The 144,179-nt window shown below is 40.6% G+C and overlaps 6 protein-coding genes across 10 annotated transcripts in view; 4 read left to right on the forward strand and 2 right to left on the reverse strand.

Annotated features, from left to right (window-relative positions):
* Positions 1-18,678: 18,678 nt before the first annotated feature.
* sema4bb (sema domain, immunoglobulin domain (Ig), transmembrane domain (TM) and short cytoplasmic domain, (semaphorin) 4Bb) lies at positions 18,679-70,574 on the forward strand. Of its 3 annotated transcripts, none has more exons than XM_068599167.1 (15): positions 18,679-18,910; positions 41,094-41,536; positions 53,189-53,349; positions 53,633-53,695; positions 54,339-54,437; positions 56,650-56,761; positions 57,223-57,339; positions 57,698-57,855; positions 61,920-62,101; positions 62,570-62,720; positions 63,322-63,532; positions 63,754-63,869; positions 64,730-64,887; positions 65,352-65,443; positions 65,975-70,574. In XM_068599167.1, the coding sequence occupies exons 2-15, from the start codon at positions 41,416-41,418 to the stop codon at positions 66,745-66,747; spliced, it is 2,514 nt and encodes an 837-aa protein (XP_068455268.1). In that variant the 5' UTR covers positions 18,679-18,910; positions 41,094-41,415; the 3' UTR covers positions 66,748-70,574. The 3 variants fall into 3 exon arrangements, with proteins under 3 accessions (XP_068455268.1, XP_068455109.1, XP_068455187.1); XM_068599008.1 differs by lacking the exon at positions 18,679-18,910 and adding an exon at positions 27,983-28,270; XM_068599086.1 differs by lacking the exon at positions 18,679-18,910 and adding an exon at positions 27,983-28,103.
* Positions 70,575-77,890: 7,316 nt separating this feature from the next.
* serf2b (small EDRK-rich factor 2b) lies at positions 77,891-79,593 on the reverse strand. Its single transcript, XM_068573384.1, has 3 exons — positions 79,438-79,593; positions 78,508-78,610; positions 77,891-78,298 (listed from the first exon to the last, which is right to left on the reverse strand). The coding sequence occupies exons 1-3, from the start codon at positions 79,442-79,444 to the stop codon at positions 78,223-78,225; spliced, it is 186 nt and encodes a 61-aa protein (XP_068429485.1). The 5' UTR covers positions 79,445-79,593; the 3' UTR covers positions 77,891-78,222.
* A 17,693-nt stretch (positions 79,594-97,286) lies between these two features.
* On the forward strand, positions 97,287-118,109 carry LOC137783917 (RNA polymerase II elongation factor ELL2-like). Its single transcript, XM_068574272.1, has 12 exons — positions 97,287-97,480; positions 98,063-98,110; positions 109,799-109,926; positions 111,059-111,222; positions 112,843-113,087; positions 114,311-114,435; positions 114,811-114,925; positions 115,458-115,941; positions 116,704-116,755; positions 117,120-117,291; positions 117,419-117,463; positions 117,941-118,109. The coding sequence occupies exons 1-12, from the start codon at positions 97,343-97,345 to the stop codon at positions 118,049-118,051; spliced, it is 1,827 nt and encodes a 608-aa protein (XP_068430373.1). The 5' UTR covers positions 97,287-97,342; the 3' UTR covers positions 118,052-118,109.
* Positions 118,110-121,121: 3,012 nt separating this feature from the next.
* Positions 121,122-126,962, forward strand: wdr93 (WD repeat domain 93). The gene is made up of 16 exons (XM_068574758.1): positions 121,122-121,256; positions 122,088-122,198; positions 122,474-122,675; positions 122,863-122,927; positions 123,129-123,207; positions 123,313-123,398; positions 123,680-123,764; positions 123,966-124,119; positions 124,406-124,476; positions 124,608-124,694; positions 124,818-124,949; positions 125,288-125,495; positions 125,619-125,679; positions 125,797-125,953; positions 126,127-126,313; positions 126,508-126,962. The coding sequence occupies exons 2-16, from the start codon at positions 122,091-122,093 to the stop codon at positions 126,614-126,616; spliced, it is 1,791 nt and encodes a 596-aa protein (XP_068430859.1). The 5' UTR covers positions 121,122-121,256; positions 122,088-122,090; the 3' UTR covers positions 126,617-126,962.
* Positions 126,963-129,364: 2,402 nt separating this feature from the next.
* On the reverse strand, positions 129,365-132,391 carry LOC137783118 (putative gonadotropin-releasing hormone II receptor). Its single transcript, XM_068572909.1, has 3 exons — positions 131,846-132,391; positions 131,344-131,548; positions 129,365-130,225 (listed from the first exon to the last, which is right to left on the reverse strand). The coding sequence occupies exons 1-3, from the start codon at positions 132,389-132,391 to the stop codon at positions 129,699-129,701; spliced, it is 1,278 nt and encodes a 425-aa protein (XP_068429010.1). The 3' UTR covers positions 129,365-129,698.
* Positions 132,392-138,781: 6,390 nt separating this feature from the next.
* Positions 138,782-144,179, forward strand: part of zgc:123258 (uncharacterized protein LOC641502 homolog) — an 11,444-nt gene continuing 6,046 nt past the window's right edge. For all 3 annotated transcript variants that reach the window (XM_068599262.1, XM_068599339.1, XM_068599419.1), the window contains exons 1-8: positions 138,782-138,973; positions 139,626-139,742; positions 140,206-140,388; positions 140,749-140,838; positions 140,939-141,072; positions 142,027-142,199; positions 143,265-143,361; positions 143,463-143,564. In XM_068599262.1, the coding sequence (XP_068455363.1) occupies positions 138,920-138,973; positions 139,626-139,742; positions 140,206-140,388; positions 140,749-140,838; positions 140,939-141,072; positions 142,027-142,199; positions 143,265-143,361; positions 143,463-143,564 (950 nt within the window). In that variant the 5' untranslated portion in view covers positions 138,782-138,919. The remainder of the gene's footprint in view (positions 138,974-139,625; positions 139,743-140,205; positions 140,389-140,748; positions 140,839-140,938; positions 141,073-142,026; positions 142,200-143,264; positions 143,362-143,462; positions 143,565-144,179) is intronic.

Consider the following 144,179-nt stretch of genomic DNA (forward strand, 5'->3'; position numbering starts at 1 on the left):
GTGTTATTGACAGAATGTGCTCCATTACATTAAGATGCTGCTGTGGCGGCTTTTGGTATTCAAAGGCCCATCGATACAAATGCGCTGTGAATTTAAATGTTTGCGGGTTGTTGGTCTCAAACTTGGGTTAAAACTGTGTCAGCGAAGTGAGATGAGTTGTTATTGATTGTTTTGTTCGAAGATTCAGGGGTAAAAACACCGCAGGCATTGTTAGAGGGAAAATCTGCTTGTTTTCCCAAAGGTATAGAAAACAGCAAGCAGACAATGTGTGGGTGTTTGGGAAGCTCACTGGGTTATAAGTCACAATTCTGTCCATTTGAGTCTTTCTCATATCTTTTTTCATAACATATTCCTCAGTCTTTCTTTCATCTATGGGCAGAAAAAGTGCTGTTCACATAACACCCTGAATATGTGAGTTAATATGCAGCAAACGCTTCGACTTACAGTAGCACACGCTTCTTTTTCTCCTGCCAACGTATTAATATTCTAGTCTTGTACTGTTGGTTCATCATGATGCGCTACCGTGATAATTTGACTGCCTGCTTTTTCGCATTGCAGAAATCTGTGCAGTGGAGTCTTTGAAAACAGCTTAAAAATGTTGTTCCTGTGGGTGGTTGATTTAACAGCAAGACCCATCTCCTTGCTCGCCTTCCTCCTCTCTGGCCTGCCTGTCTAGACTGTGATAACCATCTGCTTCATCGCTTTGGACAGTGCACTGTTTGCTGTGCTCTCGCTCCCTCTCTATCTTACACACACACACACACAAACAGCCACAAACACAATGAAGTAGGAGGCTAAAGCAGATTATTGTCAGACCTACATGCCAATAAATCTAGTCTCCTTTTGTTCAAAGTCCATTAGAGGCTGGTGTCCATCCTGTAAGTACAGTATTATCAGAATGATGCACTGATGAGTATATGGCTGCATTTGTTTCTCAAGAACAGGAACATGTTGCCCAATGTTTGGTTAATATAAAACAGATTTTCTCTTAAAGGCAAAATACATCTGAGAGAGAAGTTGCCATGTGCTGCCTGTTAGGGCCTCAGCGAGCTGAGACCTGTTTTGTGATCGAGTATAATTTTCTTCTAAAGCTACACATAATGGAGCCAGTGATGACGTCACCTAAGAGACAATTATGTAAGTTATCGATGATGAATGAGAGAGTTTGAGCAACAGGAATTCAAGCAGGTATGCGCAGCATATCTTAAATATAATAAAAGGAGGTTTATTTTCATGTCACTAGACTTTTTAGCCCACAAACTCCTTAAAGTCATTGATAATAGTGCACTCGCTTTCTTACTAATCGCATTAGAGATTATAGCCTTGATTCACATCAAGCCTTGGGAGAAGGCTGACGTGTGTTTATCAGACTTTCTGTTTTTGTTTTTTCGAGCCATTATAAGTCAAGAAATCGGTTTGTCACTTTGGTCCAGGCAGAAATGTCTCAACATCTACTGGATGGAAAGGCGTTATATTTTGTACAATCAATCATTTTCTCTAGAGAATGGATCCACTGACATTTTGAGCATGTTAGCATGCCCATGTTAGCATTTAGCTCACAGCACCGCAGTATCAATCAGCCGCGAGCATGGCTGTCGACCTGGAGTCTTATTCTATAACTACAATAAGGGAAATAATCTTACAACTACAATATAAATGCATATATTCTTATCCATTAATTATGCCTCATTGACACTGGATATCAAGTCATATTTAATAAAACAATTTGAAGGGCCATAAAAATGAGAGAGTCCAACGTGTTCAAGTTGTAACTTTGGGCTGACATGTGTTTACTATTCATTCAAGTCAGTGTAGAACTCTGTTTCCCTCCTGCTCTTGACGGCGTGTTTTTATTGGGGTGTAACAGCATTACCTCATTCGTCCTCTGACAGTTCACTCCAAGCTTTCAGTGCTTTCCAGAGATGTACAGGCAGGGCGTGTTGGGGCAACTGGAGTTCACGTGTTCAAATTCAAACTAAATCCCTGGAGAATGTACGGGCTGTTGCATAAGACCCTCTTTCAAAGAAATATCCTGTGTCGTTCTGACGCATTTGAAACAGAGACCGTGAACTGATATCCTGTCTCTACGTTTGCTTCTTTCCAAAAAGCTAAGATGCTGTGCAGCGTTGAATTGAAGGTGTTGCACACACATGCCACAGAATTGTAGGAAACGCATGTGAACTATGATATCAGTGTGAAGCCACAGTGGGGTCAGAGTGTCTCGAGAATCCCTCTCAAACGGGGGGGGGTTTAATATAGCTGAGGTCGCTCTCGCCCCTCATGAGGGACCAGTGAAAACCACAGGGGCTTCCTCTTCTATGACACACTGCCCCACAGCCCACTGGACCAAGTACTTGTGCCTATTTCAGGATTTACAGCTCCAGATAGGTTTGTTCAGAAGTGTCCAGTGTCAAATGTGTGAGAGTTGGCGGGCCGACTGTCCACAGACAGACTAGAAAAGGGAAGAGATGTCTTTGTTGACAACTTGTTCATAAGCTCAACACATGCAGGCCGTCATGGAGGGCTGGTATCATGCCGTTCGCTCATGGCTGTTACATTTGTACAATTTGAAGAAAGAAAAAGAGAATAAAACACTTGAAAAAAGAGTCCGAGAAGACCGTCTTCGCAGTTAGAAGTGAGACCTGTGTGGTGGCTGAAGTACACTCCCACTCCATCTCAAGATGAATAACACTTGAGGAAAAATATATTCGAACAGTCTTTTGAATTCTACAGCTGATTTGATTACTTGAGTGCATGGCGTATATCTTACTTGACTTATTTTCAGTCAACCTTAAACTGTGGTTACATCATCCACTGGGTAAGATAAATCCAATGATTCTTGAATATTAACAAATACAATATATACTGTATACACATTTGTGTGAGATTTGGAGTCCACTGAAAAGGGGAGACACTTAATACCGACTCCTTACATTGTTTTTTTCAACAAGCAATAATCAATATGGCCTGCACATTCGCTCGTATTTTAACATTTCTTGATTTAGAAAAATTATCCACCAGTTTGGTGTTTAAAAGTGTGCTGCTAACAATACAAACATGCATGAAAGATATGATGCTGGGACCTATTATGACTAACTGGACGACTGCTTTACCACGGACTTGTGTAATTATTATGACTTTTAACATCCATTTGTTTGAAAGCTGACTTCTCGTGGACACTTGGCTTCCAGGTTTATTTGCACCAACACAGCCTGAGTCTCCCCCCATGCATCCACCTTTGAGAGTTTATTGGTAAAAAAAACAACTAAAAAAAACACTGATGAAGTAACACCACCTACCTTCTAATTACTTGATCACTGAATACAGACACTGAACAAATTGAACAAACAGCAATCCTGTCACTCCATTACTACACAATAGATCCCTCAGAGACTATTGATCTTGAGTGTGATTGTGATAAGTACTTTACGACAGAAGCACATAGTATTTTTATTTTCACTTCTTACTTCTTCTAAATATAAAATATGTATTTTTGAATTTTGGGTAAATTGTTTATTTGGTGCCACGGGTGGCTACTGTTGCAACAACAAAGGCAGTTTAATACTTTGATGAAAGATACTATTTTCCGCCAGTACCGTTTAATGATAACCTTTTTTCTTCGAAGGGCTCTGGTTGCCGCTCAGTGTCAATTACATAACGTTTCCTGTTGCTTTTCAGAATAAAAATGACCCCTATTTCACCAGTTGAACGCTTTTAACACCAAGCAGCAGCCGTACCTTAACACAGTCCTGACACAATGCAGAGAGAAAACAGTGCTGTCGTGCTGGATGACATGCTGCATTGTTTCCTGTGAATCCATGTTGCATTTGAAATCCAGTGTGGGAACAACAAACTACGAGGGTCAAGATGAATACGTAAAAAAGCATCAAACTTAAGCACGATGAAAATCTTAAGAATGGTTCCTTAATAGGAAACCATTGTTATTGCACTTTAATTGTGTTGCACTCTGCTTCTTGGCAGACTAACAAGGTTTTATTAATGTTGATGTTTGTTTTTTACATGTTGGAAATGTGTTCACGTCTGAGAAGGATATCCGCATTACGTGGAGTTGGAAATGGCAAGTTCCCTTGAAAGCTGCACTTATAATCAGCATGGAAACCAGAGCACCAAACATGTCATTGTTCTCGTCCCACTTTTTCCCTGGCAGAGCCTGCTGGTCATTTTCCATTGTTTCGAAACAAGGACAACCCCATAAAGAACCACGGCATTACTGCTTAGTTCAATATAGATACATCTGTTATAGCGTTGGGCATTATGCTCAACAAAATGAAGATGTTTTCAAAGGCTATCGATTTTTTCTGAATGCAGCAAAGAACAAAATATCTCACATGCTTGTTGCTCCTTGTCTAGTTAAAAACACTTGCAGGATGCATTCACCTCCCTCGAAGCAGAGAGCAGCTTTAATGTGAGCCAGCAATCTTGTTCATCTGGCAGAGAAGACATTTCAGTCAGGTTGGTTTCTATCCGGCTGCAGTGCAAAGCTTTGATTTGGTGGACTGGACGATGTAAGCCGTGCACCTGTAAGGGGTTTTTCCCTCGCTCCTTGAAAAGGAGAGTGTTATAGCCTGAGGTGAGCGGCTAGCACAGGTGCTGCCTCTGTTTGATGTAGACACTCAGACTGGGGGAAATCCACCCACCTGTATCCATCGGAGTTATTGAAAACTTTCTCTCTTCTGAATCCACATGGGCTTTAAAGTACCTTTTGACATCAAGGGTGAGTCTTTGGCGCTTAACAAGAGAGACAGAGATTGTTCAGGGACATTTTTGCCCTTGAAACTGGAATAAGATGTTGAACCACGGGTTTATTTACTACAGGTGGCCTAAACTAAGTGTTAGCGAAAGTTCATAGACTTTCTACTTTGTATCACAAAGGGTATTGGATTTTATTTTTAATAAACAGCTTGACTCTGGCAAAACTACTTCTACATTGAGTTGATCGATCAATGAACTATTGACCGTTTCTCTTTTTCAGGGGTTCTGTACTGCTGGGGAAAGCACCCACATACTGAGAGAGTAACTTCTGTATTTTTCAACCTGAATACTATTTTCCCTTTTTTTGTGTCCAACTGACTAATAGGGACAAGAATTTCAAAACTTGGTTTAGTATTGAGAGTGAGCATGCTGGCATCGTTTGTTTGTTTGGGGCATAAAAAGCATATCTTTTTGATGCCGAAGAGATTTTCAATGTACATTTAATACATATTATATATATTTGATTGAACCAATTGCATGATCAAAAAGATTACCTTCTTTGACAGATTATCCCCATAATAACAGATTCATTGAGGCATAAAGAAATACATAACAAATAATTGTGTTCATGGTATAGAAAAAACAAACTTTTTGGAAAGCTTATGATCACTCCTCCTTTTGCCGTCCTTTTTATTTCTCCAATATTTTCGATTTTTAGCTCCTTAGCTCAAAAGAAAGGTTTCAAAGAGATAACTTGAGTTTAAAACCGGACAGAAAAGGAAAGACTTCAACCTTACCAGTTCACATCAGTAAAAAGCACATCCATTATAAATCATTAAAGCATGACACATGGCCACTGACTCATACATCACTCAGTCACAGTCCTGTGTGATAGTTTCACACATACTTTCTTGCATCAATTAACACCTGTAAGTTAAAGGTTGTCTAATACTGAGCGGGTCAAACGATGAGCCTATGATGAACCTGAAGCACATCTTGTTGGCAGTGACTCACTTTAACACTCAAAGATCAATTGTATTCATAAAGAGAAGCGATGGTCACTTCTCCCTAACGGTACTGTGGGCAGTGATGGGTTCTTCTTCTTCTACTCTTTTCAAGGAGCCTTAATAGAGGCGTTCTCAATCTTACGTTATTCAAAGCCCACGTTGTTAAAAATGAAGAGAAACATTCCAAATAAATGAGAAAAAAATATTACACAACAGCAAAAGGGGAAAAGATAAACTGGGTTGTCAGAATCTGGAAAGTTAAAGATGCTTTATGTCACTTTAGAAGAAATGGGATTCAAATTGTGTAACAAAAGAACTATTTCTGTGATTAACATTTTTTCAGTGGCTTTCAGTAACACATGTTTGAACGTTCTTTCTGTTTGGCACTCTTTTTTTTTAGAAAAGCAGTTATCTACAAATACTAATGATTCCATTTTTTCCGATGTGAAGCGCCAAGTGGACAGATTTTGATTCATTGATTCATTCTGTTTCTTACCTTGAGGCCTTTTGGAGAACTCATACCATCTGCAAACAGCATTATATGTTTAGCCATAAATGAGGTCCAGTTAAATGTTTTGTTCCATGGAAGGATAAAAACCATCCAACCAAGACAAACGTTTTTATTACATCTATCCTATTAGTGCAAATCTAAAAGTGAGATTAGAATAAAGACATCCATTAAAATGTAGGCATCCTATGTGTAGTAAGAAAAGACACTCAGTTTCAAATCAAAGGACGAATATCACATCAATCTGGAGGGCTGTTTTTTTGTCTCTAATATCTCCTCTTTTAGAAAAATTACATGGTAGAGATTAGTAGCTATTATTTAAGAGCTAAAAGGAGAGGAAACATTGGATTAACATCCATCAAAAACACAACTCCAAATGAATGTTCTTTCAAATGAGTTTTAACCTTAAAGCTCTAACCAACATGAAATAGTTTGCATTTCTTGTTCCATTGTATACTTCAGTATTATTATCATAGACCAACAAATGTGCAAACCATGAACAATTTTCATAGTACCATATAATGTATAATCCTACGCTAAATTGGAAGTGTAAATTGAAAGCACAATAAGGCACCCAGGGATCTGCAAAAATCTAAGTTTTGTCATTAATCAGACATCGATTAGCCGAATGGTGCTTAAATACAATATATGACGCATGTTCCTGGAAAACGACGGTTCATTGTCAGAGCCCTGTCATATGTTGCATCACATCCTTTCTTCCCCCTCTGGGCTGACTGGATTCATACGCGCTGGGATGGGCTTGGCCGGACAGTGTTGACTCTCCTACTTCTCAACAAGGTCAGAACTCAACAGTGTAAGAGTGTGTTTGTTGTCTGTCTCTCCTGGCTCTCCTGTCTCCCTCGGTCTCTCTTTTTTCTCAGATGTGTCAGTCCATCAATGATTGATGCCTCCCCCTAGGACTTGACTCATCTTTCACCTGCAGCCTGCCTCACAGCTGTTCAGTGAGCTCAGCACAGGCCCACATGCATGAACACACAGCTCTGCACACCATACGCTCCTCTGAGGCTGTGTGGTTTTTGGATGAGAGGCTGATGTATCACATGGCTCGGCCTCTCCATGAATCATCTCACATCCAGTATTTCCTCCGCATTGTTTGTTTTTTTTCTTTATAGATTGGGAGGAGATTTGGGAGTGACAGATCAGTGCAGATGCTAGCTTTGCCTCCTTTTTTTGCCACTTGGCTCTTTGTTTGAGAATCAATGCTATCATTCAATATGTGTTCCACCCTTAATGCCATTCCCAGGAGCACAGAAATAAAAAGCCACTTTTCAGCAGCAGAGGCTGTAATTCCATGTTGTCAAAGCCCATTGTGTTGCAGAAGCTGCATCTGCTCTTGTCTTGTATTGTCTATTGATGGTATGGGAGCGGCAGGCGCCTCGAAGGGCACAATTATGCTGCCTTACAAACCAGGGAAACTGCCTTCCCCTACACATGGATCAGCATTTTCTTGAAGCCAAAGGTGAGGAAAGGCTGAATAAATATGTTTATCCTCCTCGGCAATGGACCTCAAAGCTTTATGCTATTGCTCAGCTCCGCAGCGCCTACAGTCTCATATTCAAATTTATATTCACAAATATGATGAGCAGGTCATATATTCAGCACTGGCTCTGCCACGGTATCGTTTTTGTTTGTTTGGCCTTGGTTTTTGGTTTAGGGCAGAGATTATGCTTGCAGAAAGTTTGAAACCAAAATCCTTGCTTCACACAGACAAACATGTGTTTGGAAAGAAGTCTGCAGAGCTTTTGGAGGTCTTTCAAAGATGGCCATGCTATTGACAGATAGTTTTGATCTCTTCATACAATGCGCATCACTCAATGTTTTGGTTGGTGTTGTATTCAGTAAAGTCCATCAACTTAAAGTCGGTTTATAGGTCTAGGGAAGGAATACTGCATTATGTAAATGAAAGTTTTCTAAAGACTTTTGTGGCTGCAGAGGGAGCTCTTCGTTGATAAATTGTGATTTGGTCACTTGGCTTAATATCAGTTGGGGATGAAGACTGCAAATTTGAAATAAAAAAGTTGGGGGCTGTTGAGTTAAAAAGAAGTGATCATACTAGACTTCCACATTTCACATTCTGACAACATGTTCTCATAGAAACACATGCAATGACCAACAAGCATTAAGAATACATGCAAATTGAATCACGGTTCTACATGTACACTGGTACTGAATCAATCGCTTCCTAGAAAACCGACACAGTCCTTTAGTCCAGCTGGGAAGAAATGTGCTCTGACTGCAGGGCCGAGTCCTTGCAGCCAAATAGAAAATACAACACTGCTTCACATTCCCACGACATATGTCATGTTAGTGTTTGTCCAAATTCTTGTTCCTCCTTTTATCCCCATAGTCTGTTGTATGCACAAGGAGAAGTTTCTGACTAATGAACATGTTCAAGTGTTTGACATTGATAAATTATGTTGTGGAGGAATAGGAAAAAGTCATCTATAACAAACTACTTATTTCTAGACTATTAACAGTGCATTTGCTTAAAAATGTTTCTTCTTCAGTCACTTTTTATTGAACTAAATGCTGTGTAATGATGATGTCAGGGTGAAGTAAACAGAGCAACTGGAGAAAATGAGAGAAAGGCTCTGGAGGCTATTGACAGAGTAGCGTTAGCTTGGCAGTATAGCTGTTTGCCGACTAGCTCTGCAGTCGATTTAGCGTGGACGATGACTTCTGTAGTTTTGTCTGCAGGTGTTTTAGCATTCTCACCATTATAAAAAAGACGTGTTTTTTTGTGTGACATGCATGTTTTCTGATCTGCTGCCTGAGGCATACAATTCTGACACAATTGAAGCTTTGCAGTGAAGTTTGCTTTTTACTTGAAGTCAAATTGTATGTCAACTTGCCAAATGCAGCATTGCTTGCATACTTTACCCCAAACTTTAGAGCCAAACCAAATAAATTTGCGAGATGTTGACAGAGATTTAGATTTACTGCATATACCACAGTTCTATTGGAAATAAAAACGTTTTTGCTGGTAATGAACTGAAGAGATAATCATTTCAGTTGGAAAATGTCTTTTGATGACTTTAATGCAGTATTAAATAATAAACAGACTTTATGTTATTGACATTATATGAAGCATTAGAAACGAAAACTTTCCACCATATGTCAACACATTTAATTGATGAAAGTGAACTCACAATACCAGTGAAAGAATACTCTCCACCCTTGGTATGAAGTCCAAAGATTGTTTGAAAAGTCATACGCAGCCAAGAGCAGCACAAATCTGTTCCCATTTACCAGGAGGAAGTTGACCTCATCAACATGAGAATTGTCAGATGGCTGACATCACCGCCGCACAAACAGTCGCCCTGTCACAACTCAAAGACTTTCCCTCTCCCCCTTGTTGGTGTGTTTAGTGCAGAATATACTTGTGTATTCATTCCCGGACTGGCCCTTGCACAAAACCCTGTTGAGACGCATCCAGGGTGTCCACCTCAGGCTTCCCTTGACGTCGCATTAGTTACAATAAGGCAATCAATTGAACAGCCTTCCCCCTGCAGTGCTGTGAATGGACGTCTGCCGCTGCTTGACAGTCTTCTTGGTTCTTGGGAGTTTAATGCCTTTAACATTTAAGCAGGCCCAATGTGGCCGAGCTGACATTTGCACATGACGCTGACAGATTATATACAGCCAATCACAGAGGGGGAACAATGAGGTTTTCATGGTGCCTTTCCAATTGACTGGAAGATTTATTGTATATGATCTCTCTTGTTACTGGTGGTGAGTGGGGGAGTTGATTAAAACATGTACCAATAGAGGACGACTTCAGCTCGTTACACAATTAACACACAACCTAGAGGAACAGAGTGTAGGATTCAGGGGGATTTATTGGCAGAAATGGAATAAAATGCTAAAAACTTTGTTTTCATTGGTTTATAAATGACCTGAAACTACACAGTAAATTTGTCGGAGTAAATGTTACTCAAATGGAAAAAATATTTACTCTAAAAAGGGTAAAGAGAGTAAAATCTACTCTTGCTTCAGAATGAATAATGCTGAGTATTTTTTTTTCTCTATTTAAGTATTTACTAGAAATGGAGGTAACTCTATTTAGGATCAGATTCAACTCCCTTCAGCTCTCTTCCGTCCCATATACCGTCAGCTTGTTCCAGCATAGCGGAAGGAACCGTGGTGGCTGTGATTACGCTGTTTTACTCTACTAGATTTTATTCTGAATATTTCCTCCTACTCTACTGGCTACGGCTAGTAATTACGCTCCAAAAAGGTAAATAATAGTAACTCCGGAAAAAATTACTCCCTTGTTTTTTCTCTGTACGAATTGTGCTAGCGAGAGCCTTTTGCATTTTTTTGTTACTCAAAGGTCAGCTTGGTTTTTCAGCACCCTTGCAGAGGGAGGGGTGAGCGTCGGAGTATTCAGTTGGATGTAATCTTCAACCACGAGATGCCACTAAATCCTGCACACACTGCTCCTTGAACTACAGAAACACATTTTTACATTAATTAATTCACTAATTCAGTCATTTCTTCTTCTCTGCAATCCCAACGAAGTGTGCAAAGTGCTTCAGATTTATGACGGTAGTTATCCTCGTCGAAGGAAAACCTTTCGTCAGCTTTTCCCCCCATTTCGCTTATGTTCCTACGATGTCATCAGTCTTGTGGATGACTGGCTGGCCAGCTGATTAATTGGCTGGCTGGCTGCTTTGCAGTCTGCTTGTGACCGTGTGACTGACTGACTGTCAGACGCACAGAATGAATGATTGACTAACTGTACAATCAGAAAGCTCTTTTGCCTGACTGGCTGGTTTGCTGGCCGACTCTCATCAGTTGCCTTCACTCATGACTTATACATCGCCAACTGAGTTAAAGGAAAAGGATGGAGTCATTCTAAGATTTTGTTATTGTCAGAATGAAATAAAAACGACAACAGTGTGTTAGTCTGTCCCCTCAATATTATCCAACTTCCCCAGTTGCCTGTGTCTCTCAGCACTGAACCAACTGATCCCAACTGAACACATAATAGTGTAAAAAAAAAGGGTCATGAATGTCTCTTCATGTTTTGAAAATTCCTAAAACAGCTCGGCACTGCAGTTTTTATAAGATGTTGCTATAACAGGAGTAAATAGTGTATTTTGTAGGTACATGTTTTTAGTAGTGGATTAATATGGATGTCATGCTATAGTGAGTATTTCCAGCAGTAGAACTGTGTGTGTGTGGGATTGACTCAAAATAAACTACTCTGTGTGTGTTCATGGAGGAGTATGTAACCATGCAAAGCTGCGTCTCACTGATGTGTTAAAATAGTTTGTGGACAACATTGAAGCGAATGAGGCTTAATAAGCTTTGGATTGCAGACAGTATTAGTCGGATCAACTCATTTCAGTTTTTTAAATCTTTTTAGGACATTGTGGAAAATAGGAATACGTAGATACAGTCAAACCCTTTCTTTGACTGTTCTGAAAACACATATTCCCAAAAGGCATATTGTTAAAGATGTCACACATAAGATATTTCAGATATTGAAATGCAAGAATAATAATGATTTTGGGGTTATTTGTGGCTATTTGTTTGGGTTACACTGAAAAAACCACACCCACACAATTCTGATAAAGTTAGATGATATTTGTTAACATTAACAATTTATTATACTTATTTAGTCATAGATAATTAATGTTGTGGAGGAAATGAGTTTTCAGGAGCTTTAAAACAAGACAAACAAAAAGTGATTTAACCTGTGCCATTTACTACAGACGATCAACTAGATAATATCATGCAGGGATCAGATCTAAGGAGCCCATATAAGGTTTGGGAGATAAACTTGGGAGTTCTCAGTTGTTGTGAAAGATCTGTCAAGATGATGGAAGCAAAAGAAAGAGGTCAGGAGGTGACAGATTATTTCGCTCTCATAAAGCTTTTACTTCAGTAGTTGTTTGCATTTATGATTAAGTAATCATCTCATTAGGTTAATCGAGCGATGTGTGTCTCTTATTGCCAGTGTCAACAAAACAAGCTGTTCCAGAGGATCTATCTGCCTTTCACCCGGGGCGGTCACACTCAGGGATCTCTCTGAGAAAACTCCATATTAGTCCCTTTTCTTGTCCTCCTCAGCTGCCTCGTGAAACAGGGTTAAGTGATGCTTTCAGGCTCAGGGACATCATGTTTCTGTCCGCCTCCCAATCTCCTTCACTCACTCAATCATTAAAACAAGTTCATGTTTCTGCATCTGTTTCGACTCCCGCTGTATCTGGAAGCGGATTTCTGCAAAGTATTTGCACGCTGCGACTTAAGAACAGGTTTAATATGCCAGTACCATGGCAGGGTAAACTCTTCAGTATGGTTTCTGAGATACAAGATGTACTTCAGGCTGCACCTGACTCTCACTCTTTGTCCCCCTAAGCTCTCAAAGGCCTTTGACCAGAAAATCCATGACACTGGAAGATCTTGTTAAGAATAGAACAATTTGTTCTGCCAAATTGGACAGACACACACACACACACACACACACACACAACACACAGACACACAGACACACACACACACACACAACCACACACACTAAACAAGTATAAGTTCCTTCAAGACAAAACCAGGCAATTAAAGCTGATGAGTTGCAGCTGGGGGGACAAAGTGATAACCATTCTCTTGACACTTCATTAAGTCATTTGAATCAGAGCATGGGAAAAGACCCCTCGGCCTGTACCTATTGTATTGTGTGGTGTTGATGTTGTGGTGCGAAGAGACGGCAACAACTGCCCTCCACTTGTCAGCTTCAGATCTCTTTCGCTCGAGATTACAGGTTTTGCTATCATAGTGCTTAAAAATCTGTGTTGTTTTTATTTGAACACAGTGGCAGCCTAGGCTATTTGTGCTGTTTTCTTCACTATTGAAGGAAGACAACGTTCTGCCAGCTGGACAGTCTTCGTATTTCACGTTTGGTTCTGTTAGAAGATGTACTTGATGGCTTCACAGAGCAGAGCAGTTGAAATCTGACGGCTGTTTCCAAATGTATTGTGTCTGTTATTGACAGAGCAGCAAGTCATAGGACGCAGGTTTAAACAATTAAAAAATATATTATTATTTACTTAATTTCTCCTAAAAGAAGCCACTGGAACATAGCTGAATTTAGAATACAACAAACTGAACGGCAGCAGGACGAAGTGAGTTTGAAATACAAACTATATTATATCTCAGGGATCAGGGGTGGGCATTTAACACCGTAGTTGCATCCGTCAATATCTCATGGCGGAGGCCAGAGGTCTGTTAGACCAGCAGCATGCAACTCAAAGGAAAGACAAATCAAATCAATGCAATTTCAAGAGAACATAAGTCATATTTATCTATTTTTGAATTATAAGTGCCAAGAAACACATGCTAATAAACCTAAAGGTACTTTATGCATTTTCTTTCTTCTCATCTAACTCTGAAAGAAAACACATGTGCTTATTTCAGATGATGTTGAACTATTTAAAACTGAACCTTTTTCTCCTGCCAGTTCTGTATATGAATGGACGAGACAGTGAATGAAATCAAGAGCGACACAATGTCTTCGTATTGGACACAATCTGACACAACGCACCGTTGTATTCCTGTGTGCCAGTGCCACTCCTGTTGGGTTGGAGCAGACCGCACCTCTTTGACCTCTTCAAAGCATTTGACCTCTACGTTCTAGTGTTCAAGATGTATCTGCAGTGCAGTTTTCGGCACCACATTTATTTGCTCCGGCTTTATTCGGTGGAGCCATTTTCCTGCTTCTGGTCATGCAAGTGTCTCAATGGGAGGGGAGAGGGGAGAGGGGGGGGGGAGGACACCTTTTCCTCTGCGCAACATTAGCGAGTCCGTCTTCAGCTGCTCGGGGGCAAGAACAGAAGTCCCTGTGTATCCAGCGAGCGTGAGGCCTGGCCGTAGGGTTGCCAAGGCAACAGGGAACAGTGCAGGCATGGTCGTGAAAGAAGAGAGGGTCTGCGCTGATAACTGGAGACACCAGGGGACACCTTTGTGCATTAAGATACTCCACGCTCCCTTTTGAGGGAGAAAAAGAGAAGTTCCTTTCAAAGAAATGAAAATAAAACCATAAATAGTGCTGCTTTGGTGACAGTGTGGAAAATTGAGGAGCCCAATATCAGGGACTGTGCCTCACGGCGGACACAGAGCATTTTCCAGGTATCCAGACAACGGCGAATGGACACTTTGATCTATTCTCATGTCTGCTTTATTAGATACATGGTCTCCAAAAATGAACACGCTTGAAATTATGCAGTCATTGGTGTAACAGAGTAAAATACATCCTGTAAGAAGGTATACTGATCATTTTATTCATCTATAACCCACCCAGAGATGATATCTGCTTCTAGATTGTTGGGTCTGTATGCAGACGTGTCATGGATGAAGTCTAAGTCAAGTGTCTTTTACAAGGATACAAATACAGACACAATTATAAACGATGAACAAATGAGAACGTATTGGAAATATGTGGTTATTAATAAGCGCTATCTAATCTCATCGACTAGATCTGCCACCATCTGGTGAACACGATCTTTTACAAACAATATTGTGATATTTGCCATTAACATAAGGAATAAAACATGTATTTGTTATTCTATCTATCTATCTAACCTGGAAAAGTGGCTTAGTGATTTAAGATATATATATATATATCATGTATTTGCAACATCTCTGGTCCAATTTCAGCTGGATACCTGTCCATTGGACTAAAGTCCGGGTTTATGTATCAAAAACATCTGAGGTCTTGCTCATGCCAAACATCTTCACAAAGTGTGTGCAAGATGGTGCCCAACAGTTCTTATGGGTCTAGCTTTGCATTGACAGCGAGACAAACCCTCAGCTCGATCAACTGTAGAACCACTGGACGCCCGGCACAGCGGACGATCTTTCATTGGACTCAAAATGTCCATGAGCCGATTGTAAAAGGAGGACTGTTTGCAGGTATGACATATTATCGGACAAATGTTATGGTGTTTTTCGAGTAGCCTTTGTATGCAGTGTAAAAACTGGTTTGGCGTTTCTAACAGAAGACATTTGGACCTGTCACTGTAGAAAAAGCACAGGTGTGTCAATGAAATGAATGATGGTTGAATGTGATATAGTTGATTACACTTTGAGGTTCCTGGTGCCTGCTGGGTTACTGGAACACTTGAATAAAACACAGCTATTCACCTGTGCTATATCTATTTTGAAATAGACAGTATGCTGTGAGAAAGCCCATCAACTTAGTCATTACCTGCACATAATGTAATTGCACGACTGCAGGATAACTCCTCTTACATTAACTGTTTTATTGATTAACTGCACAGCAAAACATTTTTCCATAAGTGCTAATTTAATCACAACTTAAGCAAATGGGCAACACATCTCTACTATATGATGCAGCCAGTGGAGCATTATATATGCACTTGCCATACTGATGTCAGCAGTCTTAATAGTGCTTAGTTTCCAGAGCCTGGGAACCCTGCCACAATGTTGACTTTAGATGTGGCCCCTTCCCAACCGGGCATGATTTTTGTTTTTGTAAGACCAAGAAGATACAGCTTCACTAGAACTTACAAAATACAAGCTGGCCCCAATAACTTCTCACCATAACTTTAAAGTTATTGAAACAGCTTTAGGATGCTGTTTTATCTTTCAATTAAAGTGGAAAAAAGGTACATACTTTTGCAGACAATACCAATTATTAAATAGCCAGGAATCCTGCATCCAATACTTTCTCACCATAATCTTCACACTCTGACAAATACAGATTTCTCACTGCATTTATCTTGAATGGATGTGTTAAATGTATAGTATATTAATGTCACTTTCAGTCTGGCACAGTGGTTTCTATAATAAGCAAGCACTAGTCTAGAAAGCATATAGGCAAACATTTTGCCTGAATGAGTCACATCCACGTTGTCACATTTCAGTAGTGAGTCAACAGGATATCTAATGGCTGGTGACAAATAAAAGGTCAAACCTATTTAGAGCATCCTCACATGTTGACAATTAAAAAAAGACGTTGCTGAGATTAAACATCTGCAGCATCACCTCCGAATAGACACATCGAGGTTAACTATGATAATGACCAACACTGTGAATTTCCTTTTCATTCCTCATTGTCTAACAAACGCCTTGAAATTAGTTCAAATGGGGCACTTTTCTGATCTTTTCGGCCAATCTCACAGAAGATGGATGGAGCATTCAAAGTCAGCAATTTCAAAGTGGGAGATGAGAGGACAAAGAAAATGAGGACAATCTTTAGCCAGTTACTAATTATGGACGAAGGTTTGTGTGTGTAAAAACATTTAATATCGCATAAAATTATACTTGCAGGAGAAGCGTGAGTGACAGCAGTGCTAAAAGCTCAAACAATAAATGTCGAAGAAATATGTTAAATAGAGAAGAATCATCAATCATTCAGACTTAGTGGAGCCTTTTATTGTTTATTTCCCCATTAAAATGTTCTGCTGTACTTTAAAAGTCTGATTATAGCGATGGCGTCGCATTAACCTGTGTCACGGCTGAGTGCTGAGTCATTGTGCTTGTTATCTGTCAAAGAAAGCGTGGCTGCCACTCCTGCAGGATCACACATAATGGACTTGTCTTTGGTCAGTGATATCTAAAGGCCTGTACACACCATGAAACTGTGAAATGTCGTGGAGAGATTTGCACCGTTCACCAACAACGAGCCGCCTTGACAATGATGACCTTCGAAAGGACGGAGCGCCAGAGTGTTCAAAATAGAGAAAGCCATATTGTTCGCAGTGATGCACTATTTATTTAATCTAGTCTGTTGGAGTAGAAACTGTCCCACAAAAGAGTCTGGTTACAGACAGTGTTGAGATGAGATGCGATGGTACGAAGACACGTTTTTATTGAAATCATTGTGCCATTATCAACCAACCACTAACACACCGTGCTCTATAACCTACAAATAGTCACATTAAGGACATCTTTCAAAGGTCTTATGTTCTCTGCAATATTTTTTTGCAGAGGTCAAATGTTGCATGTATGTTTCCTCGGGTCAATATGTTGAAATCACCCACCTATAGATGGCTTGTTACCGGCTGATGTTATACTCTTTGAATCCTACGGCGTTGAGATTTTTTTACAGTTCCAACTGCATTTGAAACCTGCATCTCCCTTCTTCAGCAGTTTGAAGTGCAAAGATAGTCCTTACCAATCACTGATAATGCAGATCTTGGGAACATCTCTGACAATTCGGTGACAGCTACAGCAGTTCACCAACGAGTGGTCACTCCGTCAGCAAGCTTTCGGCCCCACCCGCTTCGTGTGGCCCCTTTACAGTGTGACCACCTCTTACAAGAAAAGACATGTCGTGAATATAGCTGCATCCTGACTGAGTGTCCACTATAAAGATGTGCTCCAAGTCACTTCAAGCAGATACCAACACAGACCTTTATGGAAATGAATGACGACAGCTTGGAGGAAGGACTTCCTTATCGACATGTTTCTGCCACCTGCATCCCTCCTATCTTGTTTTCTGCCTGTCTGGTGCAGACAGAGCAGAGGTGCAAGGATGACCCTGAGCTGTCTTTGTTTTCCTACTAACGCCCTTTCCTCCCTCTCTTTCTCGCCTTCCTTCTCCCTCTCTGTTCCTTTTTAGGGATGACTGCACAAAGACAGGTGATTGCTGCTGCTATAAGGTGGAAGAAGGAGTGTGTGTATACGTGTTTTTTCTCTTCCATTTAGAGACGTGCTATGTCACAGCCAGCAGAAAGTGTTTGGAATCACTCACCTGAAATGTCAGTGACTTCCTAACAGGGTGTCCGTCAATGCTTTTTCAAACTGACAAGGGAGCCATTAGCTTGTGGCTGTGTGGTGGAAAGGGGCGGGTTTGAGATTTTTTTTTTCATGTTTATCTGCAGCCAACTGTTAGCCTCTGTGACATCAAAGTAATAGAAAAAAGAAAGGAAAATCAGCATCTGGAACGTATTTGTTCATGAAAGCTGTGAGAATGCTTATTTATAGATTTATTTACATGATCTATGAAATGTGATGTGATAAATATGCCTTCTTGATGATTGCTGTTGTTTTTCCCATATATGTACGCAACCACAAACACACAGACAGACGGGCACACACACACACACACACACACACACACACACACACACACACACACACACACGCACAGGTGCAGCCACCATGACGACACTGCACTGTATGCAGCATGGACACAATCTTTAATCATCCTGTGGTCCGCTGCAGAGGTAGAATATACAGTGGTGGTGATGCAGACACAAACACACACACACACACACACACACACACACACACACACACACCTTCCCCCGCCCATAGCTCACCCCCCCTCGTGCAAACCTACCATTCCCTGGTCCATGATGTAATGCTATCAGACCCCTCCTCTGCTGCCTCTCCCTCCCTCAATCTCTCACACACTCCTCTCTCTCTCTCGTTCTCCTCATTCTATTGGTGGCTCCCGTCTGCATCTGCTGGATCAGCTCTGACTCCCTGCACACACGCACACACACATACACACACACACACTCACACATACACACAGACATACACACACTTACACACACACATGCACACTCCCATGCTCCCTCTCACACACACTTTTTACACATACACTACCGGGGGATTCCTCCGCCACTGCAGCCTCTGCTCGCTCCACCTGCCTCCTGTCTTCCGCCGTGGGGGGGGGGGAAGCATGGTGAGTACCTCCTTTCTCTCATGACAGCAGGCGATAGTGGGTCACAATAAGACAATAGGATGAGAGGAAGCTGGAGGGTGTGGGGGTGTTCTGCAGAGAGTGGCGGACCAAACACCGGTAGGCATCGCTGCCACTGCAGCCTGGGAGGAGAGGCTCGCAGCGCTGAGTTTGTGCCTGGAGTGATTAAGTGGTGTGGGGTTGCTCAGTTACTCCAGATACCGGCCATCGAGGCACTGGGTGCCATGGCAATAGATTGCATTCAGTCAGGGTCTTGGCTGATTGTGCGTCTGTCTCCTAGTAAGGTGCTGGAAGCTGTGGTGAGGTGCACGTGTTTGTGTGTGTCTGTTTGAGTATGAATTATGAAGACTAGACATGCTCCAGTGCGTTGTGAGTTATCTGGATTTCTCTTTGAATAATGTCAGTCACCTTGCTTTGAGATAACACAGGGAAGGAATCGCACAAATGTAAAGCAATGCCGCACCTGCATTTAAGTTCCTGTGATGGTTTAGTTTATTCTGACTATTGCCCACTGCACAGGGAGGATGTATTGGCTACGATAAAGCCCTGACAGTCTCATTATGTGCATATAGATTGCAACTTTTTGTGTCACTAAAAAAAACAGGGTGTGTGCGTGTGGTGTGAACTCGTGCACCTGTGACATTTGGACACTTGCAGTGCTCTCTCTGTCTTCTCCTTCCACATCATGAGGTCTGCAGCTGTCACTGTAAGGCTGAATGACATTGAGTCTCATAGGGAAAGTAATGATATTATTGCCACGGCTTTTGATTGCTTCATGGCACATTGATGATAATGGAACTGAGACGCGAAGTCATTTCTGCATTTTTCTTTCTGGAAGGTTGACCAAATTGCTTTTTGTGTATTCACTGTACTGCAACCTAGCCTCTTACATCCAGTGTGTTGAAATGTTAATATTTTATAATGGTTGGTCTACTCCACATGTGGACACTCTCATAACTAATTCATCCAGATGCTTTTCCATTTTTATTTCACATGGAGCTGGGGAGAAGCCAGATATGATTCACTGCTTTTCAATTTCAATATAAATGCCCTATTTTGGTTCATTTTGAGGTATTGTTTGGTTTGGTTGATTAGTGCATCACAGGGATGCATAATTCAATCGAGTACATTTGGAAGGAATAATCCATCAAAATCATTGGCAGCAAACCAAAGAATACGTTTTCTCTGCCAGATAATCTGCATGCCATTCATCAATTAACCAACAAACAAATTAGCTTTGCAATGCTTTTCATTATTATCAATGATTGCATCTGGATGAAACCCGGAAAGATATTTTGGAAGTCAGCTGGCCTTCATGGAACAGTGTTGGTGGATTTCTTTTAAATCAATGATTAGCACATGAAACAACTCTTCCCCAAGGCTGTTTAACTGTGACATACTCTATGTCGGCATGAATGGAAAGTAATTAGGATGGGGGTCCAACAACAAACTAATAAACTAACAGGGCTTGAGAAAGCACAACATAGCCAGTTCTCATTGACAGTTAAAGCATTATTTGGGTGCTTAAAAGGTTAGTGCATGGTCATACTGAGACAGTTTATTGATTTCTTACTGTTTGAATGCCGTTACAGCCGACAACCGACATTGTGCTTTCACACTGCCCCGAAGACCTTTAGAAGTAAAACTGGGAGCTAATAATGCACTGAAATGTTACACTTTGTGACCTGGAAGAAAATCTAAATGTTAATATTCTCTCTGAGTAGTTCATCTGTTCCTAGATCATCCTCTGATGGAGCGGAGCCTCTTCTCTCATCTGTTTTGTCACACAGGGACTTGTGAAGTTGAGGTGGCAGAACTTGTACTGTCGGTATGATTATGATTCAGAGGTGCGACAGATGACTGAACCTGTTCATTTTGGGAATTTTGCTGACGTCACACCAATCAACTGACATGAATATGAATATGTGAACTCAGTCAAGGTAGAATTGTGAAAGACTAGGAAAGTAAAAAGGTCAATTCAATCAATATTTTGTTGACTCTGTCAGCTGTGTGACCAATTTGGATCCTGAATGCAGCACAGGAAAAGATTCACATACCTTTTATTGCACACACATGTTATACAGACTTCTACATGAACAATGTCAGCTGTAATTTTAGAGTTTAGAGGTTGTTTTTTTTTCTTTTCCAAGTTGCTGTGAACCGAAACACCACAAGTATTCCCAAGAATGAATCATGTGAGGATGTGGTGCTTTCTTGTGGGAAGCACTGACCAATAGCTGCTCTGGTTCGACTGAAAGCAATTCAAATACTGAAGAACTATTTCATCTGAACTGTCCACCAAATGTCAGGAACAGATTTTTAACATAAAATCTTTTAACTTCCAAAATCAAATTCAGTCCATTGTGTAATTGCATTGGAGAAAAAAAAACAATGAATACTTCAAAACCAAAGGCTGTGAGTCTGCAAATGGACTACAGCAGTTTAATAAAGACTAAACACAGAACACAAGCTTCATAGCAAAGAAAAATATGGATGATCCTTGTTCAACAAATATCTAGTTTGTTCGTTCCTGCTATTTGTGCTATTCTCACTACTAAAGTAATTATGTCTGCCAACTTTTTTTGTAACACAAACCACGACAGAGTGAAAATGACACATGACCACATTTTAAATTTTTCGGGGGGCTTTTAATTTTAAACACTTAATGGATAAACTTACCATTAGACCTAAGAAACACCAAAGCAATTTGTTACATTTAATGACATCCCCCTTTCACGCTATACTGTACTATTTTAATGTCAAGATGAATAAAGTTCTTTGTGCTGATAAATTCATAAAAAATCTGAAACTCATTAATTCACTCCCAGTGCCTGGAGGCTTTCTTCCAACCGCCTTCCCCCTTCCGCTGTGCAGCTGTGCAGGACCTTCACCTATGCCCTCCTACTGCGGCATCCACAGCCTCCCTGCTTCAAAACCACGAAGAAAGAGCCAGACAAAGAAAATCCATGTATTGAGCAAACACACATACCGACTTCTTCATTTTAACTGCGCTTGCCGTGACTGACGTCACTTCCTCCGAGCTCCCAGGAGACAACCGGACCACATGTATCTGCAATAATCTCATAACATCTTCCCCCAGTGGGTACACAGAAGCTGTCAGACAGCAGATATCAGTTATCATTCATTATGGAAGATAAAGATGCATCCAAACAGTTCACCTCGCTCCAGTATCTCCTCATGGCGTCAGGGGTTCGAGTCAATCTTCTCCTCTTTGCCACATGTCAGGCGCTCTCTCTTTATCTATTGTTCTCGGTGTCTATCTTTGTTTGTGCGTAGTCCTTTCTGTCATTTTACCGCTACTGGTCTGTGCAGCAGCAATGCAGCTAATTCTAAAATATTTACATCCTTCTTTCCTGACGAATCTTCAACTTCTGTCTAGTTTTTTTAATTTATTTTTTAATGTTTTACCAAGCAGGCAACCTTAAAGAACAATCAAAGAAATTCAAAATGTGGTCACAATATAAAAAGTACATTACATTGCCAGTCCAATCAAGGCTTTTCATTAGTTGTTTTAATCCTTCAGTCTCAAACTCTTCCTATGATGAGCTGTGTTGACAGGTAAGCTGCTAAACCTCTAATCTTTAATTATGTGGGGGAACCAAAAAACATTAAAAACTCACGCTGAGATGATTAAACATGAACAAGCAAGCAGATGACATGATTTGCATCATGGCACTATCAACACAGGCCTTCCTCTGACACGTACCAGATGAAAAGAGAGAGACAGAATATGTGGCTACTATGAAACTTTAGAGATGGATGGAAAGGCTGTCTTTAATATGGACATGAGGTGCCACCTGCGCCAACAGATGTACTCTTTTTTTCTTATTAATGTCATACTGGCTGTTACCAACAACCCTACCACGACATGAGTGCATTCTCTTGTTTTTAAAGGGTCATTTCATCACAAATTACAAAAAAATGAAACATATTCTCTCACAGACCTCCAATGGTGTCCAGCCATGCATTAAGTTTTGTGTGCTTAGGTCTCATGGTATTTGGCTCTGAGATTTCTGCCTTAACCCAAATACAAAAAAGGTGAAAGGAATTGTATTCATGGTGCTCACAGCATTGAGAAAGATAATTAGACAAACTTACAAACATTACTCATACTTTACATAACACATTTAATACTTATTGTCCTATTTTTCAGAATGTTTTGGAGCTGATTCACCTCCACCCACAATGTATTTAATCTTTTTCAGCTGTGGGCTGCTCCTCTGATTCCTTTGTGAGTTGTATTTTGGAAAAATAGTCCTAAGATTTAGGTAACAAACTTACTCAGTTAAGTTCAGGAACTCATCTTTGTTTCAGTTCAAATAAATGCTTTGTGGCAGATGGCCCAAGGGCACATTTCTCCCATGTGCAAAATGAGCTCAACAGTTAAGGTCTAACAACCAATCCTAGCACAGTAGGGCGGGACTAGTTGAAAAGTTGTTGGGCGGGGAAAAATTAAGTGGATCAACCTTCCTATAGGAGAGAATTGAGAGAGAATTGGGAGGAAAGCACTTCTGCTTTGACTCTGAAAGCTGTCGATACATTTTGAATGAGATATATACGGTCTACGGCTTCAACGATTCACTCAAAACAATTGAAGTTATTTAGTCTGCATGCTGCACGGTGGTGTCGTGGCTAGCACTGACACCTCACAGCGAGAGGGTCTGTGGTTCGAATCCCGGGCGGGGCGGGGTTTGGATACTGGTCTGGCAGGTCTGCCACACTTCTGTGTGGAGTTTGCATGTTGTCAGCGTGGGTTCTCCAGCTTCCTCCCACAGTCCAAAGACATGCTGCATAGGTTAATTGGACTCTAAATTGCCCGTAAGTGTGAATGTGAGCGTGAATGGTTGTCTGTCTATATGTCTGCCCTGTGATGGACTGGCGACTTGTCCAGGGTGTACCCTGCCTTCGCCCCTTGAGCGCCCCGCGACCCTAATGAGGATAAGCGGTTCAGATAATGGATGGATGGATGGATAGTCTGCATGCTTCACGTGTGTGTTGTCACATTTCCAGTGTGGACATACATCGCTACTAAAAACCTGCTTAGAATCAGTATGTTGCCTAGTATGGATATGAGAGACAGTTTGTTTTTGTGCTAATTAACGCGTGTTAAACTGAAATGATGGTAACACCTGCTAAACATTTACACGTTAGCATTGGGTCGAGCACGATGGAGCGAGAAAACAGGATTATTTGCTATTTTCATTTAAGCTGCATAAGGGTGTAAAGTAGTTCATTGGCTGGGATACATGAGTCGCTTTTAGACAAAAATCTAAATGTATGATGATGGTTTCACATGTACACACATGCATTTATTGTGATTGTTTTCTTGTCCAAGAAACATTAGTTTCCATCGGTTTCCCAAATGTGCAAACAACATATGGTCACAGCCAAAAGCATTTCAGTTTGATTTAAAGATATCGAAATAGCAAGTCATTTATATCCATGATTTATGGCCAACCTGTCAAAGTACTTGACTCAGGATCATTTACAGGGGAAACAAATGGGGCACTTTCAGACTGGTGTGCTTGCATCAGTTGAATAGTCATGCAACATCAGTGTGAGGAGCGAAAGCCTTGTGCATAGAGAGAGAGAGAGACAGAGAGGGGGGTATGTAAGATTTGGGGACATTTCTGGGACTGTCAGAAAGGGACAAGGTGTGGACACAGGATGAGTCATAGTGCTGTTGGCTCTGTGGGAGGCCTACACAAAGCTGCTCTGGCTTCAACACAGTCTGCAGGGGTGGAGCTTACTGGTCAGGGGAGTACACCTTGTGCTCATGGGATCATGAGTTCAACCTTGTTGCATGTCAACATTTCTTGTTTTCATCCCCTCTACATTACATGTTTGTACAATAACCTGCTTTTCATTGTCGGTATGAAGGCATAAAATATGTCTGTGAATATTCACTTCACCACCAAGTTAGCACAATGAAGACTAAGTCAGTTAACAGCTATGCTTTCACAAGGTGAGGCTGTACTGTGGTAGTCTAATGCTAACATAGACATGCTAACATGTTGATGTTTAGCATTATGTTTACCAAGTTCACCATCTTAGTTGAGCATGTTAGCGCGCTGACACATGCTTATTATCACTCAACACAAAGTAGGCCTACAGATAGTGCTCTAAGAAAATCCAGTAGATCTTTAAAGTTATTCAGTTTTACCTCTTAGGACCATGAATATTTGTACCAAATTTCATATCCATCCAATAGTTGTTGGGATATTTCAGACTTGACTAAAGTGCAAGTTTCATCCCTAAAGCCACGTCGCAAGCGTGGCTAAAAATTATACCTCATAATTAACTAATAAAGTAATTTTTAAAGCCTCTCAATTTTTCTTTTTTTACTTTTGCAAGTTCTAATTTGTGTTGCCCATGCGTGACATTAATCAATACATACAATCAAGGTCATCTAAACTTCAAGTGCATTTGAGCCTGTTGATCAAAGAGGAAACAATGACTTTATCTACTTGATGAAAGCTTTTTGGTGGATACATTTACAAAACACTCTCCAAATCTGGTGTTGTGTATTACTGAAAGAGTTACACTTAACCCCAGTAAAACCTCAGAGGGTGGCCGTGACCTTAATATGCTCCCCGGTGCGTTTGCGTGCCAATACAAGAGGATATTATTTGAGTGCACCGGCAGATTGAGGGTGATGTGATCAACAACCGCGGCGTGTTTGTGAAATTCAACCTTCAGGACTCCTAAGTCATAGAATTTGTATTTTTTTAAGTGTAAAATGCAACATATAAACCCTGGCATACCCATTACGAGGAGGCCACTTAATTTGTATCAAAGTGCTTCACCTAGCGCTGCAGAGCTACTTAGCATCTTGTTTTTGCATCTTCAGTTTGAAAGAGCCACCGTCCAGCTGCGTGCCTCATATTTCTTCTCCTTTTTTTGTGAGATAGAGGCTAATTTGCACTTATAATTTCTATCCATTTGTTTTTGAATAACTTAATCACATTGCCGGCGACTGGGTAGCTGAATGCATTTGTATGCCAATAGACCACATATGACTGCACAATAAATTTCACCCATTTCAGGGGAATTCATACTGCTGAGTGGTACAGCCGCCTCCCTGTTGTTGCAAGCCTGACTTTTGAACAAGTTGGATTTTAATCTTCTCAGAAGTAATCCTTTATTGAATTTAAGGGATTACTGAGGGCCTGGCAGATAAAGGGGAGCAACCTTGATTTGGCGTCTGTCTATCAGAGAACATATAATAACGAGAGAGAGAGAGAGAGAGAGAGAGAGAGAGAGAGAGAGAGAGAGAGAGAGAGAGAGAGAGAGAGAGAGAGAGAGAGAGAGAGAGTCAAAGAAAAAGAAAGACATGGGACAGAGAGATGATTAAATGCCATTGATTTAACCCCTACCTGTCACATATATTTATATATTTCCAGTTGGGAGTGGTTGCCATTTGCTTCATTTGAGGTACAGTCATGCAAAACTAGTCAGAGAGTGACAATATTTCCAGAATAAAGTGTCAGATTTCTGTCAGACCGGGCCATCAGGATGCAGCCTCCAGCACTCAGCGGCTGGCTGGGTTACTGTCATCACATTTCTTGGTGTTAACAGTCAAAATATCTGACAAATTCTCACAATGTCACATGTCACTGAAAGCAAGGAGCAGGAGACTAATTATTAATGTCATCTTCTCCCCTGTGGGTGGGACAAGTGGCTGTGTGTTATGCATGAGAATTTGTTTTGTGTCACGATTATTTTAAATTCGACGTCCAGAGCAGAAGTTGAGGTCAGGCTGTCTGTCGTTTTGAGCTTTTGATGACTATGTGTCCACAGCTTTTATTATTCTTTTGGGGGCAAAACAAAAAAGAGAGATTACGTGAATGGTTGAGTCTAGTTGTGTTCAAGTATTTGCCTTCTCACGTAATCCCTTGTAATTCTCTTTGTGGTTGACGCTCTCAGTTGTCACTGTTTAGCGGCTGCAAGGCCTTAAAGAGAGAGAGAAGAGGAACAACCCTGACATACCAGAGACAAGAAAGCAGGAAAGGTTTTTCTCAGAAAATAAACATCACTATCAGAATCTGACAGAAGTGGCTGTGAGATGTGAGTCTCTTCCTTCTCTAAGGCCATATCATTCAAAACACATTTGATAAATACTGTTTCAAAAACAAAAATGCACAGCTTGATCCACTACTCTTAAACAATGTTGACAACGTACCGCAGGCTATGTCTTTTTTCTGCTGCATTTTTGACCCAACTTGTTTTAAATTTCTTTTTGACAATCCTTTTTAATAGTGTGTGTATGTATATATTATGTTGTGTGATGTCTTGAGCTATTTGGACCCTAAATTTCTCTTCGGGGATCAATAAAGTAATTATCTATCTATCTATCTATCTATCTATCTATCTATCTATCTATCTATCTATCTATCTATCTATCTATCTATCTATCTATCTATCTATCTATCTATCATTCATGAAACAGAAACTTTGGGCATTCCGGGCATTTTTACCCATTTGTTAAATGTAAAATAATTATAGTGCTATAAATCGATTTTTTTTAAAGAAAGAAGAAAAAAACTGTTATTTTAAGTTTTTTAATGGCTTTCACAATTTTTGCATAAATACTTGCAGCTCTTGGCAGCAAACCATTTCAATAAGAAAGTGTTACATTACACTGCATTTATACTCATATGCGTATTGTTTCAAATATGTGTGTGTGTGTGTGTGTGTGTGTGTGTGTGTGTGTGTGTGTGTGTGTGTGTGTGTGTGTGTGTGTGTGTGCTTGTACTGCTTTTGTACAGCTCATGCACACTTCCAGGCTACTTTCGACCGTTTCCCTCCGACATTGAGAGGGAAACTGGGCACATATTGTGGGATTGAGGCGATATGATCTTGCTTCGGTTTACCAGACGCGACGTGTGGCGGAAACGAGTGACCATGTGGGCTTCATGCTCCTCATGTACAGTCCGCTGCTGCTGCTGCAGGCAGCGTGTGCTGTGGGAGGAGCTAAAGTTTAGCAGCTAGAAAGCCACCAGCCTCTTGTCCGTAGTAAAGGAGGCTCGTCTTCAACCGCTCGGATGATGGACTTCACCTCGCGGACACTGTGACGGACTCAACCTTAAACGCACTTCGTTTACGTTCCTGTTTTATCGACATTTCCCCCTCAGCCATCGTGAAGACTTGAACGGTGACCGAGTTTCTTTTCTTTCTTTTTCTTTCTTTTTTTTTTTTCCTTTATTGCGCCGCAGCTCGTGGATGGTCTTTTCGCCTGCTCGGTGCTCTTCGGTTTGCTGGTTTTAACACCTTTACATCGGCGAGATAGGAAACGGAGCCATTTAAACACATCTAAATCAAGTACGTCCGTGGTTGTTTTTTGTGTGTGTGTGGAAATATTGCTTTGTGGACGTCTTTAAGCAGGCATATATATGTAAATTGCGGAGACAATTTATTCTATTATAGGAGCTTTTACGCGTAAAATGTAGGTTTCCTAAGAAACTGCAAGAGTTTTGCTTCATGATATTCGATTTGAACCCAGACTGTGAATGTTTCCTGAAAAAGCTCCACAGTTTGTGCTCTTCACCTCGGAGCTGCTTTCATGTCGTTTCCATCCTCACATTAAGGATGTGCTGAACGAGGGTCTCACGTGCACATTGCCGGCTTGCAACTGAGCAAACCCCTCTAAAAAAAATATGGTTTATAAATCGTCGTTAAATAATTAAATCGCAGCAACTGTCGTTAAATTGAAGCACTGTTGGGAAATCTGCGTGTAAACTGTCTGAAATACATATGTGTGGGTAAACTGCTGCTATTCAGCCCGGAGAGCTAAACACAAGAAACATTTCTGTTGCATCGCCTCTGCTTCATTTTCACCAGACTTAAAGTAACATTGCTGCTGTTTGATCACACAGGTCTGTGAGCACCATGTGGAGCCTTTTGGAATTGACTCTGTCCAACTTTGCACTTGTTAATGACACTCATGCTTGTTTCCTGTAATTCTCCTCCAAATATCCGCTTCCTCTTATCTCTGCTGGCATCTGTTATGCCTCCCATATCACTCCGCATTGCCATGAAACAAACACAGATCCTCTCTGGATAAAGCTTCTTTTTTCCCTCTTTCTCCGCGGCTCAAACCATGAGGGCTTGTAAAATTTGGACGTTATCCTAACTGATGGACCAAATCTGGAGGTTATGACGTGCGTGTGAGCCGAAGCCTGGTTCGGTGTTTAGATGATGCTCTTATGCTTTGTGGGAATCTGACTGCAAATGACCCGTGAAACAGTCTTTCCCCTTTGGGCCTCTGCTGTTCCTCTGCTCCCCTCACCAGAGTGTGATACGGTATCAGTAACACTGATAGACTCTGCCTCTCTTACTGTAAACTAACCATCTCCCTGGAAGTATTTGAAAAAACATCTATATGCTCCATCCCATCCTCCCTCTCTTTCTCTGAAAAACACTGGCATATGCACACACCGAGCCCCCAGCCCACGCAATCACGCACACATTCAAACACTCAAAACAAACACACAGACTCTACCCAGCACTCCACCCACTGTAACAACTTCAGAGGAATGGTCAGCATGTGGAGAGGTTGTGGTAAAAGAGTCGGAAGGGGAGGGGAGGGGAGTACACTCTGGTTGTGTTTAACCCCCAAAAGGTTAGTGATATCCCATGTAGTGTCCAGAGGGGCTGGATGTGCTCAGAACAATCTGATGGGAACGTCCTGGGTCCCTGTGCTGCCTCCTGTTCAGTGCCGAGATGTGGGAAAACCGCCATTTCTATGGGCGTGAAGCCAGCCAAGCTGCCTTTCCATCAGATGAGTTGGGTTAGTGCAGATGGGTCTCAAAGGGTTTGTTGGCCGTCCTAAATGAAATGAGCGAAGTGTAAAACGATTAAAGGGCGTGTGGTTTTTGTTTTCGTGCAGCTACAACATTTTGCAGGCAAAGGCACGTCAGTTTTAGGAATCTGCGAGAATTGTTGTTGCAACCTAAACTGTGAAAAGTCACACCTTGCTTTTACACATGGGCGACGAAGTTTAATGGTTCACATTTGCATTCACTAAAACCTGGCTGTAGCCAGTTTGCGGATTGTCTGCTGTGTCTATGCATAGCTTTGTCTGCCAGTTGCAAGGCCATTCACATTCAGTAGAACCTGTGGGACCTGTAGAAAGGCCGGCCAGGCCCAGAGGGGGTTCGGTGTTGAGCCAAAGGAGAGCAGGTGATGCCCCTCGGGGGCCATACAGATGAGCCTGAAATGAATTTCCCTAATTTGCTTTTTCTACCTCCCTCTCTTGCTTTCTTTGAGCCAACTCTGGCATTACTTCACAAACAAATCTGTTTTTGATGCCCACAACATGTGTTCCGCTTGCGTTTGACTCATCCGTACGAGACTGCTGTCATGCCTGGTCATCACAGAGCCGTAGCTGCAAGTCCACACACGCTCAACCGCAGGGTTACTCAAGTCCTGAAAGACACACTGTATATTTGCTTAACGCTGTTTTTGCAAATTTATCTAGCGTGTGCTTATGTAGAGAGTACACCGCCAGTCACTGAATGTGGTTTATGCTTTGTTTACAATGGAGACTCAATATGGCTTGTAACTTAATAATTTTTGTATTCTTTATTTGGGCACCTTTTTTGTTTTGAAAGGTTATTGCAATAATTAGTCTCATAATGCTCAAGTACATCTGAGATTGTGAAAAGAGAGGACCAGAATACCAACTTTAAACTGAAATTAGTGCTACGACATTTCTAGTATTTCTTTTGGTATTGTTGTTTATGGAGATGCATGTTCACACTTGTGTAACACAATTGAGACGTGACAGACCTGTGTTTAACTGTAGGTGGGCGCAGCCTGCAAGGCAGGTTTGTATCTCTTCACTGTGTCGGTCTGACAAGTGTTTGAGTTAGTCAGAAGTGCCCTCTGACTCAACTCGGATGAGGCCTTAAATGAGGTGGCTGTCTTTGGCCTGAAATATATTATGTAACATGTTTCTCTTCGGAGAGAAATGAACGTCTTACCCGTTTTCCTTTTCTTGTTTTGACAGAAATGTAGACAAGAAGAAACTTTTGTAATGAAAACCAGGCTTTCTGCGTGCCTGGAATGTTTTTTTCTTGTGACTTTGCCGATAACTTTATCTTCTGTTTAAATTGCAGTGATATGGATAGAGTTGTTGTGTTTTTATTTTGCCCCCAAGATAGTCTTTTAGATTCAGTATTTACACAATAAATTACAGCATAAAACCATACTTCCTTCTCTACAAAGAACTTGTTATACACTCTCATTTATAGAAGTGTCCTTTATTGCTTGGAAGAGATAAGCAAGCAATTCACTGAGCAGTTTATAACCAGTTTTATTTATTTTATCAACATCCTTCTTGAAGGGACAGTTCAGTCAAACATCAACATACTTATTTTTCTTACCCATCGTGCTGTTAATCAGTCTTTTTGTTGTTAGTTGCTTAGTTTTGGAGCGATATCTGCCATCTCTTGAACATAATGAAACTCTATGGCTCTCTGCTTGACCTCGTTGAGTTCCTGCATGAAGCTGCTCACAACAAGGTCAATGGATTATCTTGAGAAAGTAGGTCATGATATCTGATGGAGACAGCAACAAATGTTTGGGTGCTTTCCTCACCACAAGCTGAGTGCCATTTTTATAGTCTCATAATATCCACAAGAAGGCATCTCTATAGCAGATATTTACAAAACTATGCAACTTGTATCAAAACAATCTAGATGGCACAAAAGGTGAGAGGAAAATGTGTATTTCCTATTTTTGGGGTGAACTTTTGATTCAATTTAGATAAGGGACTGTATAAAAATGTTTAGGGGAGGAAAGGGGGTCAGAAAAAGAGGAAGCGTTTTGTTATGTTTTCAGTGCACATGCAGAATTAATGCAGGTTGTGACAGGCAGGTGACCCGGCCAATTATTACAATCTGGCCCAAATGATCACAGTCTTGCAACACCTGCAGATTCCAAATGTTTGTCTTTTTTTTCTTCTTCTTTTCCACAGCATTTGATTTATTGATCCCTTTTTTAGGGTGACTGTTTCAGCGAAAAAGATTAGCAACCGTACATTTTTAATGTTTGAATTAGGGTGCAGGATCAAATGAGTTGAACCGATTTTTAAAGTGTATCTAGCGAGGGGAAGTGTTGCAGAAAATCTTGATGGTGGAAAGGGAAACTCAACTTAATGAAAACTTTCATTTTCATTGGGAAATCCTAATGAAACCCCCATTTCTAATGAATGAATAAATGATGATACCATTCCTTATCTGTCATTATCAGTGGGATTGTTGCCAGGAGGGACCTCACTATGGACTTATTACTTCCTTTATTGGCGGAGACTGCTCACAGAGACAAAGACGGAGCCCCCGACAGTAAACAAAGCAGGAGTGCTTCAGCTGTTCCTTTTGATGTTGACATATTTGCAGAGTGTAAACCGCCAACAGCCATGAGGTGGCAAACCAGACAAACGGCTCAGACAAACTGTGTCATGTTTCCACTTAGGATGATAAGGAGGACAGCTTTGGTCAAGGCTTGTCATTCAGATCATCTGCGTTCATACCTGAACACGCTGATGTGGTTACACTGTATGGGTCTGACAAGGTGAACCAAGGGCCAGAAACTAAATATTGTCATCTGATACACTTTGAAATCCTATTGCCCGGCCTGTCAAACCGAGTTAAGAAATGAGCCCTCACATCGGTTTAACTGCAGGGATTATTCCTGCCCCCCCCCAACTCGATGTTTAAGTCATGAGATGAATTGCCCACTATGGATCGCCAAGCCTTTGGATTTGATGGCGTAATTAGCAGATGAACTGTGATGCTAACGCAGCGTGGTCCAGACCTCACAAAGGCCACTATTCTGTGATTAAATGACTGTAAATCTTCCGCTCTCCTTCGTCACGCCACAGAGTTTGTCAACAGACGTGACATGGGCAAATGAATGAGATGTTGTTTTCTGTTGCCACCAAAGCTGCAAATGGCCACAGCAGTGTTCCCTCTACCTATCTGCTACAATGTCACCAGGAGACAAGAGTGGTCGGGAAATAAATGTTTCTTTCTCCTCTCTGCTGACGCCTTTAGACGGTCATTAAGTTGCAGTCTGTTGCGCTGAAGGGCTTTAAGCAAGTGGAAATCTAAAATCCTCTGTCTCTATTTTGTTATGTTCCCCCCACGAGCAGAAATGTTCAGCTCTAATCAGGATAATTTCCTGATCGCTCATAGCACTTCATTAGTCTAAATGGATCATCAGGTTAAACGTGTGAGGAGCTTTTCAACCCAGATGCACATAATAAACAATAGAAGATTAGTGAAATCCGTTTTCCAGTGAGTTTGTAGTTTAATAGCAATCATTTTTAGACGAGTGATTTTCCTTACAAGTGACTGCATATCCCCAGAGATTCACAAATGTTTTTGCAACCGGGTTGTGATCAAGTGTGACTCTGGAAAATGCTGCCTCCTATCCCACTGTACTCTCACTGACGGGCACAGCTCATTATTGATGCTTTACGAATTTTTCAAGAACCAATCTCCCACTGTTCCACTGTCGGGCTTGAATAATTTGAGGCAAAGGCAACTCTGTATCATAGGGAATAAGGTGACCCCAACTCCCCGTTAAGCACTTATCTCCTCTGCCAGTTCTACTTCACTCGCTCGTTTGAAATGATAATTGCTCCTGCCAGCGTGGCCACGCTGAGCAGTATGTGCACAAATGTAAAAGGGAGTTTGACTATTCCTCAAAGCCTATTCGAGCTTTGGATCACTGTTAGGGCCTGTGTGTGTGTGTGGGGGGGGGGGGGGGGGTTGGGGAGGGGGGCGGCGGCATGTGCAGCAGATGTTGCAGTAAGTCATTCCCTGTTGTCAACCTGAAGGTAACGCAGAGGGATTTAGAATCTAAGTTCATCACTGCACTTTAATGAAGGCCTTTGACTTGGAGGCACGGCCATGATGGGAGCGGTGCAAAGTTAAACAATTAGCACAGAGACCTGTCTGGTGGCTCAGGGTCATGCAAAGCCAATTGGTGCATATGCAATATCTAACGTGTACCTGATTATCAAGTAGCTTGAGCAAAGAGGTGGAACATAGTCAGTGTGGTAATCTGTATTCCTTTAACTTGATCACGAGCAGATTAATGCCTACACTAAGTTTTCTTATTTACATTAAGATGGACATTTAAACATTGTTTAACTCCAGTAATCAAAACCGTTGTTTTAATGCAAAATGGCTTTCTGTTTTTATTTTTGTGTTTCCTGTTGGCATAGCGACCGCACTGCTTTCTGCACAGAGATGCAGATCATCCAGAGGCAGATCAAGCAATTCTACACATTGTGTGTTCCTAAAATAGCAAATTAAACAATCAATCAATCACCGAGTTATGTCTAGTTTAGCAAGTACTTTTTGTGTCTATTATTCTAAACGGGAACTTTTACCAGGCAGCAGTTTGAACTGTGAGTCATTTTGAGGTCGTGGGAAGTGACTGGCAGCGGAATAGCCTTCAGCTTCGTAGGAAGTTTGATGCCTCTTGAGGAAAATCCTAATTTGTCATCTTGTTTTTTACTTATAATTTTGTTATTTTGAAAGTCGTAATCATTGGAATGCACCAGGGGTCTAGGACAGCAAGATGCATTACAGTCTATCATCAATAGAAAGATGAAACCATGAATAATTGATGTTACATGCAGGAAACGCCAGTATCCTGATATTATCACACTGGGATCACACACAATCAATAATTCAGTAAATCCTGTTGGTTTCAATTCTCAGACACAGGATGGCAGATAATATGTCCAGGGAATAAAGCCCACTATCTTCAGATGTCTGCCTTTTCTCAGCATTTAAATGTGCATTCAGGAGTTAGTCATTTTGGCTGAATAAAAGGTGAAAACGTGTCATTTTCATCGAAATATACAGTGAGTCCCAAATCTGTGAAGTAGTTTTTTGAGATATTTCTTTTCTTTCTTTATCTTTTTTGTAACACCCTTCTAGTGAAGAACTGGAGAAGTGTGTTGGAACAAACATTGTCAGCTGCTTGCTATCGTTAACAGAAAATCATTTGCATAAAGGAAATGGGGAGGGGATATGTTAAATCAGTGGCTCTTGATTAGGTGTCAGATCAGTTTTTTTGTGCCATTTGTCTCTTTTTACAGGAAGTTTGCCTTCAGGCTCCAGGATAATGAATCTGTGCAGCTGTCCGATATTATAGATGTAAAAGTTGGAGCGTGCATAGAGGTTTTTCTTTATTAATTTTTTATCCTGGGTGAAAGTCTCATCTGTTGACTACTGATGCACAGAAGCCTCAGCTGATTTGTACCTGCAGGGTAGAAATGATATTGAAGGGACAATAAAAGAACAATTTTCTCTCTGTGGTTGATGCGTGTGCATTCGTGTGTTCACACGCACAGACACAGACAGAGACACAGACATAGACACAGACACAGACAGAGAGAGAATCATAGTTCTGTAGAGAAAAAGCAGAAAACAAGCTGCTTTTGCTAAATTTTCAATAATAGTTAATTGATCTATTGATTCATTCACTTCTGTTGACATTAAAAGTAAAAAAAAACCTCTATAAAATGTTTACCTTTTAGAATTTGATTTCCCGCTCTATATGCATTTGCTATAAGAAGCAAAACTGGCTGGGAAGATATTTTCACAAGGGCTGTATGGTGTTCCGCTTGTTATGACGAAGTTGGTCATATTAAAAACTACTCCAAGGCCTCTGAGAGGATATCCTGGAGATGTGTCTCTGATAGGCGTATTACCTGTAAGCTGCTGTACATTTCTCTGAATGAAATGAGCCATTTTGGCACCAGTGTAGATGAACTCAGAGTTATACAGTTCCAGTTTATTTTTAACTCAGTTGTGATTTATTTAGGAGTCTGCTTTCGTGGTGCAGTCTCTTAGCTTAAACCTTCCTCTTTACTCCCCCTGTACCATTCCCCGGTGGGCCGGATGAGAGGAAATGTGGAACCCTGTGTTCACACAAAGTACATGGCGCTTTTATTTCATTTCATTTTTGAAAACTACGCATAACTACTTTACCTTACAGCCCTGACTGAGGAATCCATTGAAGAGGTTGAGTATTCAAACAGTTAGTTTACAAAGTAAGACTATCTGTTTTTGTTGAAAATGATCTCTATATTTCATATTTATCAGATGAACTCAAGTCTCTGCCAGTTCAGTCGTGCAAAAAAAAGTACATTTTGGAATTTAAGATGCTGCACAAGTGGAATTTAGTCCAGAAAACGTAGAGCCAGCCAGAGAAGTGAAGGATTGTGTCAGCAGATGGCTTCGTCTTTAGCGGTCAGTGCTTTTCAACCCTTTGCAGAAAGCTGTTCCAAGTGAGGCTTTCACGGAGATTCATGAAAGTAAAATTGATTTCATGGAGCGTGAGGCTCATTGCTTTTACTTTTTCCAATATTAAAATGGCCTGTTGAGATCAGTTATCTGTGTTCAGTGCAGAGACTGGGCCAGGGCATGCTAGCTTGCTGGGCTTTAGGCGTACAAATGCTGTTGGCATCTACCAGAAAAGGAGGAAAAGCGTTTATACATTGTGTTGTGTAACATTACATTTTCCAACACTTTACAGATGGAAAATGGACTTGTATAGCACTTTTCTACTCTTCCTCCCACTCAAAGCGCTTTGACACATGCATGTCAACGTTCACCCATTCATACACCGAGGACAGGACTAACTAATATTCATGCACTGTAGGCACAGCTACGGGAGCAATGTTGGAGTTAAGTGTCTTGCCCAAGGACATATCGACATAGGCTAATGGAGTCGGGGATCAAACCACCGATCATCTGATTGTAGGATGACTCCGCTCTGTCACTGAGCCACGGTCGCGCCTATCCTATGTACCATGAAGCCACACACTTGGAGCAAGACATTCAGCACAGGAGCTGAACTTTGGAACAAGTCAACAAACAGGGCATCAACAAGCTAATTAAAATGTTAGTTTAGATAAATGGTTTTGCAGCTTGTGCTTGGTAATAAATGAACAAATAACTCAAAGTGTATGAAAAGCCAATCATTGATTCTTTGGGGGAAGTGGTTTACCCCCCCCCCCCCCCCTCTCTGCCATCCCCTCGGTCGAATTCAAACCAATCATGCACTGCTCACTCAGCTAAGCAGACGCTATAAGTGAGAGTTATAATGGCAGGCACAGCAGGCAGCCTCTGCCTTGTCAGTCACCTATTGAGGTCTTTTCTACTCAACATAATGGCTCCATAAATCTCTGAATGGTGACCGGCACCCATGTTGTTTTTAGGGTCAGACTTAGTGGGGGAGGGGAAGGGGGGCTATCTAACATTATTACAAGGCTAGGACAAGTGTTTGACTTTCCAATTAATTAATTTTCCCCTTTTTTTAATATTGTTTTGGAGCGTCTTTCAAAGTCACCCTTAAACCTGGAAAAAAAATAGCTGCCTAATAAAATGCAAATGCTTTTATAGTTCTCTTTCTCTTTGGACTTTAGACATACTCATGATACTGTTAATGGATTGGACGTCGGCCTAATCTAGCCTCATGTCGAGCTCTGCGATAGCGCTCTCATCACAGGTTGCTGCCCAGCCGCTGGTTATCTCCAGAAGTGCCTCAGTCTGTGCCAAAGACTAAATGAGAGACAAGTCCCTTTGCAGGGATGAGTTATTGGGAGCTGGTTACAGAGCACAAAGCCCAGTTGTTTACACATCGCCATCCAAATGGTTAACATTCACGGCGCTCCTTATCCGGTGAACTTACCACGACCTGGCCGAGTGTATCGTCCAATGTGTCTGTCACATCCTGTCTCTCTCTCAACAGATGCAGGTATTAATACGGAGCCCCCAGGGAGGTTGGGAAGGTTAATGAATCTGTGGCCTTAAGCAATATGGCACCAGATTCACCCTTCATAGATACACGGGGCAGCAGACCTTCTCCTAGATGAGCAGATGGGTCCTGTGGCACTGAGCATAGCGGGTCGCCTGTACTGTAACGGCTCCAGTTGAATAGAGCTCTAATCCTATAAGTCCTATAATTGTTGCTTCTAATAAGATCACTTTCTTTGGTTGAGTATTTGCTGTCAAATATAATGTAATGCTTATTCAAATTCAATGTTTTCTACAGATCTATGGATTGTTCTTTTTCACGATGGATTAGGACACTACATGATTAATTTGGCTGGAATGCATGTACTTGACATGATGTTCAAGGTAAAATAATGTAAAAGAAAACAGGATAAGTGTGACATTACATCCGTTAACCTGCCCTTCGTGCCCTCACTAATCCCCCATAGATCTTTCTTGGATGTCGACCATCAATCTCGTCTTCCTTAGCTTATGGCTTGAGTTACATGAACATTGGATGATTTACACCTGTGAGTCATCCTGTATTTTGGATTCCCCAGATACTTTAAGTTTCCCAGTGTGCTGCAGAGGCCTCTTCATGTTGACATAACTCAGTAACACTGAGCACTCCAACATTTTTTGTTCTTGTTTCAAAGTACTATTTATTTTTTTCTGTGATGATGTACCCAAGAGAAATGTTCAAATATAAGATAAGATATAAAACTACAGGAATGAAGATCTAATGATTTTTTTTTTTCTGTTTTAGAAACTGCTTAGTAGTTTTTCACAAAGCAGCTTTGATTTGGTTTATACCTAAGAAAGTCCCTCCCATTTTCAATAATCCTCTGAGGTATTTTGATCAAATACATTTGGAGAAATACTAAGAATAGTTTGGACCAAACAAGCCCTCAATATTTTTTGCCATGTTATGTTTTGAACTCTCTGTGAAGTTACCCACAACATATTACCTTTTTATCTAATGCCAAGTGATCATTTATAACCACCTACCACCGTTTTTGGGCACTGTAAGGTCAATATAAGTGTGTTGCAATAATTATTTATGCATAACTGCACCCCGGAATTACGCAAAAAGCGTCCTAATTTAGTGGCAGGAAACCCTCAGAACAGCAGCCCTCTCTGTTCATTAACATTTAAAAGAGCTGTGGAGTTGCACGAGGATAAGCCCTGGGAACATGAAGACCTGGGGTGTGACACACTGGGCTGCCATGCTCGTTGTTGCCGTCTCAGCAGGCATGAGAGGCACCAGCCGAGGAGGAGGGAGTTGTTACCGGATCACAGACTGGCGTGTTGGCCTCCCACTCGGCTTGCTTCAGTGTAGCAGCAGGATCCCAAGCAGGCTGGTGGCGAATTGCAGAGCGACCCAGACATATTGCTCCACTGGTTGAGACCCCGGGGTTGACGGCGAGGCCCAGATAAGTGAGGGAGGCTTTATTCAGGAAAAATTAGAGGAATCTGTCTTGTCATAGCAAATGTGACACAGATGAGCCGTAACCTACGTACCAAAAGGGTGGATACATAGGTGTTATTCAGGACAGACCGCTTGCCAGTGAGCTACAGTACAAGCCATAAACTCAACAAGCCGTTGAGTCAGCAAGCTGCTAAAGGTGCCGGTCTGGAGGTGTGTTAGACAACTGCTCTCTCTAGTCTTGGCTCTGGCAGGTGGAGATGAGGAGACAGGGTTGTAAATCTGTTTGTCTGGCTTTCTGTTGTTGTATGACCAGTTAGATCAGAAGTTTTTAAAAGGGCCCTTTTTTCTGGAGACAACCTGGGGCTATTACCAGAGACGCCCGGTCGTATGGATTTATTAGCCACTATAAATATTTGAATGAGGTCCTGTGGGAGTTACAGCAGTGACGTAAGCTCCCAACCAGAGACGCCATGTGCTCTCCAGTGTTTACTTTTTAAACGTCACCACCTACGTGAGAGCTCGGGGGCGAGACCTCCAGCGCTATCGTGCAGTAAGTAGTAGTGAGTTGTGTTCACATATTTCAGGAACAGGCGGTGCGTTGTTTACTGACTGAGGTACTTTTTTATATATTGGTAAACTCGTGCGAATCCAGTAACAATTTGATCCACCCCCATTCCCAGGATGCATCTTTTAGCCCTTTTTTACTTGCTGGCCCAACTTTACTATTTCAGTTCACTACTTTTCAGAGGGAAAAAAGTTTGGCACTAGACAGCAGATATAGTTAGCAACTAGCTGGTGAATGTAAAATGATTAGCAGTGCATTAAGAGGACAGATTTTTCCCTTAAGTGTTGGTGGAGACCAAAAAAAAGTGAATATTGGGGTTTCCCTTGGTATAAATGTGGCTTTCAATGAATGCTAATGTAGCTTGGTATTAGCTGGATGTTTAAATAAGTGACCGTTCACCATGCCAACCTAAAAGGTCTGTTGGTGTTGTCTTCAGCTTAATCCTGCTGCTAACAAATCTGTCATTGCTGTTCTACGAAATTGTAGTTTATTTGAATCATAGCTATGATTTATTTTGTATAATTATTTTAAGTAAATGTCCTGTGTTAATTCACAAAGAGGGACTACATAACCGGGACCTTATCTTCACACTCATGCTGAGGCCAATAGCAGTCAGAGAGCGTGTTCATTGGTCCTCTTTGAGACAAATTACAGACTTTTCTTGAGAGTTACTGTTCTTTCATTTATTTCCCAACTTAGCCACAAAATTAGAGCCAAGCTGCCATGTTATCTTCTCGGGGATCTCTCACTGATTGTTGATGACAGCATAATTAAATACGGGGATTAAAAAAATAGTCCAACATGCGTTTTATCTCTGAGAGAAGCGCTGCGGGCTTCAGTGCAAATTGGACATTCACTGAGACTTTTAAGTGTGTAAAACCTTTAAGCTACCACATGATGTGTGTGCTCATGTTGGCTGGCTGGTGGTCTGAACGGTCTGTTTAGTTGTGCTTTTCTTTGGCAGTGTGGTGAAATGGTACACAGTCGGAGCATAAATATTTGTTTTTTGTCATCAAGGCTTGAGTCGAAGCCATCAGCGTGCTACATTCAACTTATATATTAAAGTCTCAGGACGGATAGAGGCGGGTGATTTCTGGGTAATAAAACACCACAACTCTTGAATTCCCAATGTGTTGTTTGCATTAAAATCCGTACCATTTGCCAGAATGAACCGCATCCAAATGTATCAGTTCTTTTGCTTTTGTAGTTGTGCTTTTTGTAGTTGTGGGTTATATCGTCAGACATTGAATCTATTATTCTAGCTTGTGTTTCATCTTTTTCTAATTATTTTTTTATACGTTTTTGGATCAAACATAAAGAAACAACTTCTTTCTCTTCTTTCCACAGAATGAAAATGACTTTTACTGAATGGCCACTGGTTGGATCTTAGTGCTGATCTATCGAAGAGCACTATGAGTAGATGACAACAAGCAGTCTTTAATCCAGAAAGGATCCCTCTTCTCTGAGTAAAGAGCCTGCTTACTGTGTGTGAGGACCACTGGGAGTACAAGAATCAAGTCAAGGACACGTTCACTCCCCTTCAGCCTGCAGGAAGATGGGAGTGAGAAAATAAAGACCTGCACAGTCAAGGGAGGCTTCATGAATTCCAAGGAATTTTAAAACAAACTGTGTGCATTTGTGTACGTCTGTGTGAGAGGATCAGGCAACCATGTGGACATTAGCTGCGACTTTCCACTGTCTTCTGGCTGCTGCGCTGCTATTGGCTATCTGCCTCCAATCCCTGACGGCGACTGAGGAGGATGTCACACCACGCATCAGTTTCTCTTACAGTAAGTCAAAATACTTCCAATAGTCATCACTTACAAACGCGTCCGCGAATCACTGGGAAAGACATGAGAGTCAAATTTGTAGTTAGAGACAAATGTATCTTGCAGTTTCCCCTGTTTAATTCATAACAGGATCTAGAACTAACTAGTTCCACGCTGCAATAAAACAGGGATTGACCATTTGATGTGAAGATCTTAACTTTTTGCCTCTGTCGTGCAGCTTTAGCTTTAGTCTTTTAGCACAATATCATGTATGTAGCCATCAAGTGCATACGTGTGCCCTTTTTACAGAGTTGGCTTATTTAGCTTGCTAGAGAATTTGTAATTTCAGCTGACAAAATTGACTTTCACTAGCTAGAAACGAGTAGCCTGGGTTTGTCGACCTGTCGGCATCGGTAACTTAAGGCGGTGGTCTTTAGCAATCGGTCAATTCCACACACAAATACTGTAATTTTAGGTCAAAGGTGAACAAATCCAACGAAAGGTTACACTCGCAGTCGTATGTCAGAGACCATGAGTGCTTGCAGGCTCAAATGTGCATGTGCCAACTTGAAGAGGCCTGAACTACAAGCACTGCTTCTCATAAATGCATGCAATTATATGTTCGTTCCCAGCAGGTCTTTTTTTTCATATTAGCTATCACTTGTGTGGCTCCTCAAAGTGTTACTCTGGTGAAGAAAAAATAAACAGTGCAACAACTTTGGACCTGTGTTCAGCTGTACTCTACCTTCGTAGTGTGTACCCCTTTTTTTTTCTTTCTTTTTTTTAAGCACCTGGCTTTTTCTCAATTTCTTGTTGCTAATTGGCCTGCTGGTGTTGTACAGCTGAATGCAACAATTTATCTCACAAATATAACCTTAATGTCTCTCCTGGCAAATCCACTGATTGAATGGAAGACCTTTTTTGCACCTGACTTCATCATTGCATGTAATTAATCCACACAAACTGCAGCACTCCTCTTATTATAATGACTGTGGCTTAAGCTTTTATAATACAAAAACACACTGCTTTTTTAGAGTATTTGCTCAGCTAACAGCTTTTTTGTAATTTATTGATGCATTCTGGGAGCGTATGACAAATGAGGGCAGAGAAATATGGATGCTGTTTAGAAAATTGACTAGGAAGTGTTGCTAAACAGCTTTTTTTTTTAACACCCGGTGTTGTAGCTGTTGGGAAAAGAACAGTTTACAGTTTACAAAGAACAGTGGTTTCTAAAAAAATAGCTCTCTGGCTCCGACAATGTGTTTTTAATCCTCATCTTTGTTTTGCTACATTGCTCACACAGGCAAATATGCCGATTCAGCAGCAACCAAAGACCAGGCCTGTGTGGATGGCTCCTGTAAACACTACCTGTGTGAAATTGAAGTTCCTTCTTCTGAAAACAACAATCTAATGCTTGTTTTCTTCCCTCCTCAGCCAACTCAGCGAGGCGTCATGCAATAATTCACATGCACCATCTCAAAATTGGCATCGCTCATACCCAAGAACAACTTGAGCCATTTAACTTTTTCTCAAAGAACTAAATGGATTAAATTAGCTGAAGGCTGGTTCCCAGCAAAGTGTTTTGCAAATCACTGATGTTCTTTTTTTCCATTTGCTCCATTCAGCGTTCATAATCTAAATTTCATGTTTTTTGACGGCAGCAGTTGGTTATTGAGATTTTCTCAACTGAAGAGTGTAAGTAGTAGTGTGAGACAACATGCTTTTTAGCTGATAATGGGGAGTGGAAAATCGTATTTAAACGCCACCAACACTGATCGTGTCCTATTCATTAAGAGTACAGCTTTGCATAAACAGGGTCTGCAGCATCACTGACATGGTAAACGTTTCGTATATAAACTAGCCTCAATTCAATCCCCGCCATTGACGCAAAACATGTAGAGCAGGTCACCCTTGTAAACCTCCGTTCTGGTTTGTATAGTCTGGAGGAAAGGGGGGACCGAGACTGTTTTCTCTCGAGAGGACCCTTGCCTCAACATGGCTTTTTTTCTTGGAAAGGCGGCCCTGTTTCTTTTTGTCTTCCAACCTTCCCTCTCCTCTCGCTTCTTCCTTCTTTCCTAATGAGCAGGCTAATCTCTCATGTGTAGTGAGTGGAGGTTTTTGTGGTCGCTGCAGTGGGAGAGCCTTGTCTGTTTTTCATTACGGCTCTTGTGCAGAGAGACGAGCACAAAGGATCATGGGACTTGAAGCAGCAAGCATCGGTTAGTTATGCGGCATGTATCACTGTTGGTTATCAGAAACATCTCAGGCAGGATGTTGCTGTCTTTCTCCTGATATGCGCTGCGGAGAGGATTTGTTTTTCCTCATTTCTATTTCTTTCACTTGGAACATGACGGAGAAATTCAAGTCCTCCTTACTAAGAACAGTTTACATTAATGAGCTGTTTTTAAAAGGTGTGGTTCGAGTGCATGAACTGGATTGTATGTCACTCTTCTGCTGTGTTTCAGCAGTGTACCTTTTTATATTTTGTGTTCTGAATGACTTTGTCCACCAACCTGGTGTTTATGTGAAAGTATATTTTTTTTCAAGATTGGGTATCGATGCAGCCACACTTTAAAAATTTTTTTTTTTAAATATCCTGTACATGGTGCATGTCCCCTTTCTCCCCCCCATGAAAGGGACATTTCGAACAATATGTGTCGCTAGTCAGAAATAATCTTTGTCAAATCTGTCTTTCATCAGGTCATTTGCAAGAGAAAATACATTTTATACAACAAAGCTTACATCAACCAGATTTTAAACCCACAGCTTCACAAGTGCATACGGAGACGATGTCAGGTACTATTGTATTTACAAGGTTTGTAGGAAATTAACTGAATGATTAACAAAGGAAATATTCAGATCAGAAGGGAAGATTTTCAGCTGTAATACTTTATCGTCGACTGCTCGTGAAGAAGCAAATCCAAATGTCCCTTTTTTAAGCGGCGCTTGGGAGCATGCTGTGCATGCTCTGTGTACTCGGTGTCCGTTCCTGTTTACGTTTGGTTCATGCTCGGCGAATATTGTGCGCTTTCTCTCATGCATGCTAATCCAGTGACCTTGGCAGTGTGTGTGGATTGCAGTGTAGGAACGGAGGAGGGGCGGGCGAGAGGGGCGGTCAAGCCAAATGCCCGTGACATGCTCCGATGCCCACCTAAAACCCGGCAAGAACACACCCCCCCCCAATCCTGAAAGAAGCGGTCTGAGGCTTCCAACAGAGGTGGCACTCACAAGTGCCACCACATAATGCCATAACAGCCGCAACAATGCAGCATAATTACAGCACATCAACTCGGTCTGTTTCAGACGCTTTAATGGCTTCATCACTTGCACGCTCCAGGGAATGTACAGAAAAGTTCCGTCTTTGCAGATTTCAATCGGGAACATTTGATTTGAAGACAATGGCGAGCAGCGAGGGATAACGGCGCAGCGGTTAATTAAGATGGACAGAAAGGAATGCGAGGTTCAGAGAGTCATTAGGTCTTTTTTGGGAAATTGCTGCGATGCAGTGCAGATTCGTCCAAAACTAAAATGTTGTTTGCGTCATCGCTATTAACGTCTTGCAGCAGATATTTGCTGTTTTACAGTAACTGACACAAAGAACCTCACTTTTTTTCTCTTCGACTGAATTTAACTTTTCACAGTATGATGAAGCATGAATGATGTATATAGTTTGTTCTAGCTGTAAATCAAATAAGTAAACCAGGTCTCACAACATCTCATTGTTTTGTGATACACAAATGTTTTTTGTCACACTTCAATGTCCACGTTGCTGTAAAAAAAAAAATCTTTACTATAAAATACAGCATATAGGAGCTTTGATGCGATTTATTCTTTGTCACATGATGTGTCTTCAGAGAGCCATTTGATCATTCAAAACAGATTAAAAGTGATTTTTGAAAACTCTTCAAGAGGTCGAAAAGGTGTAAATGCGTCCCTCTGTCCAAGGTGTTAACTTTATTAGTAGTACTGCTGGAGTAAGTCATGTTTTAATCAACTTATTTGTGTAATTCTGATGATAAGTGACTACAATGTGTTGGTAATTTCTAAAACTCAACATACTAAGTTGATACACATAATGAAAAATGAAATATATATATATTTTTTATGTACTTAAAAAGGTATCAATATTACTCACCATTATTCTAAAACCAACAACCCCATATTTGAGTTGAGGCAGAACTTAAGTGTGTGTGTGTGTGTGTGTGTGTGTGTGTGTGTGTGTGTGCGCACTATTAGGAAGGTGCATAAAACCTATGTGCTTGACCGCTTCTCGTTCTTACTACTTTACATTGTGGTGGATGAGTACAGAGCAGCAGACTGTGTGCGCCTGCTCCTCTCATCAAGGGCCTCTCAAGAGAGACACACACACACACACACACACACACACACACACACACACACACACACACACACACACACACACACACACGGTAGAGGTTTGTGTCTGCATGCTGTGGTCGCACTTAAAGGCCTTCAACACATGCCAGTCCAAAGTGAATGCACTTAGTAAACTCCACAGAGCTCCACTGGTGCCCTAAAAATCGACAAGTGTGCAAGCTAGCAAATGGCAGAAGAGATTATCGAAGTGTACTTTGATGGGATTCGAGCTGTAGCAGAAGCATGTGCAAGCCAGCTGGATTTGGCCTTTTTTTTCTCTTCAAGTCCACTTGGCTGAGCCATAGCCCTTATGTCATTCATCAAGGCAATCTTTCCTGGTGTGCCTGTGTGTAAGGCCATAAGTACCAAAATTGAAGGAGAAGAAGGTGGTTTAGGATGTGGAAAGTCAGATATCGCGCTAAAGTAAAACATTTTTAAAAGGTTTTCATCAAGCGCAAACACTTCTTGAGCAGCTATAGCAATATATGCTCCACAATAAAAGTTGATTCATGTAGAAATGTTGAGTTAGCATTAGCGGTAACGTAATCCAGATGTGATTGAGCAGTGCTGCCAGCAGGAATACTGGATTACACTCGTGCATCATTTCCTGTGGATCTCTCGTTCGTGTGAATGCAATTTGAATTCCTCCTATGCGAGAATACCGGGCCCCGCCCCTAAAAATGAAAACTAAATCAATTTCTACTGCTTTCGTCCACAAGGGACTGTCAAAATGGACACGGATGGAAGTTCCTTGTAACTTTAAACAGTTGAAATATTTTTTTTTGTAAGCTGAAAGAAGAATATCTGACGGCCAACCATAAGTGCGCCTGAGCCCGAGTTTCTAACTTAAGGTCTAACCCGAAACACTTTAATCAGCTGGTTGCAAGTGGCTGACTGACAAGGCGTGGGAAGGCTCGGATCACGAGTTATAGCATTCACTCATCGACAAAAAAGCTGTACATGCGTTGCACCGCTCCTTAAAATTAGACATGAATGTCCCTGCAACTATTTTAGTAAATTACCGAATGAAAATACATTGAATCGCTCATGCTTTGAGAAATGCTGACCATAAATTAAATAAATAGATTCTACCTTAAACCCCATTAACACACTCGGAAGTCTCAACGACAGTTGGCAGATTCATTTTCCATTTTTAAAGGCCCCAAAAATATGCATATCTTCAAAATCTGACTGTGTGTGCACCGGATTCCTGTGACATCTACTGTCTTTAGAGAGACAGGGTAGAAGGAGGGGAGAGAGAGAGAGAGACATCCCACACATGACGAGCACAGGCACGTCTATTTTGAATTGTATGTGTTAGAAAATTATACCAACTATCCGTCTCCCTCTCACTGTTTCAGTCTGTGTTTGAATAACCCACTCAGATACCACATAGAGTGTCTCGCCTCGCTAATATCCAGGATTTTGTAAGCTTTCAGCCGTGATAGACCACTGCGCTCCATCGCTCCACTGCTTTGAGTGTTGGGTGGGTGCGTGCCAAATCTAGAGTGCATCAGGATGACACCTAAGAGCCAATAATTACAGAGCAGTGCATCACGGCTGTCAGACCCTTGTTTTTTGCTTTTAGAGGTATGCAGCGTTTAATGCACTCATGCTGTTTTTTCGAAAGGGCTAAAGGGGACATTTTCCCGTATTTCATGGAATTCTACAGTACACCCAAGTGTTCGACATTGCTAACAAATATTCAGCCATTTCATGTCGTTTTTTTTTTGTGTTGTCGCACTGATTCCGAGCTTGCGCATTTAACCATGTGGAACCTTTTTGCTACATAATCCTCACACACAGCAAACACTGCACTTACACACTGTCAGACTCTGGTTATTATCTGCAAGGTGCAGCTGTCTCTCAGTATGATGTACACTCTTACACACACATACACAGCGCGCACAGTGCACACAACATTGCAGCGAAGCCACGCCACCATTCCCAGTGACTACCAACGACCCAACACATCTGTGAGCCGTATTGCACGGCCTTCCAGATACTGTGGGTGTCGCGCTCCAACTGAGTCCGTGCTGTCAGCTTTTATTTACAGCCTAGTGAGGTGAGATTTTTCTCTGTCTTTGTATGTATCAGCTTTTGTAGAGTTTTTGCTTACTGTACCTTCATTTGGGAGTTTTTAAATACAACAGAATCAACTCGTGTAACCCCAGTGATTTATTTGATTCTTCTATAAAAACTGGGTAAAATATTCATGTTCAGATGGAAAGGAAATACGTAAAGTTGGCTCCAAGCCAGTCAGCCTCTTCGTCAAAGGGTGTTCTCGCTGTGCAGACAGACAGTGGCTGGCATGCTGCGGCAGCTCGTGGTCGCCAGTAGTCGCAGACAATGAAATAACCATCACTTTTCCCAAATATCACGTGGTTCAGAGCCGCGATGACCTTGAAGCGACTGCTGTCGGCTTCTGTCAGGAGCTCCTGCGCCAGCCTTCAAGTCCATTGTCAAATCCTGTCAAATGGAGAGCCGCGAAGCGGTGCACTCTTGTGTAGCATCTGCTTGCAAAGGGCAGAGATGGATACTGTATTTTTGGGGATAAATGTGTGTTGTGCATGTAAGCTAAGCAGAGCTCGGTGTGAGATTAATATCAACTGTGCTACTCTCTTTTTTTTTTCCGTCTGGCTGCAGGCAAACCCCTCTGTCCCCGTTGCCCCCTTGTCTTGTGACTGGGCTCACACTGCTTTTAGCAAATCTGGGGCATGTTTACAGTCGCGGCTTTAAGCAGTGTCTTGGCAAGCGTTAAAGCACAATCAATCGCCCCACCCTTGGAGTACTATTAAACCTTCAAAAAATAGTTTGATCTTTCTCTGAAATATGATGCCTGCCAAGGTGCTGGCGTGTATTTTATTTCTCTGTGACACTGTGTCTGCAAGCTGACACCCTCTGATGATATCTTAGTTACCTCAATGAGGAGTAAGCGCACACTGAAAACTCTCCGCTCTGATGTGAATGAAGGGATTCAGAGGAAGTCTTAATTGATGTCGCTGAGCCATTTTGTAGGTCTCAGCACTGACGGAGTTATCCAAAATTCTAAAAAAAGATTTTGTTCACGTGTCTGGAACATTCATTATTTTTGATGATTCATAAGCATTTTATGTCTCAAGAGCACTCACTTTTATGTCGACATGCATACAGCCACTTATGTGTCTCAACGTATGCAAAAATAAATAGTATTTACAGTAAATGTGGAGCCAGCGGCCGTATGGAGCGTGCTGTGTATATAAATAAAGACTGAAAAATGGTAAGCCTTCTATCCGAATGTAACACAATTGTGGTACCAATACCTGAAAAGCGCCCAAATTAATGTTACATCTGGTTTAAATGTTTTTAAAAAAAGATAACAAATAGAAAAGCACATAGGCACAAATGGTTGTTTTCTATCTTGTGTGTCTGCCAGCAGACAAGCACCTATTTGAGTCATTGCATGTTGCATTATCAGTAAGGCAGCTCAGATTAACACTAGCATCTGTATGCCGGGAAAATAACATACTGTACTTCCGGAAGATGATGTCCAAATTTCCCCTCACACGTTTGTTTTAATTCAAGACGTTTGGAGCTGCTCATCGTGTGTGCACAGATTTAGTCTGATTCTCTTACAAACATTTCTGTGATCAGAGCAGTTGCTCTCTGAAATCCTCAGTGCTATGATTTGTTCCTGCCATCTTTACCTCCACTGAAAAAAACAACACAATGAATGAATACCCTGCCAACATTAAATTTCAACCAATTAATTTCTGAGGAGTCATTACGTGCCAGAGGAGCAAAGACATTCACTTTCTAAATGTCAGTATGTCATGCAGACTCTGATCTGCTCTCAAACACTACATCTTTTGAATTGTGCGGCTGCGCTCTGGTTTAGACCATTGGCCAATTTATTTTGCAGCTTGCAGGCTTTCATAACCACAGAGAAATGAGGCAAATATACACAATTTGACTTCAAAGGACCTGTGCTACTAACTAATTCAGCATGTTGGAACCGGCAATAAAGCAGCCATGTTGATGGAAGGTGTGATGTGATGAGCATTAGCAGAGGTTTAGGGCCTCGGTTTTGGTGACAGCCGACTGATTAAACAGGCGGTTGATGAATGCGCCCGGTGCCTGGCTTGTGAACCGGCCTGCAGATGCTGGGCATTCGGCTGCAGGCGTGTCAAAACACACAACTGATCTGCTGCATCGGGAAGTGTAAAAAAAAATCTCCCAGAGAACCAACTGCTGTAGATGGGGGAAAAAAAAGAGAAAGCCGAGAGTTTCTGCTGGAATTTGCCACATCTTGACACAACTGACGTTTGTTACTGGCTTGACCTTCTGCTCTTATCAGAAATCCATCTCGGAGTGCTTTGAAAATAACATTTTCTTCCCTTGTCTGGATTGAGATGTTGACCTATAAAGAAACATCCAATCTTCCTGGTTACCACTACTACCACTCAGTACTCCGACCTCAAACATACACACACACACACACACACACCCTGCCACTAAGTAGCCTCAGACCGCTCTCTGAGTAAAAGTTCCATGAGTTTGCTCGCCTTCGCTCGTTATTCTATTGTCTGTCTAAAAGGATGTCACTGTGATTTATGTCGGGGAGTTTTAATATGCTGAGGGAAGGCTGTTTGTGGTTCCAGTGAATGGCCAAAACTCAGGGGAGCCGTGGCAGTCAAGCTATGATATGTTCCCCTGTTGAGAGGAGAGATGGCACTCCTTTGTCTGCCATCGGCAGGGTCCACTGGGACCGAGCATAGCTTTCCTTATGAGCATTTAGGACAACTTTTTTTTTAACAGATTTAATTTGCATCGAATCCAAAACTAGCCTCTGCTTCTTCACATCAGAAATTACATTTTCCCGTCCTGAATGACAAAAGGAAGTTTTTTGATTATTTTGTATACCCTTGGTGAAGTTGAAAGCCAGGCTCTTCATTAACTCCAGATGTCACAACGTTTTAAACAGAAAGAGGGCTGTTGATCTGGAAAGAGCCTACGATTTGATTTTGGACAAGATTAGGCCTGTGCAGCTGCTTTTCACTCCCATAAGGGGAAAAAGATCATCTGCCAAAAGTGCTTTGAGTGTTGGAGGAACCATTTGTTTGTGAGCATATTGGAAAGTTTAGGTCGTGGGTTGTAAACATTTATTGCTGTTTACTGGCTCCATTTGCATTATGCACCACCTGGAGTGTTGGAGATAAACTTACCGCTGGTGTCTTTTTTGTTTTTTTTTTCTTATCAGAAGTCTGATTTGAAAGCAGCTTGCAGGCTATACACAAGAGAAATGCTGTTAACGGTTTTAACTGCAGCAAATAGTGGTGATGACAACTCCAGATACGATGCAGTAATCTTATTTGGAGAAGCAAATGGAGTCCGTGACCCCCAGTGTTTTGGCTTGGGGAGCACATCAAGTGTGTTTAATATGTTTGGAATGGGAGGCAATAGATAAACAAAATGGTAAAAAAAAAATAAAAAAAAACTGCAAAGGGGTATGTAAGCAATAGACACACAAATATGTGATTGCACATATCCCATGTCTTTGGTGACCTCAAAAGATTGTTAGTCGTGTTGATATATATCGAGTGATAACATCCACATGAACTCAAACTCAACGATTGTTTCTCTAAGGATCAGAATACTTACATATAGTCTTGAATAAACCATCATCACAACTTCCTGAGCTCTTTGCTGGCCTTTTTATATTGGGTTGTTTGAGCAAGTTACCACAGAGTAGGTCAAACTGGAAATTGACCAATTGTCAACTCGCGTGGTTATTGACCAATTGCCATTGCCCGTTTCCCAAATTTTTTTCCAAACCTCTTGAAACTGCACTTTCACCGTGGCATGCAGTAAAAACAAAATCTGATGCCTCTGTAGTAGAAGATCCTGGCTTGCGTTGATGCCAAGAGAATTACCTAAAATGGTGCAACGTGTACCTTGAATCACTACTTAATCATTATTCCAATTCGAGGCTTCAGGGAAGGGAGTGACGTGGGAAAGAGTAACTAATTTGACTTGTGGTCCACCGCTCCAGGCATCCATTTGAAGAGGGTTGGTGAGCAGCAGAATAAAGGACTTTTAGATTGGCGTTGAGTGGAAGAAGCTTTTCTTTTTCTTTTTCTTTTTCTTACACTGCTGCCAGTGCAGTGCAGAGAGAGAGCCGGCCAGCACAGGAAAGTGTGGACGTGGCTCACAGGCGTCCTCGTGGAGCTCCAGTAGCTGCTGGCTGCGCGAGAGGGATAACCCGAGAGCACGGGACTGAGGCGTACAGAGATGACAACCGGCTCAGTGAGAGCTTCCCCTTTTTGTGTCATACATTGATTTGACTGAGGCTCACCACGATGTGTTGTGCTGCGTGTCGGATGTAATGTGATGTCTGTCCCCTTGTTCCTGTTTCCTGTAAGATGTGAGGCTTTCTGTGAGGCCTTGACAGAGATTCACATATTTCCTTGGAGTACTGGAAGTGTTCAGATGTTGTTACCTTTCCGATCGTATATTTGTGTTTGGCCAACACATTGGAGTGGGAGTTGTTTTGTGGTAATGTGGTACTCAGTTGTGGTTTTGGGTTTAATAATGTGTGTTTATTAGCGCAGAGCTGCCCTCTGATCAAGTATTATTTTTTGGGATTCAACATACAACTCAATTCATGGCTCAGCATATGGCTTGATATTACTACATTGATATATTATTACTTTAATCACTTTGTAGTTTTGTTGTTACCCAGTAGCTTTCTCTTTTCATGGATAATATTGATTCACACCTCGTGCATATGTTTAAAGATGATCGATCATCGATTGGTGAAGGAACCAGCCGGACCCCTGGCCTTGAATACGATGGACTTGATGGCAGAGGACATCTCAAAGCAAGTCGTTGTACTTCAGATGTTTTTAGTGCTGTCAACCAGTAATTATAAATAAAGTAGTGATCCTATCAACTGACAAAGCTTGGGAATTGTATAGCAGGAACCCGATTTAAATGAGTTAACGTTGCCATGTCTGGTTGGATATGAAAAACCAATATTTTCAGCATCATCACAAAACCAATCCGTTCGACTGGTATTTTGTACCAAATAAAAGGAATAAACCCACATGCGTTCCTTAACATGCATTTTAAATCCTAGCACTGAGATATAGAAACCCTTGATTATTTTTCTCCCTGCAGAAAGCCAAAACAACTCTGTGTGTTCTTGTTCTTCCAGGACTGTCAGGATATGTTCGGTACCAGTCTGTTCCTCTCTGTTCTGTCCTGTGTTGATCTCCAGAGTGTGTGTGTTTTGTTTTTTTTCCTGCCGTTCCCCAGACGCAAAGGAGAGGTCGGCCAAGAGATTCTCAGTGGCCGGCGTCTTCAATTACACCTCCTTGCTGCTCAGCCAGGAGGACGACATGCTGTACGTCGGAGCCAGGGAGGCGCTGTTTGCCCTCAGCCTCTCGGACATCAGCAAGACCAAGCTGCAGAAGAACGTGAGTATGTCAACACGGCCAGTGGATTATCAGAGGAACCGTTCCAGCAAAGAAGTGGGCTGGCAGATATTTACTCCCTCTTTTTCATAAATGAAATCAACTGTGGGTTCAGTTTCTTGCTCAAGCACACTTTGAAATGCAAACGACGGGGAGACCAGATATCAAACTGTGACCCTTTTACAGTCGTAGGACGACCACTCATAACCATGAGCGACAGCCGCCCAAAAACCGTCCTCTGCAGAGTCTTATTATGACTTATTAAGGGTTTATTTTTCATCTTCAGCTGACGTGGGGCACTCCTGCTGGAAAAAGAGAAGAATGCAGCTTCAAAGGGAAGAACCTGCAGGTGAGAGGCACCTTTCTACTGCTCCATGAAAACGCCAAATTCAGAAAATGGCTCGGCGAGATACTTGCACACATGACAATATTGAGAGCGTGGATTTTCTTGGTGTTTGTTCTTTTCTTGCTGTCTTCTCTGAGTCGTTTCACTCTTGTCGTGAGAAGATGAAATGAGCATTGAGTGCTGTGTTGACAAACCGTTCCAGCAGTTACAAATGCATTCATCAAGTGTGCACACTCGCCAGGGAATTGTTCTTTTCTGTGCACGGCGTCTCGCTCGCTCTCTGTCTGTTACCTTGTTGTCATGCCAGCTGTTGTATCCCTAGGCGACAAACCTTGGTAATCTTTACACTCTGGTGTACAACTCTGGTCTGTGTATTACAGAAAGCCCACCGGGCAGCTGCTGTGTGATGCTCGGAGGTTTTCCCAACTGCGTTTGAGAACAATTCTCTTTTTCTTCTTCTACCTATATCTAACCAGTTTCACAGTTTCTGAACAGTTATTTCTTCTTTTTGCTCTGACAGATTTACTTCTGATTATGAGCTCCAGTATTCCAGGCACAGATTTTAAGGAGCTCTCCAGAAAAATGCCTTCAGTTGTAAGAACATCTTCTGTGGACCTCACACTCTCTCCATTTGTTCCCCATCCAGACTGATTGCTTCAATTACATCAAAATCCTCCTGCGGCTGAATAGCACTCATCTCTATGTGTGCGGCACCTATGCCTTCAGTCCTATTTGCGCCTACATAGTAAGTAATTACCTCTCAATCTACCTATTGTTCACTTCGAAGTGTTGATTTCTTTTCTCCACTCACTAGAGCAATTTGGACTGTGTGTGTTGGATGAATCAAGCCCCTTTTATCCACCATGTCCGTATTGGATCTGCTGTTATTCAAGTGTAAGCAAATGCTGCTCAGGCACTTTAGCCAGACAAGTCAACAGGGGGTACACGCGCTGTGTGGTTTACAGCAAGAGGGAAGCAGGAGATCTGTTTATCTAGTGGTGAAGTACATCTGGAGTGATGGTAACCGGCAGCAGGATGACATTGATCTCAGTGATAGGGGGAAGGGGATCGAGCTTGGCGACAGCGCTGCTCTTAAAGCGGCGCATTAAACTTTCCCCTTTGACGTCAGAGTGAAAGAAAAACACGAGACGTCTCAGACTGTATATCATTTGGCAGGACATTAGGCCCTGAACTGGGATTCCAAGCAACTCTGAGCCCGGTTGGTCGGGGTGAACTCTGTGTTTGTGTGTGTGCGTGTGTGTGACCCAGCGTGGCCAGACGTTGTCTCAGATGCATAATATTAACATTAATAAATGTTTTATTTTTATAGTTCTTCTCAAAACAAGTCAGTGGGTTTAACGACAGAGTAACAAGACACTAAAGCCAAGAAGATAACACTCAACAATCCTGAGAATAATAATGCAATAATAATGTCCTGTCTGACTTGATTGAATAGAACAAGTTATTGCTAGTGCTGCAAATTGTCCACGTTCATTTTTTTCAATGGAATACTCACATTTCCATCGGTATACTAAGTGCTTTATAGCTCAGTGTAATTGTTCCTCCTCTATATCAGCTGTAAATATATCCTTTCCATAAGCAATTTCAATGTGCTTTAGAACGCAAGTGCATTGATCTTAGCTGAAGCTGATGGGACGCATGAATCATATATTGAAAACAAAATATCTGTCTCTCTGCTACCAAATCCCTATTGTTTAATATATAGGCATGTCCATTTTGTTTTAAGATGAGTTGAAAGAATAGATAGCTGAAACAATTGGGCGATCAGTCTAAAATAATTGGCGACAATTCTGATAATCAATTAAGTATCAAGCAAAATTGCCAAAAATGTTCTGTTCCCAGCTTTTCAAAAGTGGGACCTTGCTGCTTTTCTGTTATCTCTGTCACGGTAAAATTGTCTTTGGGTTTTGGACTAAAGGAGTATTCTGAAGACGTCACCCACACTTTCATTTGAGCCTCCCAGCTTGATAAATGCCAACATGTTTCACTGCCTGCTGTTTGTAAACGCAGACACTCCGTTTAAAGCCCAACCATTTGCGCATATTTTCTCTTTTTTTCTAAGAAATTGCCAAAGAAGATATTATACAACTGTTTTGAGAGACTTAATGTTGAATCGCATACTTATTGCAGATTTCCATGGCATATAATCTTTAAACAATATTTTATGTACATTAACCAGCCTTAGGCACCTGGCCTGTTAATTAACAAGGTCTGGAATAAAATCAGTCCTATAATAAATCAAGTTTTTCTTCCTCTACAAACCATATAAACTACCTGAAGCCAGGTCTCGACAAAAATACCTTGTACCAGGCAAATTGAAAATATCCAATATTTGTCTTATTGTCAATGAATCCAACGAAAAGACCAAAAACAAATGTGCCCCTAAATACTTTCAGCTTAAGTTTTTTTTGAAGAGGCTTACAAAAAATGATGAAACAGCCGGTCGCAGTAGTTTTTTCTTTTGCAAACAGTCTATTTTGAGCAAGGGATGAATACACATTAGTGAGCATTCATGGCAACATCAAAGTGCGTGCAGGTTTGACTCAAAATATGCTTTAGCTGTGTTCATAGTAATAGTAAGCAGTGACGCTAGGTGATGCGATTTTAAACAGCAGCTCTATGGCATGAGGAATAAAATACATCTTTCCTCCAACATCTGTTCAACAAGCCTTGTCGCAGAAGTATTTCATGATAATAAACCAGTCTTATTTTCTCACAATGAATAAGTAGAGTTGCGAATGACGTACAGCACCCAGACAGACGCTACTGTGTGCTCAAAGTGACCAAACTTGCTTTAAGTCAGCGTGCTGTGTATTATTGTAATGAAGAAGTGGAGAGACTGAGCTCGAGGTCGCTGAGCTCACTTTTTACTGTAAGTAGAATTTAATTGGACTGGGCCTGAGGGACATTTGCTTTTTTTCGTGTCTTGTCTCCAGAACACGTCAACATTCACACTGGAGAGAGATGAAGTGGGCGAGGTCGTGATGGAAGATGGGCGCAGCCGCTGCCCCTTTAATCCAGAGTATAAATCCACTGCCATCATTGTTGGTACGTAGTAATGCACCCATTTTTCCCTCTTCGCGTCGCACCATTTGGCGTGCAAAGGTATTATTATGAGCTGTTTATGAAGCTACTTTGAGTCGCCGAGGAGTCACATTGTGCCTGCTAATGTTGTTTGTCTGCGCCGGTCCTTTTGATAAACAGCCGGACACCAACAGCCGTTTGTGTTCAGCTTCTTTAACAAGCAATTAGTGAATAATTGAGCTGGATATGAATGGAAATTGTTTTTTTGTCTAATCCCTTAACTCGGTCCGCTCTGTTGCTCTCATTTCACTCTAAACTATAACTGACTTCATCTGTTATGAAAGCTCCGTGTACGCCATGTATTTGTACTATATTATATTTAATTAATAGGAAAATCTTATATTAATAAAAAAAAAAATATATATATATATATATATATATATATATATATAAATCTTGTAATTGTTTCCTTTGTTTTCTTCCAGATGGTGAATTGTACACTGGTACTGTCAGCAACTTCCAAGGGAATGAGCCAGTCATTTACAAGAGTTTGGTTCAGGGAACTGCTCTGAAGACGGAAAACTCTTTAAAATGGCTGCAAGGTAAACTCCATCAGATGCATGCAGTTTTTTCTTCTTCTTCCCTATCTCTACTCATCTTCCATTACGTACCAAATGGAGCAGATTAGCTTCAAAAAGTAGCGGTCATTAGCGTGGCTCAGTCGCTAATGCATCAGACCGAGAGCCAGACGAGCTCTCTTAGATCGCGGGAGCCCGGTCCTATCGGTCGCAGCACGTGAAGAAACCGCCAGAGTTTACTGTGTGAACTCTGACTTCTCTTTAACTTCACCACAATGCAAAAGTGATCCAACATTTTATTCCCCCTTGCGTAGATGATGAAGGTGTCTCTCTAACCCCCATGGTTTTTTTTAAACGTTTTTCTTCTTCTATTTTTTTACAGATCCGGTCTTTGTCGGGTCGGCTTACATCGAGGAAAGTCAGCCAGTAGGAAACCCCGTGGGAGACGACGACAAGATTTACTTTTTCTTTAGCGAGGCGGGAAAAGAATTTGACTTCTTTGACAACACCATTGTGTCGCGGATTGCTCGCGTGTGTAAGGTAAGACACCTGCGGTTGGGGTGAGGTATTAATATAAGAGAGCCATGCCAATGTAAGGGGCACAGCGCCTCAAGTTTCCTCTCCTTAATCCTGATACAATTGCCCTAAAACAAGGCGGGCCGCTCTCATGTCAAAGCACGTTTGGTCACATTTAACCGTACGTCATGCTTGTGCCGTTGCAATGGAAATATGTCACTCGCGCGGTTAAGCTTTTTCGATTTGACTGTGCAAACATGTTTTCAACAGATTTGGTTTCCCCTCGCTTGAATCATCTGCTCCGACTCACCACGCCCCCCTCTCCTCCCTTTTTTCTCTGCAATGTCATCTCCTCCTCTCCCTCCATCTCCCTCACAATGTCAGCTGCACTCGTCCATCCCTCCAGTTCTTTGCCTTTCTCCACCAGCGCCTTGAGCTTTGCAAACATTATTAGTATTCGGGGGTGCTTCGCAACAATATGAAACGCTTGTTCCACTCTACTACATGGCCGGTATTTGTTTCAGGCAAAGCATGCAAACTGGAGCAACTGCAGAATTTACTCGCATCATTTAAACTGCTGACGTCATTCCCCTCCTCCTCCTCCACCTCCTCCGCCTTTTCTTCCAGAGTTTAGTTTGGTCGATCACCCCTGAATAATCGACAGCAGACTTTATCCCTTTTCACCTGTAATCAGATCAATTAAACGGCTGCCTTATATACACGCGCTCGGCATCCCTCCCTGGCTGATGTCTCTTGTTCATGGAGGCAGTAATGTGAGTAATCGTGGAGACAGCATGTAATCTTAAGTGACAGCTTAATGACTTAGTCCTGCTCGTCTCTGGCACTCGGTGCTGCGACACCTCTCGCAGCCGGCGGTGCACTTCCTGGGTTCTATATATGGAAATCATTGACAGAAAGGCCCCCACACTGTGGCAACTTGCTGCAGATGAGCTGTGCAATAGAGATAGAAGAATGGCTTCTTCTACGCTATGAAGCGCCTTTTATACCTCTGGAATGCGGCAGCCCTCGTTTTCCTGACTGACATCTTTTCAGATGCTTTTCTGTGGCAGTACAGCATTGATGCAGGTGGTTTGTTCCTTAATGCACTGGGAAAAGGCTTCAGAAAGGCTTCCCCAAATCAATGCATTGAGATGAATGTGTGTAGGCGGTTCCCATATTGACCAGCACTTTAGTGCTTATTGTCAGACCTCAGACCTCACAAAGCTGTGTAGGTTGTGTAGGACTCATTTTCCATGAATTGTGGGTAAATTATTCTTTTGTTAAAAAACAGACGTCAATGATTGTTGCCATGGAAGCATCAGCAATAGCCTTGGGGTAAGGTGCAATAAGTCATTTTTTATTCTTATGAGACTTCATATTGACAGCGTGGTCTGCCCCTCAAGACAAAAGTAAGACAACTATGTCCCATCCTGGAACTACAGTTCCCATAATGCTTTGGGTATGCAATCAGCAAGTTATGCTGTGGGCTACAACTTAAACACACTGGTAACAAGCCTGGATTTCTTTACATTCGGGTCAATTTGTACCATTAGAGTATGCCAAATTAGCTATCGGCTGTTTCTATTTCCAATATGGTCATGGATGGACAGAAAACTGTCACTGGAGTACTTACATCAAATATGCATATCATATCTGTGTCTTTCGATTTGACGAAGTTATGACTCGGAAGACAGAAATTCCTGCATTCAGACCCGAAGGGAAAACATTAGAATTGCCACTATGAGCTGTGTGTGGCAGCTGGTCTTGTTGGTGAGCGAGCCAAACTACAATACTGACTTCCTGCAGTTTTCACCGGCATGCACCTGTCCATCTCTCACAGGGTCTTTTATGGTCTTCCCCTTATATCCATCCCTTCTCCAAAATAAAAAAAATGTCCGTGAGAAACCAGCCCCACGTCAGCCAAACTACTACCATATTTAAAATGTGTATTTTCTCAGAATGTGATCTCACATCTGAACACGCGCCCTGTACTCCAGAGAGCAGAACGTGCTGAACCGAGATTAGAGTTTGAGTAACGGCGAGGAATGAAGGCCTCTCCCCGTTAGTGGTTTAGTATCTATAACACACTCTTTCAGACTGACAGAAAACATGTCCTCCCTTTTTTCCATCCGTACACTAAGCCAAGGCCAAATGTGTTTGAGTGTGCTTTAATTCGGATATCTGAAATATTTGTGACGTGTTGATTCATCTTGCCAGACATTTCACTACCTTCTTTAAAGACGACAAGGTTCTCGTCAGATGAGATAAATCAAAGCCTTTTCCAGTTTGTTCCTGCAGGTCTAACTACTGTTTTACTTGGGTTTGCCAAGTAATTCTGCTTCCGAAGTTGTTTTTTCTCCCCCCTCTTTCCTATCTGTCCCCCTCGCTTCTTCCACTCCCTCTTTCTTTTGTTTATTCAGGTGTGCACACTGAGGGACTGTGGAAAGCAGGCGGGTTCTGAACAGTGTGGCACCGTTTTCTTTACTTCTTGGTCCTCGATTTAGGTTGACAACCATAAGGAATCTGAAAGGTGAAGTTCCGATAAAAACGAGAGAGAAAGCGATGTAATACAGCCCAAAAGAACGTGTATATATCGGAGGTGAGTCGGTGTGGTCGACGCTATTGAGAGTACAAGCTGCGCAGCGGCGCACAGCGGCAACGACGGCGATGAACAGCTGAGAGAGCAGGAATGTGGTCTCTCCTCATTATGTGGACAGGCTACTACCACAGCCGAGTAATTGGCTCCCAGGCCGTGCATCTGTCCTGCGAGGTTTCACCACCCTGTCGTTGAGCAACATGGTTGTTTGTGTGTCACAGTGCGCAGAGGAGAGAGCGGGCGATGATATAGTTTTGCATGCTATCGTCTCCTCAAGGATGATTCACTCCTTGTGCTGCTATGTTGGAGTTGTTCTGGGCTTCAGAGGCCGTGCTGATGAGCTGGTTTGTGTCCGAGGAAGGGAAACTGTCTTGAGATTGGGCGAGACTACTTGTTTTGGTTGTATTCTTCCTCCTCCTCCTCCTCCTGCTTCTCTGTGTTTTCCAGCCTGCTTGCTGTATTTGGGAGGAGTCTCTGTTGGTCTGTGTTTACAATCTCTTAGATAATTGCTAGTCCTCGCAAAGTTGTCTGATAGCTGTTTACGTGAATATTTAGTGATGGCCTTAAAAGGCCTGAGTTCCTCTTCTGTGTCTCGGAGGACAAGTGAACCACCAATGCTGGTTTCAAAGCTGTAATTAATAACTAGCCATTGTTTATTTTCCATTTCACCATCTCCTCTCCAACACGTATTTTGTGCTGAGGCCACTTTTATGTGAACTTTTTTTGTTACCCACATTTTATTGTCAAAATGTCCTTTTGTAGTTTCGTTTAAAGGCACAACACACATATGCTGCACCAAAGGAAAGGATTTAAATACTTGGTTTGCATCAGAACAATAAAATCGTGGTTGGTTGTGATTATTTGTCTATTTTTTTTTCCCTAAAGAAAATAATCATAACTGTCACAGTAACAACTTTCAGATCCCGTTACCTCAACAGCATCCTCTAAAGCAAAATGCAAGGATTACAGCTGCAGGTCTTCTGAAGTTTCTAATGGCTAATATATTGCAGCACATGTAAAGTTCTCAACTCAAAAAATAGTATTTTGCTTATTGTTACTTATTCTGAATGTTAGAACTTCAGTGTTCTTAATGATATATGAGCTTGATTTCTGCTGAAGGAGCAAAGTTTCTCTGCGTTCACCTTAAACCTGAGTTAAACACGTGTGCGGATGCAACTTGAAGCCTCCCGTGGGCATACACTGAGAGAGGAAGGAGGAGATCTTAAAAATTAAAACTATTTGCATAAGAATTAAGTTGTTTTTTGTAGCGTGTTATTATTTGTACCATTTATAAATAACTTAAACATGTCTGGAGGGGATCTGAGGGGAAGTGGAGAAATATTTCTAAGCCGGGTGTTGAGTTCTGGTTCCTTCACCCTGTAAATGACATGTTGCGTTCTTCTTAACCGTCAACATGGTGTTCCTAAATTATATTTTCATGAGACATAAAGTATTCTGCAACATATTCATTTCTAACATTCTTTGTTTGCAGGGTGACAAAGGCGGCGAACGGGTGCTGCAGAAAAAGTGGACGACCTTCTTAAAGGCCCAGCTCCTGTGTTCCCTGCCTGATGACGGCTTCCCCTTCAACATCATCCAGGACATGTTTGTCCTGAAGCCCATGGGGGACAGCTGGGAGAGCACCGTCTTCTACGGCGTCTTCACTTCCCAGTGGTAAGAAGCGAAGGGAGGAGTTTGTTCTGATCGTTTTAACAGTGCATTGAGGCACTCGGACAAATCGGACACATATTGCCGTTTGTGAGTGTGCATGTTTATGCACAAATACACCCTGTACTCAACACAGCTCTCACACACCATCTTGAGACAGCTTTTATTTAATATCTGCGCTCAAACTTGGCAAGTTGCCTTTTTCTTACTTGGCTCCTCTGAATTTAGAGCAGCTGTAATGAGCTTAAACGCTCACACAAGCTCATGCAACCCCAACGTCTAATTAATGTTTCGAGAAAATAAAGGTTTATAAATGCAGATCATTCAAGCGCCCACTCAACAACTGTCCTTCAATGAGAAGTTGCTGCCCCAGTTTCCTGACTGAAATGACAGCTGCAGAAAGGATGTCTTGGGTAAAATAATGGGAACACGCAATCTTCCACAGAGATCTTGAAATTGCGTTTGTGTTCACAGGAACAAAGGAGCATCGGGCAGCTCAGCGGTGTGCGCCTTCACCATGGCTCAGGTGGAGAGAGCCTTCAGCGGGCGCTACCGAGAGGTCAACCGGGAGACTCAGCAGTGGTACACATACAACCACCCAGTGCCAGAACCGCGGCCGGGAGCGGTGAGTGGTGCCGGAAATGATACAATTCAACTGATTTTGCTTCACTCTGTGAATCTGTTCATTAAAAAAGTAGTTATTTCTACAAAATGGGTTAAAAAAAACGGAGTCTAGCTTTTTTTTTTTTTTTTTACCATCAGAAATATCTGTGATATCGCACAGACAAAGTAATGTATTTATTGTCTCTGACCAAACATTTCCACTTGTAATCCTAATCTGATTTTTTTTCTTTTCTCTCTGTGTTGATAGCAACAAGTGAGCTTGATGTAAAGCAGATGTTCTCCTTTTATTTACCAAAAGTGCTGTCTTGATGATGTTCTGCTTAACTCTTCACAAGTCCCTAGAGCTAAGCAAATGCCGAAAAGCTTAAAACTAGTAGTGATAACTGCTAGAATTACTATTAAAATCATCAGCCAGGTCTGCTTTTCTGCAGAAGCATAGTCTTTGTTTCCAATGATACCTCACTCCAAACTGAATTCACTTCATAAGTGAAGAAAGGGTTCATACAGGTCAATGCAATATCCTGGCTCGTTGTATGTTTGTACTTCCAGGTCTACGTGAATAAGCAGAGATTCATTTTTCATTTCTAATTCCCTCCCCACAGTGTGTGACCAACCACGCCAGGCAAATGGGTATCCAGTCGTCCTTACACATGCCTGATAAAGTACTCAACTTTGTCAAGGACCACTTCCTGATGGACAGCGTGATCCGCAGCGCTCCCCTGCTGTTGAAACGCAGCGTGCGCTACACACAGATCACTGTGCACAAGATCCAAGGCATGGAGAGGGCCTACGACGTGCTCTTCATCGGAACAGGTACACTTCATTACACGGCAACAGCAAGTGATTTGTTATTTTGTGAGCCTTTCTATAACTCTTTGAAAATGAGGGGAGTATGCTTTTGTAATGTAATTTTTCCTTTAAAACACAAACTATACTTTTGCCATTTAAAATAAACTAGATGTTGCTTTTATCCCCCACAAACTGTCCCCTGCTGTCAGTAAAAGAAATTTCTGATTGTCCCCTGTGTCTTCCAGATGATGGAAAGCTCCATAAAGCTATCAATGCCAACGATAAGATGCACATCATAGAGGAGATGATTCTGTTTCCTGAGCCTCAGCCAGTGCAACACATCGAGCTTGATCCTCAGAGGGTAAACCACAACTCGTTCATTTCAATAGACACCCAGAACCATAATTGTCATAAGGTTTATATTCGTCATGTTTACGGTTTTCATAGTAATAAGTCATAATAATAATAATGTGGAGGAGCTAGATTTAAGTTAGCTACTGAAATGTTCTTTCCAGCGGGGCCGTTCTGTTGAGTTTTCTTAAGTTACGGCACCGTCTGGAAGAGTATTTCTGATCCTCTCTGGCATTTTCCCCAGAGCTGAATTTCATTACCTGTCCCTCTTTATTACATAATGGTCTCTCCCGGGCCAAAGCAGCCAAGCTGCAATCCAAGATTATGTAATTCTAAAAAAGTCTGAGATACTTTTTGTGTGTATATTCTTAGCTCCAAATAGGGATATGAAAGACAGACATAATCCACATGATGCCCATCTAATAGTGTTAGATGGCCTAAATATAGACTGCACTTTTGGGAACACTGGGTGTGCTGTGAGTCAGTATCAACGTCACAATCATCATGGTGAACATGCATTTCTGGATTAAAGGTCTTCTACAAAATTATACATATTGTTTTGAAAAGTGATGTAAAAGAATTAATAAAAATGGAGACAAGGTTGTGGAGCAACAGCTTTATGTAGCCATGTGTTTTTGACTACAGTCGAATGACTTGGCTGGCATCAAGTAAAAGAACAGCTGGCCAGAGTTAGGACTTTGTTTTTATTTTTATACTATTTGTCTGAAGTTAATTGTCTTAGCATGGTTTCCCTTTCTGAATCAGAAAAAGTCACAAAAAGCAGAAGTTGCGTGTTGCACCTTGACCTTTTTTGATGATGAATTAGTTTTGCAGACTCTCACACATTTGCCATTTGTTTCTCTTCTGCAGGGTCTGTTGTTTGTGTCGTCCAACTCTGGGCTGGTGGAGGTCCCTGTGGCCAACTGCTCCAACTACCAGAGCTGTGGAGAGTGTGTGTTGTCCAGAGACCCATACTGCGCCTGGACGGGACGTCTGTGTCGGGACGTCAGGATGGCTCCACCTGACAGGTGAGAAATCGTACTGCCACAAATCTCCATTCCAAAACAGGCTGTATTTGTTAATTTAGCGACCTTGATAGATTTGTATTTTTTTCTTTAAGAAACTTTTTTTTTTTGCAATCCTTGACTTGGATACATTTATTTTGTTGAATGTAGGTTTGTTTTGTTGTCCTTGGGTATACCTTAGTAATAAAATTGTGACTGTTAACGCACGGTGAAACTCTTATACCACTGCACGTAAACATGCTCCAAAACATAATCGTAAAAAAAAAAGCATGCAAAGCTCCTCTTTTCATGCCCGAACCGAAGCTTTTAAAAGAAGATTGTCCTCTGAGTCATAGTGATGAAGCCATACTCACAGGTGTTACAATGACAGACCTCGGGAGGGTCAAATTAGTGCATCCATCCAAGGTTCCTCTCATTACAGTTGCTATCCTTCACCCTGTTGTTGTGTTTGGTATGCTTTGTCTCAGTCACTGGCAGCAGGATGTGGAGGAGGCCGATACGTCAGCGATTTGTAACAGGACGTTTCCCAGCCCCAGAGCTGCCAGACCATCAGCTGCTCGTGAGTGTGCTCCCTTTGTATCGTGATTTGTCACCTCACGGACACCACAACAGCATAAAGCAGTCAGAGAAGAATCGCATGTTGTTGCACATTTATATGACAGAAGGTAAAAGCGAGCGGTTCTGTACATAAGAATCCATGACTATTATAGTTAGATTTCAAAACTGTACTAATGTAGTTACTGCCCACTTACACATGTCTTCTCCACCAACTCTTTTAAATTGCTTTTTTGCCAAGAGATACAGTAGAGAGACCATTAATGTCAACCTCATAAAGGATAACCCATCAGAGGCTATCTGTATGAGATGGCTCCTGATGGGTTGAGATGGCTAGATAGCGTGAATATAAAGCTTCAGCCAGGAAATGGCTAGCCTGCTTCTTTCCTCAAGCTTACAGTCTTAAAGCTCTTCCTTCGTATTTAAGAGACCGACTAAAAACAGTCTTATTCCATTATGCAATTGGTTAAATATTTCTTGAACACTTGTTGGTGCTTTGGAACAACATAGTTTTGTCTGTTTTTTTCGTATGCAGGTGGCTCCCAATGCAAGCTCATTATAATCCCGGCCAACACATTCAGAGTCCTGCCTTGTAAACTGCGCTCCAACTTGGCTCAGAGAAGGTGGCGTTACAGTGACGACGCCAGCCAGTTCCTCTACGCAACCCCCGAGGGAAACCTGGTTGTGGTGGCGCAAGCGGACAAGATGGAGACCTACGAGTGCTGGTCAGAAGAGGAGGGTTTCCGCCAGCTGTTAGCCAACTACTGTGTGAGAGCGGAGCCCCGCCAGGAAAGCACCACTCTGATTGGTCACTCGCGCACACCGCACATTGAGCAGGAGGAGACCATCATCCTGCCCGGCAAGTCTCGTTCTGAGCAGCAGCACACGAAGACGTACTGGAACGAACTGATTGTGGTGTGCGCCCTGCTGGCGTTCTCCCTGGTGGTGTTCTCCTTGTTCGTCATCTACAGGAACCGAGATCACATGAAGTCCATGCTGAAGCAGGGCGAGTGCCCCAACATGCAGCAGAAGAAGCCAAGGATTGTGGGAAAGCCTGCGGAGAACTTGCCCCTAAACGGTAACACCATCCCTGTGTCCACTTCTGATCACAAAGGCTACCAAACGTTAAATGACAACTACATCTGCAGCACCCCTACCCATGAGTCCTCGCCGGACAACAGCAAGAGCTTCTCCGAGTCCTCCGACAGGCGGCTGCTCAACGTGAAGGAGAGCCACGTGGAATACTCCCCGACCTGCCCTCGGCCCAGAGTGAGGCTCGGCTCGGAGATCAAGGACTCTATCGTCTGAGAGCAGAGTATTTGCTAAAAAGATGCCACCCTGTGTCTCCATGAGGGACACAGGCCACCAAGCAAAGGAGAGGAGACCCTGACATCCCTCTACACCACAGCACATCTTTTATTTTTTGGCATATTTTGTTCTGTGATCAGTGCAGAGGTTATTTACATCGTTTAATCATTTCCACTCCAGAGCCAGAGGTTGTTCTGGTTTGCTGCATCGGGCGGGAAGAGGAAGCAGCATTCCACTTTGGTTTTAACCAGCATCAACAACCATGGCGGCTGCTCAGAATATTATAAGGGTCTTTGTTTGAGTCGTCCTCATAGCCACTAATGTGTGCGAGCGTAGGGCTGGGCAATATGAGGAAGAAAGGAAAAATGCTTAATAAACAGACTTCTTCCTATATCTATATTCATCACCGTATCTATTTAGGTATCTAACGTTAAAATGACTAGTTGACAGCAATCACATGATATAATAGAAACAATACATTATGAATATTGATAGGTTTCCCAGCCACATGCTCTGCAGAAGACGAATGCCACAGAGGCAACGCTTCAGTTTTTTATACACACCAGAAGCAGGCTACAACTACATGGTGACCTCGACTTCAGGCTTAGGAGAATATAACACATGCATTGCATATTCATTCTGGAGACAAGTCAGAATCACATTTGTTCCCCTTTTGCTGAATAAATGTCATGACTATATGAGGATAAAGCTGATGAAAGATGAGACAGAGGAACAAGAATGAAAAGGATGAAAAGAAAGAGGATGTGATCATATGTCCAGGGCCTAAATACTGACATTTACCTCCTGAATGTATAATGTTGTTCAAATGTGTCGTTCCCTCGTCACTGCACCACGGACAACTTTGGGAACCCGTTGCTACACATCTCTGCTCATCAGAGACAGTCCTGTACGTCAGTATTGACCTGCAGGTACTATGATAAGGTTTTGAGGCGAATATGGGAAGATGACCTCAGATTTTGTCTGTCAAGGTGGACATTACAAGCACAGAGAGCCAAGAAAAAAAGGGGACGTCCACACTCCTCTCCCTTTGTCAGGGCAGCCCGGAAATCATCATGTGCACTGTGCCAAAACACAAAAACGACTCTATTTGTCTGATCTCAATGCCATGATGCCATTCTGTTCGTACCACTCCAATGCGTTGCAATAGCATTGATCACTGTCAAGGAGCACATGATGACGGGCCCAGAGATGGCAAAATAATGGCACTAATAATAAAGTGCAAGGTTGGAAATTTCTACTTAGACTGTTAGCTCATAACAAAGACTGTGTTTCAGTGTTGGGCAAAAAATAATTGACTATCAAAGGATATAGCATGGAGGTTACTTTGTGTGAAAACTTGTCTTGTGGTTGTCAGCTAAGAAAATATTCCAGTTTTCCTTCAGCCACTCTTAAAGGAGTCTAACAGCTTCTTAGTATACACTGAAACAAAAAGGTACAACTGGTTTGAAACTATTGAGCTTGATGAGCGCTAAAAACACAAACTATTTGGTTAATTTAAGTGCTAAATGAATGAAAAAGAATGGAAATGGTCTCAGAACAACCAATAGCAACTGCCACTGCAGTGGAAAGATAGTGTTTTATATTGTCCTATCCAGACTGCACTACGTAGTGATGTAGTTGCACAGAGCGCTGTATCGGCTCGATATAACCCTCCTCCACCAGGTTACGTTTCTTACATGCATTGAGTTCCCCACACTCACTCAGATGTCATTGCGGCGTTAATGTGAAAGCACAAGTAATCAGGGTCTTGAATACACACAGGTTTGCACGTCAGTAAAATCAGCTCCTACTTTTAAGAAATGCAACTACTGAGAAACAAGGTGTGGCTGCTGAGGAAAATTATTTTTTAGAAATCTGTTCTTACAGGGACCAGTGCAGCCATTTTGAACACACACTTGCACCCACATCGCTTCAACATTTGAGACTTAACAAGCAGAAATTCCCAAAGAAGTCGGAAGCTGATGGTGTCGTGTAAATCAGAAGGAGAAGCATTTACACAGCCATAGGGACAATATGGCACCACATGTCTTAGAATACATCACCAACTCACTGTATTGATCAAGTAAGCCTACAGTATACAGTATATTCCAGTATCCTACAGAATAAACATTTTGCTATTTCCAACACTGAGCGGATGATGTAATGCTATGTAACTGCAACAAGTTGACAAAGTGCACTGCATACTGCGCAACAGTGGTCAGTGTTTTCTTTAGTGTGTCCTTCTTTTCTTTATTTTTTTTGTTGTGTGTGTGTGTGTGTATGTGTGTATATACAGTATCTGTGCTTAATAGTGTGTTTTTTCAAGGGACCTTGTGCAAGATGTGTTGTAGAGATAGTCTTGAAACTAGAGGGTGAACACTGCTGATTATTTTGTTTTCATAGTGCTTTACTGCCTACTTCAGCATACATTTCAAATCTTGCACTGAGTACTGCACATGTCTCACCGTGTTGTCGGTTCAGCACCTGGGCTGGTTTTTATCAAGCATGTCCAAGCAGGAGGGGCATCTTGTTTTTTGTCATGCCGAGCTGAATTAGAGGGGCGGTTTGATCTTGGAGGAAATATGCTTATTCATTTTCTCGCAAAGATGAGTGGTACCACTTATGACTGCTCGCTTAATTTGAAGGTACCACCAGCAGCAGCTGGCAGGATTCGCAGAAAGACTTCTCATGTTGCTAGTCGTCGTGCTCTGCTAAGCGGTTGTTGTCTGTAGATGTTCAGCACACAGACATCTTCTCATCTAACTCTTGGCAACAACGCAAATAAGTGTATTCCCCCAAAAAGGTCTAGCTATTCCTTTTTAATCTGGTTTGCTGAGACCAACCAAATAAACGAGAACATAACAAGAATAAACGAGACTCTAAAAGCCTCGGTGCAAAGCCGAGACCGGTTTTCTGAATTATACCACGTCTCTCTGGAGGCTGAAACCCCTGCGTCAGGTCCTTCAAGGATAACCTCCCGACATTTTTTTTTCAAAATGCCTTTAGGTGTCAAGTTGTTCTGCCTTTAGCCACATGCCACATCGTACACTACCCAACAATGATGTGGTGAATGGCGTGATTGTAGCCCTCCATGGGCACACTTCTCTCCACAACACGGGTCAAAAGTAGATTTACAGATTCACCCCAGCCACCATTAACTTTACCTGCGAACCATAAGACCGGGAGCTGCTCACAATTGTCGATCACTCTGCAGTTTTTGCTTTGTCAGAAGTGACACTGAGCACATCAGAAACATCTTTCTGAAGTGGTCAATATTTAATAATATTTGTAGTAAATCAGATGTGTCTGTACTATATATACCTATATATAAAAATGTGGAAGCAAATAATGTCATGGTGATTGACGCTTCATTTTGAGTGGCTCCTCAGTAATACAACATACTGTACTGGACATGAATGTAGCCAACTATTACATATTTTGTAGAACATCTACCGCTGTCTATTTTCCTAAAATGGCTAAAGTAGGTAATGCATCGCAACATCTTTCTAGGATTTTGCTCAAACGGTCATATTACAAAGAACTGCAACCATAGAGGTAATTAATCCTTTGTGCTGCACAATGTAGTGCTGCAGTAAGATGCAAGCCCGCTCCAAATCCTGCATATCGGCTCCATAAAGCTTAGTTGACTGAATAACTATTAGACAAATGTGGTCTTGCCTGCATGATTTCCTTTTTTATTTGTTGTGTACAAATAACATTGTGAACTGTATTTTTTTGTATCATTGAGATTGTGACTGTTGTTTTTATTATATTGTACATAAAAAGCACTTTATTTTAATTTTTTAAGATAAATTAATAAAATACATGTTTTGACACATGCTCGCGTCAGTCTATTTTTATGCTATTATTTGCTGTTTAATCTGGGATGTTTTACAGAAGGCAAAACAGGGAGAATTGATATTCATAACATACAATAAAAGATTTTTTTTTTACGTGTGTGTTTATATACATATACACACGCACACTGTTCATTATAAGCATGAAATGAACACCTCAATAGCCTCTTCAAAGCAACTTCTGCCTTCTTTGGATTGTTATGAAGCATAAAAGTTACCTCAATAATTTATTTATAACTATTATTTATTTATTCATTACAGTGTTGGGCTTTTTCTTTTTTTTTTAGAAAAAGCAATCACTCAGAGACACCCATACATGTTCCCATTCAGAGAAAACCCATAACTCATTGCTCTATGAGGACAGAGGAAGAGTACACAAATACACAAATCGTCCACCACATAGAGACACAGGCCGTGTTTTCACAGGCAAGGTCGAGGATAAGCTGGTCGCTGGTCGTTGAGAAGTGCAAACGGACCTCCGCGCCATTTAAGTGAATGCAAACGGTTGGATCAGACCCTGCAAAATAATATGAATATGATTTTTTATTTTGTATTATTGTTGTTGATACATGATTAATCTCATTGTTTGCTGATTATGGTGATGAGATGCCACTAAAAACAAAACAAACACAGCATATCCACTTAGTGGCACATTGGTCATGAACACATACGGTTTGAGGCAGCCCTGTCATAGACGTCAGCTGTGTGAATCAATACATAGTTATTTTTAGGACCCTGTGTGTAGCTGCCAGCCAGTGCTGAATAGTGTTTACTCAGTAGGGACGAAGAGAGGATGACACAGAGGCCGTGTGTCACACTGCCGCAGAGGCAAAGACTGGGTTTGGTTTTCTTTCCATGGTCACCCGCCAGCACTGTCCTCATGTCAAACCAGACTTCACCCCCCCGATTATTTGGATATCAAGGGCCTGACTTCAAAAGAGGTCACTCTACGAGATCTGCCCGTGTCCTCACTCACAGTTCATACGTCTTTGAAATGTATTATTAGTTATTTAGTTTCTCTCATCTATTCTTGACCACCACTGCTGTAAACAAAATGAAACCACTCTTCTTTTTCCCCCAGACGCTCGCGTGCTGCATATCACTGACCATTTGCACGAGACATCTGCAAACATCCAGCCTGTTTTGGATGATTCACAATTTACTATACTATATTAAGGCCAGGTTACAGATGGTCTGTTCTGAGAGAAAAATGTTATCATCTGTCATGGTTTTGTAATGAGGGATGTTATTTGACCATCTGATGATCCTCTGGAAATAAAAGTGCTTTTAAAGAAACCAGAGTGAGCGCAGTTTTTGGACGTGAATTTTGACCATCTGGACTCATAAACAAATACCAGACTCTCACAAGAACATCTTTCATTCTCGGTTCCTGACAACAACAAAACCAGGTTTATTACTCGTCGTTCACAGATATTTACACATGCAGTCAAATGTAACACATTCGGCTCCGATGTTGTTTCTGAGGGCATCCTTCTTTGTAAAATCAATATCATCTACCTCTTCACTTTCTTGCCATAATACCTTTATTCTCACATTCAAATTGTTACATTTAATACGTTGCTATCAAAATAACAGCTGGTCAGATCTGATAAGCATTGTAAGCATCGCTCGCTTAGACTTCTTCGGTACAGCTTGATGTTCATTTAGCAAAGTATGGTACCAATTAGAGTAAAATAGATGATAAATCAGGGTATGCTTTCTATACTCAGGCCTCTGGGTTCTCTGAACTCAAGTTGCTCTGCTTTGACTTCAGGGTTCTATGCTCTGATATCAGGGTTTTGTACTAGGAACTCAAGGTTAAATGCTTAGACTTCAGGGTTCTCTGATGTCAATGTTCTCTGACTTCAGAGTTCTATGCTCTGACCTCAAGTTTCTTTGTTCTGAAAAAGATAAAAGTGAAAGCAAATCATCAAAAGTAAAGTTTAATTACGTCTTGCTGACAGATGTTCCAACTAACACTCAGATATTTTGTAAGACCAATTGTAAACTTGCAGCCTTACGCGTCTATGCAAACCTGGGATATTACATACGCATGTGCTTGCGTCGGAAATTATAATTACAATGTGTTATTTACTTTACACACTAATGACGAGGTGCAGGTTCGTGGACATAGACTAAACCAGAGTCAGTGTTCTGTTGAGCCTCAGACCCAAAACCAGCCTCGACACGGACCAAATGTTCTGCTGAGACCGGACCGTGCACTGTGAATAAATCACACCTTATCCCAACACTCCTGCTGAGATGGAGATCAGTTGCCAGCAGGAAAAATGTAAGAGTCTTTCCTCACAGACTGCCCATGTGTGTGAAAGCTCTGATGGGCTCAGATAGCATTGAGTGGATACTTAGAGCTGACTGGGTGACCGTGCAAAGGACTCTCTTCCAGTCTCTTTCCTCGGAATGACATAGGATTAATAAAAACTAAAAAATGATCGTTTTTTTCCCCTACACTTTCAGTTCATGTCTGTCTGCCTTTCTCTTCATCTGAATCCGGCGAAATCTTGACATATTCTCTCTCTTTTGATTATCTGTGACAGATTCCATTTACTTCCAACACCAGCCGCTCATCTGCTGTCACCGACCATTTGATGAAGAGCAAAGACGGTAATTTGCTATTTATTATTACCAAATCACTGTGCTGTGGAAAGCGCCTTTTGTTTGCCTCAGCCGAGAAAACACTTACAGCCAGCTTGCATTTCAGCTGTGATTGCATTACATATTGCATGTGAATTTTTCGATGATGGTGAAATTGAAAAGCAGATTTACTTTTCACAGTCAATGAAAGGAGCTGGGAGATCTTTTAAATGTGTCCATCGCTAACTTCCTAGGTCACACACACAATCTCAAGAACTTGTTATTCACATTATAATTAATTGTATTGAATGGATTTTAATTCATTTAGTAATAATTAAAAAATCGTTCCTAATTAAGAAATAGAAAAGAAAATGTATTTCTGTCCCATTTACTTTGGTTCAATGTTGATTTCAGAGTATAAACATAGATTTTATATTGACACAAGCTTGTGTTAACATACAAAAGAATGTAAGAGCAGTTCAAATTCATTTGTGCTTTTTTATATTTGCCAAATAAGAGGAATCGGTTTAATATTTTGAGAAATATGCTTATTCACTTTTTCATGTCTGAACGATAGATATGATTCTAGCTCAGCATGAAGATTGCTAACATTGAGAAACAGTCAGCCTGGCTTTCTCCAAAGCTCACATAAACCACGACGAGCACCTCACTAAATAGGATGTCACATCGAACAAAGTGTAAAAGCTTGAGTTGAATATTTGACATGTGCCTGATTGTTTCATGACAGTAACTTCCTGGAGTCACTAGACATTCAACTGAGTCGAAGAATTAAGCCGGCACATTTCCCAAAGTGTCAAAGTATTCCTTGGTATTCTTGTTTGAGTCTGTTTTTACTCATAACTGTTGAAAACATTTAATAATGGCGATTAAATTTAGCAACGTTTTAGATGAAGGTTACCAAATAGTGTATGAATGCTTGCATTATAAGCATTGTGTGAAATGTGTTTTTTATACCTTAATTGTAAATTTACTTAATGATCATTTCCACATCATGTGGACAAATGCACATATGGATTACACTGTAAGTGTGTATATCCACAAATGATTCTGCACGCATATGATCTTGCATGCGTGCATTTTGCTTTCCAGGACCTTTGCGGATTCTCTCTTTCAAAAATACAGCAGTAAAATGAGCTTCTGGGTTGCCATCGGAAGAAGCATTCATGTGTGCCAGGGTTAAGAGGTGCAAGACTATTAAAAAAGAGTGAAGCGGGGCAGGAGAAGCACATTTTCTTCATTCCTCTACACACACAGCGTTGATGGAAACCATGTTCTGTGAATGTGTTGTAGGTCACTGCAGTCATTTTTGTCCTGAAAGCATTTCATGTTTTTTTTTTCCCCTTCTGTTCATTAAACTTTTAGTGTTGAATTATATAGACATTTGATCATAGAAAATTAAATAACAATGGAATTATTAAATATTTACATACATCAAATATAAATAGTGTCAGGTGAAGCTGAGTCAAAATGCAGCAGCATGAGGCATACAATCATTATTTAATGCAGCACAACTACGAAGAGATTGTTTCTATGATTAGATTCAGCTCTTCATTCCCGCTCAATGTGTGTGTGTGTGTGTGTGTGTGTGTGTGTGTGTGTGTGTGTGTGTGTGTGTGTGTGTGTGTGTGTGTGTGTGTGTGTGTGTGTGTGTGTGTGAGAGAGAGATATATTATACATTACGAGTGGATTTGTCAGCCAGTTTACAGCATATTCATACATGTCAGCTTAAGTTTCTTTTTGGCAGTGAGTGACATGGACATGTCACAAAAGTCAGCGTATATAAATTATAACATATTAGATATATAGTGCAATTTAATTGATGTTAAGTGTACATGTGCCTGTGGGAGGAAACCAGTTGTTTTGGCATACAGTGCTCTGTCGCACATAGTGATGGATGTGCAGAGAACAGACTGGATTTATTTTTCTGTTTAGTATGTGACCAAAAGGTCCCAAACCTCAGACAATAGTGTTGTTGTGCCTTAGCTAACAGACCCTTAACAACAAAATTATCATCACAGCAGCAGCCTGGAGGAGGTTTAATCTTGGGAAATTGTTTTTTTTGACACTCTTAGATGCTTTTCAGTTAGCCCACATGACAAAAGGTAGTTCTCTCGCAGTGACCATCCAGAGACTTCCACTTGAGCTCCCGAATACAACCACAGCGTCACACTGTTGGCTCCTGACCTTGTGATGAGGGGGTAGTGTGTCAGGGGCCAGATCTTGAGTGCTGTGACTGAGCTCTGAGCCCAGTGTGGTTCACTAGATGCGACTACTCGTGAGAATGCATCAGAATAAGTTAAAACCTGTGGCTACATCCTGAACCATCATACAAATGTGATGCTCATTTAAGTAGGAATGGGACTGGATAGCATTCAGCATGCCTCTTCGGACAAAAGGCACCTTTTCTGGTGTTTTTGACCAAACTATTTAATTCTCTTATATTTTAAGTCAGATTTCACTTGAAAGTTATTATGGATATACATTGACGGCTACTATTTTACCTATATATCTACTTTGTACTATTACCTACGCGTAGTATATAGCTGACACTGACTTGGTTTCTGAAGTTCAAATGTAAATAGGATTAAATGACTCCACCCATCCTTGCTGTTGGTAATTTATGCCCGTATTTAACATATGAAAAGCTAAACAGCTATACAGTGCATTGTTGTCCATCATCTCCCCAATTTGTTCTTTGACACTGGGCTATTCAACATAAATAGCATAGCAACAGCTAACAATGCATTTTTTGCACATAGCTCCGCTATCTTGACAAATTCAGCAGGGAAGGCATAAAGAGATGGGGCTTCTCGTATGAATTTAATTAGACGAGCTGATTCGAGGGGATTCTGAGTCTCTCTTTACCACTGAGCTCCTCTCTTCGTCTGTTTTAAGAAAACTTGCCAGAATCCACAATCAAGTCTGTTCAGCCTTATGCTTGAATTTAAGTGAGATCTCCCCAAAGCTGCAAGCAGAGTATCATGGATGATAGCGGTTAAGAATGGAATTTTCTCGAATTTAAGCATTTGCCAACTCTGCACTTGTTTCCTTATCACTATTCAACTCTTAAGTTACTTTCACTGCTATCTGAGATTGAAAAAAGCTTAACTTTTGACTTAATTATACGCCATGTAATCTAAGAAGTGAGAACACAAACTCAATGTATTTTAGAAAGTATAGAGACACAGCTTATTGACTGGAAATAGGCTGAGCTGTAGCTTAGTGAACACTATGAAATATCAGCAATGTGCATTTTGTGCTTATGTTGGAAGATGATGAGTCATAATACAAATGTTCAGCAATAGTGGAACATGTGTGTGCTCGCTTATGTCAATACTATTATAACATGTTAATGAGAGGCTTTTTTTTACCCTTTAAATCTTAAATTAACTTAAAAACTGTATGTGTTCTCGTACCTGGCTTAAGCAAATAATCAACATAATACTCCACAACCAAATCAGTCAAACACAATGTATTGGCTTCACCATTGTGACAGATCCAATGGTCACCGGTAAGAATAGTTTTAAAAATACCTTGATGTGTGGTTCCACCTAGTGGTCAGATCATTTATTGACCAAGTAAGTAGCACATACAAGGAATGTGACTCTATGAAAAGTGCATAACAGTAAAGATAGACGTAGAATAGTGTAAAAACATAGTGCAATGGATAAATATAGTAAACAAAAAAACTACTTCAGAACAAGCAAATATTATAAAATGAAAGTGGCAAGTGTATTTTAATGAGAAAAGAACAGATGTGCAAGGCTGTTGAAGGACATTGTGGCTGATGTGAGTCAGAGTCAGTCAGTGGGGGTCACAGGCTTTGTTGACTGAAGCTGGAAAGAAACTGTTCTTGTGGCGTGAGGTCCTAATGGACCGCAGCCTCCTGCCAGAGGGAAGGCACTCAAACAGTTTGTCTGCCTGAACCTGAGACCATTGATGATAGGAGGCCATGATTACTGTACTCGCAGCACATATACAATCAGTTTATCCTGTAAAGTAATATTATTTCTTGTCAAATAAAGGCTGCAAGAAAAAGCTGTGGCCAATTAAATGATTATGCACATTTCCTAATATGCCTTATTTGATTGACTACTTTAAATTTGCATTCATGAAGACAGAACAATGTTGGTCTATTTTTGAGTTACTTGGCTCTTGTTAAACTGTTGAGTGCGTCTCAACAAACTCTTTGTGGTTAAAGCCAATGATGATGACGCACCAAATTTAACAGAAACTGGCATGTAAATAAAGTAAAACGTTGATCAGTTGAACTAGCAGGTTTAGAATTAGTGAATTGGTAATTAGGTCTTAATATTTTAACTTCTCTGTCCAGCAAATGCTATTAATAGATCGAACTGTTTGAACTGTGCCTTGGTAAAATTATTTCAATCACAGAAATAATCCACCTTTAGTTTGTTGAAATCTATAAAGTTGCAATGCATATATATATATATATATATATATATATATATATATATATGTAAAAAATAGAAACAAGCACTAAGTCCAACTATCCAAATACCAGAATACACTAACAAATAGCTTGTAACAGTTTATTTAGTGTTGATTCCTATAATGCACTCTGCTATTTTACATGTCAATGTGTAGCTAACATAAAAAGTAAGGATAATATGACAAACTGTTTCCAGAAATCAGAATAAATCAAGCAAGCATGAACTAAAAAGATACACTTTATTTGAAACCAGCAGTGGACATTTTTGTACAAAAATACACAACTGTTACATAGGTGCTTGTGTCAAGAATTGTTCTTCTTTCTCCTGCTGCTTACACCACTGATGATTCTATGCATGCAGCACCAATGTGGGACAGCTGTTAACTTGCTCAGACAAAAGTAAATATAACAAATCCAACAAGCAATGCCATTTGCCATAGGGAAGAATGTAGGATCCTAGATTCTTGAGGCTAGACAAAAATGACAATTCTTGTAAATATCAGGAAGAATGCTAAACATTATTGAAGCACTGAGTTGAATTTGTCTCCGTCTTCATTCTTTACTTGGGCTCGGGGGCTTCGCCCCTCCGTCCGCCTTTTTCTGCTTCTCTTGCATTCTCTCTGCATCCCTAGGGAAGAGAATAAACTTTGGTAGGACAGACTCTCTTGTAAAACAAACATAGGCTCACCCACACACAACTGCATGAGAGACCCTGGAGTCCAGAGAGCCCAAAATTCAGCTTATGATGAAACATATTTTGCTCTGATGCTGCAAAAATGGAGTTGTTTTACAGTGTCTGCATCCCATTTGTGTATTCTCATGCAGTGCTCGGCCTACCTCAGCTTCCGAGCAGCAGCAGAGAGTCCATCGTCACCCTTCTTCCCTTTGTCAGTATTTTTTTTAGCATTCTTCGCACGCGCCAGCTCACGTTGGTTTCCTCCTGCGTGACAGACAAGAGGAGAAAAAAAAATTAACAGAACAAACGACACTTAAATGGGCAACTCTCTGGGAATGTGAGCTACACCCTTAAAACGCCTCCATTACTCAATACCAAAAACAACAAATAATGCCACACCTTTTTAAGTGTCTACAAGACATGATTTAAAGTGGCACACGGTCAGTTCATATCATACGACTTTATGGCAGAAATAAATATGGTGCAAAAAAAAAAAAAATGAAAAAATGAAAGCAGCCGACGTGGCAGAGAGGCGCTCGAGAGCAGCTTCATGCGGAACAACAGCACAGAGGGCAGAAAAGCGCCTGCCGTCATTTAACAGACAGACGAACCACTCTGAAAAAAACAAAGACAGGCAACAAAGGCAGAGTCACGTTTGCAGACAATAAACAAAGACTGCCTTCTGTCTGCTCCAACCGCGTTGATACACAAATATCCGTGTTAGATATCTGTTAACTATTGATTTACAGTGGGCAAGGGCCCGGGCTAACAGCTGGGCAGTAAACGACACATTGGCACATCGTTGTTGACAAAACGTTCAACGCAACGTGACATTCAGACACTGCTATGTGGCACGCGCTAAGACACGAGCCCACCAACTCCCTTTCACCCTACAGACACAGCACGGCCATCGGTGTGCGTGATTCATTAACCAATACTAGCACGAATTCCGTGAAATAAGTTCCGTGCATTCCAGCAACTAGACCGAACCCGTGTCGGCGGTTGCCAACGGCTAGAAACAACGAGACGGACGACATTAAATCCAACAAAGTACACAGATGCCTACGGTCAAAACATATAACGATACCCACTGGTCATTGTTAGTAGACGTCGCTTCTTTCCTCCGAAATCCAAATAGTTTAGCTCAGCCAAAGGGCCGTCGGTTGTCTTCCCGTGGCTCCAGTCGCTACTTCGTTGCGCCGCTGAGGCTGCCAAGTATGCGCGAGACTTCCGCGCGAGAACCAGAACATTCCGTCTCTCTCTCTCCCGAACTGCACGACGCATGCGCGAGGTCATCGCCAATTTAATATTACAAAAGCGATTGCTGCACATAAATACTCTAGTGTGTTAACACATCCATCGAATTCTTTACATAGGTAAGAGAATAGCACAATTAGTATACACATTTTTAAATGGAAAGGCATGTGTACAAAAATGAACGAAGTACATAGGGATATAAAATAATAATATTCATAGAATCTATACATTTTGCATACTTCAAAATCCGGTTAAAGACAACTTACGTGTATCAAGCGACATATCAATTATTATACAGCGTAATAACTTTAACTGCGGTCATAATTACAATTTCATAATTGATTGTTTGTTTTGCATATTGTGTTGTGTGGCTCCAGCAATCACACAAAGAAGGTCTGTCAAACTCTTATCAAGCCTACTGAGTCCGGGGCTTTGATTGAAGGAGCCTGGCACTGTCGTAGAGTGGCTTGTTTTTTGTTTTTTTCTCCCCTTCCGTCATTCTGGGTCAACGCCAGCGTGGAAGACGCATAGCGAGAGACGCATAGAGGCCAGGCCTGAATTCTCTGTACATAGTTGCGTTGTATCCAGTGTAAAACAAGTATTTAGATTACTTTAATTTGCTCATGAGTTCATCTTCTGTTACTAACATTTGGCAAATTTATTTTGGCCACATTATTTATGTAGATCCAATAAACTCAATTCAATGAGACATTTATATCGCAATCCACAGCTACAGCATATCCCTAAAAGCTTACTACAAAAGAGCCAGCAGGTGGCAGGCCAAGCCAAAGTAAATTTAGAAATTAAGGCGTTCAGGCTACCATGTAGAATGACATTCTTGACACAGGAGCTAGGACTACCAATAATTTCAAAAGTATATTAATAAAATTATATTATCAAATAATAAAATAGATAACTAATGATCAGCGCAATAAAGTGTGTTTCATTGTTGTGTGTTACCCTGGTCAAACAATAACCAGAAGAACTGACTTGTTTCACTGTTAAATACAAAATGCCTAGACAATGAACATACATGTGTGTAAGAATTTTGTCAAATCATCATAGTATGATTCTAGTGATGATATTGATTTGTATGGCCTTGCTCTGGGTTAAAGTGCAAAATGGAATGTTGTTAATGGTTTCATTTCTGTTCTACAATAAGAACCACATGATGTTTTCCTTGCAGTTTTGGTGCAGAGATTTTATGGACTGTCTGGCAATTAAATAAGCTAGATGACTGAGTCATGTCTGCCCAAAACTAAACTCGTACCCAGACACTGAAACTATGAATAGAAGACAACTTCCTGTGTGCCTAATGCACGAGGCCATGCCACAGTCAAGCAACTGCATCCGTCACAAGTCAGCACATCTGTTTCATCTGGTGGGAGACTTCTGATTGTCTTCTCCATTTGGTTCAATGACTTGACAAGTTTAAAAACAAGATATGTTTCTGAAAGTATAATCAACAACACAAAACAATAATACTAATAGTTGTATGTTATAAAGAAGAACTGGAAACATACATTCAAGGTTGTTGAGATGATAACAACTACACAGCCTCCATATTGCATCTATAGAAATCCTACAACGTGTTCATAGTGAGCTGTAGGAGAAGGAAGACAGGGCTGTGTCTCTTTGCTGGAAGACAAATACTGTATTTTAAGGACATAATTACTGTTTGAATACAATGAGCCATCCAACAACTGCTGTGATTGTCTAGCCAACAGTATATTTGGGTTAAGAAAAGGTCTTCTTTGAATTTAATGATATGCTGTAAGTTTCTTCTGGTCTACAACCCTCTGGATATTATATATTTCAAGTTTAAGTTTAGCTAAAAACATACTTTAACTTATAAAAGTATAGCCCGAACACTTTTTCATACTGGTTAAACCCACGTGTCCCTAAACATAATGAACAATTATTTATAAATGTCATTGCGATAGGCGGTCACATATCCCTGACAGGAATATATAATTTAAACACATTGTCACTGAATATAATTGTGTGTTTATGTGCTGCTTTCATTGCCACAAATGCAGAGATTTTACCAAAAACCTGACTTGGCAAAGAGCCCGCTGCTCAAACTGTTGTAAAAAAGTAAGGAATAATAGTAGAAGGATGTAAATATCATCAAGTTCTCTGAATTATTTGTCAGATTTAAACCAATCAATACTGAAACTCCTCTATGTGTTGTCTACACGACAGTTTAAAACACCATATGTTGTTGGACTCAATGGAAATTCTGAGTCTAAAGCCATGTGAGTGGATCTGTGAGGCTATACACAGCTGCACTTTGATCTAAAAGCTAACATCTGTATGCTAACATGCTGATGTTTAGCAGTTCATTTTATTTTACACAAATGCTCCACATTTTGAATGTCTTTTTTCTACAAAAAAACAGCAACACGTGTCATTCCCGCTTGTTACTTGCATATGGCCTTTTCAAAATAAACTTCCGTCTTCACAGGAAACTACTCCACTGGGTTTAGGCAAGAAAACTACTTGGTTGGATTGAGAAAAACGTTGTAAAATATTTACATTGACTTCTTGTTTCACATGGGGAACGACAGCGTCTCCTGGAGGAAAGATGGCTGATTATTTGAATGAAACAGTGACAACATGCTGCTACCATTGCTAAGAACATTACCTGCTCTCAATAGTTCAACAAAACAGCTTCATTTTTTTTACATTTTCAAGATGCATTCAGCTAATAGATATCTAGTTTTTTTTTAAATATCTTACTTTGCAGCTACTTTGTAAAGAGATATTATGACTTCTGACATCTGTGGCATAATCCCTTCCTGATTGCTCCGACTTGTCAGGACATTAATGATTTCCTTTACCCATAAAGAGTACATTTTATAAACTTGCATACAATTTTATTTGGTTTATTTGACACATTTTCTTGAAGGATTGTGAACATAACTTACACAAGGATCTATTTATGTGAAATAGACACATATTATTTATATTTCTAGCTTCAGTCATATATAAATGGTCAGTTATTTCTCACCTTGTATTTTAAAAGTGAGAACTCAAGTAAAAAGATGATGGAGTGGATACAGTAGATTGGCTTTTTTCATGCCACTTGCGTGCTGCAGCATGACGGCTTTAACAGCGTGTAGAACAGCATGTCGAACACTGTGGTCAGTTTATTGGGCTGCTGGCGACGCAGCACAGCAGGATGTCTGCCTTTGACTTGTTTTCCACAGCTGCTTTCAGTGACAGCATCCTGCTTCAAGCTAGCTATTTTTGTCTCCTTGTGCAATTATCACCACCTGGTAATTTTGACAATGTTGACTGCTTCTGCTTTGACAAAGCCTCCAAATGTTAATGTGGACCCTGTGTGACTGCATCTGCAGTTGTGTCTGAAATGTAATCAAATGGTCGGGAGGAAAAATCTTTTTTTCAATTGATTTCATATTACATTTACAGTGAGATTTCATAATAACAGTAAGAGTCCTTGATCTCTCATTAGCTTTTTCATCCTGACTACTTGGTGACAGACATTCACATTATCACCTGGAAGCACACTGTTCAGTTTGGGCCGACAACATGTGCGTGTGTGTTTGAATATTAGGTACGTGCTGTGGGATAATTATGTCAAAAGTACTGATTCAAAAGAAAGGAGATTTGTTGTTTTGAGGGTTATTGTGTTTGTACGGCTGATTCTTTTTTTCAGTCCAAACAGGAGATAGATGAATCAGGACATAGTGGAGTTGTTGAGTGCTTATGATGCGGGGACAAGACAACCCTCATTAATTTCTCCTCCAACATTTGATTGCAGCGTCTTCATGAATAGGCTCCACTGTTTGGAGCGGTCTTTCCTGACACTGATCATGAAGTGGTTGAGGCACTGATGTGTGGCAGTATAGTGTGACAAGCTGGACGTATGGTGCATTCCTCTCTGTCTCATTTCACCACTGCCATCCATCACGCTGCCAGAGTCCTGCCTGTTGTCATGAATGATTGATGAGACGTGCTGATCCCTTCTTCTGCATCGCCTTAATGTCCCTCGTGTCCTGATTGTTGGAGCTAATTTTGACATTTGATGGGAAATTATTATGTTGTCTGTTTGCTGTTTTGTTTGATGTATTGTTCTTCTCCAGTGAAACACCTCTGCTTTCTGACTGTTGGAACTATACATGTTTTCAAAGGTATAGATGTATTTGGTCTCTTCATATATTATTATTTATTTCATGATTTTAACCAAAGTAACATGCTACTTTCCAAAATATTAAAACTTTGTCACATCTCAATATTTAGATATTTCTAAACCATTGATTGATTGAACAACTTCAAAATTAACATTTCCCAAAAAAGTGTGGACACAATATGCAATGCATAGGGGGTATTACCTTCATTTACCTATAAATATACTTTGTGCATTCTGCAAAATACTGTTGTTGAGTGCAGTTGATCGGTTAAACATATCAAGTCTTCAGGCGTGCTCGCTAAAAATGCTGTGAGCTGAATATTATCATTCTCAAAATAACGATGGATACATGCTCATTTGTAGCAGGTATAATGTTTAGTTTAGCGTGTTAGCTCGCTATCATTTGGAAAGTTTAGTGGAGACTGATATAGTTTTGCAGCGCATTTGGTCATAAAATAAAATATGGAACAAAGCTCCAGAGCCACGTTGTTATAGCATGGCTACAAAAAGAGCAATTATTGTTTGGTTGCAGTGGTAGATCTTTGATTTAACAATTAGAACTTAAAAAACACATTATATGATGCCAGGCCAAAAAAAAATTAACAATCTTTGTATAGATTAGAGTTTATAAGCTTATATCAAGCACATATATGACCTCGTGATAAGACTAAATCAAACAAAAAATGAACATACAACATATTCAATACCTGTGAAGAGGTTTTCAAATTTGCTGTTTATTAAGGCCGGACTAAATGTACGCAGCTCTCGGGTATCATTCCCTAGATTATGCAAAGCAGGGATTCACATCACCTGGCCTGTGTTTTACTCTGTGATGAACATCATGCTTTTAACAAAAAAACACAGTTGACCTGGTGAAAAAAAAACTAAAAGTGGATTCGTGCGTTACTTTGTCAGTGGAAATGGGGCATGTCTGCATGTATGTTGGCTTCTCTGTCAATATGAGGGAATTACTTGACAAGGTAGAGATTGGCTGATGTATGAGTGCACCGCCTGAGGGGATGGAGTTATTGATTACAAAGAATAATGTAAATAAACATCCATTAGATCATGTGATCCACTTTTAGCTTTTTAGGCTCGTCGTAAAGAGAAGAAAAGGAAAGGATGAAGACATCACGGAAACACTGTTAATAATATTAAAATATTTATGTAAACAATCAAAGGTTGTTAAGTCAGAAACCCAAAGAAGCTTTAATCTATCTGTTTCTTGCAGTGATTAAAAAGCAGGAGAAGGGAGGTTTCGCTGTTCTGGAGCCAGACTAAATGACCTTGGCCCATTCATCTGGAGTATTTTCACTCCCTCGCTCACCTAGAAACCATTTCAGGAGCCCGACCCATTGTTGCCCCTTTTATCTGGAGTCGAACGGCCTTGCTGGAGTCAAACAAGTCAACTTAATCAAAAGTTATTTGAGAACAAAAGAAGACACGTAAGCGTCGAGATGATTTCTCCTGGAGTGCAGATGTTGCACTGGTTGACCCCGTTCTGTGGAAACATTGAACCACAAGCCAGGAGGTTTGGAAATATGGCTGGGTTCAATATCACTGACAGAACTACGGGCTAAGTTGGTGTAAGCAGAGAAAATTTCAGTCAGGTGCATGAGAACAAAGTAAATATGTGAAAAGGGCTCTCACACACATGCACTTGACTCCTCTCTGTGAATCAAAGCTGTCACAAACACAATGCGTCTGACAAGAGCTGTGACACCAAGTAAACATTGTGAGATTAGCAGCAAAAGAGTAACACATTCAATTTGATCAGATTTCACAGCGCTATGTTGCAGAGTGCAGCTAAGCGTGATGGCGTGTCCTGTTGATGCAGCTTAATTCAATGTTCTTTTCTCTTGCCGTGGAACAATAGCAGTCATCCAAGGGAGAAAATGATGGCTTTATTTCTCTAAATGTACGCCAGACGTACATTCTGTCGTCTTTCGCGTGCGTCTTGTGTTTGTACCCTCGTTTTAAGTAACTGCACCAAATGACGGCGTTGGCCACATCGACTGTAAACACAACAGGCTGTTGTTAAAAGGGCCCTGACATTGCTACTTTGATTCTTTGACTAAAAAAAAACAAACAAATCCATCAGGCTGTTTTATGGATTTTCTTTGCTCACGTTGTAGAAATGAACTTAAGTCAAAAACTGTACGATAATGAAATGAAATCATGACATTGTCCAGATGATGTGTTTTCAAATGGTTGCCAAGGTAACGCAGCCATTTCTCTGTTGAAGCCCAATGTCCAGGATTATAAGGATGACTAGATAACAGTGGCTGGTGCGCTGGATCAAACCAAGTGCCTCTGACTGGTCCAGCATCAAATTCATTTGGGAAATGAGTTACATTTAGACACGAACATACCCAACTGTCAAAATCAGACCATGTCGGCTTTTATTTATTCGTTTTAACAAGTTTGCTTCATTTTCTTTGTTGTCATCTCTGTCTCTTCGTCCTCCTGCTGTGCATTAGCTCACCACTGTCTGCTGGCTGACTCGCCTTGGTCGGTTCCAGCGACCGACAGACGATCTGACGAACGGCTCCCACTCTGCATGTAAAGTACAGAGAATTATTCCATTTCTGTGAAATCCAGAGGACGAGCAGTAACGACTCACTAAAAATACTCTGTATGCAGGAGATGACGCTGATTCCACTGAGCTCATCAGTGCGTCTCCCGCAACACATTTGTATGGCTGACAAATTGTTTCGCACACAATGTGCCACACTTACTGCGACGTGATGGGACAGAATGTTACTTTTAAGACGTAACAAAATGTGTTGAATGCAGTACATGTTGCATGTGCAGCTCAAATTAAGGTAAAAACAAAGTACGTAAGATAAATCCTTATTGACTGGAGTTTTTTGAGTTGCTAGCATTGTTTCTTTTATAAAGAGAAATACTGCTTATTCAGTCCACCACTTTGGTTTCACTGAAATATGTCAACAGCTGTTGAATACATTGGCATGTCATTTTGTAGAGACATTCATGGTGCACAGATGATAGACATTATTGTGGTGTTCCCCTGACCTTCCCTCTAGGGCCACCATGGGGTTGACATTTATGGTTGAACAAAATATTGGATGGATGCTGTGACATTTGGTGAATATTTTTTTGGGGATAATATTTGATTTAAGGGACAATCACTAATGAGTTCTCATTTGTGTCATATAGCCTGAAAATGTACAATAAATTGGCTTAAATTATTTGACATGTTGGTTGAAATATTGCGTCTTCTGTTAGATACCTTGGGTCATTTCACTCAGTTAGGAACTTTCTAAAGCAAAAAGAGCTATTGGACCGCAGCCAGAGAGAGACACATGGCCGTCCTAAGGCCGTAAAACCTGAATGCAACAATGCAACAAGCGTCAACAGAGTGTTTGTTTGACCGTACGGACTTACCCGTGAATCAATTTGCTGCACAAACTCAGAAAAGGTCTCTCCAACAATTCCTTTCTTGGACTTGGAATTCTGCAGGTTTGTCGTGACTATCGTGTTAAACTCACACAAACACTCACACAATTACTAAATCGTTTTGTACGATAGTGGACTTTTTTTTAAACAATCTATGTCATATACGCTGTTTATTTTGTAGGTCAAAACTTAGTTGATAAGGGTATTTGACAAAGGAAATATTAAAAGGATAGTTGGGATTCTTACCGATATAATGGTATTTGCTCTTCTATGCGAGTGTAAGACCTCCACCAAGTTTAGTTCATGTAATCATGGAATACATTAAATACCATCCTGGACTGCATGTACACTGCTTTCCCAACACCAAACCGGATCACCAGTGACCTGAGCGTTCTTCTTAATCCTAACGTGGGTGCAAACCACACGTTTCAACAAAACCTTGATTAACGTCGCTTCTGCAGAAAGTACGTTTTCATGCTGCATTCGCTCGGACTCAATGCAAAATACAAGCAAAATGTGCAGCAGAACATTTAAAACAAAATACTTTCCACTTTCGTTATGGGACAATAAAAATAGGTCAGACTACCACCAAAACACGCCTGAACCAGGTCTGCCAATAGACTAATGTGCAGTGAGTGTAAGCTATGAACTAATTTTTGGCCACAGCCATTTTTTGCGACTTGAGTGTTTTAAGTTAGCTATTACATTTTTACAATGTACTATTCCTCTTTGCACAAAATATAAATCCAAACGTTCAGCATGAACTTACCAGTGTTCCCAAAAGAGCGAGACTATAAGTAGCATCCCATATGTGACAGTCTCCTCCATGGCAACTTGCCTTCACAAGGCCTCAATTAGCCAAGTGGCAGGACGCATGGGAACCCGTACCCATCTCGAGAGAGAGGGCTCCTGAGACCAGAGCAGAGGGAAGGGAGTACCGCAGACTGGTTCTGTACATTAAAGCCCATTATTGTTGGTCTGAGGAGTAGCAAATATACACAGTGCCATTTCCCTGAGAGGACACGCGCAGACAAATATTATGAAGGGTGGAATTGGATGTAACTTTCTCCTTGGTCCTGCTCCCAGGGCGCTTCAGCTGTAAGTGTGTAATGTCTATAATGATGAATACTTAACACAGTCTGTGTTACGTGGGAGTTCATTATTTCATGCTGTTTTAACCATTGTTTGTATTCTACAAAGCAGATGATAGACATGACAAAGCTATTAGTATTTGAATGGTACATTTAACACCAAACGTTGAATGACATAAAACTGCGCAAAGTATCTTATTTAACTGTAAACTACAATCATCAAACTGTGCACATGGCCCTGCCATATTTGAGTTGTAACGTATGTATTTAGCATTGTGTTTGTGTACAGCTGATATTATCTGCGATCAGCTCGGTTTTGGTGAAAGATATTCACATTTTTAGTTGCTTAATGCTCCTCTTTGTTCACTAGCTAGTTGATCTGTAACTTTATTGTTTGTTTGTTGTTGTTTTTTTACTTTCTAGGAATCTCAAGTTTTATTTCAATGATGCACATTAATCTTTTCAACATAACTGGGTCAAACCATTTATTTTTGACCTGGAATCCTGGAATAAAATTATAACTCAGATCCAAAACAGGTTGACCGTAAGTGCTTCTGCTCATTTGTTTTCCAGACTGACAGGAAGAAGAGCTTGTCCCTGGGCCTGAGTGATGTGTGCTTCGTCCAGCCTCAGAAATCCACCAAACCTCTTTAGCTGACAGTCAGTCGTAATCACGTTGTTCTACATCATGTTTTGTGCGATGTGGCGCAATAGCTAGTTCATCATTAGCTGGATCTGAACTTTTACAAACATACACAACATGTTTATTACATTGTTCAAGAAGGAATAATCCACACCCCAAATCCTGAAGAAGATATATTTGCAAGATAAGATATGAGGCTGACATTCCCCTTTCTTATTCAGTCTTTTTGCACATTTAGTCTCTCTCTCTCTCTCTCTCTCTCTCTCTCTCTCTCTCTCTCTCTCTCTCTCTCTCTCTCTCTCTCTCTCTCTCTTTCTCTCTCTCTCTCACACACACGCACTCTCTAAGTGTCATGCAGCTGTGGCAATATATGAAGGCACCTGCCCTGAATAAGATGACGTCTGTGGCCTGAGTGAGTCATCGAGATCCTAAAGAGCTTCGGGGAAACTAGTGGGTTGAATGACTCCAGCCTTCCACCACCCCCGACCCTCTTCCCCATAAAGCTCAGGATGAGACAGCTCCAATCATCCAGCTGAACATCATTCACAGAGCGAGTAGGATATTAAACTCCGAGTTAAGACACTGTGCAACTCTTTTGTATGTCTCTAGTCCTTTGACTTTCAAGTGTGATTACCTGGTCACAGTACATAATACAGCTCTCGACAAGATGAGGACTTTAATCAAGCTTCAAAGGAAGTAGCATCATGTGGTGAATACACGCACACACATACTTAAAGAACACACTGATCTGTTCTTAAAACACAGACATGTGTGAGTCAGCCAGAAGGCTTTGCGCCGATTTTTTACGTGCAGAACTAATAAGGGGACATGGAATATGTTACCTAAACATCTGCATGTCAGACGTATCATTGTGAGCTTCTTACCATGCTAATGTTAGCATTTAGCTTAAAGTATAGTATCACTAAGCTGCCAGATCTCACAATAACAACTCATGTGTTCAAATGACACTAAATTGTTGCTCAGATTTTATTGTGGATGTACAATAAAGTTACAGCTTACATCCTACTTGGGTTAGTTGAGTGTAACATTCTGGTTACTACATGATACGGTGCCTTCAAAACTGTAGACTGTGAACGTGGTTACCTTGACTTCACCCCTTGTTTTTTTGGCAACCATAAGTGAAACATGAAAATAAAAGGTTACAGTTCACTTTTACGAAATAAAAAAAAAACACTGTGAAAGAGTGAAAGTTGTACGACAAAAACTTCCAGAACAGACAACGTTAATCAGAAGCTACTGCTCGTACTCCCTAAAACATGCCCTACTTTATGGCCTATTTTATTCTTAATGGGACCATAATTTACTAAATGAACATCATGTCCTATCGAAGATGACTTGAAACTAGCGATTCAGACCATAAAACCATGTTTACAATGTTTACTGAGGTAATAAATCAAGTGAGAAATAGAATCTTATTCTCATAGACTTCTATACGCCCTTGTGGTTATGGGAAATCCGTTCCTGCTCACAATTACCCAATGCTGCTCCAGTGGCAGGCGCCGTTCATTGTTGTCTATTGTATGTGTGGTGGCAGAGAACTGGTTAAGCCAGACCAGACAGATATTTGAACCAGAAATTGTGCAATTATGTCAATTATGCTGTAAAGACACAGACATCAACCTTCCAGCTACTTCTGAGACTTTGCTGTTGGCAAAGTATGGTTGGTATTCACTGCTTGAGTGTTTGCGTAAAACAGTTTGAAGACAGAAAGAAATCACAAACAAACGATATGGATGGGGAGAATCTTAATATCCGTTTTATGATCATTGTTTAAACCTTGAAGCCAACAACTGTCTGGAAATGTGAAAGTGTGGACTCCGTGGAGACACAAATGCTCTGCAGATCACTGATGGTGTGAGGATCTTTTCCAACAGAGAGAAGCTTTTGTTTTGCTGCTGTCTCTTTTCATGCGTGGAATGATCAGTCACACCTGTACAGTCACAGTAAAAGTGATGGCTGTAAAGGTCCTGTGATCTCAATAAAAACACCAAACACCTGGGTCTGCTTAGCAACATGTGTGTACGTGCCTGTGTGATGGTGCACACACGCACACACACACACACACACACACACACACATTGAGCGGAAATGAAGAGCTGAATCTAAAGTCTGATTATGTTTCTTTGTGGGAAAATTTGCACCCACCTTCACTTTGAAGACAGTGAAAATAAATGAGCAAATCTCCGATGTGAGCATAATACACACATTTTGCTGAGTAAACCTTTAGCCTTTGTTCTTGGACCCAAGTTGAAGAAAACTTGATATGGATTTTGTTATGCTTAACAGAGCAAAAGATAAGGTCTCATGCCGTCTCATCACATTCCTTAAAGGAGTAATTTGACGTTTTGGGAAATAGGCTTATTCTCTTTCTTGGCTCGGATTAGCTGAGAGGATCCGTACCACTCAAGAAGCTGGAGCAAGAGTTTAGCATAGAGAAAGAAGCAAGTAACCTGGCACATAACCCCCGGTAAAACAAGAAATTGTTGTTTTTACACTGTGGTTCTTGTACACACAAAATCTAATTTGATGATTAGTTACGTTGAGGGTCCTTGAGGAGGTTCCATGGTGTCCTCAGCAAAATGTTTAACTTCCCCCCCGTAAGTAACACAATGACAAAATGTATGACTTCCTCGGTCATTGGTTTCATACACTTCCTGTAATATGAATCTAAAATGACAAACTTCAATCAGATGGGGAGCTGTGGGACAAAAGGTTTTTCTTACATTTGCCAGTCAAAGGGTACTTGATAGATGAAGAAGTACGGTAGGCTCTGCTTCATCGGGACAATCAAACCAGCATGTGCAAAGAATTGCATAAAGGTTTTCTGTTATGATGACGCAGAAGTAGCATATTCTAATGAGTCAGAAACACTGTACAATTTACATTTAAAAGTAATGTCCCCTGACACTAATAACTAGTGACATTTAGAGGCGCAGCTCATTGGATGTTAGAGCCTGGCTCGCTGTCCAGTCGTTGTGCTAAGCTAAGCTATCCCTCCAGCTTTATACCTACTGTATGTCAGTTTTCTCATCTCTTACGTATTCTCCAAACTATTAAACTATTCTTTTGAGTTAACAAATATTGCTTAACCGTGTTTGTTCAGTGGGGCCCGGACTACTTACAACAGCCTTTAGTCAGACATGGAGAGGTTGCCATTCTACTGCCAACATGCCTTGAAAGTAACACACTGCACTGAAATTCCTCCAACTCTGAATCACAGACAAGTGTGGCTTTAAGCAACAATATTAGGATTCCTAACAGATTTTAACTCTCAGGCTTTACTCATAAAAACAAGTAATACAAGTTTGCATCAAACACAGTTATAAGTAACCTTCTTTTACCTGTTCATGTAAGTAAAACAAAACAAAAACATTTTGATTTACATTTTTCTTTAATTTAATTAAATATGGGTCTCAACTTTGAAGGGCACATTCCTGTGCATGTAGTCATGAAGTTTCAACCAACAGTATTCTCCAGTTTCATGACCAGAAGCTACTTCCCAGTTCATGAAAACATGAAATAAAAACTTTTACCAAACTATTACATTTGAATTTTCAACCGGAGCTGATAATATTGTTAGTAGTGAGAGAGAGTTTTAGTTTTTGTAAATATTTAAATCTTCACATCTTAGAAGTAAAGCTCACCTTATAGCATTAGACAACACTGGTGCCATAATGTTTTGTTTATTGGATTGAAAATATATTCTTGTTCAGATAAAGTTTAGTGCACATCAATAAAATAATAATAATTAAATAATGCAACTGTAAATACAGTGGAGGCATTAGCTTAATATTATATATTGTCCTTCTTTATAAAATGCTAAATAAAATGTAGTGTAAGAAACACCTCACACAAATGGATTTAATGTGTCTTGGAAAATGTGATAACGTGTGTGAGCTGGGATATTTATCTGACTTTTGAAGTATCAAAGTATATATATACATATATATATAATGTTCAGAAATCCTTACATGTGCTATCATTGATTATTACAGCTCAGCCATCATCATAGTTTTCTCCCGGCTCTACGTCAAAGGAGGTCATTAAAATAGAGGAATACTTGATAAGATTTAATTTTCTCTTAATGCTGAAGAACAGTGAAATACAAATACATTGTTAACTTAATATTCTGATGAAGCAGCTGCCAATCAAAATTTTGTCTTGGACACCAGGCAAACCGTTAGTGTCTCACAAAAAAGCTGTTAGTGTGTCTAACCCGATACCTTTCCCAAATTCGCAAGCACTTTCTCACTCTGCCAGAAACACCATCTCTGTCAGCCAGCTGAAATAACAATGTGTGTGTGTGTGTGTGTGTGTGTGTGTGTGTGTGTGTGTGTGTGCGCACATGCACGCTGGAATATAAATGAGTACACTGCACACTCACTCAAAGCCTCAGCCTTTGAGTCATTTGCAGCGTCTTTGTGGAAAACTTCACAGAGAATTGTGCAGTGATGCGTACTGCGTTCATCCTGTGTTTCATTGAATGCAAAATATGTGTGTTTACATATGCAGTATGCTTGTATGTGTGTTTGTGATGACCATATATTCTATAAATGAGCACTTCAAGTAAAAAAAAAAAAAGTGACACAGATATAGAAGACTTTGAAGTCGGAATCGGTGTCTTTAATTAGACTATTGTTATGCATTAAGTGAAAAGTGATGGGGACAGCACATTTACTGTGCGTTCTCCACAGTCTACTAACTACAAGTGCTGATTAGGTTTATCGAGTCTCACCCGTCTGGTTGTGAATGCCAATGCTTCAGAACTTTATCATTTAAAAACAAAATTTGCGTGCACATTATATATTTTCTACTGTGCTTAACAACTTAAAATGCTGAACCTTACATTGTATCATCTTTGCTTCAGTTTGTGAATGTTAGAAAGTGACTCTAGTCATAATGGAGTGAACAAACTGTAGATGAAGAGCAACTAACAAAGATTGTGCAAAATTTAGTGATCCTTTTTGCATTTCTACAATTGCTACAAACTGCAGCTGTTTTCATCCCATTTAGTTCAGTACACTGAAGTAGCTACAACTAACTGGGAATGATCTTGGAATAAACTCTTCCAGCTATACTCCATTCTTCTCTTTTGGATGCTGAGTTTCTATATTCACACCTTTGCATTTTTGATGGCTCTGCAAAACTAAGACAACATCTTTTCACAAGGTGTTTCATCATTCACATACATGACCTTGTGCAGACACAATGTCCTGTTGTCCCTTTCCCACTCGCAACAGAGCCATAGACATGCATGTACTGCACATATCTTGTTTCTCATAGACCCATATGTTCTCCTCACGAGGCGTTGATGTAATCATATTCCAACCTCATTTTACCAGCCGTTTACAGTTTTTATGAGCTCACACCACTCCGCACTGAAGAAGGGAAAACATGAGGGACAACAATACAAGGTGAACAAGCTGCCTCTTACCAGTTGCAGGTGTCCTGGGAGTCATTGACCTCAGGTGTGAAACGTCACTCCCAGGGGATTGGTGTGCATTAGCGGTTTCCCATGCAGCAGATGGCAAGCCAGAGAGACAATGAGTGGATGAGACAGACGAGCCAGGTAAAGAAGAGGGAGGGGCTGACCGGGTTAATCTTGCACTGCTTGGATGTTGAAGGGGCAACTTCAAACCTACGTGCATCAGTGGGAGAAAAGACTGCTGTTTTAACAATTCTGGAGCTGAATTTGTTGATATTTCTGAGAACACAAGGTGTATTAGGTTGGAGAGAATTGCATGGTGGTCAGAAGATACAGGGTTTTTCCAAATCTCAGATTCACAGACGTGTATGGTGTAAAGATTCAGCACCACCTGTTCTCTGTTGACCTCCAGTAACCCCTCCCCCTCCTGTTAGCTACTTTCATTCAGGGAGTAGCTTAGCAATTTAACTAAATAGGCTTACATGTCAGACTCATCTGCTTCGCCAAACTCCACCTTCACTTGTGCGCTTTCTCGCAAACACTTAAGTTGCTTGGATTTGCAGTTATTCAGCTTGGTCATGCTGTATGAGACACATGAATTCAAGGATTATCTTCACAGATAACCGCTTTATCCAGCAGTGGATTCAGTATCAGTTTGCGATGCTCCTGTTGTTGTTAGTTCCAACAACCAACAAGAGAAATTTAAGTTGGACAGACTGTCAAAAATGACGATAAATAAGTCCATTAACCCCTCAGGTTAAGCATCTTTCGTGTCAAGGATTATTTGCAAACTGACCCACTTTGTAAATGTCTCTTGGTTTTTCTTTTTTCTTTATTTTTTGTAGCTTCTTTCATGTTTCACCACACACTTTAGGATTGTATTCCAAAATGTAAAACTATAGATGTTTGCAGTAATTATCTAACTGTTGAACGTGGCTGCTCCCCGGAAGCCCACAGTAAATCCAGTGCGTATGTCTTATGACAAGGATGCGTAGACATTTATCATCATCAGTGACGACACACTACATTCAGAATGTAAAAATAACTTTGACCTTTTACATTTGGTTATCACTATAGATCACCGAATGGGAGTTCTATTAATATTGGGTTTTAATAGAGTCTGTCTTTCCCCTGGAAGCCAGCCTTTCATAAGGTTTACTGGCAGTGTGACATATGGCAGTAAATGTCCTTTTCAGAGCAATTGACACGCAAAGCATATACTTGAAAGGTCAACTGAGGAGCTAGACGTCCTTGAAGCCAAAAAACTTCTTCAGCACATTTTTTTCAGTTTACTTAATGTAAAAATTGTCGTACAGCCATATTAAAAACCAAAAACCATATTAACTTGTACACAGTTTTAGTACTTGCTGTATTCGGCAAGAAAAAAAGTATGAATTGTGTAAAGGTCTTGCTATAGCACAAATAATAAGCTATCTAACTGCAGAATTGACTTTATAATAAGTACATGTACTGATAGTGGATCCACAGCTGTGTGATAGTGATGGTTCTGAAGGGCCCCAGTACACTATGACGACGTGCCTTAGCGCACGCTTATGAAGCATTAACATGCATTTCATAGTATAATCTCATCAAACGAATAAATCGATACTTAACAGTGGACAGTATCAACATAAATATTACCCAGCAATCATCATCGCATATGTGAAAAACACCAAAGAAGATAAAGAATTAATAATTGAGTTAAATAGTTAAAATATGTATCATTTGAAGATGAAAATGGGTTATAAATATTTTTGAGGGGGTAACTTTTGCACTGACACAGTGTTACTCACTCTTGTGTATGACTTGGACATATAATCAATCTTACCAACAGGTTGCATGTATAGGCCAAGCCTTGCCTTGTTTCATAAATAAATCATTATCCAATTAACTGTTGGCCTATCATTAAATGCACAATGTTGCACAATTATTATGATTGGCACATTTAACATTCACTGCTGGAGATGTTGATCGGCTTCTTTGATTACTCCATAGTTGACTCGTCATTAGATACCAATGTGGTGACTCAATTCTAACCATGTTTTACATGCATCATATTGTATTTCCCAGGTTTTGCACAAGGAAATTCAAATCAATGACAAGCTTCTTTCTACCCGACAAATGTACGTTTAATATCTACTCTCCCTTTAGCTTTGTTTTGATCTTCACTAAGAAAACAACCAGGCTCTTTAGCAGCTTAACACTCAATTATGTTCATCATCTCGCTATTAACTTTATCTGCCTGCCATTAGGTCCTGGGCAGGTAGCGCATTGTTGGCTTTTAGTCCTTTTTCATTGAAAACAGCTGCCTGCTGCTGGTAATGAACTGAATGAGATTGGGGAGAGAAACCAAAACAGTTGAAAAGCCAAAACAATGAGCAAAACAATGTGCCTTATTTTAATTTAGTTTACCAAAAGTTTATTGTAATTCTGTGTGTTAGAAGAACCAAGCAAAATAAGCCTTTTATTGTACAGAGTAACTATCAGTTATCTGCACATATGACAATCAAAATATCTTGACATATCTTGGATCTTGAATAAAGCTAAAATGCTTTATAGAGCGCAGACGAATCGGGTTTGTCATCAGGCCATTCACATAATACTTTATCATAATTTGACCCATTGTTTGTATTATAAAATGATGGAGCAGCTCTTACATGAAAAAAAGGAAGATTTAAAATCCTATACAATAATCCTCCAAATGATTAGACAAACAAAGAAACAGATATGGAGATAGACGGATTAAGATAATTCAGATTAAGATATTTCTTGCTGTTTTTTTTTTTTTTTGTCTTGTTTTAAAGAAATACAACATTCTTTAGATGTTACTTGGCAGTAAATGCCATGTAGAGATGCAGTGTGTACAGTCTGCTGTGCTGTGCCGTTGTCGCCGTGGCTCCGCCCACCGCGTGACGTAGAAGGGAGAGCGTTGAGCCGAGAGAGGAAAGCAGCTTTAATTGCAGGGCAGAGAGAAAAGCCAGCGATGGCTTCGCTCAGACAGGAGCACCACTACGGGCTCTCCTGTGGAAAAAATAACAAAAACAGCCCCAACAGGACGCTGTACCATGTCAAGCTCACGGACACGGCCATCAGAGCGCTGGAGGCTTACCAAAAACTCAAGGTACCTTCACCTCGGGTGTTTGTGTGTGCGCGTGTATGTTTGTTTGTGCGCGCGCCTGTGTGTTTGGAGATGGTTTTACTCTTGCTAAAGTTGTCGACTGAGCTTCTTCGTGTTTTCCGAGTTGTCTCACTGTCGCATTTGTGTTTATTTACTTTTTGTGTATATGTATAGTTTTTTTTTTTTCTTTTTCTTTTTTTTTTTGTAGTAGACTATAAATAAATAAATGAGAGTCGCTCCAACTAGTTTGCAGTCACCTCTGAATCAATTGGCTACATTGCTGAGTAGCATAACACGACTGAACCCTGTGACTGTCGGGAAAGAGGAGCCCGTCAGCTGTTAGCAACCCTTCCTTGTGCTTCAAAGTAAAGCAGAGAGCCTGCGGTCCGCCAATTTAATTGACAAGTATGCTAGTCTCATAATTAGCTCCAATGGATACCATTAACAGCACACAGGCATCATTGATTGTGTAACTTACGTTTAAACACATCACAGCGTAATTTTCTGGACTAATTTAGATTACAGAGCTGTGTTAATGCGTGCAACTAAGTCACAATAAATGCTTCTGTCTTTCTCGCATCTCAGATTTCTTTACCAAGTGAGCCATCCATTTGTTTCAAAGGAAACCAAGGGGTAAGTTTTTTAAAACTCTTTTACAAGTTTAGCTCATTGTTCACTGTGGTATGTTGTTGAATCCGACCTAACAACAATTTAAGATTTTATAAACCAAGGGATATTCATCAGCATACACCAAAGTTTTAACCCAGTTGATTACAATGATGGTTTTCTGAGAAAGACCACATATTACGCAACATAAAGTTCAAACAAGAGCATATGCTAACTCATTTCTTTAATTCTACCAACTCAAAGAAGTTTTCGTTTATCACCCATGGCTGTTGACTCACACGTCTACTGTGTCTACTGCATTAGTGGGAGCGCTCAGATGGGAGCTTATAGCTGGGACGTCCCCAACAGATAGGAGGCATGCAGGTTACTGGGTCAGACTGGTGACTGTGGAGAGGCTAACTTGTGTGCACCATATTGTTCTCATTTGGGGAAATACACAATTTAATGAGTGTGTCTTCAATACATGTTGTACACTCAGACACTCATGCATCAGCAATGCTCTTGAAACTGCATCATAATCTGCCGTATCTGGCCTGAATGTGTGTTTTGACTAAAGTCAGGAGCAGCTGTGTCCTTGGGGAATACTTTACTTTAAAGTCAATTCTAATTGCATGGGCTGGTTGGAAAGAGTTGCAACCCCCTTCCTGTCACAACGAGAGGAGCCGAGTGGTGGTGAGTTTTGTAAGGGGGCTTGTGTGGTTAACAGACTGGATTAAACCTGAAGTGCGTGCGTGGTCTTGGAGTGTGTGTTGCTCGTACTTGGGCTGAATTTGATGCTTCGAGGTACATTCTAAAAGTTGATCTTAACTGAAAAGAGTGTCCATCATCACTATTATTGTGATCTGATGGGTTAATCCAGGTAGTTTCAGTAGAGCCTCAACACAAGTTCCTGCATAAACTGCCACAAAGGCCACAGGACTGTCTGCTTAAGAATCACTCCCTGCTCGGGGTGTAGAAGGTTAGAGGTCAGTTGGTCAGCTGCTGTGTTTTTTCTTTTCTTTTTTTTTTGGCGCTGTAGATCCCAACTGCAAAGGCCTCAACAGGAATCAGGAATATGTATGGCATTAAATTAGGAGAAAAGCTGCAAATCCAATCCACAGCTTCAAAGATTGTTTCAAGATCAAACATGCTTTATGATTGGATTCAGACCATTTTATCTGAGAAACTGATATACCTGTAAAATGAAGCATGTTTAAATAGACACGCATCAATCTAGTTTACTTTAGTAAGTTACTAGCTTTGTCCTGGGTGAAATGCCAACTAACAGAAACAATACACCGATGACATGGTTCTCAACGAGGATGAGACTCATGAGCTAGTCAAATATAACACATTGCTGTTTTAGATACTGAATCAAAACTTGTTTGGAGACCAGAGGTCTGCATCACAGGTTTTACACCATGACTGTCCATCTTTGCACCACTGCTTTTCCACAAACCGCTCCCAGTATGTGGCACTAAGAGCTAAAGTTATTACCATGAATGTTTAGAGGTAATTACAGGAGCATTATGCTTTTGATTACAGCGTGAGGCATCATGACTTCAGTTTGCATTAGCTTTCCCTGTCTGTCTGACTCAGACATTTACAAATGTGTGTTTTTGTATCTGTGTGTGTGTGTGTGTGTGTGTGTGTGTGTGTGTGTGTGTGTGTGTGTGTGTGTGTGTGTGTGTGTGTGTGTGTGTGTGTAGCGCTGGCACAATTTTGCTGCAGTAATAGCTCGGCAGATGACATGAACTCTACCCTGCTAATTTTCCTGGCCCATTCCCAGGTTGGAGTCCCACTTTTTGTGTGTATTGAAAGAGAGAGAGCGAGAGAGCACACACATCTGGTATGTCTAAGTGATGTGTGTGTGAATGACTTACTGCATGCTGTGTATGTATGCATGCATTTTTATGCATTAAATGCTTGCATTTGTTTGTTAGCTTGTGGGTGTGGCAGTTTTTTTTTTTATTTGTGTGTTTATGCTGTGTCCTGTGTGGTCTAAAGGCATGATTTATTCATGTCCCACCTCCCTTTTTCTGTCCTGCCTGCTCTGTCCATTGTGCAGTAGTCTTTTGCCTGGCAGGGCTGAAGTGGATCTCCCAAGGTGTGTGTGTGTGTGTGTTTGGGGGGAGGGGGGGGGGGCTGCGGTTCGCCATGTGTATGAAAGAGAGAAGGAATTGTTGGCACTTGCTTTTCTATGAGTGTCTGCATTTGAGTGTATTTTTGTGTGTTTACACTGTTTATACTGAGATCCCCAGAGTCCCCCTCTGATTGTGTGTTGTCTCCTCTGATTTGAATAACAATGAGCGGGGGAATGCAGGCTGTGTGTTGTCAACCTCTTTGGATCACCCAAATTGAATCGTGTACAGTCAGCCCAGATGTGTTGTGGCCTGCCCTAAGGGTTTGATTGTGCCCAACATAATATAAACTTCCATGCTGTGGATCTAATGGAGTGGAGACTAAAATGGAGAGCTCTGTAAACATTCAGTTATTGACCCATGACCAAAGTTTGAAGTCTCGTCTTAAATATGGCATCTGCGACAGGGGAGGGTTACACTTTTACTTCCATCGCAGTATAGGCGTTAAAAAAGACATTGGACTGTTATCTACATTACTTCAATATAATGCTCTGTAAAAAGCTTCTCTATGCATAAATTATCTTGACACATAAAATAAAGATACTTAACACATGGATAAAATGTAGGGCAATTAAGACTTTTTTTTCACATTGTAAATGAGCTTCCAGTGCACTTCAGTGATCACTTCAGTATACTGTTTAGGTTGTGTATGCCACATAAGTGTGTGTTGTTTTCCCTCAGATCTCGTTAATCGGTGTGTGCCCACAAAGGGGGGAATTGTCGAGTGATTAGGATGTTTTAAACACTGGTGGTTATAGCTTGCTACTTTCTCTGAAACAAACAAGAATGAAAATCTTCTATACCAGCCGGATTACATATTTATTTTTGTGAATGTTTGAGTTCAAGACTCGTTCAAGTGGCTCTCTGAGATCCAGCAGTGCCGGCTCTTGAAAGATGTGCTCTCTGTCCGATTAAGCAGGTTAAAGATATAGCGCACATGACTAGCTGAGGAACGTGTCCTCTGACACTGAGCTAATTAGGCATAAAAGGGCACTTGCCCTCCCCCTCCATTCTCTCTCTCACACACACACACACACATACACACACGCACACGTTTCATGGTACAGTCCTGCATGTGTGCAAACACAGCTATCTCTGGAAGAACCCACCTAACTTGTGACGTCAGAAGGTGGAGCTTATGTCTAAAACACTGACCCACAATTTGTTTGGCCCTGTGGCATCTGCCAGAGACTTATCGTTTTGGCATTGGGGCTGGGGGTGGTGTAGGGGTAGGTGGGGCGGGCGGGCGGGTATCGGGGGATGCTTGTGGCACAGCACCCTCCCCCCCCCCCACCCGTCCTCATTTATGATCAACCTTCTCTCCCCGAAATACTGGAGCTTGCAGCTCTGGCAGTAGCTCTGTCCTTCTGTGAAATTGCAAATGAAAAGGAATGGAAGGCGATTACAGGCTGGGGCTTGATTACATGCACTGTTTCCCACTAAAGGCAGCCACATTAATCACCAAGTGCCAGCATGTGGAACTCAGCTAGGGAGAAGACACTGGGTAGCTCCAAGCATTGACTAATTGACTGTGGGATCATAAACGCACACGAAAGCACGCAAAATGTCTAGTTTCTCTCTTTGTATGTCCTTCTCTGCTGCCCCCCGTCCCTTGCTCCTCCACTCGGAGGCCGGAGACACAGACACACATTGTGTTTTGTATGGCTGCCCTCCATTGGGGAGGGGACTCTTCTTAAATGGCATGTGTCAACTTGTGGCCCTGGGAACGATTTGTCTCTTTTGTTTGGGATGAGATGATGAGAAGTTTTGTTTAGTGAGGATGAGGGTGCTGGCTGGCTGGCTGTCTAAGCGTATGTATGCGTTTGTGTCTGTGAGCCAGTGGCGGAGATTTTTGGCTGATGGCTAGACTTTGGCCTTTCTTCCTCCTCAGCCTTATGAGTGGCAGTAATGCTGATTAGACCCCAGTGAGAGGAGCTGGAGCTGAGCCTCTCTTTGCTCACACTGGATTAACACACACACACACACACACACACACACACACACACACACACACGTGCGCGCACACGCACACGGTTTGCATTAGCACCGGGGCCAGAGTGACTTGCCTCCTGCTGATAGCAGACAGCAGTGGTGGCGACAGGTTTCACTCCCTCCTCCTGCACCTCCTCCCTCTCCTCCTATCAACCAGAAAGGGGAAGCAGTGCCATGGCATCCCACTCTGGAGCCGAGGAGGCCAGAACAAAAGACGGCCTGTTTTCAGAAGGCCATTACTCAGGCTGCAGAGGATGTGGAAACAATAGTCTGCATGAGATCAACACCCAGACCCCACATTCAACCAAAAGCTAGCAGGAAACATAAGCCCTGTGCACCGACAACAGTCTCTCACAGGTTTTGTTCAATCGACTTTATAGTTTGATAAAGCCAGAAAAATTAGCCACTCTCGTTCTGCAACATATGGAGACATTTATGACGGTAAAGAGTGAACTGGGACTCCAACATACTGTCGCCACACATACTGACTGTCTCTACATTCATTGTCTCAAGACTTCAGCTGCTGAATTGTTTCATAATAATAAAAAAAGAGCAACTATTGATAAGGGCACAATTATAATACAAATAAATGTAATAGGAAATTACGTTTAAAAGTAATTGTAAAGACTGACTAGTATCTGTATTTTTTCTGTATTCAGTAGTTTTCTTGATTTTGCTTTCTACTGCAGATGGTACTTATCAGTAGGATTCATAGCCAATTCATATGATCTTGTAGCGACTTCACGAGAAACTACCCTGACATAATCGGCCACGCGCGTTGAGCCGTACAATTAAGTCAAAATGAGGCATTAGTTTGTGTTTATGCAAACTAATAATTAGAATTGGACCCTTTTTAAGGGAATGCTCTGATTATTGCAACTGTCAAGTACTCCGATTTTCAAAACAAGGTGTTAAAAATGGGCATTACCACACGCAAGTTAATCATTAACTCTAACTTCAATTGTCACATACGCACTTACAAACATGAAATTTGAAATTCTGCTGTGAACTCAGGGTTCAGTGTTACGCTCGAGGACACTTTGACATGCGGACAGTAGGAGCCAGGGATCAAACCGCCAACCCTGTGGTTATAAGATGACCCAATTTAGAGATTGTTTGTAAGTTGTAACTTGTGGTATGTTTAAGTTACTTTCTAGTGTTTTTATTGGTCGTCACAGAGGTCAGAGTGAGGAAGATGAAAAGTAGTTGCTAGTAATGGTCTGGAGTTTCCATCTATTCTCTTTTTGTATGCTGTGCTTTTGCTGTGACAAAGCTTAATAAAACCAAGATAAACTTGAGGCTTGAATTGTCTTTATCTTCAAAAAGAGTCCATATGTTGTGTACATGTGCAGGGACATGAATACCACGGACATATTTTAGAAATGCACAGACGCACACCCACATGCAGACACACAATTGCAGAATGAAGTGTAAAAACCCACAATCACAGATGGCATTGTACATACTAGTATTTCTGGTTTATGCAAAGAGGTTCTATTCAGAACTGCAGGTAACAACATACCAAACCTGAAACTGCTGCTGCTGCTTTCTCTTACATAAGCTGGTGGGGTGAAAAGTTTAGATTTTGACACATTTGTTCCTCTTTTCCCACATGATTAATTAAGCATGACCAAAAATTGTTGGAGGCCCAAGGTAATGCATGTTTGCTGACTTATGTGTGTGAAATGGAGGTAGTGTCCTGTTCAGTTCAATATAGACTTAACTTAATGTGGTGGATTGGAGTGGTTGATTGACATCTCCCTCCTGCAAGCTTGGTCACACACATGAAACGGTAACATCTCATTCCATCTCATTTGATTTGCTTGAATTTGTATGTGCATAAAGAATAAGCCTTCGGATAATTTTCCTTTGACGGACTGCTTTCAAGTTTTAGAATTTTAGAGCAGACACTCAGAAACAACTAAACAGCTGAATTCAAGCAAAAAAAGTGGAGCTTGCAGAGGGAGAAAACAGATGGACACAAAGGCATACGCCAAGAGTAATGCCTTCGAGAGAGATTGATGGCACAGAACAAAAATGGGGAAAGTTTTGAAATTTTCTGGTGACGAAGGCAGAAGAGGAAATAATGAAGACAGATCAACCAGGGGGGAGACTGTCCGAGCTTTGGTAATTACAATGAGAATGGGGAAATGTGGAGTGACAGAGGCAGGTTTTGGGTTAAGACTGGCTTGTCTGGCGGTGAATATGAGAAGTTAGTTGGCACCAGGGGCCTTGATTTGGGTTCAACACATGCATTGTATGTTGGAACACACTTTTCTAGGTTTGCCTTTTGGCCTTTCTGGGTCACTGAGAATTGCTAAGGTCGTAAGTCACTCCCAAGTGTAGGGCACTATTTATATTCCCTTCTAATGCCTGGACCCTTCCTAGCAAGAGTTTTTTTTTTTCCATCTTGGTAACTTCATTAGTGCCTGTTCTGTAGCTTCAGTTTTCTTTTGCTTCATTCAAGAATCGCAAAGATCCGCAGCAAGCCACAGATTCCCTGAATATTTAGCTTGAAAGAAAGACAATAAATATTTCATTATTCATGGTCAGTTGAACTCTTTAAGTCCTTTTGTGAGAGCGCCTCTCTGTGTTTGAATTGCCATGTGTGCCTCTCAGGAGAATGCACCAGGCATTGATGCGGGCCCCAGCGTCTGGGAACGAGAGTGCTTGTTGTAGTTTGCTTAGCGGGGGTCTTATAGTCTGCCCGCAGAGGTCATACGAGCAGCCACCACTGGATTAATGCCAGCAAACGCTCCAGGGTGCGATGCATGACTGGGCATTTGTAACAGCTGAAATCCTGTGATGGCACACGGCACAATTCAGTGAGCACATACATTATTAATTGTTGTTACTGTGAAACGACGATTGGAGGATGAGCTTCCACACTGACTGAGTTGCAGAGACTTTGTATCAAACATTAATTTGAGACTTATGTAAAACACTTAATTTTTACCCTAGAAGTGCTTTTCATCTGCAGCTCTTCCAGGCATCCTCAAATATGGATGTGTGAACTCCCTGGTGCCCCTCTCTGACGAAAACTTCCTACATCTTACAGATTGGCTCCATTGGCACTCCGCCATACTTAACCTTTTAACGCACCAATAACTCCCAGTCAATGCTAATCACACTTGAAAGTTGAATTTCACTGGAAGTGGAATTCAAAATAAGCAACAAGGCTCTTCACCATCTGTCTGGGCTGTTTCAAGGAATCCCCATAAGCAGCATTTACTAGGTAGACTGTGAACTTTTTTTATTAAGGGAATTGTACTTTCTCAGTACAACAGCTAAGTAGACATCGACCTTAGCACTGTCTGGCCTCTTTTTTTAAAAAAATTTTTAGGGAGATAAGAGCTGAACAATCCAAAACATTGATATGTTTAGTTAAAAAATACATAAAGCTTAAAGAGGGCCATTTCAAAAGCTGGAGTGAGTGACGGTTTGGTATGTTTGCTTCATAAATGACCGCAGCAAAGTAAGTTGTATACACTTTAACGTATGGCAAACCTGTTGGCAAAGAGTAGGCTTACACATCGAGCAACATTCACATTCATTTGGAGACAAATGTCAGTTTGTCTGCTTTGTTTTTGGTCTCTACATTTTGGCTAGTAAATGCTCCACTATGTTCACAAGTTAATCGCTAATTGTATCTGTGTATCTGCTCGCTGACTAGCTTACAGTAGCTTTTTAGCTTAAAACAACAAAAACATTGATTAGAGCAGTGAGCCTGAACTGCAAAAGAGTCTCAATCCGCCTGTGAGGTTGTGCCTCACAGGCACGTGATAACATGCCAACAATGACAACGTTAACCTGCTAATGTTTCTAAAGTTCACTCTCTTAGTTTAGCTGGTTAGTCACTACGAGCGACACCTTTTAACATCACATGTAGTATTTTGAGCAACTTTGTTGATTGATTTTGAAGGTAGTTTAGTATTTATTTTCTTGTTGATCGGCTAATTGATTCATTGGCTAATCTTATAAGAAAATGACATTCTGTGAGTCGACAACAGTAGTAGTATTTTTAAACTTTCAGTTGTGTGTTTTCACCTCTGCAATTGTTCCCTGTTGCTGGTGCAAAAATGCTTGGATATTTGGCTACCCCAAATACAGACATGTCACATTCAATGCATCCCCGGTAAAATGAGTGGAGCCAGTCACTGTCTGTGTGTCTGTCTGTGTTGGATGTTGAAATAACAAGGCTTTAAACAACATTACTATTTAGTTAATGAGAATAGCCAAGTGGTCATTAAGTACCTTTTATCATCTTGTAAAATTCTAACAAAACACTCTCATGGTGAGAAATAAACCCTTCGACTAGCTCTCCACTGTGTTTACAGCATGTTTTCTGACCTCCGTCTGTTACAAACAATGAGACAATAGCCTTCAAGCTTTAACTGCGTGTCATTGATGGGATACACAGGCAAATATTACATAATCTCCAACTCATTCGATCATAAGTAATGTCACACATGCTACAAACAAGCTGGTCTGCATCTTTCAGAGTTTAGCTGTAGGGTGAGTATGAATTCCTGTGGTGAGAGTCTGCGTGTAAAGACATGTGCAGCGCGCTGATAAGAGAGGAGAGTCACCGTTTCTGTTGCTTTGTTGCACACTTACATCAAAACATCTTACGGGACTTTTAAGGACAACGCAAGAGCAAAGGACCACCCTGCTGAATGTGGGCTGCACAGCATTAGCTAAATTATTAGTTCAGATTGAGTGCACAGCCTTTTAAAATACATAATTCTAACCAGTTTAACGGATTATTTGCACCAAATAAAATTAAACATTACATATTTTAAAATACACTTTAATTGCCTATGAATCTACTAATTATATGAATAATTTCTGTCATATTCATGTAATGTGTTGTAACCCTGTTGCGTTGGTCATTGTGGTTACATGACATCTATTGCATCTGTCCATCTGGGGAGAGGGATCCTCCTCTATGAAAGTTTCTTCCCTTTTCTCCCTGTCAAAGGGTTTTAACTATCTTTATTTGGGGGAGTTTTTCCTGATCCGATGTGTGGTCCTGGGACAGGGATGTGTACAGATTGTAAAGCCCTCCGAGGCAAATTTTGTATTTGTGATTTTGGCTTTACAAAATAAACTAAATTGAATTGAACATCTGTAAAGCAGCATGTGAATTTTTGCTACATTGGTAAAAAAAAGAAAAAAGTATGAGGATCATTTGAATGTATGTTGTCCTGAAACCTGCTCTTTTGGGGCAGCAAGAATAAGCTATAAGTATTAAAATATTTGATTGGATATGGCAAACACGCGAGCAAACCTTTGCCTCGTCACACATCCACTGGTCAAGGAGAAACGTAAGCATTATTTTTGGTATAATGTTTATGTTCATTTGAATGTTACACAAATAATTAGTTTCTGTCCTAAGTTGGTAAATGCTCTGCTTTGTTCACCAGTTAGTCGCTAACTCAAGTCACGGTTCTCTATTCAAGCACACTGTAAACTGTATTCCATAAATTTGAGCTCACACTGTCCGCCCCTGGAGCTTATGCGGATGCCAGTGTCACACACACGGGTGGACACGGTTGACTGAGTGGGTTGGCCTCGTGTGAGGGACGCAGACATAGAAAGTAAAGGAAATCCCGCAGGATAACTTTACGCTTAAAGCTACTTCCCACCCCCCCCAGAAAAGGATGGCACAGCTGCCTGCAGCGTGAATAATGGGATTGCGGAATAACTGCTGACCTCGCCGACGGAGTTATCAGGCAGTGAAGAATACTTGTGATGACAGTGTTGATCTCCTCTGCACACAGGTCATTCTCTCTAAGATTTAACTTGCTATATTTACTGTAGTATCTCTCTGTAGCCATTTCTGTGCCCCCTAAAACTCCTGTACTGCCTCCGTATTGTAGTGCTGAACAGTTCCCATAGAGCTAAATGAAAATACCAGTGAAGTAGAGAAGTATTTCCAAATTCTGCTCTCACAAACATACAATTACATCTTTCTCAGTGGTCAAATAAGTGTGGATTCTTTTTTCTTTCTTTTTCTGATCCTCATTTTTTCTGATCTGTTATTATATATAAGTGTGTGTGTGTGTGTGTGTGTGTGTGTGTGTGTGTGTGTGTGTGTGTGTGTGTGTGTGTGTGTGTGTGTGTGTGTGTGTGTGTGTGTGTGTGTGTGTGTGTGTGTGTGTGTGTGTGTGTGTGTGTGTGTGTGTGTGTGTGTGTGTGTGTGCATTTGCCTGCCCTGGAGGTTGCAGCCTTGGCTCTGCTGCGCTCCACTGAGTCTGCCAGGAGATCTCATGGACGCCTCAGTGGAGCGGACTCTTAAAAACACTGTTTACCCAAGGAGATTTATTTAAAGTTACAGAGCGGCACAAAGTGTGTGTGTGTGTGTTGCGTGTTGCACATCTTGTTTTCATCACATCTCAACGCAGACTTGCATGTGCAAATGAGTAAGTGGTGGATTGCCATTAGTATTTCTCAAAGGCATATATGGCATTTGATGTCATTGTTTACAATGGATGATCAGTTTGGAAACATGACAAAGTAATTTGTAGTCCAACTGCTGTACTACATGTTTACCAGCTCTCATTATCTTGCAGCTTGTCTCTTAGTAGCGATTATCAGATCATGTGTGTCCTTTCTTCTGATATGTGAAGGAAGACTCTCATGCACGTCGTCTGGATTCAGCACACTTTTCCCAACATATCGTTGTGTACTTGGTTTTGTGTCATAATGCTCATGAATCTTTCTGTGGACATGTGCATGCATCAGTAGAAGGACATGCACGTTTTGGTGAACTCGTTACATTGTCATACGTTTTGCAGAGCACATCGGTGCTCCCCAGAGGATGAATCCTTTTGTTTTTGGAAACTAATTCACTTTTTTCATGTGTAAAAAAAATAACATCAGCACACGATCTATCCCATAATCTACTGGACTAACTGCCATTACATTTGAGTACGTTCATGCTCCCAAGAAGATGAATTGGTTAAAGTTCAATGACCATGTCACCTTTTTTTTTAGCTGATCTTCTGGTATGTCCCTTTGCTCCATTTAACAGTGCAACATCTAATAGGTAATAGCAGGCTTTTGGATGTAGTGTAATTTTATGATGAACTATGTATTTAGGAGCTTTTACCTACATTTGTCAGTGTCTAGTCTTTGCAGTGGGCTGTTAAAGTGTAAGAAGAAAAACAAGATGAGGGATTTTTGTTGATTGCGTAAACCTTGTGTTTGGATGGCCTTGCGCTCTTGGCTACAATGAATTTGGCAGCAAAGTTTGTCTCTAAAATTCTGCTGAGTGGATGATTGCTTTTCCCAACAGAAAGTTGACAGTTTGAAAGATAACGAAAGATGCATGAACTTGAGAGGTCTTAAGAAAACATAACTGGCAAGTATTATTTTCTTCAGTCGTGTGTTATTATGAACGCATACAAATAACCTGTTCATACAGACAAAAGCCTGATGAAAACAAAGGGAGAACTGGCACTCAGGAAACTTTGTTGTGTGTGTTTTTTGTTTGTTTGCTTGTGCAACATTTTGCCAATCATCTGCCTGGACATTTTTTCCAGTAAAAACTTGATTTTTTTTCTGTTCCTCTGCGTAGTACATCAAGATCCCAGCTCCCACACCAGAGTCACCAACTGCTCTTCGCGTCTTTTCCTTCTACTTATCCAGCGACAGCAAAGACCAACCTCAAGCAAGCTTTGACTGCATCCATCAATATGTTTCGAGGTATGGAGTAAATCAACTGAAAGTTGTTGTTTCACCTACTGTATGTCCATGCATTAAAGTGTAAATCAAACACTATTTAATCTTTAAAACGTTACTCTACTTTTACCCTGATTCATGATCCTGCACCAACATATATTTGCAAAGGGCAAATGTTTTCTGTGAACAATTAATTAAACAAAGCTTAATTAGATAATGATCCAGATCTATCTGTCACAACAATTGTAGATGTCTGTGTTAGAACGGATGTGCATGACGGTACCTTGTTGTCATCCTCATAAGCTGTCAGTCTTTCCGCTCTCTGTGCCCACGTCTCTGAGGGCATCAACAGAGACAGTTAGCTCACTGCTTGCTGTACACAGAATGGGGCAATTTAAATTTCCTGTATATTTCTGGGCTGACCCTCTCATTACGGAGACCTGTGATGCCTTGTTTATGGAGTGGATATGCCTGGAAACTGAGAGTTGTGCTCTGCTGCTGCCTCCTGCTGCCAGATGGCTAACTGTGGCTGAACTCAAAGCTGTGGCTCCAGTCAGCATCTGGAGCCAAAACAAACAGCGTAACAGCGTGAGGGCAAGATCCCGCTCGCTCTGCCCTCACATTAGTTTTGATATTTAGAGAAAATAAAAAGGAGAAATCATCACTGGTCGGTCCTGTTTATTCTTGTAAATATGGGATGAAGGGGAAAAAAACTCTTGTTTTTCAAACATGGAAGAAAATAACTTGCATCATAGTAAGTCTTTGATTTATTATCTGAATTAATGCAGACCAGGTTCATGGATTAAACTCGTTTTGTGTCTCGTTTTATGTTTTTTGTCCAAGACAATCCTTGTTTTGCAAGTGTGCTTGCAGGAGCCAAACTAATCCTGGCGGTTTTCCACAGGCTCTATCCTGCTTTGAACCAGGATACGTGGCTTTCTCACATGCAGCGGACTGCAGAGCTATATCTAGTGTGTGACATAACATACAGTAACCATAGACCTCTGTGAGCCAGCTCTCACCACAAAGCCACTTTATTCTGCATGGCGTCCATGTTGGTATGCTGCTCTAAGATAGCTTATAGGCCTTTACAGTGTTTACTGTACAGCGATCAGAAAGCCCTGCGGTTCAATGGCTCTTTGTTTTTATGTTGCAGTGACGGCCGCGAGCAGCTGGAAGGTCAAGGCATCATCCAGGACAAGATCACAGTGTGCGCCACCGACGACTCCTACCAGATGACCCGTGAGAGGATGTCTCAGGTGGAGAAGGACAGCTGGAGCCGCTCAGCTATTGAGATCAAACCCGGAGCCACACATCCACGTAAGAATAGACCAGAGGCTCATAGGGTGATACATCTGCAGGTATCATAGGGGAGAAGCCAAACAGCTTCAAGCTTAGAGAAGGATCAGCAAATTGAATGTGGATTCAGTGATGTCATAAAAAACAAAAATAGAAATATAATAGCACCAATAAAAGCAATAGGAATATGTGCCTCACATGAGAAAATAATGTTGTGTTCATTGCTTAAAACTGGAAACCAGATATTTTCCTATTTTGATGTGTAATGAAACCAGATGTGCAGGCTGCATTTTAGGTCATAGAAATAAGACTAAAAGCTAGCTCTCCTCTGTTTAATTTATTTTGTAAAATGTTTGGCTTTTTTTGTCAGGTTGTTAAGTCTTATTTAGTCTCATCTCTACATCTGGCTTTGAAAAGAGTTTTGTAGTGGTAAAAGTTAGCATCTGTTTTTAACCATCATTTCGGAGGCAAAAGGCCAATTCAAAGATTCCAAGTGAGGTTTGATGTTTGTAGTTTGTAGTTTGACGGGTGTTGCATCTCTAAAATTTGGCCAGCAAAGATTAAACATTAGCTCCATAGGGCTGTAACTAGTTTATTTATTTTGCAACAACTTAAGTCTTGGGTAGACCTGTCTCACTGTTAATGCAAATTGTTGTACAAGCCTCTTGTTAAAAATGTACCTAGAGGTTTGCCACTAAACTGAATAGCAGAAATTCACATTAATGCAGCATTTGAAAAACATGTTGCTGTGTCCTATACCTTAATTATACCTTCTAACATATTAATATTATGAGAAGAAACATGAACTGGGAAGCTACTTTCCTTCCTCCTTTCTCTTTTTTTCTCTGACCCAACCTTTGCCATTGACTCTGGGTGGTTGAGACCAAATTTAGACTGTCGATTGTGTAACATCAGGCAAAAATGACAACATATATGGCCGTAGGGAAGCATTTAATTACTGTACCCTACATTTGCATTTCAGTTCATTTGCATTCAGTTTTGGCATGGCTGCATATCATCAGCCATGCCAAAACCTATACAGCAAGTATTGGATGCTTCATACACCATAATTAGCACATACTTCTGTCTATTTCTATCAGGATTAATGGCTGCTAGTAGCGTAATGGTCTTGCACAGTGTTGCTAGCTCTTGGCAGGACATACTTTTGTGGTTGAAAGGAAGGCGTTCTTTTCCTGTAACTTTGCCCCATTCTGACCTAGAAATGCAGATTAACCTGAGAGGGAGAGAGGGGGAGAGAGAGGGAGATGGAGGGAGAAAAAGAGAGGGAGAGAGAGAGATCTGGTTGTCTTTAACTCTTGTCTGCTTTTGTTTTAAATATATATATATATATTTATTTATTTTTTAAAGCTTGCATGACACATTTCACTGAAGTCATGTTGTAGAGTTTCTTTGTTCAGAGCTTACAAATCACTTCTAATTACCTTGAGTTTAACTCGCTGAATGTCAGGAAATTCCTAAGATTAGATGACACATTTGAACTCAAAGAATGGTTTTGGTTGTAAAAGGGAAATAGTTATAAACTGTTTTGGGGGCAATGCGATACAAATACAACTTAAGAATTTCACGGTATGACTGAATTTAACTTATACATCGTGTTCTCTCTATCTCTTTTGTATTCAGCTAAATGTGTCAAGGTCCACAAGAGGCCCGCCCCTCTGTCTGCATCAGACAGCAGCTTCTATAAGCAGTCCACCAATAACAAGAAGAACAGCGGCATGGCCACGCCGACCCAGAAGCCTTTGAGGGAGCGCATCATCCACCTCTTAGCTCTCAAACCCTACAGGAAACCAGAGCTGCTGCTGTGGCTGGAGAGAGAAAGAGCCGGCCCAAAGGACAAGGCCGAGCTGGGTGCTACACTGGAGGAGGTATGCAGAAATAACTTGTGCCCAATATATAAACACATTGTACTGTACTGTGTTGTACATTTACATGTCGTGTAGAATTCAAACAGTCATGTACACGTCTTCAAAAACATTGTGGACACTGTTGCCTTGTGTTGACCGAAACATTTTCACTGCAGACGCACATGATGTATATAAATAGTACAGTTTTACAGCCAGCCATTAACACATTGTAAAATGCTTTTAACACCATTAAGAACAGCCTTTCAATTAAAAAAAAAAGAAAATGAGTGTTAAAGTTTGCCAGCTGTGCTTCAATTGAACTTGAGATCTAAATGTTTACTTTTTGTGACTTTCCTGTATACATTTTTGTTTAATTCTTAAATGTGTTTGTCTCCGTCTCGGTTTCTGTCTGCGTATTTACTGCCCTTGTGCTTGTTGATGTGTGTGTGTGCCTGCATGTGGTTTTCGTGTCCGTGCATGTGTGTAATTAGGTCGATGCTGTAATTGTCTCTGCAGAGATTGTGTTTGCAGTGGGGCGGGCCGCTCTGTCAGGCGGCCCCAGAAAGATAAATGTCCTCAGAGAAAGTCAGTCTGATGAGATTACAGAGGAGGTTAAAGCCTGAGACTCTAAGTTTGGAACAGAATCTGAGAAAAGGGGTTTTGCTTTTCAGGAATGTTGAATGTGCCACTTTCAGCACGTCCAGGACTCCAAGTTAGTGACAGTATTAATATTTCACTCACTTTTTACAAATAAGGGCCATATTCCAGGGCCCACTGGAGGGAAGGGAGGAACCGGAGCACCAGGACTTACCGGGTCCGACTTTCAGATCATGCTGCCAAAAAATGATGGTTTTCAAGAGGGATTCTGGTGCTTGCAAATTATCGCTTTTGTCCACACTAACACAAAATTGTTCCTCGTAGAAAAAAAAAAGGACCACAGTTTCTATAAATGTGGTGGTTGATTCATCCTGATAACACAAGTTTGGAACTAGCCCAAACGTGGCGGTTGACAAAATACACACCGAAATATTACAAGTGTGAGTGGCCTATGCAAACTTTTTCATCATGGGTGGGATTCGGAGAGATCACTGGTCATTTGCTATGAATCCTAGGATAATCTAAGATAAAATCAAAGCAATATGTTTTGCCTTTTTTTTAATTTAATTTTTTTATTAAATTCCAAAAAGAAATGAAAGGCTTTCATGGGAGTTTTAAGTAACATCATATTGGGTATTTTATTTCAGGTGGCAAAAGTGAATCCCAAAGACAGCAGCTACCTGCTGAGGGATGACTTCTACAAGCATGTGCAGCGGGACTGGCCGGGCTACAGCGAGGAGGAGAGGCAGCAGATCAACAGGCTGCTGGCCAGGTGGGTCACAGGCACAAGCCCAACCAAACAGACATGTATATATTGTAATTAAATCTACCTTACACTATACAGCCTATAGGGTGGACATACAAGTGGGTCTTTACTTTACAATATATCTCTGAGGTGTTTGTGTCTATTGTTGTTACCGAAGTGCTAATTAGACATACAAACAATAGTATCTCACAGCTCTAAGCAAGCAGTGGCCCCAGTTATTTGTCATCTTTTCTTCTCTTCCCCGCATCTTCTTCGCTGCCTCTGTGCTAATCAACAATAAGAAACTGTTGCAGTGGTGTAAATGAGTGACACAAGTTGAAGTTGAATCTTTGATAAAAAATTTTATCTGACATGTGAATTGTCTTTCTTTCTGTTTAACAGGAAGTTGCAGCCACTCATCGGCCACCAATCAAGGAACTTTACAGCAAATGTGTCAATGCCGAAGACCTCAGAGGATACAACACTACAGCACAGCACAGCAAAAAACCCTGCAGTGGTAAATGGCCATCATATTCTTTAACTTTAAACGTGTGAAAGTGACCGATCTGTTTGTTCATATTTGTTCAAACGAATGTATTGTCCTTCTACAGAAACCATCGTATCAAAAGCACACAATAGAAATGATGGAGAAGTCTCTCTCTGACCACCTCCCTCCCTCACCTTGGCTTTACACACCAAAGCTTTCCTTCATTTGGTCTTACGTACTGACACATTATTGATTTGTGTAGCCATGTAATTGTCAGACTAATAGAGTTAAGTTAAAAACAGATCATCAAAACACTGTTTTTCATTAGACGGTTTGTAATTTAAGTATTCTATGCGTTTGTGTGTGTTTATTTATCTATTTATCAAAGAATTGTCTTTGGCTTGTTGGATTTTGGTGACTGATGACTTTTACACCATACAGGTGAAGTCAAGTAGTAAAGGCTGTGAATGGTATTGTGTACGTAGTTTGACATCAGCTCCCTAAGCTAGGTTGTTTGTGTTTTTTGTAAGAAAATTATATATTATATTTTTTATCCTCATAGAAACGTCCCGTGCCTTTTGACTCACTGGAAAGGCTAATTGTAAAGAGACAAAGATCTGTGGACCAGAAGTTACAACAGCAGCCCCCAGTAAACGGACTGTTGAACAACAAAGGACACGTCATTGCAGCTCCTATGCTCAACCCCGGTTTCCATACAAAGACTGAGTTTCAACGGACAAGTAACCATACTGGAAACCAAAACGGCTTACCAGAGGGCCACAATGGCTTTCCGGTAATGCACAAACTGTCTAGCACCTCTGACACACCTGTCTCAGAAAGCGGAGATCAAGAACCCAAAGTAAGCAGCCCGCAGCCACCGCAGAGGGACTCTGACTGCGCTGGCCAGCAGCTCGCCAACAGCCAGCACAGGAAGAAGAAATCTAAAAAGCACAAGGATAAGGAGCGGGAGAGGTTAAAAGACAACAAGAGCAGTGAATGGTTAGAGACGAGTCCTGATCTCAAGCAGAGCCTGGACAAACTTGACAGTAAGCCCTATTATTTATTCACGTATTCATATTCACGCAGACTGTACTTGTGACTGATAGTAGCATGCATTACCGTTTGACCACGTCCTGAAAGCCAACACAGTGATGAAGAGGATTGTTGACGGATTTAAACCCAATTTTATATTTAGTGTTCAACTCTTTCCTCCGTTTTTACTTCCGTGTGGCTGTCGGACTTGGAGAAAGTTTGGAGCTATCACTTAATTGCCTTAATTGACTATTTTTGTCTGAATATTAAATCAGCTCCAAAACACTGTTGTCTCTGCTCTATACTTGCCGACAAAATGGCATGTTAACCACACAGACTGTGAGCTGATGACCAGTTGTGATGGGACTCTCTCTGAGTGACCGTTTGTCTGACAGGGCCCACTAGTTAATTTCTACAGCATAATCTCATAAGCATGACTTTGCTGGCTCCCTTAAGTCCATTCTCTTGGGTCCTCGGTATGCTATGTGGCTGATTGACTCAACAACAGCCCGAGCAGTGCTTTGCGTCTCTAAGCTGATGGGTCTCCTGATACCTACAAGCTCTTAGCTAGGGTGCACAGAGGCAGTGACACACACACACACACACACACACACACACACACACACACACACACACACACACACACACTCTAATGCTGCGTTTTGCAAAACAAAAATATGTTGCTTAACATTCAGACAATGACAAATTGTCATTGTCCGGCTGTAATGACCCAACTTAGCTAATGACATTTTCGTTATTCTGTGCTTTTATTCCAGATCCCGACATTACAAATGCTGTGTCCTCTGAGGAAAAGCCGGAATATCTGCTGTGAGTGTAAACATGTTTTAAAATAATGTTGTGGTACTCACCATGCATAGTAACAATCCTAATCATTCCATCTTTCACTGTTTGTTATACAATATTATGTACTTTCCAGAGCTTACAGTGATTGGTCTTGTTAAAAGATAGGATGCAGATTTAATTTTTTTATTTTAAACTATATATTAAATATGTATAGAGACATACTGAATCTTCTGGCAAACTAAATAGTATGGCACTTGGCGTGCACACCACATATGTATGCTGCCATCTTGTGTTTTAAAGTGGTACTACATAAATAGAACATTTGAGGGAATGGCCTCTTTCAGAAGGGAAAAAAGTATTGTTGTATTTATTGTGTGTCTTGTTGTAGAACATATGGTGCCATCATGAGTTTGGAGCAACGTGGGAGGTACCAGGAGGATTTCTGCGCAGAGTATGATGAATACAAAGACCTCCACTCCCGGATCGCCACCATAACTCACATGTTTGTTCAGCTAGGATCCAAGATCAAAAGCTTGCCCCCTGGCACTCAAGAATATAAGGTACATATTTACAACCATATTTGATCTGATACATGACATGCAGGCAGTCATTTCAATTGTATTATTTTATGCAGTGAAATTAATATTATGCTTGTAAATAAGACAATTGTGTTTTGTATCATTTTAGATAATGGAAGACCAAATACTAGAAAAGTACAACAAGTATCGAAAGGTAGGTCAAACTTGTAAATGGTTCAAGTTATTTAGTTGTTTTATGCAGTAGCTTCAGTGCTGGAACACATCTTCAGAGACGTGAACTATGAACTGCTTAAGGAAACGAGACCCCGAGCAAGAAGATTTATTAAGTTGTATACGTTGTCATCTGTGCCATCGTGTGGGATTCTGCGCACAATCACATGAAATCATGAAGTTCAGTAGAGACTAAGTCGGATCAAAATGAAGGCCAGATTAGCAGATGAGTGTGGACCGAGAAAGGTGGCTGGGCGGGGTATTAAGTGGGGGGAAAAGGGGCTGTAAGGCCCCTTCTTGACCCCTCTGCTCCAATTCGACATTGCAGCTGGTTGTGATTGCATCACAAGATGGGCTCTTGTTTAAAATGCTTTTCAAACAAGACAATTGTATTCATATATTCTGCAATTGCCCTGCATTTTTTTTAAATTCTCTCTCTCTCTCTTTCTCCTCTCCATAGAAGTTCCCACATTACCGAGAAGAGAAGAAACGCTGTGAATATCTCCACGAGAAACTGTCCTACATCAAACAGCTAATCATACACTATGACGTCTCTCAGGCTTCTTCATAGCATCGGCTATCCCCTTCATCAGATTGTTTTGTATGAAAAGCTTTTCTTTGCAACAAAATTGCCCTAATGTTTTCTTTTTGAGGTTGTTAAAACCAGTGTCAGTGTCAGCCATTTTAATGGAAATATGTAAGAGGTAGCAAATATGTAAGTTTATTCACTTATGTTTTTGACACATGTTGTCAAACATTGCTCAAGGCAGTGTTTTCTTTTCCATTTTTATAGATTTAAAGACATGCGGTGTCATTTTAAATTCCATATCAAAGTTGCCTCATTCATGATACTAGATTGAAGCAGCCCAGTGCAAACATTTCTGAACAGTTGTAAGTCATTTTATTTCATGTTTACTTATTATATAAATGGTGTGAGGTCATTTGACTTGCCCCTCAATGTTTCAGGCGTTTTTCTTGAAGCAAGACTAGTTTCAAGAGATATATATATATATATATATATATATATATATATATATATATATATATATATATATATATATATATATATATATATATATATATATAGTGACGTATTAAAATGAGAATGTTTTTACTGCAATACAGGCAGTAAGGGGCTCGTGCTTTCCACCTGACTTCATCCTTACATTTTCAAATTCTTGCTTATAAAATGCTTGCTAACATTTTGAAAGCAGCTGATTCCACTGAGAACAAGTTGAATGGTTTATGTTAAGATTTAGTTTGATGCTATCTCCAAAATGCACTTGTGTTTAAAGTATTTATTCACCACACCCCTTTCTTTTGAGTGACTGGGAAATGGACCAACCTGCTCGGCCTTGATGGCTGTTGTAACATTTTCGTGAAGATCGGGCCCTAATTCTAGTTTACAGTATTCTGACCCACTGGATAGAAGTGTCTTTCTCTCTTTATTTCTTCCTTGAAACTACTGATGTATTTATTTTGAAGCCACCTGCCTTTATTCTGTGCTGCTTGTCTCCTCAGCTTGATGCGTCAGGTCTTGTTAGATCAAAGTGTTTGTTTGTTCCAAGTTGCTCGATGGGAGATTGTGAGCAGATCAAAGGTTTGGTGAACATTTTACGTAACTGCAACCTGACACAGTTGTGACGAGTGAATGGGAATATCATAAAGATTTGTGGTACTATGTCAAACACTAGCCTGGAGGGTTTGTATCCCTCAATTTCCAGTTAATAATTGTTGCTCATTCATTTTTTATTTTGCACTAAACCCAGCCTGAAAACGGGGACAGGAGACTAGTTAAACGTTCATGCAGATTGTAATTGTCCAGAATGTTATCACGCAGTCAATGACATGGAAGCCTTAATATTACATTTTTATAGGTCAAAATCTTAAAACTGCCAATATCAACAAGGAGTCATTATCCACACACATCTGTTGTCTGCCTTATATTTCTGTTAGCTGTAACATTTAAACTTGTTTTAGCCATTTCTCTGTTGAAATGAATGCCAACAGCGGCTTTTCCACACGTTTGCTTTCTAAAGGAAATGTTTCATTATGTAATATACAAAAAAATCTAATGCACAGTTTGATTGGCTGTGACGGCATTCCGCATTATTCGGATGCATTTGTAATCTGGTACTCTGTTTCTCATGACCATCAGTGAGATGTGTGGTCAGGTGTTTATCTCTAGGAATACCACTTTTATACTGCGGCTGATATTCCTGTTGACAGCTCTGAGCACATGGAAAAGTTTGATTGGACGGTCGTCTCCAGTGATTCCTGCTATATTTAAAGCACAAAAAAAAATATTGTTGAAATATTCAATCCCATGACTCAATCATGTAGTGGGTGGGAATTATCATCAGGTTTCAGGGAGCGGACACGTATAATGGCGTCAAGTGGTTGATTGGAGACTATAATTATCTGTGGGTTATTGAGTTTGATGGAGACCATAATTATCTGTGGGATATGCGAGTGGGATAAATGGATCACTGGTCTTGAAGACAGAATATTTCTTCCAAAAGCACTAAATTAATTGTATGTATCTGTGCAAGTCTTAATCACAAGCTACAAAAGAAATCATGAAGTGTTTTGTTTTTTGGACTGGAGCTATTTATTTACAAGGCACCAGTACTGCACAGTATGTGTTTTTGTTTTTGTACTACATACCTGCTGAAGGGAAAGCCTCGTCTTTGTCACAGAGGAGTTGGAGAAGAGAGGAAATATTTTATGAACTACATTTTACAGATGTGTACTTTCTCTTTTCATGTTGTGCAGAGTTTAAAGGAATAAAAACATCAAAGTGATTTTGTTTTGAGCCGTTGTCTTTGAATTTCCGATGCAGGTAATCTACATCAATCTTGATCATATAACGTATGTTTTCTTTAATCACAGCATTGATCAGCTGTGCAGTTGTCTGAAAGTCTACTGCACTGTGATGTTTCGCTGTATTTGATGGTTTATTGATTAGGTGTCTTGAACAAAATGACTCATTTAATGATGAGACCCCAGAAATGAGGTAATTCTTTCTAATAAGTGACTATTTATTAGAAGTTTATAAATTGCTAATGACTTTAATAAGATGTAATACATAATGTATGAAATCACACTCAACCCTTAAAATGCCAGGTTGTGAAAAAAAAATGTTCTGACAGCAAGGTCTTTTTAGCTCTTCGATTAAGCTTGAAGTCTCCATAATGTAACTTTTGTAACTGCAAACATGATGGCTTATTTTAAAACCCTAAAACACAACGTTTATAAGTTATTACAATATTTTAAAGGGCCAGAGGAATTGTTCACAAACTGGAACCCAGACAGAAGTTGTTCTTATTGTTTTTTTCTTAGTGTTTAGTCCCGTTATTCATTATTACAACAGTAGAAACAGTACTAAATTATACAAAATAAAACATCACCTTGTTGATTCTACAGATGTATTTTTTTTAAGAATTCTTTTTTTTTAATACCTTAAATTGTGCATATTGATCTTTGGAGATAATTACGACCGAAGCCTGAAGCTTGAGTTTTGACACCGGAAGTTGTTTATTCGTGGCAGAACCGTAAAGAAGACCAAAGCGATTATGTGGAGGAATAAAATTACATTTAACACTATGATACGTGTCAAATAATACCTGAACCGTAAAATAAAAATACAAGATTGTCACTGGAGATGTTGACAACAGTAAGGTCTGCTTTACGACCAGCTGTCATGACGACCGTGGTAAACAGCAGCTCGCTGGAGGGACACTGAGGTAACACCGCTGGCTCACGACGACAGGAAGGTAAAGGACAGTTCAACGACACTTAAAGGATATTTCACAACGAACCCGAGGTCACCGTGAGCTCTTCCTTCCGTTCGTGCTGCCACGTTAATGTTCGCGTTGGTGTGGCGTGAAAAACAGATGGCGTGCCTCTCTTTCTCAGCCGGATACAGACGGCTGTAGCTGACGTCATTTCTATTAGCTATATTATATTCAACAAATTCAACGGTCATATTTGTTTTGGACAGTTTTCTCCAGTTTTTTTTATTTTTATTTTTCACTCGCGCATTTCAATAGCATGCTACTTTATACTTTAGCTTCACAACGTGCAAATGTACTTTTCTCCTCAACTTTCCCTTAACCAGCTGCTTACAAACACATGATCGACTTATAAAATGTTGCATCGTTACAGACAACCCAATAGTACAAGTAAGTAATAGGAGTGGGAATGAGCTCAGCTTATAACATTAAAATGCCTCCTGTACCTTGAGTGAGTCAGGGATGATCTATCAAAACTAAAAAATACTCACCTTACATACTTAGTTTTTTGCTTTGCACATAGGAATAAGTGTAAATTGATGTCAATAGTTGCTTCTGTCCTTAGTATGAATGCTAGACCTTTCCTTGTGATGGGGTATTTCATGTGGATCCTTTGCTTAACTAAATGATTAAAGTATTCTTCCACCACTATCTGCATAGTTAGAATAGACACCACATGGGACAAGGCGGAAGTTAAAACATTATTAATGATGATGACATCTGTAGATTACCTTGATCTCTTGCTCATCTATAACAAACGTATCAGGTTACCGCTAACAAAGTGCTTTGCTTACATTTTTTTTTTAAATTTAGTGGATGTCCATCGTACACGAGAGAACCCCCGACTCTGAAATGGAAGCCACCTGCGAAACAGAGACATCCACAGAGAAAACACCTAGTTTGGACCCATCCAGTGCAACACAGGTACGGATGGGTAGTTTCAAGATATGTCTGGAAATAGTTCATGACAGAGATGTTGAACAGCAAATATTTGACAAACCATCTTGCAAAATGCTTCTTAAACTTTGTATTATTTTAAATAATGTCAAATACTGTCAAAGTTATTTGGGGAGCTTAGTCACAAATGTGTCCGAAAGGCTCTACAGGCACATAAAGCCTTTTGCTTTTTATTCTAGCGAAAATATAGTGATTGAATGAAAAGATCAGTGTTTTCTAAGGAAATGTGGGACTCTTGTCAGCTTCCAGAGAGCACCAACTGCCTCGCGTGCTCGGAAGACGGCATGTACCTCAGCCTGGGTCACTCCCAGGGCTTGTCTGTGTGGTGCGCATCTTCTCTGTGCTGTGCTGCAGAGTGGCAGCAGGACGCTCTGGAAATTACTTCTATTCAGATGACCAGAATGGCTGAGACCGCCTATCTGCTTGGCACTGTTGATGATATGGGTGAGTAATATGTTTCTCTCATCCCTGCCGGACAATAAAATGCAGATTGTCACAATATAACAAATACAGATTGACGGTTGAAATGTCTGATCCTGAATTCATGAATTATTACTGCACAGAGACAATAACACCCGGCTGTAAATTGTATCATCATAATGATGTCAGCTGCTTTCATCTTCCACTGCAGGTGTTGCGAGAGTCTTTGCATATCACTGTGAAACTATTCACTCCCTTAGTGTTATTAACACCATGGTGCGTATAGAAATCTTTTTTTTACACACCACAAAAAAATATAATGTTTTTTAAATGTTCTTGGGGCTGTGTTGTTCTTTTTTGTGATGGTTTGCAAAATAATGTGTATATTTATAGGATTAATTTTACAAAAAAAATGTAATACTTTTAGGAATTGAATAAATTGAAAATGAACAGATTAAAAAATGATTTCATCCTCAGGAAAATATCAACAAAAGGAGCATTTGCTTGACATTTGAACTGTCTGAAGGGGGAGATTATGGAGCTGCGTCAATCAGTTGTAAGTAAGGACGTTACTTCCTGTTTGAGCTATCAGTAATATATGGTTTTAATTAAAGACTTCACATTCAAACATTCATCCACATGAGTTCTACCTCTCTGTCAGGTAATGGTGTCGTTTGGCTCGAGGTGTATCACTTCCCCTCAGAAGCATGGCTGAAAGAGATGGAGACAACACTATCACAAAAACAGGTGGTGTACCAGGAGGCTGGTTTGAACATGGTTGTTGATTAGGCATCACTTCGGTGTCTTACTCACAATTTCATTTGATTGTCAAGTGGTTTTATCTTTTTTTTTTTGTTTTAGTGAAAAAATACTAAATACAGTACAGTACACTTTGAAACTTTTTTTGACTGTTATTATTTATATTAAATGTAATGTATGCCTGTTTAGCTGCTGCTATAATCTACAATGTTACCAATATTACATTACAATGTCAGGTTTAGGCAGTTGGAATTTCTTTTAATCCTCAGGACCCAAACGCATCTGGAGAAGTGGATGTGAAATGGTCTCCAGTTGCTGTTGTGATTAAAATCAAGCCACCCAAAATTCCAACAGGTATAACTTTATTAGCAACAGTGTTTACAATTATAGTGTGTAAAGAAATCCAATTATAAACATTATCTCTTGTTTTAACAACTGGAGATTCCCAAAAGTTGTTTCTGTTTTGTTGATGTTGCAAATAAAAGTAATAGAATAAGCATGAGCACACATTACGGCAAAGAATCAATATCCCGGCATGTTTCTGCTCTTCTGCAGGGACGTCGACTGGTCCACTTGAGGTGTTCCAGATAACAGATTGGCTTTCACAATGTGTGTCTCAGGAAGTCCAAACCAGCAGCAGTCGTCAATTGGAGGAACCGTGTTTTAACAAAGATGCAGGAAAACCAAAGGAAAAGAATGAAAGCCCACGGTACGACAAAGTTTACACAAATGTATTCAGCATTTCACAGCTAAGATGCTTTGATCTTGTTTAATACATTTACATTTAATATTTAAATGTTCCTTGACGGAATACTTTTGAGCATATAAGTGTCTATTTAATGATTTGGTTGGGCTTAGGACTCCCTGACTCCATCCCCACTTTTGCAACCAAAATGAGTTGCTGGTTATATTGCCTAATCATGTAAATGATTAAATGTAAATGCAGATGCTCAGCAATTTTCTTGTCTCATATCAGTCACATTGATCTTTTTCAGAAGTTGCACCCAGCACTTCCTTCTGCCTTGTGGTCAGTTTCTTGGTGGCATTAAAGGAAAGTCTCAGCCAGGTTTGTTTGGCTTTTTTTTTCGAGTATCTGGGATTTCAGTGTTGAATTTGGGAATTTGCCATGATTGGCTTCTGTTTTAGAGACATTTGCGCTAATTTACATGTCCATTCATCTCTGATTTTTCTCAGCAGGATTGCCTGTTGCTGTCTGTGTGTGGTGGAGTGGCAGCCATAATGTTCTTCAGTACTTGCTGCAAAAAGCACCAAAGAACAAAACAGGCATGGTGTTATCTGCTCGGTGTGATGGCTGCTGTTAATACTTTTAGTTCGCTGTACTTTTTTCGTTGTACAAGAATAATAGGCATACTTTTTGGGTTTTGACCCTTGCCCATTTTGACACAGATGTGGAACCCATGCCAGATGTTCTGTGGCCAAATGCGAAGAAAATCCTCTGCTCAGCTGTTAGCAGATGCAGCCATTACATAGCTCTTGGGCTCGATGATGCTTTGGTGTGTGTGTGGGACAGGCAGTCTGGTGAGCAAATCCTATATTGACGTGTCTCTAAAATGTTATCAAATCTGACCCCGGTGCTGTTTAGATATAGAACTAAAATGCATTAGAATACTCTTAATGAAAAGCTCTTGATTGTAATGTTGAACATTTCAATAATTTTGACTGCACTGTGTGTGTGTGTGTGTGTGTGTGTGTGTGTGTGTGTGTGTGTGTGTGTCTGTGTGTGTGTGTGTGTGTGTGTGTGTGTACACATAGTGTGTGTGTGCGTGCGTGCGTTGCCCAGCTAACAGACACCTTTGCTTGTCAGAGGCTTGTAACATAAACAAGGTTTGGTTATCTTCTTCCTGTCTTTCCTTCAGGGTCTCCATTGTCAGTTGTCTTTGTCTCAGCAACAGACAGTGCCTTCTTCAAGATACAATTTGTGGATTATTGGCCTGAGCGTGCTGATATTTCCCAGACTTTCACAAGAGCAAAAGTCTGTCTTTTGTTATTGTGTAAAAGTGGAGCAATCCATACAGTCATCGCAGCAAGAGGGACACAGTCCTGCACAGTGCAGCTGTCTGAAAGGTTACCTGAGTTTTACATATTTCCTCATTTAAAGGATGCCTCTAACTTTTTTCTGTCAAGTGAAATACAATCATATTATATCAAACAAAACAGTTTCACACATTATTTCCCTTATCTCTACAGGCCAAAAGACAGCGGGGACATTCCAACTGTCACTGCATCAGTGCCGTTTCTGCAGAGTTTGGTAAAAACACAGATTTTTGATACAAATTTTAAAGCTCATAATACAGTCGAATATTTTTTAGTATGATCATTTTCAACTCTTTGAGTCCTGCTGTCTTATTTTTCTTGTTTGAATTAGTCACTTGTGGTGCAAACAAATGGAAAAATGTTCCTTCAAGATGTCATCAAAAGATCCAATGTTTGCTTCTTGATGCTTCCCACAACTCATCGGATTGCCACTCCCTACCATCCTGTTTATGCTCTGAACACCAAACAGCAGACTCTGTTCATACAAGGTAAGCCCAAAGCCACATTTGGGTTTGGTTGTGCATTACATCATAGCAGGAAGCATGAATTTGATGAGGGACTCAATGGTGTATTTCTGGAGGAGTATGACTTTTAAACAGTTCATATTGACACGGATATGTCGGCAAACAACTGTAACGAAAAGCTTTTATGTCTCAACTAGGTGACCAGAACTCCAGTTGCAGTGCGTCTTCTAAAGTAGGAAGCCAGAGTCAGCTTTTCATCTTCCGTTTTGGAGAGCTTGACATTATCGAGCCGTATATTGTGTCACTTCCAGACTCTCCACAACAACTAAACACACTGAGCTGTGGAACTCTGGAGGAATCCTGCAATCTCTACCTTCAGCAAAGGTAGACAATTTTATGTTGTTGTGCCACAATAATCTGAATACCGGTATGTAATATCGAATTGTTTTTTTTAAACTGTATTCCCAAGAGGAGTCATGTGACGCGTTGATTCTCGTCCTAAGGACAAAGCAACAACAATTCATAGTTAAATGTTAAAGCAGTGTTTTGTCATGTGTTTCCTATGTTTTCATGTGAAGAGCGCTGTCTGTGGATGAAAGGACCAAAGCTTTGACGCAGACATGGGAGCAGTTCCCGGAAACTGCAGTGATGGTACAACAGACACACAGCAGAGCTGCAGCCAGCTGAGAAACTGCAGCTAATGATTTATTTGCACAGATGTTCTCTTGTATGTTTTGTTTGTGTGCATGTTCATTTTATGTTAGTTAAAAGGTTCTTCTAATGTACAGTGCACATTTACACACAAATGTCCTTTTCCATGTGAAATTCCTGCAATTAGTGCAGTACACTGATGGTGAATTACTCTTTCTGAAACATCATAAGGCATTGTCTTGAAAATAGTTTTGAAGACAGAATTATTTATTTTTTATATATTTCTGACAAATAAAATTTCAGATATTTTCCCAATAAACCATATATGTTATCTGCTTGGGAGTAGCATTGAATCTAGTAACTCAGGTTTAGCTTGATGCCATAAATGAACAAATATTTTTTTCCTGAATGGATTTATTTTCTCAATTTTAAGACAAAACAAAAATAGTTTATGCACTGATCCTTTTTTGCTTTACAAAAAGCAATGAATTTGACAAAAATGTTGAATCTGTGGTGCTGGAAGGCAGTATCTAATATGTATTTTAAAAGGATCAGTGCATGAAGGCACAAAGGTTTTTTCTTGCCTTTAGGGTCTTTGAACGTTTCATAGGCCAGGTTTTTAATGTCAGAAGACAAAAAACAGGGCAGGGTGCAGAGATTTTGCTAGATTTAATTAAATGTATTAAATTTGTGTCATCTGTTTAGTTTGCTTGTTCAGGTAGTAACAAAAGAAGAGGTATGGTATGTTCTATTGCAGCTAAACCATCTCATGCCACTGATACAGTTTTTAATTTATTGGAAAGAAAAACAAACATTTGACTCGGTTTAAAAGCATTTCTTTGTGACAATTCAAAGGCAGAAACACAGCTTTTCAGTTTCACGCACACAGAAGAAAGATGAAGGTTGGTGGGCAGCATTAGTCGCTGGGTGCTCAAACATTGTCTGTATTTTTTGGAGTACCAAGAATACAATAAATTAGTTGAGAATAAGTCAGAAGATCCTTATCTATCAGAGACATCATATTGCTCGGCTATAACCAATCAGCAATTTGTGTCTATTGAATATGTCCTGATTGTTTTTTGTATTAGTTTAGATTGTCTCCAGAACAATACTGGGGATTATTTTTGCCAGAATGTGCTTAGTGTTCATTAGATGGCATCTCTCCCATTGTTGGCATGGAAATGTGTATCTGCATTATTGCATCATTTGTGCTCCATCCTCACCAGTCGTATCAGATCATACTGTGGTGTCTCTCTGTGAAAAGGAACCGGTACAACTGATACAGATTTTAATATGTGCTTGAAAGCCTCATTTAAATTTCTAAAAAGCTCTGATGAGTTTTGCTGCCAAACAGCCCAAAATAATTTTGAGCGTAATGAAAGCGCAGGTGCTGGATTCAAAGAGCCGGGCTTGTGTTGTTGTCAACGTCCGACATTAAAAACAACGCAGCAATGGCCTCTTAAATGAACCACCTACAACGAGGTGGAGACTTTTCTCTAATTCTTGTCACAGTTTGCTGTTGGTTCCATGTTTTTTAGTTAGTTGTTTGTGACATTTGTGCTTCATGGACATTTTCTTTCACTATATCATGATAAAACAAAGCTGCCATTACTTCCAGCTTCAACGCCATTTTATTCACATCCTTCCAACATATTTAACTTACTACCGACTGGTCAGGACACCAAGAAATAACGTCTCAAAGTACTTGTAGTGTAATGCATGCATAATATGCAACACAAAGCGCTTAACATAAAAGCAGATAATCATAATGATTTATGATAAAACAATAAAGGGAAATAATATGAAAATAAAAGATGTATCAAAAGAGGATAAGGAACATTTTTTTAATTACTTATATGGCAGTCAGGTGACCAATGTAAATATTTTAAGATTGGAGTACAGTAATGTTGGCTCTTTGTCTGATTATCCTCAGAATATTTCAAATACAAATCTCAAGCACTGCCTCTTTTTTTTTAACGAAATTCTAGTCTTTCTCCTCAACCACAAGGGCTATTTCAATAATTTGAAGTGATATAATACAGCCACCCTTGTGAGAGGGAAGATTAAATAGATACAGGAATGCATGCATACAAAGTTAATAGAAGATTAGGCCAATTTAAAGAATGGATAAAGTTTATTATATCAGTTTACAATTAGTATTGCGCTTGGCCACAGTAACGTAGAACATCTTCCACATGAGGCCTGGAGGGCTAAAATACATCCTTGTGCCCGGATTAAGTACTTTTTCTAAATAAATGTATTTTGTAAAATGTAAGAAGCCCAATTAGCTGAAAATGTCAGTGATTCAGATTTCCCTTTAAAGTTATGTGTATATGAAATGTTCAATACATCATGTTTATTAGAGAACTTCATGAAGTTTTGAGACTCTACTTCTAAAATGACATGTTATGCCAGTTATGTGAGTCTCTGCACCTTGACCTCTGTATCATTCTGTCTTCTGAACAAAAGAAAAATGCATGTTTTTTTCCCCCCATTGAGCTGAGGATGATTTGAAAGTTATTTGTTATCTCTGCACACATCAATTTGTCCCAATTATAGGGTAGGAATGGCCTTTCCATTTGAACACGGTGAATCATCAGTGATTAACAGCAGCAGTCGCCCTTAGGAATCCTTCTGTTGCACATCAGACATAGACGTCGGCATACGTCATCGCACAGAAATGACATTTCTGTTCAACAGGAATTTGTGTGCTTCCAATTTTAGTCACATTTGAGACAGCAATTTCACCTCTGAAAATTGGCAACATTTCCAACAGCAATGGATTCACAAGAGACTCCAAATCCCATTGAATACATCATTTAAGATGACCACAAGTTACAATGTATAGAGCGCTAACCATTCCTTCATAACAGAAGCTTATTATGTTAATGTTGGGTTTTGACTGTATGTTTATTTTATCAAGCTTTCCCACTTTAAGGAAATATGAAAGTCTGTGTTTAATGGCAGCTCTGATTGTTACGAGTGAAGTATCAAAATGGCACATATATAGTATTCAGGGAATACAGAACTCCACACAGCAGACAGTCAGACATTACATACATTAGAATAAATAAAACACTTGTAAAAATGGTCAGGGAGCCTCCACCCTGTCTTCTCCTCATGTGATGCTCTCGTGGCTGGACTGATTTGCATCTCTCTCTGCATAATTCTCTGCTGTGAAGAAGCTGCTTCTTGGTGACGTCGACTCTGCTTTGCTGTGGTTACCGCCGCACAACGTGAACCTCTCCTGGATAGCAGGGCTCACCTTTCTTTTCAGTGGCAAAGAGTTGGCAGCACAAGTGAAAGAACCAGTTAAAACCGTGTCGTTGCCGAGGTCGGACACTGTGGTGGCGTTGCAGTAAAACCTCCGAAGCCCCTTTCGGAAGTGGATGGTGAACAGGCCGTAGATGAGCGGGTCCAGGCAGGCATTGACGAGCCCGAAGATGAACAGCATGTGAGTCAGTGATTGGGAAACCTTCCCCTCAAGGTCGTTGGGGAGGAACCAGTACCACAGGCCCAGCAGGTAGTATGGAGTCCAGCAGATGATGAAAGACGAGACAATCACGATACTCATTTTTAGAGCTCTCATCCGGGCTCTGGGGATGTTATTCTTTGAGCAACGCAAATGCAATTCATTGGAGGGCACTGGGAGCAGAACAAATGATAGAAGCATAATACATGTTATAAAAGGCTTGAATCTAAACTAACAAAACATAGTGTAATACTGTCATTCATTATGCTTAGGTGTGGTTCACTGGTAGAGGGATCTGGTAGAGATTTTTTTTTAGTACAACTAGTTTCTAAATGTGACATTTGAGACCAGATTAATTTATTTTAGTATGACACAATAATTGTAACTTCTATCTAAAAAAGGTTTGTTTACAGCTCTAACTTATATTACGGATAGTTTTTGTTTTATTGGGCCAAGTTTTAAGGTTTCTATCTCACACCATTGAAAAATTACATTTAAATCAACAAGTGACACTTTTGTGTTGTTTTGAGCTCAATTAGTACAACGGCGAGCTGGTTAACATGCTCTGAGTTACAATGCTTACATGTGGTTGTTTAGCTAGTAGATTATTTACCACGCCTACCATTACTGCATGCTAAAATTGGCTGATTACAAAAAGAAAGTCCGAAATCTAGAAGTATAGCAGCGTCAATGTTATTAAAATTCCTTTTCTGACCACCATATCTGCACCAAATATTATGTAAATGTACGCGGTAGTTGTAAAAGTGTCTTTGAAAAGCCCCAAAATGTAAACCCCATGGTGACGCCAGAGGAAAAGTCAGGGGCTCATACATTTTGCTGCAATCTATCAGACAGTTTCTTCAGTGTGGACCAACTTTCGACAACAGACTTGCATTGCCATCCCTAAAGCTGAACATCTGTCGCTGTTACTTTAAATAATCCACAGAATGCACTGTTAACATTTTAGTGACTTCTTCCTCAGTAGATTTATTCTGTGAAAATAATTGTGCACAGTGGGGTCATGAATTATCCAAAATAAACCAGGACTGGGAAAAGATACTGATGATTATTTTAATAGATGTTTTTATTGCTGCTCACATCATTACTATAGATGTGGGTCCAGTTGTTTCTAAGATCAAAAAAGCATGAAATCATCTTACAAACACAGCTTCGCTTTTATCAATGTGCTTGTATTAATAAAAGGGTCAAACAGACGACAGCAGTCGTTATGTTGTATACTAATCACTGAAGTAAACCAAATCACAGAGATTCAGACACCATTTGAACTCACAGTTGTCCTTTTTCAGTCGTTTGGAGATCTCACAGAAGATCCTTGTGTAGCAGGTGATCATGATGACCAGAGGCAGCAGGAACAGGCAGGAAAAAGTGAACATGTTGTAGCACGTTTCATGCCAGTGAGTGACGAAACTTCCACGTGTGGTACACTGAGTGAAGTCCTCGGGAAGGATGATGGTCACATTGTGAAAAAGAAACATCTGGCGAAGGAAAAGAGGGTAATAAGAATTAATTCATGAATTGATCACTGAAAAATCCAGCGTAATGGTAATTGAGCAACAGATGGCTCAGAAGGAATAAACTACTAACTTTTTAGATAGTTGACATACTTATTTTGAGCCGATGATGTGAGAATTACGTGAGACGATAGAAACTGACTATGTTCCTCTGTGCATGTTAATGTTCTGGACATGACGTGTTTCATGAAAACCTGTTTATCTCATAAAAAACAGTCCTGACCTCCGGCCCTTGACGCCAGCGTGGACACCTGACCTTACCTGAGGGACTGATAGCACCACGCTCATAACCCACGCCACCGTCAGCATGACCCTGTTCCTCTTCCTGGCTTTACTGATAGCCAGAGGGTTGAGTATGGCTGACTGCCGATCCAGACTGATCACCACAGTGACAAAGGCGCAGGAGTACATCGCCTGCAACTTAAGAAACATCAGTAGCCTGCAGGCAAAGTCCCCAGCAAGCCACTGGACTGTGATGTTCCACGCGGCGTCCACAGGCATCACGATGAAGGTGACCAGCAGATCAGCAACCGTCAGGTTGATGATCAGCACCTTGACGTGGGATTTGCGTTTCCCATCTCGGCACGCCGCCCAGAGCACAGCGAGGTTGCAGAAGGCCGATATGCCGCAGAGAATGCAGGTGATAATCACTCTGACTTGCGCTGCTGTTGTGAATGTGGGCAGCTGCAGGGCATCAAACCCCACTGTCCAGTTGGAAGAGGGCGAGGAGCAGTTGGCATTCGGTTGGTGGTCCATTGTCAGGAGCAGGTACATGATCGCTGCAGAATCACACAGAGTGGCGTTCATTTTCTGAGGCTTGCAGAGGAAGCAACATTCTGCCCAACCACCGTGAAGATTAGTGCTGGTAACAAGAGGAAAGCAAAAGGAGACAATCAATAGTTAAAGATGAATGAGCCAAGGACCATGAAGTGTACGCCAGGCTTCCAAACACATTAGTGTGACAAAAGAAACACAAACATCCTATGAATGAATAATGCATTGCTTTACGTAGTATCAAGAGGAAGTCATATTGTGGATATTGGAGTGTCATTCGCATTGCAACTCAGTGCAGTGAAAAGATGAAGCTCACAAACTGTAATTAACATGGAAATTGTGAATACAGTACACTACGATCTAAATGGTCTGCATGTAACGGTGATTATATGCAAGTACAATTTACAAATAGTGTACTGTTACTCACATTGGAACGGAAAGATTTTCTATTTGTTTATTCATTCATATTTTTTGGGGAAGTAATACATAAAGATTATTACTATATTATACCATCAACATTCATTTATAAATCAACTACAATTTGAAAACTAAAAACATGCAATTAATATGTAAAAAATCTTAATATTTGTTGTGTGAGCCCAAACTAAAATAATTCCCGCGCTCATCCAGGTTCTGTCTTCTCTCTGCAATGTCTTTCTTTTAATCGAGATGAAAATAAGCAAAGATGAATTGAAATAATTTGACTAAACCCAACATGTTTTTTTTTGTTTGTTTTTTACAATCAATCCCCAAATGTTCTTTTGCAAAAGATAACCGCGCTCATACAGACAATCAGAGGCATGCATGTGTAAAAATGGGACGATTTCCTCCACACAGATTGGACTTATTAGGTTTGAAATACAACCAAATCAATATATTTAATGAAACCAAAACATGTTGCTGTCTGCAAAAAAAGACAGTTCCGCATAGCTGTTTTAACTTTTTCTTTCCCATATTTTGCATGCAGCCAAACCATTAAAAGCAAAACTATACCAGTATCATGTCCCAGCCTCGGACTACAGCAAGCATTGCGTGCAAAAAAGCAAACTTACGTTCATGTGCAGTCGGCAGGACTGTTGGTTTAGCTTTTAGTCTCAAAACACTGCAGGACTGAGGCTGCTGTAAGTTTTTGCAAGACAGTGGCACCTTCAACAACTGTCCATCTCCTCTGATAGCCAGCGCGTCCAGTGCGCTTCCAGCCGCTTCGGCTTCCTCCATCTCGTCCAATCAGAACCGAGACACAGAAACCCCGGGGCGGGGACTCCGCGCTCATTGACAGTGTTGGAAGAAAGGAAAAGAGAGATATGTGGGGGCAAATAAACTATGATGTATGATCAACAAAAGCCAAAACAAAGCATTGTTTTTCCTTAGTAATGAAGACATACGTGTGACCATAATGGATGAGTATTTATTATTAAACCACTTTTTGAAACATGCCCGTGTTGTGTGAAATCCTCTAGAAAAAGCTCCATAAGCCATGATTTATACTGCAGGCAGCTGAGAAAAAATATATTATCTTTGACCTCAACAAACATGTCTGTAAACAAACAGAAGATCCAAGTCTTTTAGCTGTATAAAGTCCCTTTCCACTGCAGCCGGTTTGAAATGTTGTTGCAGGTGTAATTAATAATTAATTATGGCCCTGTTTCACTTAAATGGGCCTTGGTATTGTGCATGCCGGCTCATTGGAATGGCGCACTAAATGGAACGGGACCGTACATATTTGTGTCATTACACCCAGGTTGACCTTTGCTGTAAGGTGTCAAAATGATTGCTGTGAAAAGTTTTTGTCATGTTTGTGACCCTGATAATATAAATCTAAAATTTCTGTAGATGCTTTTCATATTCATGTCAAGTGAAGTTCAGATTATGTTAGCGAGGTCAGTACAACACCGCTATGCAGCTGCAGTTGTGTCTAGAAATGTTCTGTTCTCAAGGAAATTTGGTCACACGCCTGCACTCCTCAACACACTTGTTTATCAGTATATTGACATTAGAGAGAAGCAGACTGGAAGTTGCACGTCCCTTTCTGTGAGAAGAGATGAGAACACAGGATTCTCCTCCTCTTGACAGTTTAGAGCCAATTAAATGTTACTTTGCTTATGATATGTTGATGACGGAAAACCGTGTATTAAAGAGCCGAACTTCCGGCTGTTCGGGGTGTTGTCATAGACGGTCAACTTGTGTTGACTGGACGAGTCCCTGTCTTTGCAACTGCAGAGCTTGTTACTTTACCTGTGATCGAGGAAATGAATTACGAAAAACGAGTAGTTGTCGAACTGAATTCTTCTGGAGGCTACACCAGGCATCCAATCATTTTTCACGCTAACAACCCCGTTGTTGTCGGGTTGCTCACGCCCCATGTGATGAATACCTGAAGTTGTGAAAGTCTTTACACACAACCTTTTTCATTGTCATGCTTGTCAAGCTAATTTGTGACACACAATTTCATCAGTGAAATGCTTAAGCAGGGTATCTTGTTCATGCCTAATACTACAATTTAAAGGTGACAGTAAAATAACAGTAATAACAAATATATGTCATCTACGTGAATCATATTACAAATGTGTTTTACTGGCAGAGGTTTGTCCATTGAAAGGCATCTACTTTGATTAATATAATGGTTGCAATTACGATTTAATGAATGTGTCAAGGCACACACTGAGCTCTGTTTCCATGGCAATGTTTCATAGAAAGCGGTGTGGCTGATTTCTTTCTTCTATGATGATATAATGTCTCAACCTGATGCTGTATGAACTTTAATCTGAAATTCAATCTTAAGCTTGTGAGACACCACAGGGACTCACTCTGGACCTCAGTTTCGGAACTCCCACAGAACACAGAGTGTATGGTTTGAAGTTCAATTCACGTAGATTTATTTGAAACAAACTGAGTTGCGCCTGGCCTCGTGTTCTCGTCTGTCTAAAGCAACGACCCCGCAAAAACAAACAGACACATTATTATATCAATTCAAACAGTTTAAGTTGCCACCCCGTCTCCAACCCCCCTAATTACATATTCCTTGTCGCTCTCCTCAGCATGCTGGTCTAACGCAGTGACTTAAGGAATGTGGCTGCTTTGACTGACGTCTTCCCTCATCGTTGTTTTGGTGTGGGCTTTCTGGCTGACTCTTGAGCAGAACAAGGCCACTGCGACTATCTTCACGCGATGTCCAAGCTGCTGTGAAATGAGCTCTCATGGGACGTCTGCAGTTGTACTTTACGCATAAAACAATCTGAACACAATACTTAATAGTACGCATAAAATATTTTCCCCCCACAAAAGTTAAACACAGGTCAATGCAAGGAAGGGAAGTGACAGGCATGAATTAAAGTGGCATCTTAATTTTCTTAGACATTAGACATATACAGATTTGTTTTGTATTTGTATGTATGCAATACTCTTTTACATGATTTGCTATATGATCTAAAGAAGAAAAAGAAACACAATTATATTTTGTTTTGATTTCCTCAGTTGAGAGACAAAATCCTCACATGCAGACTTGTACCTGGACAGGAAATATGAACTTTGCCTGGAGATGAAGGTTGAAAGGAAGCACTCAACATAATTGAAGTGCTCTGGGGGAAAGTAACTGTGGTTGCATTGCTCAAGGACTCAGCTGAAGTACAGTGCGTGAGGTGGAATCTTTTGTGTTAATTGTGCCAGCTTATGAGTGTTAGTTTGTTTTTTATTCACTTTGCTGCCTATATATTTCCTCCGAGCATTATATTGAACCTTTCTAACTTTTGTTAAATATGCAAAGATCAAATGTATAGATAACAACATTTAAGAAACTCACACACGTATAATCTACCTCCAACGGTCAGGCACATCAGTGAATGGTTTGATTTTCTGTTGTGATGTCCTTGAATGCATGTTGCAGGATTTTTTTTTTTTTAATGAATTAAGATGTATTCATTTCCCTAGTTTGAATTTAGAAAAGACAGTCATTTGTCGTTCAACTCGCGGCCAGGAAGGACGAGAACATGCTGACCCCAAACATGTTGTTAATTGTCATCGTAGTCCTCCGGCTTTATGCATAACAAGCCCTTGAAGGCAAGTTGTGTCACACAATACAACTCAATACTCTCGATTCATACCCAGTTGTGTTTTTAAGCTTAAAAAACAGGAAAGACATTGAACTATTTGTAGATTAAAGTTAAATGCAATAAAACTAAATATGCATTTAATAAAGTGGTTGAATTGCCATTTGTCAATAAAGGTTTTGTATTTTAAAATGTTATTATGTTACCCTATTGTTCATAATGGTAATAATATTCCCAACATCTATCGGTGTAAAGTTTGTACACAATCCAAACATAAGGGTTTAGATTTTTAACCTTGGAGTTTGTGTACAATGCTCTACAACGAGTCTATGTCCAGCCAAGCATATGCTCTATGCCCTCCTTGCAACTTCCATCCATCTATTTTCTGAAACCGCTTATCTTCATTAGGTTCGCGGGGCGCTGGAGCCGATCCCAGCTGTCAAGGGGCGAAGGCAGGGTACACCCTGGACAAGTCGCCAGTTCATCCCAGGGCCTCCTTGCAACTTGTATTTCTTTATTACCTACCAGATAATAATGATGCTAAATCTTTCACAGAAGAGCAGTTGTGCTTTTAAAGTATTTCATCGCCCTTAAGTTAGCGGCTCATTTACAGTCTATCCTGATCTAATATATGATAGTAAAGAGGCACAACATGATGAGACAGGATTCTAAACATGGTTTGGTTTGGCAATTGTATATGAATTCCTGCTCTGAAATAATAACTTTGTTTGGAAGACACAACTTTACGTACAAATAATTAGTTTAGAACGAACTGTCGATTTACAAGAAAATATCTACTCATGAATCAGTGTAGATTCATGTTGTGACTTAAGTATGAAATGCCTGGAAAGCAACATGACTGTCATCATCTTAAGCAGCAGTTAGCATACGTTATCCCATTACAGCTTTAGTTAGATGGCAAATTTCAAAGTGGCATATAAAAACCCCAAGCCGTCGTTGCAGCAGCCTTGTACTCACGTCAGGGTCATTCAAGGCAAGGCAGCTGCTGAGTTTATCTCAAATCTTGGTGCTATAGCTTCAGGGGTCAAGTCCCATTTACGCTTGAAAATACATCACCATATGGTAGTTTTAGCTTCTCGGCCATGCAGCAACACATTAATCGGTCACAGATTAAATACTGCATTGTAATTCATAAAGAAATTAAAAAGAGATAGATAATATTTAAATCAAGACAAAATGTAAATGTCTGCTGCACATTATTATCAAACATGTTCCTATAGTTTGTGCTTTACACGTAATCTGTTAACATTCCCACTATACTTACAAATATACTCCATCATTGTATACAGCCAAATGGTCTCTTGTGGTGAACAAAAGGATATGCATTGAAGATAATCTGTAGTTGAGAGCTGGTAGTGTTTTTGCTTTTTGTGAAGCTGATCAATTTGAAATGTTCAGCGTCTGATAACATTTTAGACTAACGAGCAGATTGGCTATTAGTTAATTGGTGCTGAGGAATACACTGGAGAAAAAAATGGATCACTGATAATAACGTGGCTGCATCTTCATTCATCCACGTTAAACTTAATGCGTGATTAGGCTAGTAGCTAAGAAAAAATGATATATTTATCGATGTCAATGATTAGTTATACGGCTCTGGATTGAATAATCTTCTATCTGTCCAACAGCTCCTGCTCTTATGCTTGAAAATTCTTCATCATCTTGTGTTCTTCTCTTTTGTGGGGTCCCCCTTATTCTGAGTCTCCTCTTTAAAAAAAAAAAAAAAAAAGTACAGTACTGTACATCTATTGTACAGTTATGCACGGATTCAATTTACATTACTACACAATGACACAACTGTATATGTCTCTTTAATGGTCCCGTGTGTAGAACTTGACAGCATCGAGCGGCGAGGTTGCAGATTGCAACCAGCTGAAACGTAAAGGTGGTATTTTTCACCTAGATTTATTAAAAGTTATTCACCTTGAACTGTTCATGCACCATTTACCATCTCAACCAGTCTTGACTATTACCAATTCAATTATGAGCCCGAACACATACACAAAGAGAGAAGAACAAATAATTGAATCTGTGTCAAAGAAGGAGTTATTTTTGAACCTGATAACTTTCATTGATCGGTAATATCCGTATCAACATAGGCTACGTGTCTTGCTTATCAAGAATCCAGGCTATACATTATGCTAATGCTATAGCGTTAGGCCTACTTTTACTTGTTCACTGTATGACATTTGGTCATAGATTATTTAATATGTTTTGGTATTGCAGCATTGCATTGTATTCTTATTACCATAGTACGCTTGTTTGTTGTTGAGACGCTGTGGGATGAAACAGGAGCCAATGGGTCAGCGTCTTACGTCACGTGGGCATGTGTCGCTCACGAGCCGATACAGGAAGTGCCTGGCAGTTGCTGCCGAGCGAAACAATTGCGATGAGCATACTCGTAATTTAGCGACTAGAAAGTGTCTCCGTGTCTTATTAGTAGTCAATTCATGTGAATGCCGCCGGACTCCGTAAAAAAACGAATGTTACCAAAATGGGAAAAGCAGTCGGATTCATAATTGTCTCGGTGGCTTTCTTTGTATCGCAGGTAAGTTAACGGACGGTTAAAACAGAAACTGAACTGGCTGATGCGTCAGAAACTGACGGGCCTTATATATCTTGACGAACCGTCAGCTACGACTGCAGTTTACGGTCTGTACCGTATTCAGAGTGCGTTGTTCACACACGGGGCTCGAACGAGTGTAATATTCGCTTAACGCTACTTGTGGAGTTTTATTTTAGGGTTCGGCGGAGTGTGTTTTTTGACTACGTCAACACGGAAGCGTTTGACTTGTTACATATTCATTTCAAGAATCTGCGACCGTAATGTCTCAGCTAGTGAGTTAACCTAGCTAGTTAACTCGATAGTTAGTTAGTGATGGGAACATACTTATTGATCACTGGACAGCTTGTTGTACAGTGTATGTCTGTGTCATCGTTTTTAGATTGTTAATGTTTGGGGAATGATTCAAGATTGTCAATCTGATCTAGCATGTATTACATTTGTAATAGAAAAGACAGCATTTACTAAACTATACTATCATTGTAGTGCATTGTTTAACTATTCATTTCAATGTCAAATGCCATTGAAATGACTGGGTTGGTGTAAGATATTTTCTCCAATAATATATACTATTTAAGTTTCATGAGTAGAACTCAAAAGAATAACATTTCTAAGAATGACATTTTTTACTCGACAGATAAACTGTCAAGAGGCAATCTTGCACATCTCAAATGAAAGTAGCTCTATAAACAAGGAGTACTGTCTCGTCTACAATCAATCCTGGACCCCCCTGTCACAAACTCTTGATGCGGCTGTAAGTTGTTTTTAAACCTTTTCAAGCATTATTCTATTCTGATTTATTAGTTTTAGGAAATGAAAATAACTCTGATTTTTTTTTGGACATATTATGCCATTTCTTTCCTCCATTTTCTGTCTTTGTTTTTACATTTAATATTTGTTCTTTGTGACATCATAACTGAAAGATGTGACTGGTTAGCTGGCTGAGTGGCCTGTGTACAAACTTGAGATGAACTTAAAAATGCAATCTCTTATACAGCCTGTACTTATTACCTGCTGACTGTTGATGTTCTACCACTCTGATCAATGTGAATCCAGAAGTAAATGTATGTACAATTAAGACGTAATGACGAAGACCTAGATACAAATGTATTTGTTGTGTTTGCCATACCACCCAGAGTTGTGTGCCTTCTCCTATGTTTCCCAAAGTTATGATGGGATAAATCTAGGATATTTTCCACCTGTCTTCACTTTTTCAGTTGCAGTATCCACTGGTGAATATGACCTCCACTACGCTGTGTAACACCTCTGGGATCAGTCCAGAAGTTGTAAAGGGCAAAGCGTTGGTGGTGATGAGGGGGGACTGTGATTTCAGCCAGAAAGCTCAGGTTGCTCACAGCCTTGGAGCTACAACTTTGCTCATTGCCAGCAACACGTTATTGGTAGGACATTTAGAGCCAACTGTATTTTGTCAGTAGACTAATCACTTAGGAATGTGATTTGACATTTTCCTAATATTACATGTGTCTTAATTATCAACTAACTCTCATGGATGACCAATGGTCTTTTGTTTTGTTGTTGTTGATCTGTACATGATTATAATACTAGTGTCCATATGTACAAATGCAAGATGCACATGCAGAAGTGAAACAAGGAAGTGACACAATACCAGTGGTGTGGAATTTTCTTTTTTTTCCATACTTGTTGTTTTACAATATAACATTTAAAGATGACTGACCAAGATCTAGACAAGAAAAGAACTGCATTTATGAAAATCTCTCTTTTATTCCTTGGCTTTCCAGATCACTCCATCAGCTAATGACTCAGAGTATGCAAAGACCCATATTCCTCTGGCTCTCATGAGGTACAGGGACTATCTTGACGCACAGCAGGTCAGCCGTTACTTTTTCTGCTGCTTCTAATCAGTCTTGTTAACACGCAGAACAGTCAACTGGAAAAGTTTCTTATTAAATGTATTATGTATGTCCTCAGGTGTTTGCTGGAGGAATGCAGGTAAAGCTTTATGCTCCACTTCACTCAAAGATTGACGCAAGCATTGCAGTCATGCTACTGATTGCTATTGTCACAGTCGCCTTGGGCGGCTTCTGGAGCGGGGCATGTGAGAGGTAGGACTTCACATCCAGTGCACTATTTATACATTTTATTTATATCAAACTCGAGCACATGTTAGCAGAAAATATAGTTGCTGCATTGTTGGCAGTGTTTCCCACCGAATTAGATTCTATTTGTGGTGGTTTATGCAGGTGGAGGTTGGTTAAATGCTTAAGTGGGTCGCTTAATTTACCTCGGCGGATGGCCAAGTAAAATCTATGTGTGGCAAACGCTGTTCAGTATGTAGTGACAATGTAATTAGGTGTCAGTGTGAGTGAAAGTTTTTACTGAAAAGTGAACATATCGTAGATGCCATTATCAATAAGCAACATAGTTGGGTCCATAAATATTTGGACTGTGACACAATTTTTCTAATTTTGCCTACAAGTGACTGAATTGGCCATTGAAGAATATTCCATTTATTTGCCTTGAGAAGCTCTTGACCTATTTTCGCAGAATGTTTTGGGTCATTATCAACCTGAACCTAGAAGCCAGTCCAATCAGTTTAGCGGGATTTGGCTGAATCTGAGCAGATAGTATAGCCCTAAACACCTCAAAACTCGTCCTGGTGCTTGTATCAGCTGTGACATCATCAATAAACCCCAGTGACTCGGTTCCATTGGCAGTCATACAAGCCCATGCCACGGCACTGCCTCCACCACGTTAACCAGATGATGTGGTTTGTTTCGGATCAGGAGCCGTTCCTGGCCATCAAACCATTTATAAGACAATTGTCCAATTACTTTTTAGCCTCTGAAAATGTAGTTGTAATTCCTAAACGGTTAATGTTATAGTTTTGTTATATCCATTGAATTAAAGCTGAAAGTCTACAGTTCAACCACATATTGACTGTGTTGTGTCACAGTCTAAATACTTATGGCCCTGACTGTACTTTGTACTGAACTACTCATCAATTTGCCTAAGATAAACAGATTTTAAAAAATTAAGTGTTTTTCACTTTTTGGCAGAGACCGGTTGAATGGTGACGTTGCAGGTGGAGGAGGTGGAGGAGGTGGAGGAGGGGGAGAGAGCAAAGCAGACAGCGGAGAGCTTTTCTTGTACTCTCCTCTCAAAGTGGTCATCTTTGTCGCAATGATGTGTGGGATGCTGGTCCTTATGTACTTCTTCTACAACGTCCTTGGTAAGTAGGAATACACAGGTCTTATGTACTCTGAAGGACTCAATGCTTAAAATAGGCATTGACGCTTTACATGGTGGCCGGTCTTAGCAATGTCTTGCTACTTATTCCTATTTATTGATTACTTATTTAAGCATGTCATATTGTGTCAGTCATAATCAGTGGTGTTTTTATTGTTATAGTGTTATACCTGGGCTATGCATCTTCTAAAGCGGGCCTATAAGTCTCCAATAACATTCCAACTGAAACATTATAGCATTAAGGTGGTGTGTTTGTATATTTACCCACAGTGTTGATATTTAAAGTGCTTTCCTGTGGTATTTATAGCCTATAATATCGTACCGTAGCCTGGAATCAACCCTAGCCAGTCAGGCAGGTATGCGAGTATGCATGCAGAGCTGAGCTATTGATTCAGGTTTTAGAAGCAATGTCCCTGTGAAGACGCTTTCATATTAATAACTGACTAAAAGATACAAGGAGATATTGGGTTTGGGAGTCCTCCCCCCAAGAAAATTTAAAGGGTTAAAACTATGGACCATTATTAAAGATAACTCCCAAAACACTTAAAGATAAAACCTGCCATACTTAAATTAATATTGTTAATTACACATGTACCAGTTTTCATTTGAACATTTAATTCTGCTGGAAATGTTTGCCCTGTAAAATCATATTATGTAAATAAAAAATAAGCTGATTTAGAAAAAAGTCTAAATAATGTTTGATAAAATATATATTTTAAACTAACAAACAGTGAACATTGTATTGATAAATTACAGCAGCCTCGTTCTTGCCTCCTCTCCTCCTTGCGGGGCATCAGCTGGTCCAGATGCTGTCAACATTGTTTTTCTTTTCTTTTGGCTTATGAATACAAAAACTCTGATCATATGAATCGTGCAGAGAACCTAATATGGTGAGGACAGGAAAGTGACAAGAAAATGTCAACAAAGAGTAAACTGTAGAAGTGCCAGTACTTTCTACCCGTGGGTAACATCCCACTTCAACCACTGGAAGGAATGATTATATCTGGAGTTTGGTTATTGTGGTCTGTGTTTCTTCTTCTTCCCCCAGTTTACATCATTATTGCCATATTCTGCCTGGCATCTGCCTCTGCACTGTTTGGCTGTCTAGATGCAGTGATGGAAAAAATTGGTTGTGCCACTGGGAGGTATGAACATCACTCTTTAAAACACACAATCACATCCTGTCAGACAAGCCTCAACGGCTGAAAGTCTTTATTTATCATTATTTATGTGTCTTTTTTCCTAGATTCTCCATCCGGAATCACAACTTCTCTGTCAGGTCTCTCATCTTGGCTTCTTTGTGTATTGGCATTGCTGTGGTCTGGGGTGTCTACAGAAATGAAGACAGGTACTGTGAGGGGACACATGGACACAAAACACACACCCATAACACACTCAGACACAGCTGTGCCACCGTCACAGAGGACGGGGGTGGTGATGGAGCAGGAAATGGTCATTGGTTAAAATGATCTGGTAAACTCACCAGAAAGGTGGCTACAGAGTTTTAATTTATTTCCATGGTGTAGAAGACAAAATGTCTTAAGGGTGGAATGGGGACGTCTACTTCTGAATGCAATAACTGAATTGTAGCAGCCTGTTGCTAAGTCAATCAAGGTATTGATAAAAAAACATATTTTCTTGCGAACTTGATGAATCTTATTGTGTTCAATGAGACATCAAAGATGTCTTAAGTTTCATTAAATATTTTCTTATTACAAGTTAATTATCTTAAATAATTACCTCACTCACATGTTAAATTTTATTAGAATGTTGGCACATTATTGCAGTTAGTGTCTCATTGTATCAGTATTACTAAAATAGTGATAATTTTGACTTGTTTGTGTTGCTGTTTGGATCTTATTCAGACAGCTACGTTGGAGTGAAAGCCAAAAGCCATTTAAATCAAAGTCTCTCGGTAAACTATCAAACATATGGCTTCAAACTCAAAAATGTTATTAATTAA

This window comes from Clinocottus analis, unplaced genomic scaffold (genome assembly GCF_023055335.1).
Source record: "Clinocottus analis isolate CAN_PGR_092001 unplaced genomic scaffold, fCliAna1.0.p SCAF_1, whole genome shotgun sequence".
Lineage (NCBI taxonomy): Eukaryota > Metazoa > Chordata > Actinopteri > Perciformes > Cottidae > Clinocottus > Clinocottus analis.

Coding starts and splice junctions, on each gene's coding strand:
- sema4bb (XM_068599167.1), top strand. CDS start 41,416: ATGTGGACATTAGCTGCGACTTTCCACTGTCTTCTGGCTGCTGCGCTG. Junction 56,762..57,222: donor ATCCACTGCCATCATTGTTG/GTACGTAGTAAT, acceptor GTTTTCTTCCAG/ATGGTGAATTGTACACTGGT. Junction 63,533..63,753: donor CGTGCTCTTCATCGGAACAG/GTACACTTCATT, acceptor TGTGTCTTCCAG/ATGATGGAAAGCTCCATAAA.
- LOC137783917 (XM_068574272.1), top strand. CDS start 97,343: ATGGCTTCGCTCAGACAGGAGCACCACTACGGGCTCTCCTGTGGAAAA. Junction 114,926..115,457: donor CAGCAAAAAACCCTGCAGTG/GTAAATGGCCAT, acceptor TTATCCTCATAG/AAACGTCCCGTGCCTTTTGA. Junction 117,292..117,418: donor CTGGCACTCAAGAATATAAG/GTACATATTTAC, acceptor GTATCATTTTAG/ATAATGGAAGACCAAATACT.
- LOC137783118 (XM_068572909.1), bottom strand. CDS start 132,391: ATGAACGCCACTCTGTGTGATTCTGCAGCGATCATGTACCTGCTCCTG. Junction 131,549..131,845: donor TGGTGCTATCAGTCCCTCAG/GTAAGGTCAGGT, acceptor TTCCTTCGCCAG/ATGTTTCTTTTTCACAATGT. Junction 130,226..131,343: donor ACGACTGAAAAAGGACAACT/GTGAGTTCAAAT, acceptor TTCTGCTCCCAG/TGCCCTCCAATGAATTGCAT.
- serf2b (XM_068573384.1), bottom strand. Junction 78,299..78,507: donor GCTGCTGCTCGGAAGCTGAG/GTAGGCCGAGCA, acceptor TCTCTTCCCTAG/GGATGCAGAGAGAATGCAAG.
- wdr93 (XM_068574758.1), top strand. CDS start 122,091: ATGTCCATCGTACACGAGAGAACCCCCGACTCTGAAATGGAAGCCACC. Junction 122,676..122,862: donor TGGCACTGTTGATGATATGG/GTGAGTAATATG, acceptor CTTCCACTGCAG/GTGTTGCGAGAGTCTTTGCA. Junction 124,120..124,405: donor GAAAAGAATGAAAGCCCACG/GTACGACAAAGT, acceptor GATCTTTTTCAG/AAGTTGCACCCAGCACTTCC.